The following is a 123,246-nucleotide window of genomic DNA, read 5'->3' as shown; positions in this document are numbered from 1 at the left end:
TCAGACTCAAAATGATTTAGTCGTTAACAATGGTTTGAAGAAACTAATCATGACCGTCAGTAGGAAACAGGAAACAAACGGCAGTCTATCATGTCGCACTCGCAATTGCAAGCTTACCTGGGGCTTTCAACTGCAATTCATCAAGGACTTCAGTGAATGGAGTTTGCTTCAGATGTCATGGAGACCTTGGGTAATCATTTTTGGCTAAACTTCAGTTTTAAGGTCAAGAATACATTTTCATACTCAATTTTGCCAGGCAGCACAGGATAATTGCAAGTGCTACAGTATGTAATGTTTGTGACTGCTCTGTATTTAAATTGAGGGTTCAACATAAACTCTCATGACAAACGTATTGTGTGGTCTCTACCTGAGGAATAGATTTCACATGTTCTCACTGTTGGGTAGCACAACTTGTTTCATTAGTGTGGGTTGTCGAAAGCACTTTTGAATTGACTAATACAGTAACAACAGTGTGTGGGCAGATGTATAGACCATGAGAACATTGTGCAGTGCTCCGGCTGCTCTCTTTCAAAGAGACCATACCAAATATCTGCTGTTTGTTTGTTATGATGTGTTTTAACCGTTGCATCTATAAAGGAGTGAAGATGTAAGTGATGTTGATACACATGACAATATGCACACTGACTGTAAATAACAATGATGTAAATAACATGACATGTGACTTTGCATATACAAGCTGTATTTCATTTGGTACAGTATTCAAAATATATTTCTATAGGCTGTAATATCTGATATCAGAGATTATCTGAAATGCAAGAATGAAAATATAACAAGTTGTTTTTCCCAAACTAGCATCTTTGTGTAGAACGACTGTGGCTCAGTGGTAGAGCATGGTCGTCCTTCATTCAGAGGATCAGCGGTTTGATCCCCGGCTCCACTTGTGCATGTCGATGTGTCCTTGGGCAAGATGCCTAAGCCCAAATAATGAATTGGTGTGAATGGTTAGTTAGAGTCCTGATGGGCAGGTGGCACTTGCATGGAAGTCATCAGTGTATGAATGGGTGTGAATGGGTGAAGGTAAACAGTACATTACAGTGTGTTAGACAAGAAAATAGGCTCGCTCTGCAATAAGATACAACAAGATAAGATACTAATAGAATATAGAATGGAAGAAAAACAATTTAAAAAGTGAAAAGTATCATCTCAGTATCTGTCACAATAATCATAATACATTAGGAATCAGTTCAATTTTGAAAGTGCCTTTCACAAACTAAAGGATAGAACTTTTATTATTATTTCTGCTAATATTCTATGTATCATTTCTGTCGTTTGGATTGACTTTGTTCTAATTGCATTATATTGTTCATGACATCTGTTTAACTTCTGTCCATCCTGATAGAGGGATCCCTCCTTCTTCTTTTTTCCCCCTTAAAGATTGTTTTGGAGGGCTCAAAGGATGTCATATGTTGGAAAGATTGTAAAGCCCTGTAAGGCAAGTTTGTGATTTGTGATATTGGGCTGTACAAATAAAATGTAATTGGATTTAATAATTTTTGCATGTCCCTGTATGGCAGCAGATAGGCATAGATAGTTTGATTGGTTAGTGCAGATATCAATTTTGTCCAAGGCAAATTCTTAACATTACTGTTAGAAAAAAAATTCTAACATAAAATGAAATGAAATGTTTGCAGTAGTCATGAAATGCAGAAAAATAAAATACATTTTCGGAAGCAGTGTTCCAGGCACAACAGCAGTTAGTAGCCCCAGATAGTGTGGACTCAGCCCACAACACTCAATTCCTAGAAACGCCCCCGCTGTAGACCCTTGGTCTTGTTAAGGTAACAACACACTCCAGAAAAACTAGCGCCAGTTGAGCATTACATCATCAAACAAGTCAATCAAAGGAAAGAACAGAGGGTTTTCTTAAAGTTGTGGTTGGGAAGGTGCTGCACAGACAAAAGCTGCATTGTTTGCAATGCATTGAGTACGTTGCTGTGACAGACATTAAAGTGTAACCTCCCCCCCAGGTCTGAGCCTAACTCCACACACTGCATCATTTTGAAAAATGCAAAAAACTGGGCAAGATGCTGAAGGAGTCTTTTTATATGAATTTCATGACAAAACTAGGTCCCAACCGGTTGAGTCCATGTCATCATTCGCACAGCAAGGTTCAGGGCTGATTTAAAACAACCACTTCTCACTCCAACCTTCAAATAGCAACGCTACGTCGCTGCTCCCAAGGTCTCCTATACGCAAATGTGATATATGTACATATATGGAATATCCATAAATGAAATATATGTACATATGAGGTAAAAACATATTACATTACATTTACATTACAGTCATTTAGCAGACGCTTTTATCCAAAGCGACTTACAATCAGTAGTATATTACATATCATTCACCCATTCACACACTGATGACAGGCTACCATGCAAGGTGCCACCATCAGACTCTAACTAACATTCATGCAACCGATGGCAAGCCTTCGGGAGCAACTTGGGGTTAAGCGTCTTGCCCAAGGACACATCGACTGCCGAGGCTGGGTATCGAACCACCGATCCGAGAACTACCTTGCTCTCCACTACGCCACAGCCGCCCACATATATGTACATGTATGTACAAACTATATATGAAACCCATTCGAAATTGGAACAATTTCATATATTGACATATATGTATAGCTCATACAAATATGTATGTTTATATATGTATAAAACATGTTTTTACATATATGCCACATATATAATTATTTATACATACAACATATATGTATTTGTATAGATGTGTAATATACAAATTAAACATATGATATTTCATATCAAAAACCAGAATGGTTGCACCTTATTTCAGAATGTGCTCAACATGTCAAAGCAACATTGAACTTTGGTAGAGTGATTGGTTGTTCAGTTACCTGTACCTGGTCTGAGTCCACATGGTGGTGAAATATCCCTAATAAGCTCGAGGGATGCAATCCAACTCCCTACCAAAGTTTGAAATGTGTCAATAGCTCAAATGGTGTAGAAAAATCAGGCAGAAGAAGAAAAAGGTTAGAAAGAGTGTACAGTGTGCTACACTGCTGAAGCAAGCACACAACGAGATGTATGCTGGCTTCAGTATGGTTTACCCAACTACACATTTGTTCACTAGTATGTACTGCAGGACCATGGGGTACCATAGTTTTGGGAAAATACTGAAAGATGTGAGTACGGCAATACTTTTAATTGTACTAATTCTGTGAAAGCCAGCATAGTGGTCAACAGAATGAACTAGTAGAAAATGCATAAGTGTATTATTCTGTTTAATCTTTGATCAGATATGACAGTGTTTTACTTAAGAAAAAAAAAGCTGTGCCAAACCACGTATTATTCTGTTTAATCTTTGATCAGATATGACAGTGTTTTACTTAAGAAAAAAAAAGCTGTGCCAAACCACGCTCCAATCTACACCACGTCCAACCCACGTGTGAGTAGTCACAATAACACGCTGAAGATGAAACAGATAAATACTGATGCTATCAGTTACCGTTTAGTGGTTAATGCAATTACCAAAATAATGATCTTTTAGCAGGAATACATGAGAATCAGGTTAAATGTTGAGATGAATGATCACGCTAAAATTAAAAATAGAGGTTAAATTATCACAAACGACTGAAAATCAATGTTGACAATGTTTATCTAAAGTGTTCAAGTTAAAGCAATTTCACACTACTGTTCTCTCTCACCATGTATTTACTTCCTGTCTCTTTCTTTGTGACTTCATTTTAGTGTTTTTCAGTTTGCACCATTTTGGATTTGAATTATAGAGATGTCTCAAACAAAACAAAAAACGTAGCAAAATGTGTGTTTACAATAACATTCTTATTTTCAATAATACACTGTTAACATACAATAATTATGCTAGCTGTTTGTGTTGTTAAATTGAGCCTATAGGTTCCACTCTGTAAACCAAAGAACACACGTTTCTGTGGTTATGAATTAGTTGAATAGGATCAGGTGATCAGCACAGGGACATAATGCTAACATAATCTGGGGCACAGTGGTAGTAGCTGCTCTTCCTCTCTCATCTCTCTCTCTCTCTCTCTCTCTCTCTCTCTCTCAGTCCCCTCATCTTGTCCCATATCTCTTCTCTTCCCAAACCTGTAGTTTGATTGAAAGTTGTTTCACTTTTTTCTGTCTCAGTGAAGAAACTAAACACATTTGGGCCATAAAGGGGGGAGTGAATATAGCTAGCGAGCATCATCCGCCACTGTTTAACGGAGCGCGACCACACAGGAGCTATTGGTCAGATGATGTCTGTAGATGAATGACTTTGACCGCTTTGCATGGATTTGGCTGCATGTCAAGTTTCCTCAAATTGTTGACATTATCAAAGAACCAAGTTGAGTAAAGATTTTGTAGTAACACCACTATCATCCACTTCACCCACAAACACACACAACCCCAAAAACATGCACTTAAGCAATGACGACCATCAGATGAGCAGGTAACCGTGGCATTGTATAATATCTCTACTGCACCAAATTAAAGCCATTTTATTATGAAAATACAGAGGACCTTTTAGATACTCAGAGCAACTTACATTGTATAGCGAGCGCAACAGTCCACACACAGTGCACGTAGGGAGAAGTGGTTGATGGGTCAAACAAACACAGAACTTTTGTCCAGCTTAAAAATGTCAAGTCAGTCACTAGTCACGTGAGTCGGTTGGAGGCAGCAACGATCAGTTCTGGAAAGTGAAGCCAATGCTGCATGTCTTAAACTTGCATTTTCTCTACTGTCCATCAGGGGGCGCCTCCTCTGGTTGTATAGAAGTCTATGACAAAATGACTCTACTTCTCTCTTGATTTATTCCCTCAGTAAACATTGTAAACATGAGTTTATGGTCTCAATCTCTAGTTTCAAGTCTTCAATACAGCATGATGTTCATTTAATAAATGATGGGCACTGCAGATTTCAAATCTTCGAATAAAATGTGAGTATAGTGAGAATAGTCGGAAGGTTTCCACTTCGAGGTTGAGAGTAAAGAGGGTGTGGCTGAGTATGAGCATGGTGGCAAAGGCATACTTGCTTCCTAACTTGCTAAAAAAGCAGTATCCAAATCTTCCCCTGTCCCAATTAACCCACTGTCCCCCTTTCCACTGCTGGTGTCAGGTGCTTCTCTGTAGGTTGCTGGGGGAGGAAACAGGGGGATTACCGATTACCAGTGACTTCCCCTTCTCCCTTCCACTCAGTGTAGCTGTTGAGGAACTGTTAATCAACTCTCACTATATTGTGTGAGTGTATTTGACCAATCAGAATTTTTGGCAAAAAAAATTCAGTAGACATTGAGCATTAGGGTGGACAGTAGTAGAGACATTGATTATGTTGAAGCAGATGTTTAAGAGGGTTTTATGAATTATGTCCTACCTTTTTCTTGGCTGTGAACCTGGGATATTGTTAGGATCTGTTGTAAATGTTGACAAAAGCTGCAGAAGAGCAACTATTCTGAGCTACCAAGTGTTTAAAGGTGCTAATTTTGATATTAAGGGCATTAATATAGCCGGTAACAACTATCGTCTGTGTAAAGATATAGTCTACTAATGTCTACCTGAGCAGAGAATGAAGTCACTCTCTCTGTCTCTCTATGTGATGTTATCTGAGCTTCTCTTTGTTTTGTTTACTTATGTGTTTTAAGGAAACGCGTGACAGCCTCTTTCACAGTGCACAGTAGGCCATAGAACATTGTGAAACATTATTTGATATTTTCTTCAGACAGTCACCATTCCCTGCATTCAGCTAACTGTTGGTTTGTTTTTGTTTTTCATTTCTTAGTTCAACATTCTAGCTCTAATACAATGACACAAACCTTGCATACATACTTTCCTTTCCAGAATATTTTTTTATTCAAACATTTTACAGCACCATAGGCACCATGGCATTATTTGACAATATCAATAAAAAAATACAGTGACAAACAGCTGATTAAACTGATTATCTGTTTCAATAAATAATCAATAAATAATGTATAAAAAACAGCATAAATACTGAAAACATAAATAAATAGAAACAATAAATATGATAAATATAATAATGTTATGTTAAATAAATACATCCTCTTCTGTCAGCCTGTAGTGACACAATAAATACGCAGTAGTTGTAGTACATCTATAAATTACAGCTTTAGCATTGCAGTACATCAAAAGGTATTGACACTAAGGCGAGTACATAGTACATAACATTATAGTCACATAGAGATATCTATGTTAATACATTACAGCGAGCTCCTCCTTCATGGCTCACTGTAAGCCATGGAAACTTTAAATTATTTGATAAGAGTTTGGTTTGAAATCTGTCTTGAAAGTTGCACAGACTAATACATGCAGAGTCAGTGAGTTCAGGTAAGGCAGCCGGCTGCAGGCCTCACAGTGGAGCCCTCTACATGTCAGTCAAATGTCCTCACAAAGCAAACACTCCGAAGAATGTCTTTCCCCATTCATCCTCTAGGTCGGGCAGCATTTCCTCTTCCATCACCGTGCTTAGTATGTCCCCATTCATCAGGTTGAACACTGCTCCCATGTACACAGAGGAGAACCAGCTCCCCTCCTCATCTGGATTGCGGCTGGCTTTCATTTGGCAGACACTGCGGATGGAGTGCAGGATGGTCTGTTTCTTATCCCCTAACGAACTTGACCAGCGCTTCACAGTGTGACTCACGTGGACAATGGGCTGTGAGGTGGCGTCATCAGTATCGCTGCTGCTGCAATTGACCCTGAACGACGCTTGGCTGTAAACAAAGTAGAGGCCTTTTTGAGGAATAACAATTTCGTTGTTTTTGAGTACCAGCCCTCCTTGAGAGTGGTAATGGTCCACCTCATTCTTCCATTCAGGTGAGGTTTTCACAGCAGGGTTGTAGTGTCCTGTTAAAGAAGATCGAGAGATGATGATGATGGAGAAAATAATTGACTATTAAGACAAACAACAAGGACAGGGGGGTTTAAAATAATGTTACTACCCATCATAATGAAATGGGAGTTTGTCATTGAAGTGACTGAGGAATAATAAATAAGAGTTATCCCTAAGAACTTCTTGAAAAAGCCCTCAAGCTCCATTAAGAAGCCTTGGAACTTCCTGAAGGATTACTAACTCTAACTCACTCAAAAACCTTTGGTTTCAGACCTACTGGACTGAGAAAACCAAAAGTTATAGCTAAAAGCCCAAAATATTCACAAATATGTCTGCTATCGATTGCTTATATTTACCTTCTAAATGAATGGCTGCTCTTACATTTGAAATCTGCCTCAATGTGCGGCGAAGATCTGGAAAGAAGAGAAGACAGGGTTTACAAAATGTGGAATATCAAAACAGCTCCACTTCTCACTTCTAGATTAAGTCTCAACAAGGGTCAAATTAAGTCAATAAAAAGAAAAACAAAAGCTTCTCACCAAAATTGTCTTCATCTTGTCCTGGGCCCTGTTTCAAGAAGAAAAGAATAGACTGTTAAAGGAAGGCTGGGTTCAGGTGAGTCGGGTTGCGACAGACAGTCGTCCCTCCGACAATTCAGAGACTAATGTAAGACTTGTGTTCTCACCTTGGCATGCCTGTGGAAGACGAGGACAGCAGCAGCAGCAGTAGCCGCGAGGCAGAGTGTGAACACCAGCAGGGCTGTGGTTAGCTTTGAGCCGGGTTTGACTTGCAATATTTTTCTCCTGGCTTCTGTGTGGACAGTGGTGTCCAGTAGTACCTTGCATTCACCTTCCATTGTTTTGAATGAGTTCGTCCTATCACTTCAAGTTAAGCTGAGCTCTTAGAAGCTGTATTGAGATCTTTCTTTCTTCTTCTACTGTCGCTCAGCGAGGGCTCTTTTAAAACCAGCTACCTCCTGGGAAACTCCAGTGATGTCACTCAGTGGTAGTGAGTGGAGATTTGATGAGGAAGATAGACCCAGAGCTGGGGAGGATCTTACACACCACACACTCCTACACATACGGCATCTTTATGACTGTGTTATCCCATGAGCATATACACACAACCCCCTTTCACACCTCTGTGCACACACATACACACACACACACACACACACACACACACACACAGACACACACACACACACACCCACAGAGATTCACACACACACAATGATACACATTTTGACCATGAAATGGTCTCAAACACACTTACACTGACAGTCTGCCATACACCTGCATACCAAAATGCACTGACAGAAACTACAGAAGAACCACATGTCACTTTCTCTGACATTTTAAACAAGAAATGGACATGTTGCCCAATCAACTGTTTACATATGTTGTGGTGTACTGGTCATCTCTATCGGGGTCAAATATATGGATATTGTGTCAAAGTGTGGGCTAACAGGTCGCAGAAACATCATTCACTTAATCATCAAATCATCTGCGGTCTTTGCCAACATTACTCACACTATCAGAATACAAAGTAACTGCCACTGATGTGTCATTGGTAATATCTACCATGCATTGTGTCACTTCCTATGTGTTTTTTTTTTAAATAAAGTTCAATGGCAACGCAGGGCCCTACGCAGTTCAGCTTTTCATGGGTGGATCAAAAAATAAATATTGCAGAATGTAAAAAGGAAACACTGATAAAACATGTTTTCATGATAAATTAATGAATTAATTGATGCCTATACATTATATACCTATAGGAACAAAATAAATCGAATTGAAGTTTTGGATGTGATATTTCACTAAAAACTGTCTAATTTCCTGAAACTAAATCATTTTTGTCATTGACGTTACCATGGTGCCCGTGACAACATCACAGAGCATCTATACAGTAGCAGTAACGACTCTGATGAGCAAGAATGAGTGTGGATGCATCGTGGTTATAAGGAGACAGTGTGGGAGAGTTATTATTCAGATTGACTCAGATCTTATAAACCCCCCCATTTTACCGCCACATTTCATGTCGACAGAATGCAAAGCTGTCATACTCTAAACACATTTTGGGTGGAGTATCACCTTGACATGCAGAATGAGATCACTGATGGTGTGTGTGTGTATATTAAATAAATATAACAAGATCATTGTTTGTGGTGAATGTAACTTAGAAGATTGTCAGGCATAAGGCAAAAGCAAAAAAAATTCTGTTTTCAACAAATGAAAATATAGGGGCTGATCACACGGAGACGCGTAGCTACGGGCGAGCTGCTTCAACGTCGCTTGACAAAGCAGGTCAGGCCAAACGGCGTGGTGCACCTGTGGAGCGAGGTTGCATGTGAAACCCATCATATGTGATTAATGGAAAATGGATAATGTGATCCCTCACTTGCTCCCTGACACACTGTAGCCCACATGAGATGAATCCCCCTTCCTTCTTACATACTCCATAGTTCTCTCACACTCCAACATCTAACTAGCTTACTAGCTAGCCCTACCGCATACCACCATCAGAACAAGAAAGGCAATCTGCCTCTTGCTGGATTTGATTCGCTGCCAGGGCCAAGGGTGACATTGATGAGCGATGTGTCTCCTCGCCTGGTGCTAAAAGTTGATAATATTTGAATTTCTATGCACTAAAAAATGCAAATAAACATGTCACTGAGCGCCAAGCAGCCACGCTGTGCCATAGAAAAACAATGGATTTGCGGGCAACGTGTTTCCAGCGGCGTGCTACTAGTGACGAGTCTACCTTTATACTACATTAATAATAAACTCAACTCTTTTTATACTTCAATAACTGGATTATTTCACAGTTCAACCTGAGGGCAAATTAGATTTGCATAGGACTGTACAAAACTCGCATTTTCCTAGCATTGATTGAGCAGTGGTAGTGAAATCTCGGCACTCACAATACTGTATTCAAACCTGATTATAATGCAATTTTGTCATGGCAGTGACAAGCACAGTTTTTAGTGGAGCAATTAAACAAGGGGAACAGATGGACTGAGTATTTCTTAGCATTTACTTAACTTGTTAAACAGTAATGTATGAATTAAATGAAGAGGAACATTATAGCTTTGACTACAAAATCACATTCAGTGAAAATGACTAAACTTGTTTTTGCATTGAAGCTGACTTCAATAGGAGTAGAGTGTGCCAAATAACAACATGACAGGAAGGATGTGCAAAAGAGCGTTTCCCCCACCTCTTCAGCCCACTTCCACATGCTTTTACTTTAACATAACTTTTGCATTAGGATTTAAAGAATTATCGAGAAGAAAACTCCCTTATTTGCAGAACATCACCCTGCTCTTGACGTGTTTTTTTTTGTTTCTATTTCTACCACAAGAAGCAAATTCCCTTCAACTAAAAATAACTTCATACTGCCCCCAGAGCCTCAAAGGAAAACACTGTGTTTTTCCGTAGATTGTACCACTGCTCAGCTTCCTCATCACAAAATGATGTTATATAAATTATATAGACATCCACACATCCCTGGTAGATCTTCAGCTCCCCTAAAAAATTAGGTGCAAAAACCTCTCTGCCGGTGAGAAGTGGGCTACACAATAAACATACGGCCACTCACACATAAGTACAACTCGATTACATCAGTAATATTTTGAAGTCACATTTTAAGTGTTATTTGGCTCTTTTCATTTGATGTAGTGCATCTTCAATCAGAAAATAAGGATAGAGCAAAATACAGGGAGAAATACTTAAAAGTATATTCCAGTGGAATTTCCATCAGGGAGAATAAACAGATTCCCATCATTGGGGTTCCATGATGATGAGCATATAGTTGCTCAAAAGCTTTTTACCATTTCCCGTCCTGAAGCCAGACCTGTTGGGGGCCCTTGGTGACCTGAACCATGGGTTTACCATTATGTGAGGTCACCCTTCTAAGAAGGGCCAAAATCATGTGGCCGCCACATACCTTGGCATGCTGACCTGCGTGCAGAAACCTGCCATCCATGGAAATGAAAGGAACCACACGAGGGTCCACTTTGTGACAGCTTGTGGCAGATTGGGATGTTCTGGGTGCTCCTGAGTGGTGCTTTGTTATTGGATAGCTGTCACTGTCCATGATGTAAGTGGTAAATGGACTAGTATAGCATACCCATTCACACACTGATGGCACAATATACAGGAGCAACTTGGGTTTAAATGTCTTGTCCAAGGACACATCGACAAAGATAATCGGATCTTGGAATCAAACCGCAGATTCTGATTGAAGGACAACCCGCTCTACCACTGAGCCACAGTCGCCCCTGTTTGACTGTCAACCATTGCAAACCCATGTGTAGAGAGGACTATCAGTGGAACAGCGGTAATCCAAAAACCTGTTGGTGGACAGTGAAGGAAGTTAGTAAACTGAAGATAAAAATGAATCCCAGGCACCACCTGGACACTTGGTTGCACACACAAAAAAAAGAAAAAGAGAGCTTGCAAATTTCAGATCCTGGCTACCGTATCCTCCACAGACCCTGCAAAAAGCTGGCATGATTGTTGGATTGTAGATTTTGAAAAACTGTCGAACTCTTCTCCGACATCACAATGGTGACAATGGTGTGCCTTCATTTTCATTTTGGGGCAAAACATTTTATTACTTTCTCTTTTGCTTCAGTCTTTTTAATCAATTTCAAGTTATTGTGGATTGACAATCATTGAGGCTGGCTGTGCCCCTATATTGTGTATGTAACAAACCTTCAGTGAGTATTTCACCTAAAATACTCTGGAGCTAGTTGGGGAATTTAGTTTTCCTGTTTGTGATACTATGTAGTGAACATATTGCGTAAGTTCCTTCCTTCAAATAAATCCTTTCTGGGTGGTTTTCAAACATGCTTTTAGCCAGCGTCTACTTTTGCTTGTCCTCTTCAGATATAGGTTTGACTTAAATCTTGCATATTGTCAGTCTACAGAATGTATCCCCGTTGGCTAAAATGTGTGACCTGCAGCTTTCCTTCCATTTTAGGGGGAACAAGCAGCACATTACTCATTCCGTAATGTCAAACACCAGAAAAGGTGTTGGAGGAAGGTTTCAAATAAGGGAGGTTGTTTGAGAAGAGCAGGGGGAAACCCCACTTCTTCCCTTCTTGGTTTGATTCCATTTTTAACACCTGTGAGAGTCATTTTACCATAGAATGTTGGTCTTGAAAATTCCATTTGTCAATAATAGTTTTGGACATCTTGTCTATACCTTTTTGGTAGAGCCAGACAAAAAAGCATGCATGTGCAGCATCTATCGACACAACATAGTTCTGTTTGTATTTGGACAACTGAACATTACAGCCTCATGTGATAGTTGAACATGTGATTGTGACACTATGACCAGTGACATTTTTGGACTTTAGTTGAGAAAGATCAAAGTAAAAAAAAATCAATCATCCACCTATAGTTATATTACCACACTTAAGAATAACAGATACTTTACAAATGCCCATGACTTAACATGCTCTCAATTACAGAGGTGAACGTACACCTTCTGAGACATGTTTAGTGAGCTTGGCTGTGAGTAAGTTGCTTGATAATTTTCGTCTTATTTCATAGAAGTATGATAAATATGGCTTTGTTCAGGGCACAGGATTGTCCTGTTCAAACAGGAAAGGGACAAACACAAACGCTTGATACAAAATTGAAAGCATTAAAATGTTCATTTATTTAAACCAAGGGGATTGGCCCCAACTTTAAAAAACTACCCAAAACCAAAAGTGTGTGTCTATATCTGGCAATATGGTGCATCTATCTGTCATTATCTATCTTTCATTTTTCTGAAATGAGGAAGTCATCTAAATCAAACAAATGCTGTGAACTTGCTAACCTCCTCCGAATGAGGAAATAGATAGAAATAGAAACCATTCCAGAGGATAACAAAGGATTGCAGTCCCATGGGGACCAGTTAGCACATGCATTTGAGATGATGTGATGCGTGTATTTCAGAAAAAAAGAAAACACCAGAATTATGCAACAGTGGCTGGATAATGAAGCAATGCAGGTTTCCCACTGAACTTTTACCTGTCTGGATGAGCCTTGTGGAGGCTCAGGGAAGATCAGGAGAGAGGAGGGATCGAAGGGGTGGAGAGGTCTGGAGTTTTGTAGAGGTGGATGAAACTCTACGTGAAACCTGTGGTTTCCTGTCTCATTTAAAACCGCAGAACCGTTGCGTATGCAGAATGTTTGTTCCTGTTGGGTTAGGCTTGTTGCAACAGAAACGCATTTTGCACATTCACTAAGAGGGGGTTTACCACATAACAGTGTGACCCATATTTACAAGGTCCCAGCTACCATATTTGGACTGAAGCTGGAAATGTATTCTGTATTCAGTATATGTATTTCACTGTGTTTAAATTTGGCCACTTTTAAGCAGAAAACTTTTAGTAGAAAATCCTCTGGAAAATAAAGACTGCCATGGGACACTACTTTCCCCTTAAAAGTACGCTAATGCTACCGCTGCTACTCATTGAACATCGACTTATTTGATCAATGAGTTTCATAGAGACCTTGAAACATATTACCAAAATCCCACTGTACTGATCAATATTTAATATAGTAGCAATAGGTCAAATGCATTTGTATATGCATTTATGTGAAAGGTGACACTATAATGACAAACTCAGAGCTTTCACCCATCTCTACAGACCTCACTTTAACAGGGATTTTTAGCCTCTGTTAGAACATAGATTTGGTTTTATGGCTCACATATCCTGCTCCATAAACTCACTTTAAGCAACAGGCAGCTATTTATTTGGATATCAAAATAATTGAAAGCATTCTCAATTGTCTTGAGAGGGCTTGACCTAAGTATTCCTAAGATTTGGGATTTGACCCTGCTGCTAGTGAGCATAATGGAGCATGCAGGCGCTAAAAGGAGATTGAATATTCGAAATATTCATCTGGTGGCCAAAAAACATGACTCAAAATGCTAATGTTGTAAATATGCAACTGTTTGCTTGCACGTTTGGCATAACATTTCATAAGGTTATAATACGCCAAAGATATGTTTACAGCTTTTCAATAAAAATAATGAATGCAGCTTTGACTATAATTCCCTGAAAAGTAAGACTAAAAGAGAGTCATAGCTGCATCAAGACAATAACAAAAGCTTTCTTTTACTGCCACACACTGCAGTAGAAATGTGACTATTTCACAGTTTTATTTATTTACTGTTTATTTGTTCCCTTTGTAAGCCTTTTTATTCTGCCCTATATGTTGTCATTTTGTTGTTTTAGTCATGCTGTCTAATGCAAAGCACTATGAATTGCCCTGTACATGAAAATTGTTCCACAAATAAAACCACAGATGGGTGAAAAATGAACGTGAAACCTCCAGAACAGAGAAGGGCCTCTGGAAAAGCTTCAGTGCTGCTTGTCACAGATTCTTCAATTGTGTGGAGCTCTACAGGATGGATGGAGAGTATTGCTCCAGAACATATTCCCTGATTGGGTGTTTTTGAAGATGGTGGTGGAGAGCACTGTCTAACATCATGAGATCTGGTGACTGTGAAGATCTAGCACATGATTCAATCATGAACAAATCCGTGGCAATTTTGGTATGAAAATTTTAGTGGGGCCATACAATATTCATACAATAAAATTAGATGAAGAAATCCAAACATACCATAGATATATCACATTAAACCATACTCACAAGCAATAAACTGCTTGCAAGTGAGAGAGGGGAGACACTGCATATGCTGTGACAAAAGTATCACCAACAGCAGTGATGGCAAAATTCCAGCCGAATAATGCCATCTGAAATCACACAATGAAGATCTGACCACAAATCTTACCATACCAACATATAGGATCACCAATGAACAATGTTAAAGATCTCTGAACATCAAACAGCCTAATCATGACCAGCAACGAAAGGTGCATTTGTCATCTGTTGAGTAACCTCATCCTTGTAAACGTTGTACATGCAATCCCAAAGTTTGTTTTGAATAACGGCTGAAGGGCCCTTGTAATAGGGTCAAGCATCGTAATGGTTCCTTAGCCTGGAGTCTGCCTCGCACATAGTCTCAAATATCCATCTAAAAATGCCAGGGTTTAACGAGCTGGCAGACTCAGCATGTCCATGCAAAGCAATGTCGCAGTTTCCACAAAGATTTATACAGGTTATAATTCTGCCAAGAGCATACCTGTTTTCTTCAGTCTGACGGTTCTATCGATCAATGCCACATCTGTACGCACCATCAAGCTTAGAGGAAACATTTGTTGTTCCCAGTAAGCCTAACTTTATGGCATCATCTACATTCACTGCACAACTCTTGTGTATACCAGCCTTTCTTAAAGAAGTTCAAGTATTTAAATCCACCTGCTGTCCAGACAGTTTCCCCCTCTGAAAAAGAGATATGATTAAGTCATTCAGTCAAACGTTTTGTTTTAAGTTTTTGCTCCGGAGGTAAGGTGCTAAATCGTACTGTAGCTAAATAATCCACACGAATCATCACTACTGTTGTAACGTTACCGTAAATACAATATCAGTCCCTCTTTAGCTAGATAGCAAGATGTGTACACCCTTGCATCATCTAATGGGAGTCTTCTGGGGGACTTGGCCACTCACAACCTGAAAGTTCACGTTAAATGCACACACACATGTGCATATGGTTTGTCGGTCCAGAGCTACAAGTGCAGAGAGCCAGGTCTGCTGTGCTGAAACAGGCAAAGACATAGTTACACACATTACAAAGCAAAGTGTTGCTAGAGAAGAGATTTCAGTCACAATACAGTGAAAAATTGCAACAATTTTATGAAGTAGGCAAAGTTGAGTTTGCCATTATTGTGCCTGAAATAGAGAAAAGCCTATAACTTCTTCTGTACCAGAGCACCCTCTGGTGGGACCGTTCCCTATGGACCCCTAATTAAAAAATGCTGATGGGAGAAATCTGTGTTCACTATGTTTCTCCACTCATTTATTCACGTTTTTTAGTATGTGTTGCTATGTTCTTCCTGATACTGCTGATACAAGTACCACAGCTAAGAAGTAAACCAGTGATATAATTGGTGTATAAATCTTCCCGTCAGGCTTCAGAATGTGTTTGCTTGCAGCACCACCATGTGGTAACACTTGGTGCTAATGGATCCATCACTTAATCGTGCTTCAAATATGAATACATGAAACAGTAAGAGGGTTTACTTACACTGAAGGGACAAAACAGAAACACCTGTATGTTGTAGTGCTATGCAACACAGCAGCCCTGTAATAACACTGTCACTTAAGATGTTAGTTATTTTTGTATTTAATCAGTCTATAGGATGCTTTTGGGCTATAGGCTGAACTCTACAGTATTGTTCGGGACCATAATATATTGAAAGGTGATTCTAACAACTGTCCACACCATTTATACATAGAAGATCAAAAAGTTAGACACACATTAAATATGTGAAGAAATCAGAACCCACAGAGCTATATCCACAGAACTCTTTGTCACCAAAAATTAAAAAAACAGTTTCACAAAGGTAGCAGTCAAGATCGTTAAAGGAGTTTCTAAGTTTCTGCTTCCAGCTTGTAAGATTAGATAAGCTAGTGTTGCCATGCTGTTTACTAAATATTCTATCCCTCACAACATTACTTTACAGACAACTATCAGTCAATTGTCTGGTCCATAGTTATTAAGTGGACCTTTAAGATAACTTGTACTGCCGATAATATGGTAGGCTATTCAGAACAGTGGTACATAATCCTTTTTTTAACATTAACACAATAAACACATTGATATTCACTGTATAGTAAAGTCAGTGATAGAGGATTTTGTTGAAAGAATGGCGACACTAGCAAATTGCAAATATTGTGTACCAAAAAATGATTTGTTCTTCATTTGCATGCAAAACAGCATCTAATGACCAAATGTCAAAGTCTAATGTTTTCACTAATAATACCATGATTCCAAATGAATGAGATGTAAGCAGCAAGTGGTAGCAGTAGTGGCCTAGTACAGGAATAGTAGGGGTGCTGCTGAGAAGCTCTTCAAATCAAGCTTCCTTCAGAGATTTTACCGTAAAATCGTGACAAAATGCTCCCTAACAATTATGTTAAAGTTATATATGGGAGTAAAAGTTGGATTTCTACGGTTTTACCAGTCTATACTATACGTGTTCAATTCCTTGACTTACTCTGGGGAATTTTCATTTACATGTTACTTAACGAGGCGTTGGAAGTTACAGCAGATTGACGCCGCTGGGACTTTTAAAGGCATTACGGTTTTATGTTGCCAGGGAGTGACTCACACGACACAATGGATCTGCACTGACAATGTAGATAAGATAGCAGGTGCCTGTTCTTGCAACTCACACAGGGCGTTAGTAAGTGTCCCTCAAACTTGGACATCGCTTGGTTGAAATGCTGTTGTCTCCGGACTGCTAGCAGATATAGCTAACTGATGTGTTTTTGGTGCTGGCGAATCAGCTTTGTGAGATAACCAACAGCTCCGTTAGCCTGCTGGCTGTCTAGATGGCTATTAGCTAGCTTATACACCTGCTTGATCTCTGCTGACTCGTACTGGCATTGGCATTGTCTGTTCTTGCTAACCTAGATAGTATTACTGCCCGGCGAATCTGTCTTGAGAGCTATTATGGAGTTTCCTTTTGATATTAACCAGTTATTCTCCGAGAGAGTCTCCATCTTGGACCATACCCTTGTTGCAGGACGTAAATCAGCAGGAATGTAAGTCAGAAGATGGGCATTCCCTTTTTTTCTCTTTATGGTAACGTTAAGTCCGCGTGTTATTTGTGGATAGTTACCAACAACAGGACCATCTCTGGATCTGCTATATAGAGATCATGTAATTCCAAACTTTTTCTTGTCTATTCGTATTTATGTCACTACTGTTCTAACAAGTAAACAAGGACAATATTGAGAAAAGGACGTCAGGTTGTGTGTCACAAACTAAGTTAAATTAAAAAAAAACTGGTAAACGTTAAACACAGTTAGTCACAGATTGACACATCCATGTCCATGGACCATCTGGAATCCTGCATGTAGTTGTACTGTGAGGAAGAGGTGGAGCATCCAGAGGAAATGGCTGCAAACTTTGGAAAGACCTTCCTTTTGCTGTTTATCATTAGTGTCTCATTCAGCCACTGCTTTAAACTCCTATTATATTACTCTGTTGTGTTTGTCTTTGTAGGCCACATCTTCAAGCCCACATAGCCACAGTTATTGATGAACTTGGGAGAGCCTCAGCAAAGGTACGTTTTTGATGGTGTAGTAGTATGTTTATGATTTTATGTTGTTTAGTTGTATGTGTGAACATGTGTGACATATGTGCAGAGAGACTATTTTTGATAGATATACCTTCAGTGACCTCAGAAACCTATATTCTGTATCACTTGTTCACACCGTGGTAGTGACTTAACACCACTAGCATCCTGTTATAAAAACTGAGCATGCAGACCTCATTGCTTTGTGCAACTGTTTGTTCAATGGATGCTGCAATCAACTTCACCCCAGAAATGTTCAGTCTGATTGATATTATAATAATAATAATAATTTATTCGCACATATATTGTACAGTTTGAAGAAACAAACATGATCCAATGCTCGCTAGGAGACTGATCATGGTCTTGATGTCAGTCCCCTCAAACTCACATTTTCTCAGACCATCTCGACCATCACATAGCTCTTGTATACAAATAGCAACATCCATACAATCAGCAACGGTATTATTACATATTAGGCGACGCAAAACACGTTTGTTATACGTCAACATATTTACATTAGTTTTGTACATGAGAAACCGTTGGTTAATAGCAACAGACGTCTGACTATACATCAATCCATCAGAACATAAGCGAACTAAGGCATTATCACTATTGTGATAATCCTATAGGAACATAGAGAAGCGAGATAACAATTGACATTCAATATTAGATGTTGACATAAGACTGGGTAACAGATTGCAATGAGTAGTGTTGGGGACACGCCAAATGGAATTAAATTAGTCATGACATTAGCAAAATTTCGTCTGACTTAAACAGGCCCTATTATGCTCTTTTTCAGGTGCATATTTTTATCTCAAGTTACAGTTACAACATGTTTACATGCGTTAATGCTCAAAGTCCGCCTTGTTTTTCTCATCCTGGCTGTCCTGCAGCACCTCTTCTGCAGGACAGCCAGGATGACCCCTCGATCTGTTAGAGCGCTTGCTCCTCCCCCCAGAAAGCCAAGTCTGGTCTGATTGGTCAGCTAGCCCACTCTGTTGCGATTTGTCAACCGCGCAGCACATCTGTCGGAAATGTCCCGCCCCTTACCATAAACAGAATTCAGCTGCCTGAGCCCCAAAACACTAGCTAGCTGTGTCCCAATCCAGCGGCTGCATCCTTCGGAGGACCCAGCGGTCCCCGAAATGAGACGGTCTGGTCTACAGATGATTTCCTGTTTGCATCACAAGCTTTTCGCGCCCCCGCCAGCTTTTCCCGCCCCCACCCTATGACCAGCAACACCAGGGTCTTTATTGTGGCACCCCACCCAGGTGCAGCGGACCACCAGGGAATCCCTGCTCAGCCAAAACATTTTTAAAGTTTTTTTTTTTTTTATGTCTTCAATTTGTTTTTTAATCATATGTTCAATAATTCATTCATTTTCTATAGTTATTTTTCTTAATAAATACTGTTTCATATTAAATAATCGTAATAATAATAGTTCTTGTAAATACAATCAACAATGTATTTAACAAAAACATTTTATTTCAATAATTTATACATCTTTATTTATCAACCATTTTCTCTAATACAGAAAATAGCCTGTCCATCCTCTCCCTGCTCTCTTGTACTCTTCTCTCCTCTGACTCCCTCTGCAACTTCATATCCTCCTTTATTAGCTCCAGCAGCTCATCCTTTCTCTTTCTTTCTCTTTTTCTGGCTTTGCCCTGGCTGGCTTTCCTCCTCCTCCCCTGGCTGGCTTTCCTCCTCCTCCTCCTCCTCCTCCTCCTCCTCCTCCTCCTATTCCTCCTCCTCCTCCTGGTCACCCACTGCTCTACTTGGCCCTGGTTTGTCCTCAGGGATGGAGGCAATTAGGACAGGGGGGTTAATAGACGGCCTCTGTCCCAACACCTCATCCATGAGGACAAACCACGGCCAAGTTGCAGCAGTGGATTTTCCCTCTCCTGACCCTGGATACTTGCAATCCTAAGGCAAAGGAAATCAATCAAGACAGCTAACAAAAACAACAGCAGCAGAACAAATGTGAGCAAAAATGTTTATTAACTTGTAGTAACACATATGCACATACTTTGTACTTTTTCTTTAGGTTGTCCCATTTCTTTTGGGCTTGCAAGGGAGTCACCCTCCCCTGCAGGCCCATATTCTCCAAAATTGTCCTAATCACAAGAGAATCAATATGTTAACATAAGGATGCAACCTTAGAAGACTGACAAATTTGACACAGCAGGATATACACAAATTCACATAGAAATAATTTACTTGGTTGCCTTACTTTCGGTTTAAAAATATAATAAAAAGGTGACAGTCACAACTTGCATTTCTGTGACAGCAATACAATAAATAAATGAAAAGGGTATTGTTGTGTAATTAGTAAAGGCTTTATATAGGATGAGAGATGATTTTACTATAACCTTAAGTACAAGACGGTCAAATGGAAACATAACAAATGGGCTAATGGCTTACTTCCAACCTACACTGGCAGAATATTTTGCCCCGCTGAAGAGGCCATCGTTCTCCGCCCTCAGCTTTATAAATTGAGCTGTTTGCTCCTTGCTCCCTAAAACAAAACTAAACGGTGAGTTAAAGTAGCAAAATAACCAAACTAAACGTAGAGTTAGTTTTGCTTCACACCACAAAACTAAAGTAGCAAAATAACCAAGTTCATTTTAGCTGTGTAGTTAATCCCGATGTTTGTAAGGTTTCTGAACTTTGAAAGTGATTTTTCAGGCACACAACCTGTCGTTGTGTGCTCACGTTGGTCCATTTATGACCCTTATATGAAGTATGATTTATCTATAAAAACCATCACAGTCCTGGTGAGATATTAGTCAACGCCTGAAGGCAGACGAGCTGCTATAAATAGCGCAGCGGCTCTCAGTAGCGTCAGCTGGTTAGTTAATAGCATCACGTAAGTTAACCGATCATTTTAACATAAGTGTGATCTGATCAGGTCCCTTGTTTTTAGTTTTAACACTTGTATCTGTAGATATTCACGTGAGTTAAAAACCCAATACTTACATTTAAATGTGAATTCTTCCGTTGCTGGTCCACTAGTCGCCATCTTGATTAAAATCAAAATCAAACTTCACCGGCACGCAATGAATCTTGGGATATGTTGGGCCATGAAGGATCCATCAGTTGTATCCACTGAATCTGGGGAAAATTAGGCTGCATTTGTCGGCCGCATTAGAAGGAGTCTTTGAAATTTACATTAGAGTATTTCACAAGTCTATAATGTTAGCAAGTACTGTTTCTAAAAGTGAAACACAAAGCACATTAAATGTATAACATACCTTAGCTTCTCAGGTGAGTATCCCTCAGAGGACCCCGGACAGCTGAGTGCCATCAGATACCATCCTTTGAGAAGTCTGTGTGCCCTCTGAGACTGTTTGTGGGCGGTCTGTTGTCGGTACCGGATCCTTCTGTGATGTACTCTAAAAGACAGAGACAAATGTGTTCATTAAAATTAATTTGCATCAGATGAAAACAGTCAACATCTATCAAGCTAAACAGTCATGTCCCGTGAAAAATCAGCAGACAACAAATATGCATGTAAACACATGCACAAAGACACACAATATTTTTGGCACAAATACACCCCAGCTGTCTAGCTATGAGTCAAATGTATTTCATGCTGGGATGTGTCCACTTGACCTATTGTTGGCAGTTTAATGAAAGGAGCCCAGTGGCTCAGAGCAGAAACAGCAGGGTAACAGTCATGGAAATAGCTACAAAGTTAGCCAAACCAAAGTGGATTGTAACATTACAGCTTGTAATCACAAACCAACCTTCCTCACTTCAACACTTCCCGATGGACATACTCAGTCCTCATATTCTACACAGTGTTAGCAGTGGGGCTAAAGCTGATTAGCAGAGCCATTAGAACACCAACGTTAGCCGAGGCTACAGCTGTGCACTGTGTTAACATTTGAACCCCAGCTAGTAACGTTAGCTACATTTGTTGTGTTAAACATTAATCATCCTCAAATAATAAATCTACTTACAGCACAGGAGCAAAGCAATGAACTGCTGTGGACATATTGTAGACCCCTAAAAAATCTAATCAGTTTAGGTGTAGCCATTATATTTATCTATGTGGTCTTCAAAGCTACAATAACACAAATGAACTGAACATCGTGGCAGAGGTAGACCAGCAGCTTCAATGTTCTGACAGATAAATTACAGTCTGGTGCCTTTGAAGAGTTCATAGACTTCAGTTTTACGCTGTAACGGTCTGTCTGACAGCAAGATAAAGCAGAGAAAATATTCTAAATATAGCGTACACTTTAACTGATGTAGATATTTTTATGCTGGCCTTTTTTTTTAAGGAGACTAAAATAAGTTTTGCTGCTGCCCTCGTTCTCAGCAATACATGGCTTTGCCCCTATTCCTGTACTACAAAGTGGGGACATGCCGACCGCCAACTACTATTTCAATTCAATTCAGTTTATTTTGTATAGCCCAGAATCACAAATTACAAATTTGCCTCAGAGGGCTTTACAATCTGTACACATGCGACATCCTCTGTCCTTCCCTCACATCGGCACAGGAAAAACTCCCCTAAAAAACCCTTTAAACAGGGAGAAAAAAGGAAGAAACCTATGGGAGAACGACAGAGGAGGGATCCTTCTCCCAGGATGGACAGAATGCAATAGATGTCATGTGTACAGAATGAACAGCATAACAGAGATACAACACATTCAATGTATATGACATAAATGATTCATATAATAAGACTACTTATAATAACAGCAGCAATTATTATAGTAGAATTATAATTATGAAAATAGGGATAGTAATGTGATTAATAATAATAATCGAAGTAGCAGTGGGTGTCAGTCGGCTCACAGCAGGAGGCACGACTACGGTCCAGGTACCACAACGATTCATGGAAACCTGCAGAGCGAGAAAGCAAAAAGGGCTTCAGGGTGGAAGTAAAGCTAAAATGCTTAATGGTACAGGTAATAGTAATAGTAATGTGACTAGTAATAATAATGGTGGTAGCAGTCGGTGTCAGCAGGGCCGTAGCAGGATGCACGACCACGGTCCAGGTACAGCCACGATTTATAGAAGCCTGCGAAGTGAGAAATCACAAAGACTCCAGGGTAGAAGCAAGTCAATAAGCGGTACTACAGTTCTACCACACTGACTATGAAAGAGTACATCATATATGATGTTGAAAGAGTACATCATATATGATGTTGAAACAGTTTCAGAAGTATTCACAAAGAAATGCCAAGTAACTCGTAAAACACAATTCACAAATAAATGCAGAGTGATTTGTTTTTATATCTGTGCCAGTAATTTACAATTCATATATCATCATTTGTACATTAACTTAGCATTTTTCTTAGGGAATATATTTATGAACCTCCACCAACTTGTGTTGGTTCTTTTGATTTTGATTATTTTCCGTTGAGAATCCCAAAAACCTTTCCATTTTGATATGCTGACTAGACGATTATCAAACTTATATAAGGATTGTGAATTAATTGATCAGGAGAGAAGACATTTGGTCAGAGAGGCCGTGTGGAATCATTAAATGGTGTTGTTTTAATGCAAATAACAAGTATAGATGACAGTAACAAAGTACAGGATTCCCACCTCCCACAAATAGGGCTTTCACAGAAGCTACGGTGTAATTCAAACACTGGAATTTACCATGTCATGTTTTTTGTGTAAAATATATTGAATACGGAATTCATTTCAGTCCCTGATTTAATGATCTTGAAGACATTTAGGTATCCTTGAGATAGCTTAAGTGATGCTTTAGTAAAGGATGTGTATTCATATCATACCAAGTTAATGCAAGTGTATATTTTTAATTAATGTGATGGTTTTAGAATTCATTTTTGACCTTGTTATGGCTTAGTATTGTGTGTAGATTGGAAGAAAAATGCATGAATATTTCATTTTAATTCCAGGCTATAGGTCAACATAATCTGAAAGTTGTTCAGGTTTTTGGTAGCACTGACCAGTTTGATTGATTCATAGATTCATAGTCTTGTTTATACATTCTTTGATCAAATACTTTCTGATTATATTAAACATTTAATACTTTCATTTAGATAGTTCTTGTGCAGCTGCTACTTTTAAGGCAACTTTTGATAAAGTGTGGAAGCATTTTAGACAGAGACACAACAGTGGTGATCTGTAAAACTCAGCAAATTGGAAATGGCTCATCACAGCAGTACAATTGATAAGCACAAATACTTCCCAGGGAAAGCGACCGGAGTCCTTTGTCAAGACAGCAGCAGCAGCGGGACAGCACAGTGTCCTGCTTACTTTATGTCCCCACCAGACGACACGTGGAACTGTTGTCTGGCCAGTTAGTAGCACTCACCTTAAAGAGATTTTCTAAATGTTTCTTCATGTCAAAAGTCATTTCTGCACCACTGCTGTTATGGTGACGTTTAATCCTACCCTTTTATATATTCTGTTTCCTTTGCCCTACACTGATGCAAAAACACAGTTGATTATTACTACACATTAGGATATGCCAGTGATGAAGTCATTCCATGCCATAACCATTTATAGTCTGAAGTCAAGTTCTTATGTAAAATACTGATTCTCTAGTTCTGGTAAAGGGTTGCTGACATACAGTGGTTCAATTATTTATGTGTAACAGCAATCCTGACCATCTGTAGAGAACTTGAAGTGATGAATTGAAGTAAAGTTTAACAACATAAAACATCCTTTAACAAAGTCTTTTTAGTGGTTTAATGAAGATGCATGTGTTTGGAAAAGTAGTGAGCAAACAACTGGATAAATGAGACTTAAATGAGATCATACTGCACCAGTTGTGTGAGAGCTTGTACACGGATGGTTTGATATAGTATTGCTGTTGATACACGGCCTCCGTTTACTTCAATTCATCAAGAATTTTGTTTGCTTATTATTTTTAGTTTACTGTGAACATACAAGAAAAAAAAAGTTTTCTTCAAGAATGCCAGGTAACACAGGGTGGGTAGTGGTAATATGATGGTCACTTTGTGGGTAAAGTAATCCCATAACTTTAAAGGTTGACATTTTGCAAAGTAATGTATTGTAAAAAGAATTGATTCGTACCAAAACTAATTTGTCACATCTTGAAAAAACTGAAATGAGACCTAGCCTTTAACTGTTGGTACACATTTAACAGTGTTCATGTTTTCCCTCCACAGGCCCAACAGCTCCCAGCATCTATAACCAGTGCTTCTAAGCTGCAGTCCCAGAGGCATCAGCTCTACCTGCTAAAGGACGGAGAGAGCAACGGGTACATCTCACGACCTTCCCTCAGCTTTCACTCATTACACACACACATTTAAACATTGTCTCTTCAGCCCGACCTGTCCATTTCACTGTCAATGAGTCACACTGAGGTCACAATGCACAGGCTGTAGTGTTGAGACATAGGACACAATGTGTTTAAAGCTCATGGCAGCAGTTGGTACTGGTGATGTGAAGAGTTATTCAGAGCACAGCCTTACTCATTGCTCCTCTACATCCTCCATACTAACCCAACTCTCTGCCCCTCCTCTCCCCCACATACAGAGGACGTGGTGCGGCCATGGGATTTCTCAAGGTCGGCTACAAGAAGTTATTTCTGCTTGTAAGTTACCTAATTTCTTTAATTCTCTTCATTTCTTACTTGTCAGTCCAGCTATAATTCCACATGCTTCACTGATTATATGTCTATATAAACTTGCTTTATCAGCTCTTCAGGTATGCTGGTTGTATTTCCTCCACAGGACCGACAGGGTGCGCACGTAGAGGCAGAGCCACTGTGTGTTCTGGATTTCTACATAGCAGAGAACGTGCAGCGACATGGCTACGGGCTGGAGCTTTTTGATTTCATGTTGCAGGTGAAACATTCCTTTACTAGAAAGAAGACTCAGCGTAGTGGAAGATGTTTTGACAGTCCCCTTCAGGTTCCTTAGTTTCAGAACATGAATAGTCTCAGGGCTTGATTGCTCGCCAAGATAAATGTTGTGATGAAATGCAGATATGAAGTATGCTGACTGCACACAGCTTATGCCTGATTGAGCTGCAAAGGTTGGCTGGTTCAACAAATATTTTCACCACTGTGAATTTGTGTCTCTGAAAGCATTCTTTAAATGATATCCACAATTAAAGCTGTACCTTTTCTGGATTTTTTTAAGCTTAGACCGATATCCATGTTTGATAGTCTGTAAACTGTATAGATATATTGACCTAGCTTATTTCTCTGTCCAGCTCTGTCGCCAGTGTTCCTCAACATATAGAGACAGGAGACTCCTGGATTAATAATAGTGTAATAGTACTATGTAGGTACCCCCATTTTTTCCCACATTTAAATAAAGAAGTGCTATGTCAAACAGCGGGCAGCCAGCTGTGAGGATGTGTTAAAGTACTGATCATTCAACCCAATGCTCATGTCCATCCAAGCCTTGAAAGTTCTCCATCACCTACATTGTTGATGCAGAAAGTGATGGCCCAAATAACTTAAACCCCAAACCACTTCTTTTCAGTTGAAAGCTAATGAATATGAATTTATGAATACAATGTATACAAATATCCCAGCCTTGCATGTAAACTCAAATTCACAAATGTTTCTGAGTATGTACTGTATTTCTCACTATAACAGGTGGTGTTTTATGTTCTGTGACTGTAGCATGAAAAGGAATTAGCAAGCTAGCTGGCTAGCCAGCCGCTTATTAAGTAAAATAGACAACTTAATGCTTCATCAACACACTCAAGTTACAGTGTTAGAAAGCACATTGATGTGGTCGGATAATCAGTCAATAAAACTGATTCACCAGATCTTGTAATGTGCTGATCCACAGAAAAGAGAGAAAAGGCCTCTTCTGTGCTGTGACTGTAATGCTACAGTGGTTAAGGAAAATTAGCTCACAATAGACATGAATGGGTGTGTCTTAGACCCCCCCCCTTAACATCACTGCCCATGTTGATATTTTTTTCCTTTTTTACATTTTCCAGGGAAGAGGCATTTCAGCTAAAACTCTGGGGTTTAGTTGCTCTTTAACACTTTGATTGAGATAAACAGAAAAAAAACTCTGAATAATCTCATACCAGTTATCTGCCACATGCAGTACAGATTATGATCAAAGTTCATAGCTTTGTGCTGTTTATCAGTGACGGAATGTTTCTCTTTCTCTTCTGCAGCACAAGAACTTGGAGCCAGTTCTGATGGCCTATGACAGGCCCTCGCCCAAATTCCTGTCCTTCCTGGGAAAACATTACTGCCTGACACCAAGCGTTCCTCAGGTACAGTCTGTACTTTCTATGGATGTGTAACATTAGACAAAGCAGTAGTATTAGCAGTCCAAGGTGTTAAAGGATAAGTTCACATTTGTTTTACCCTATCAGGTGCTAACATGAGCTTTCTGTAATCTTTCTTTCAATCATTTTATTTTCAGTTAAGTTAAGTTAAACACTTAATCTTTCCCTGAAAAAGAATGGTACATAACACAAATACCAAACCCAGACAATGGCCAACCATATGAAAATAGTAAAACATCCTTCAATGACAATGAAATATGTTAATAATAATGTTGCCTTTACTCTTTTGATCCCAAAGTTGCAAAACCATTTGAAATTATTTCAGCATAATCCTCTCTAATGAAATCTGTAATGAGGCCCAGAGTAAAACCCATTCATGTCTCTTTGGAGAACATGTGCGAGCCTTTATAGTGGGAGAAGAAGCCAATTTCAAATGGATGGTTTGACATTGTTTAGCCAACGCTGTAAAATTGATAACCGTCCAGACTAGACTAGTCCTGTGTTAACACTCAACACCAAGCGGATATTGACCTTGTGTTACTCATGTGAGTTTGATGTCTGGACTTACTGGTTCTGAGTCAGGTGGGATTGTCATCGGTCACTCCCCATTGATGGAGCGCAGAGTTCCAGCCACTTAATGACACCTTGGCTCAGTTTGTTCCATCTGTTTTCTGAATGAATACCATGAGCTTAACGTAGGTTGTTCCTAAAGACTCAACCTCTATGCTCATAGCCACAGGAAGCTCACTGCTAGCCGTGTGCATGTAACAAGCTTTGATAATATAAAAAGATAGAGGGACCAGGCTGAACACACAGGGTTACAGACAGAAACCCATTGTCGATGTATTACCCTGCATTATTCTAAAACATCATTACTCGCTATGAGTAATGATGTTTTAGAATAATGCAACCTTTATCATGAGCACTTTCAGTTACCTTGTCTTTCTTTTTATTCTGTCCAGGGCAATAACTTTGTGGTGTTTGAAGGCTTCTTCCTCAACAGATCAGGTAACCTTTCCAACCTCTCTGACGTCATTTATTTTTGTGAAAAGTGTAATGTAATAGTTTTTCTTCTCTCTGGTAATATGAGCATTGAGGTTTGGGCAAGTGCGTGGGTTCAAATGTGACGTCCCTACCAGCTAATCCTGTATTTGATTGTCTTCCTTGGAAATTCTATCTCAACCCCAAATCTGTTTTCGTTTGTTTTGGAAAAAGAAGCTGCTCAATGCCAGAACAACCACATACTTTTGCGAATACTTGTCGTCAAGTTCAGTTACATTACATATTTTGCATGCTACAGCTTTACAGTGAATTCTTGCTTTTGGCATCACAATCAGTTCATCTTTTCTGTTGCACACATCCATGTGGAGGAAAAAGTCCCCCTCATTAGAGAGCATGTGAGTCTAAATAAAGGGCTCTCGGCCGAGGAGTGCTGATCTTCTTTTATTCCAGTTCCAAAATCTTTTGTTTCACCAAACTCTACCAGGCTCGCCCTCTTCTCCTCTGACGAATCAGGGGCTGTACGGCTGTTTGTAAGGACTTTTATATCTTTTCTCATTCGTCCCCTGCATCACTTCCTCCTTCCTTTGTCTGATAGTTAGGTCCATACCATATGTATGAAGCTCTTGGTCACATTCAGTTTCTCAGCCAGTATCAGTTCCTCTATCCCATCACATGTATTTATCTACCTATACAGGTGCAATATATGCCATGTATTTTGCCATATATTGATCCCGGAGAGCCACAATCTGTAGACCACCTCAGACCCCCACAGACCCCCTGACTGACAGGACAATACCTGCCTGGTTCCTGACCCTCCAATGTCTCTGAATGTGTGTCAGTTGATGCTTTGTGTGACACTCTACCACCATTAAACCACATGAAGGTGATCCCTGTAAAGTGTAAGAGCATGTTAAGAAGATAGGCAGCCAATGGTGGAACAGCTGCCCTTCAGGGACGCTCACAAACTATGTTGATTATGATGATTGATGTTTGTGGATCATACTAGTAATTCATTCTTTTTTCATTATGATAACTCTCACCTGCATGCCACCTTAGGTAAATGAGGTGTGTGTTGTTGGTGTGTGCTGGTGAGTGTGTCCTGCACTGCTTGGTGCTCATGGACATGTTTTGTTCCAACTGTAAGTCGTATAGATCCCCTGACCAACGGAAACATTTAGAAATGCATGTTCTTCTTCTACACCAAAAAGAACCAAATAGGATGAAAGAAAGTGAAATGCATGTCTGAGACAAGTTGTACATTTGGGAAACATAAGTTCTAACAATATGGCTGGTGTCAGTCTGAGGTTACCAATCATTTTAGCCTTCATTTATTTGTGTCAAAGGCTCCTCAGTGAACCGGTTAAAGATGATTAAAAAAGCATCTTTAAACTAAAATCCACTTCAAAACAGAATGTAAATGTTGGATTCAGGTTATCTTAGACAACTCCACTAACTGTGAGCAATAGCAACTGTTTCACATGGCAGGAGAGAGAAGTGTTAATTCTCTGAGAGATACTGGGCTGTCTCTCTTGATGACAGTGAATACAGTCTTTGTTTTATGTTTTGGCAGAATTTTGCGCCTGTTCACAAATCTGGTTCAAGTCGTCAAAGATCTCAAGACCAACATGTCAATTGTGTTTTAGGCGGATCCTCCCTTTAAACTTTCACAGCCTTTACCACTGGATCATTCTCTCAAACTGGCACAGGAAATCCTGTTATCATGTAGCTTGTGAAGGACATTGTGCAGGGGAGGGAGGGAGATCCCATCATGTTCTGATTGTGTTCTCCTCCACAGCGGCCAAGTTGAGAAAGGTTCCCCTCAAAAAGCCAGATGGAGAGATCAAACCCTACTCTTTAATGGAGAGAGAAGGTAAACAGCCATGGACAGGGATATTAGGAAAGCAGTTTTTCAGCCACACTCATTTGTTCTGTCATGTTTGTATTTGATGAGGGGGACTTTATTTTAAGCCCTCTACCATGAGATTGAAGTTAAACTATATTATTTTTAAGGCAAGTTGCTCTCCCTGTGCTCCTATAATGCCATATAGATCAAAGAGTTCATTACGTGTCCAATGCCTACTTTACAAAAGCATGAGTACAAGGGTCAGCCGAAGTCTAACTAACCAACAGTCTATCTCAAAATAAAGTTCTCCTAAGTATGACAGAAAACGTTGAGATTAGCATTAATAGCCTGACATTTTTGTGTCTGGCTAACCAAATTACAGCACTACTTGTTTAAGTCCTAATGTGGGACAGAACAGTATTAAAAGTTAAGACACAGGGTGATGAACTTCATGAATTTGTATGAAACATGATGAGCATGAGCCATAAAAAATATACATATTTATATTGTAGATTAGTTTTAACTGTTGACTGACAGGTGTATTTACTCATTTTAGAAGGTCTTTGAAAATACAGGGTCGAGATAAAAGGAAGTGTAGGTGCTGGTGTCTTTGGAGTTGGAAGTCCTCCAACAGCAGCAGTGCACTACTAAATTGCTGTAGTTCCTTTCTATAAGTCAGCAATGACTTCTGTGCACAGAACAGCCCCTGTGTATTATTGCCATGTCAAACAAATGTTATCAGTTGTTATCAGTAGCATTTGGCACTTTTCTCAAGTTTAGACAAACAGCTCTCTCAGGATTGCCTATGAATACTCTAGATATCATTTTTTGTTTCTTGTTCAGTGGTGCTTCAAGAGCAGCGGGCTCGTCCGTGGCCGTTTGTTCCGCCTCACTCCCCCCAGCGGTCGGCATCCTCCCAGTGCTCCCACTCCCTCAGCGTGGGATCCTCCCCCAGCAGGGCGCCCCCTCGTGCCTCCCCAGCTTCTGCCCCTGGGGACAACAAGGACCTGAATCCACAGTCCCCTCTCATCGAGCGCTGCAGAGCAAGACGCAGCAGGTGAGATAGGACACACTCACAGCTTTTTAAATGAGACATGTGTCATCTTTTAAAAAACCAATGCATTTAACTGCAGGATGGAAATGCACATATCACACATTCGAATGGGAGTGTTCTGCAATCTCACAGTCAGTCAGCATGTGTAAACATTCAGTATACCTTCAGTAGCTAGCTTGGCACACACATGCTAACGCTAGTTAAGGTTTCTAGGTAAAATTGCAACGTTATCACTTTTACACATAATTTAACCAGAACCAGCTCCAAATCCAAAAACCGGCCTGAACATGAAGAACATCTGAAACCACTGATGAGAGTCTATGGAGCAGAGCTGGATAGTTGTTGGACACTGGTCAGAGCTGGATGATGCTATGCTATGATTGGCCAGTCTGTATTTAAGGGTCCCTTAGGACTAAGGGAAGGGTCAATTGACTGTGTACCATCCGTTAAGACCCCTGCGTATTCAGTGGAAGGTAGCCATAACATCTTCAGGTTCCTGGTTCCAGGTAGAATTTATTGTCATTCTCTAGGTACAGTATACATGACTCTGTATACAGGGGGACAAAATTGCGTTCCTTCAGTGCTACGGTGTACAACATCATTACACAATAATAACAAAACAATGATTTTGAAGAGAAAAAAGAAGTCCCAAGAGAGTAAGTTGTAATTAAATGAAGTTACTTATCTAAGTGACTAATTGGGACAACACTTTTTTAAATTGGCTCAGTATTGAGTAGAGAGCACTTAACAGTGAGAAATGTAATTCACACGTCTAGTTAAAGTCTTTGTTTTTGCCACTGACGGCTCAGATTGTGGAGACAGCAGCTGAAAGCTTTGAACCTGAAGATTCATTTGAGAAGATGCTCAGCAGTGTATGACATGTTATGAAGTCATAAATTAGAATAAATGTACTAATTAATTAAAATACATTGTGAACGTGCAAAAGAACATGTAAGCATACATATATTGGCCATTCTCATGCTCTATTAAGACTCATAAATTGTTCCAGCAAATTTTGGGTTGATACCATTTATTTCACAGATTTGGTGCTAAATGTAATTTCCTTGAGGAACAGCATAAAAAAATCAGGCTGTGATTTGGTACCACAATCTTTTGAATTTGGGAGATTTCTGTAAGAGGCGTTTGGATGGCGAGCACTTCTGTTGTGTGAACTGCTCCAAAACCCCCTTATTGTCAATATGCATGGAAAGTCATGCGCCCTCCGAATGTCCTCGGCCTCTTGTTTGACATAACAATCCATGGCTAAAGGCATGGGCAGTGTTATCAGGATTAGTTGATTAGAGTGGCAGAATTTATGCATGAATATTTTATTTTTTTTGTTGCTCAGTGTAGAAACTGACATTTCAAAAATCCATCGACATCTCCTTCCAGAAACGGTGTCTCTGGATAAAATCCACAGATCTCACTGTGGAAGTATTACATTTTTTTTACTATTACATTGGAAGAGTTCCAAATAAAACTGGTCCCAGTGAGGTCTGTGACTCATCCACACCCATCTGTGTTGCTGCATGTGGTGAGAGGTTCAACAGGCTAATACCTAGTGGGATTTACTCATTTAAATGCAGTCGGTTAATTATTTTTCCTCTGTTTTACAGAGATTTGCATTATGTCCCGAATAATTCATTATCATGTGATTCATTGATTCACATTTAATACTTCATTTAGCTTCTGCTCCATTCATAAATTCTTACCTATATCTTTCAGTAGCATTTAGTTAAAGACTGATTTATAGAGAAGGTTCCACAGTTTCACAGCCCTGACGATCCAGGGTTGGATCTGAGTGTTTGAACCCTGATACAGCTGCTTGCATGTCTTCTGCTTTGTTGAACTGCCATTCGTAGTACTTATTGAAACCAGTTGTAAATGAGGTGTTATACTGTCAATTATGTCAGAAGCAGGTTATCTCAGCTCAGCAGAGAGATCATCCTCTCATCGGTCTCTTATTGTGCCAAGCAGCCCTCCTCTCTCTCCGACTCATCTGTTCTGCTCCACCACGGCTTTCTAAACACTGTCTCTGTCTCTCTTTCTCTCCCCTCCATCTTTTGTTCTCCCATCCAACCCATTAATCTTCTGTTACTCATTTGATGTACACCGTCTCCTCCTCTCACTGTCATCGTCTGGTCATGCTTATTACAATAGTTCCCTTAATAGATCTCATCTGGGCTTCCATTGACCAGCCTCAGTCTGGCACTGTTGCCTCTTCCCTTTAAAGGAATGGCTGGGCTGTTTTAAAGTTTAGTGACATGGAGTGTGTGAACATGTGCACTAGTATCTTATTGTGTTTTTGGTCATGTTCTGGATATGGAACATAAAAATCCTGAGTGTTGCTATCCCGGTATACATGAGTTTTCACCTTCTCAGCTACTTTGTTCTGTAAAAACAAATATTCTCCAGAATCCTGGATAAGGTGTTTACATGCAACAGTATCCTGTTCATGAGCAGGACACTAGTGCACCTGTTAACTCACTCATGAAGAAAGGTAGTCTGTTGTTAGAATAGTTTTTGACTCCTTTTTAAAACATGGCAGTGATTCACCCAACAGAGTAGAACACCATGGCTCTGTCTCTGCTTGCCTTTTTGTAGAACCCATTAAAGTATCTGTCACAAAACTCCTCATGTGAGATGGTCTTCTGTCACACACATTATTAACCAAACACAAACCAAACACTGGCTGATATGAGATGGGCTGCTCTTTCTATTCCTAAGTCTTCTTTCCATTCTGTGACCTCATTTTTTTATTGATACATCATGTGTGTATGTTCACTCTCATTCGTGTTTTGTAATATTTCAGTTTTACTCAGTTTTGTAATTACGTGCTTTTTTTTGTCCCCTTTTTTTTTTCTTACCTTTGTTCTTCCCAAACTGTCCTTTGACTTGCACGTCCATCCCCTCTTGTACTCCTGTCCTCTTTCTTTTTCACCCCGCTCTGGATGTTTTCGGGTGTCTTTTCATCCTCCTTGCTGGCGGTCACCGTCTCTTTGGTAGCAGTCTGGGTCTAGTTGCCAGAAGCAGCCTGTACAGTCGGCACATGGACAGCAGAGCTGCTGGACTGCTGGACAGACCCTTACCAGGTAAGGTTGAGTGAGGATGTTCAAACCATGGTGATATCAGTCACACTGATGCTTGATTACTGTGTGATACTGGTCATCATGGTTCAATATTACATGTCCAGGTTTAAACCAATCACAGAAGTATTGTTATTATTTGGGATAGAATAGATCCAAATGAAATTGTACGTATTTGTGTGACGATTACAGACTTTATTAAAAACAATTATTCGTCAGACATTCAGAGCATTATATGTATCCTACCTGATGAATGTCTGAGGACCAAAATGTTATTAATAAAGTGTGTACAGATGATGGAAGATGCGTACATTTTCTTCTTCTTAATAAGCTCTATGGTGTGTAAGAAGTTTGTCGTGTTTATTACCTGTGGGTTGTATTTGAATGACAAAATCCTCTTAACTCAAGGATTGCTTTGTCAGAGTTTCCACTGCATCTCACGGTCCTCATCAGGTGTCGACACTGGTGGAACATCAGTCACGTGATAAAGAGTGGACATGTGTAACACCTGAGCTAGTTCCTTTCACCAATAAAGAGTGTGACGTGGTTGAAAGACGGTATCAAATATATTCAGGCCTATTTTTACGTCCAATATTTGCCTCATTATCTCCAGGACAAGTCCTCACTCTAGGCTGAGTAATGTCATATAAGAAACCAGGGTTGCCGTTTAAGTGACAGCACAGTCACATGTGGAGATCCTGATGGGCATGGTGGCACCTTGTATGGCAGCCTCAGCCATCAATGTATGAGTGTGTGTGTTAATGGCTTAATGTAAGCATACTTTGAGTGGTCAGAGGACTAAAAAGGTTCTGTGTAAATTGTTAGTCCATTAACGTTTTTAAGCTGTTAGGTTTCATGATTTTGCTCAAGTGTAAATTACAAGACTCGTTCGTTTTAGGGTGAGTTATTGATTTAATCTAATTTGAATTGATTTAAATGTTCAAATGTAAAGATGCAAGGCGCAGCACAGTCAGGGAGCTCTGCTCATGTGGTAGTACCTTGTGCCTCCTCAGATCTGAGACCAGTGGGGGATCAGTCATACGCACTGGGATACACAGACACACACAGGTTGGCCAGTATTCACACAGCACAAAGCAGGTATTTACACCACTTCACTAGACACTCGGACCTAACAAACATGAAAGAAGCAAAGAGGAGGTGTAGTGACTCCCCCTATGTGTAGACGTCTGTGGCTAAAACGCATCATAAGCTGTGGAAAAAGGAGACCAATGCTGTCTTTCCCTCTGGTAAGGACAGGTACTTAAAGCTGGAATTATATGGAAGTGTCTGTGCTAATACATGGGAATGTTGCTGTGGATCTCCACAGGGAAGTGTTTGTAGGTTCTAGAGGCATACAGAGGAAGTGACACACACACACACACACACACACACACACACACACACACACACACACACACACACACACACACACACACACACACACACACACACACACCTCCCAAAGAGGCCCTGCACAACAAACTGTTGATGTTATTTGTTTCCTACCGAAAAGAAAAAAAATGTCCAGCCTGGATAAACATGTTCCAGCCTTCAAATGACCTGTTCAAGTTTTCATGAAGAAATAATAAACCTCTCATGCCAGTATCCGACAAATCAGCTCGGTAGTGGACCGACTCTACCGATGTGTGTCTCAGTGGAAGACAACGACAGCATCTGGGATGCTTCCCCCCCCCAAAAAAACAGCAGCGTCAGTGTTAGATCTGTCCTAAACTCATCTAACTTGTGTATACGTGTTGTACTGTGAGTCGGCAAACAAGCACTCACCAAACCAACATCGCCTGCAAATATCACTGGTCTCTTTAGTACCACTAACAACACCCTGTCCACCCATGACATGTAGGCTACATTCACTAGTACACATGCACACGCACACACATACGCACACATCTCCATCTGGCTGAGAAGAAAAGGAGCATTCCTGATACTTCCTTTTAACGTAAATTATTTCCTTATCCAAACTGTTTTAGTCGCCTAAACCAAACCAACATTCAAATGAACTATGAAGTTGTTCAGGTAGGAAGACGTGTTGGGTGTTGAGTCTCTCTCTGCAGTCTGTTTTAGTCGCACATGTCTGCACATAGGGTTATTATGCAGTGAAATATTTATATCAACTTTAAGCCAACAGCCTTCTGCTGACCCTGTACTTTCATGCCCCTGAACCCAGGTCCCAGCCTCTTTCACTTCCACCTCTATGTGCACCCAAGAAGAATGCGGTCCCCAGGAAGACCTCCTTAGACAGGAAGGAGAGGCTCCTGGATTCACATGCTGAGGCCCGTGGTGCTGAGGAGGAGATCAGGCTGTTGGACGGTGCACAGCGTCCAGCACCAGGCATGCTGGTCAGCCAGAGAGACACGTTGGAGAAGGAGAGCGACGGAGGCAGGCGAGGCTGGTCGTGGACTGTGGGAGAGAACTGCTACACCGCCCAGTGGGTGAAGCAGAAGCAGGAACACAGGAGCACCCGGCCCTGGTGATCGGCAAATAGTTCTTATATTTAAATGTTGGACAAAATGTAACCAGTGATTCCTGTTGGACTACAAAAGGACATCATCCCTGCAGCAATCTATTGACAAAAACTTAGCACAGTGCTTCACTATCAGAAGGACATTACTGGAAAATGATGGCTCAAATGTATATAAAAAGAAGAATGAAAGAAAGACTGATGACATTCATCAATTAGAAATAATATAAAATGAAAAGATTGAATACAGCTTTGATTGAAACAGAACTCTGGTTAGACTGCAAAAATAACAATCAGTGAAAAGGAAATAAGCCTAATAAACGAGGTTCTCCTCTCAGTCTCACCTTATATTTCTTCTCCTTATATCACCTTCACCTATGTACGGCTGGTCTGAAGTCTGTATGAGGCACGCACTTTTATAAATAACAGTTTATGTGTGGGGAATGGAGACTGTTTTGTGTGTATACACATCATTTATAGGCCTGGGCTTTATTACAGGTAGACATGATACCTGCTTGTTTGATCTTAATTGAAGCTTTAAAAGAAATACCCCACCTTACTGTTAAATAAAGCTATTCCTAAATTCAGGGCTGTGTCCCATCCTGTCTCTGACCTCATACCTTATCTTAACTTAAGAAATCCTAACTATCTATCTTTTTTTTTTTTTTTTTTTTTTTTTGAAAGGACATGCAACAGCTTTTGTCTTTGATCCGAATCTACCGATAAGCTACTTGAGATGGAAAAGCCATATTATAAACCCCCACTAGTCAGTGGCTAGCTGGCTAGCTATCATGAACAAAGAGAAGAGTCTGAGTCCCTAATTGAGTTGAAGAGGAGAATAAACACTGATTTTAATTAACATGTATTATTCATTTATCATATTATCATTTAAAGCTTCATCAAATGGTTTGAATAGACTTTCAATTGTTATAATTCTGTGTTCATGTTGTTCCCAATTTTCATTGTCATATCCTTACAGACCTAACAGTGATTTTGACAGGCTCTATGTCGCCCAAAATCAGCTTTCCTGAATTAGGGTGTCATGAGAAAACATGAGAAAACCTTAAGTTAGGACGTTCTGTAATAGCAAAAATGATATCCTAAGGTCAGATAGGATTTTAAGTTTCCTACTTAAAACCATGAAAGTCAGTCTAAACTGATAATGGTCCATCATGAGGCCCCTGGTGTCTGACCTCTGACAGGCTCATGTTAAATAAAGCCCCTCCTCTTGAAGATTGACAACTAACCAAATGGAAAATGACTCCCTGTGACCATGCACTTATCTAAAACAGCCGAATGAACTTTCTCTTTTAAGAATTTCCATTTCTAACACAACTACTTTCTATCACTTTTGGTGAGTGCAATAACATAAAAGTCTATCTGAGGGTGTGACACATGTATGTAAGTATGACATCGATCGATTGAAGAGTCCTGAGAACTTTAACTTGAGTGGAAATGTTTGGTTTTTTGCATTGGGTGGGTTCCCATTCCCACTGGTCATTTACAAGTGAAGCTGAGCCTCTTAACTAAAGTTATGGGACTCATAAGCTTGGTGTTTGCATCATTTGATAACATATGCAAGTGAATATGCTCAACTGCAGACATGACAGAAAGACATATTTCCACATAAACTCACTGGCACATGGGATGCCGTGGGAAAAGTACTACTTTTATCCCAAAAACAGTGCCAGTGAAAGCTGTTGAGATTTTCCTTTCACACTCAGTGTATTGGAGTGGCAGTTTCTGACGCAGATGTTCAAAATCTCAACATAAAACTGAAATACATTTAAAAAAAACTTTTTCAATTCAGTTTATTTTTTATAGCCCAGAATCACAAATTACAAATTTGCCTCAGAATGCTTTACAATCTGTACACATGCGACATCCTCTGTCCTTCCCTCACATCGGCACAGGAAAAACTTCCCTAAAAAGAAGACCTTTAACAGGGAGAAAAAAGGAAGAAACCTATGGGAGAACGACAGAGGAGGGATCCTTCTCCCAGGATGGACAGAATGCAATAGATGTCATGTGTACAGAATGAACAACATAACAGCATCATCAGTTGGTCAAGTAAGTTTGTCTTTGTATGTTTGCTAAACTGACACTTTAACTTGACCTTCCAAGCATGAGGAACTGCTGCTCCTCAGATGAGTCATTTCTTTGAGTGGAGTCAGTCTGCTGTGCAGTTAAATGAGAGGAGGATAGATTATGGGCTGTTTGCTCTGTCTGAACCAAAGGAGGAAACGCACCATGATTCACATTAGCTGTGAATTATGATTAAAATCCAATATTCTGTGACAGTCTATCATCTGATGGATTGGAGAGATACAGCAGAATTACTGGAATCTACAACATGGCAAAAAGTAGAGCAGTAAAGTTTAACCAGTATATTTTGATAGTACTCATCCCCACTGGTCTTTGGATTCCTGCATTGATTTGGTGGTTTTCCAAATAAAAATGAGGATCACATCATGGCAGGAGGAACATCTAGGCTTATGTTCCTCTCCCTATTTACACAAGGTTGTAAAAAAGGCCAGTGTGATCAGGGCCTCAGCATGGGAGCAGTCAGACTGTGATGTCTTTAATAAGCAGTGACTAGCTGCTTAACATTTGTATCATCTCCATGTATCTAAATCAATCTGTCTGATCACTTAGTCCTCATTAGGGCTGGGTTTACTAATGCCAACATGATGCCTGAGACCAGAACAACTTTATTGTGACTAAATATTTCTGACTCAAGGTCCACTTACTAGCTTCCATTAGTAGGTCATGTGATGATAACAGAGCAAACTCCATCCACTTGTGAAAGCTGGTAAAAAGCTCCAGAAAATTCCTTATTTATAGTTATATTAGTAATGATCACCTGTTCTATAAATAACATTGGATCCCTCAGAGGGAGCTAGAGGAAGCTCAGGTAAAGGGGGTCTGGTTGCTCGGCCTGCTGCAACATTTTTCAGACCTTAAATGGTAGAAGAAAATTGATAAATGAATGAGGAAAAATTCTCTAATCATGTATCGAGCATAGTGCACAAAACATTCGTGTCTGATAAAACAGTGAGTCAAAGACATGATTGGTACCATAATGAAGAGTCCGTAAAGGGGAGCATTTAACAGTGTATCCATGTAGGAGCGCCCCCAGACTGCAGAGCTGCGTTAATGTTTGCCTATTGCCCTTGCCACATTCGGCACGTCCTGTCACTCAGTGTCCCAGCAACCACTGCAGCTCTGAATCCACTGCTGAATGCTGAGCTCCGTCTCTGCATGACTGAAGAATCAACACATCAGCTACAAAAACTGGATTTTATTTCATTCTCCTTAAAACTCTCTGACAAACCAGTACAGTATTCTCTGTTTCTTTTAAATGTTCTTTGTCTTTATAGGAGGGTGTTTCAGTGTTCACAGGACCAACAGTCATGGAAATGCTACTCAGCATGCTTGTCACAAACAACCTACTTAAATGTTTTCTGAGGCTATTGTGTGAGTAGTTTGTCTTTGTTTGAACAATGGAGCACAGCAGCATTTAGAAGCAGACTGAACTCAACTTCCCTGTAGCTGCGTACTCATTTTACTTGTCGGAGTCAATTTGCTCAGGTTTCTCATCTTTTGCCATTTAAGTAACTCAAATAGTACTTTGACCTTTTCCAGCGAAGAGCTAGTTCTTGCTGAGCTGGTTTTTCCTTCCCGCCAGCAGAGAGAACTCAGACTGGGCTTGTTGAACCGTGGGAACATTAGCTGCTAACAGGGACGATGTTAATGATTAAAAATGAGAGCTGGGTAGTTTCACGGCTCAAGTGAGGGAAACAAAAAAAACCTCATCTATGCTTTTCACATTCTCAGGGCCAACAAGAAGCCAAATAAAGGAATAATTAATTATTTGGGAAAAATTTGCTTATTTTATACCACTTTTTTTATTTATTAATCTCATGTCTGTGTGATAATTACAGAAGTGGAGTCAGGATTTGGTTAGCTTAGTTTACCATAAGATAAAGACTGGGAGTGGGGGGAAACACAGAGGCATGAAATAATAATATTTATGTGGACATCTCACTCTCCTGAAGAACGAATATACTCATTTAACTGACTTACATTTCTACAAACATTATTTTTTTACACTAACATCACAACCTACGCAGCAGCTCAATCTTTTGAAGAAATATTTAGTTCTACAATGTTTAGGAATTCCAGGAAGCCTCTGTCGCTCCTGCTGAGTCCATGTGGCGTCTAGTCAGCGTCTCGCAGTAAGGAGAGGTAGACGTCGGACTGGAGGAAGCGGGGATAACAGTCTGTGTCCAGGAGCGAGTAGATGCGTTTCTGTGCGTGGGACAGAGAGGTGTGAGAGGGAGCCTGCAGCAGCTGGACGGTCAGGTCTCTGGTCTTACTGTCCAGGTTCACCTACAACAGGAGCACACAGAGAGTCATCGTTACTATCAGCTAAACTGTCTGATCATTTGACTGCTTGTGGGTTGTGACCTTTCAGACTTCTTTTTAGTGATGTAACCAATATACTTAGTTGGTACAGTGTTATTGTTATTGTTACTGGAATGAATATGACTATGAAAACTGCAGCCATATCCGTGGCATCACAGATTCAACCACAAAGGCAGCCAAAACCTAACGTGAGGTAACGCAAAACTTAATGCTAGGACACATAAACCTTATGCAAGGTAACGCAGAACTGCAGCCTGAAATCAGCTGTTCTTCTTAGATTTGATGTGCTTCCCACACAGAGAATACTTTAATGATTATTGTCAGTTAATGATCATATCACAATAATCAGATAATGGAAATACTCTGCTGAAGCTCTTTGTAAAAAAACAAGACAGATTGTTGTTTTTAAGCATAAGTTAACTCGACGGCTGAACTAGAAACTCGTGATAATTATTAAGTGGCAAAGTCAACCTGCTGTTCCAAAAGTCACTATTTTGAGTTATTAAAAGAGGGAGACCCGAGATAGCCTCTTATTGGCTCAACATGGCTGGGATCTCACAGCTAATGTTGCTAACAGCACTTACAGTGCAAACTATGGCAAAAGTGCTAACAGTCTTTACCTGAGGGGGAACTTGAGGGCAGGCGTACGATTCCATGACAACGCCTTTGTTCGGAAGAAATTCATTAAATGACTTGAAGAGGTTTCATCCTTAAGGGGGACAGCAGGAACCCGTCCTCCTCTGACCCCCAACACCACTTTCTTTCCTGCCTTGCAGGTGTCGCTATTGAAGCATGTTAATAATGTTTTTTTTTAAATACGAGCCATCTGTTTTTACCTAATAAAGGTGGCTCTTTTTAAAAAGATGACTAGAGTGTAAATGTTTTCATGTAATCAGCTATTGATGCAATGCCGTAATGTGTAACTGGAAACGCCCACGCAAGCTTGAGGGAATAAAGACAGGTATAGACATGTGACAGGACTTTAATTACACTTCCTGTTTCCTGCAAGCTGTGTAGCTTTTGGAGCATGCAGCTGGATTGAATATTAAAGCAAGCGTGTACCTCCCGGGGGGCCCCTGGCTGGATGTAGGTGGTGCAGATATCCTTGGCTCTCCTCTGCAGGCTGAAGTTGTTGGACGAGTGTTTGTACTGCTCACAGGCCAGATAGAACTGCAGATTCTCCTCGCTGAACTCAGAGCGCAGGAATGCTCCAAACACTGACACACCAGCTGAGAGGAGGAAGAGAAGGAGGGAGATAATAAAAGAGGACACCCACGCACAGAACACTGACAATCCCTCAGCCTTATAAGCTCATGACAAACGGCAACGTTTCCCAGCTTTGTGATAAAACCTTGGCACACAACCGTTGTCTCTGCTCATCTTCCTACAGGGCTTTGATTCATGGCCTGTTTTGAGTCTGCGGTAGCAAACGTGACTGACTCATTTGTACAGGGCAGCTTCAAACTGCTGACGCCACACCTACAACATGCCACAGTTCACATGTGTCAGCTGCAGAGGACAGAACTCCAAGTTAGCATGGCACTGATAAGGAGGCCAAGTCACACAGAGAGCTGAGGTGTGTGTGTGTGTGTGTGTGTGTGTGTGTGTGTGTGTGTGTGTGTGTGTGTGTGTGTGTGTGTGTGTGTGTGTGTGTGTGTGTGTTCAGCACAGTTAAAGCAAAGACGTACTAAAACATATGGCATTATTGAAGCACACCAATCAACTCCCTACATCTCAGTTTCAAATAAGATCAAATAACAAATCTAAATAAAAATCGGAATGTTAAGAAGGAGACAACGGATAGAAAGTTAATTTTTCATGGCTGTGTTTAATTCACACTTAGAGGTTTGGTTGCTACAGCCTCACTTTTTTTTTCTTTTGAATTTAACCTTTTTATTTAACACTTTATTTAACCAGATAAATTACATTGACATAAAATCGATTTTTTTCGATGGTGGTCTTGCTAAGAAGTGTTGCGTCAAGTGCACAGTGATTTTAATAAATACATCAAAACAGAAAAAAACAAACAAGCCTACATATCAACAGGAAGCTTATGGAGGCTAATTTTAGCTCATGTTGATAACTTCAGATAGAGGTTACTCTATAACCAGTGTTGTTTTTAGGTGGGAAAAAAAACTCTATATAGATAAAAAACACACAAATTGCACACCGTTACAATTTCATATAATGTTCTATATCACATTTCCCAGACAGTTTAACACAGGTGATCATGTGACTGGGCAGGATGTTAGCTTGTATTGCTTCACCTTGTTGTTCTGCTGCTCCATGTTGTCCAAAGATGCCTGAGATCCTGAGAGCCGGTTCTAGACCAGAGACCATCCTCTCCCAATTACACACATGGGAAGCAAAAGATAAGGGCTTCTCTGACAAGCCAGCAATTAGCCTTTGTTCCTGGATAATGGTAAATGGACTGTACTTGTTCAAGTCTTCTGATCAAAGCACTTTAACCCTACATGTCATCATTCTCTTCCATTCATACACAGATGACAGGCTACCATGTAAGGTGCCACATGATGTGTCCTTGCACAAGGACACATCAACATGGACTACCGGAGCCAGGGATCGAACCGCTGATCCTCTGATTGAAAGACTCCTTGAAAAATCTCTTATTATTTTACCAGCGTTTTGGTTACAATGTCCTCTGTGCTAGTGGGCACAGGTGTGTTTAATCTCAAGTTCTTCTGTAAAAGGCAGTCAAATTTGTGTAGAAGATAATCCACATCGTTCATGGTGACAACATGGAGTTCTTGTGCTTTCTCGCCTCGCAGGTTCCCAGGAATCGGGGTTATATTTGGACTGTCATCGTGCCACCTACTGAGGCCTTGCTGACACCCACTACTACTACCACTATCATTATTAGTCACATTACTATTATTATTGCCTGTACTATTACGCTTATTGACTTGCTTCTACCCTGGAGTCTTTGTGCTTTCTCGCTTCGCAGGCTTCTATAAATCATGGCTGTACCTGGACCGTGGTCATGCATCCTGCTACGGCCCTGCTGACACCGACTGCTACCACCATTATTATTACTAGTCACATTACTATTACTATTACCTGTACCATTAAGCATTTTAGCTTTACTTCCACCCTGAAGCCCTTTTTGCTTTCTCGTTCTGCAGGTTTCCATGAATCGTTGTGGTACCTGGACCGTAGTCGTGCCTCCTGCTGTGAGCCGACTGACACCCACTGCTACTTCGATTATTATTATTAATCACATTACTATCCCTATTTCATAATTATAATTCTACTATAATAATTGCTGCTGTTATTATAAGTAGTCTTATTATATGAATCATTTATGTCATATACATTGAATGTGTTGTATCTCTTTTATGCTATTATTCTGTACACATGACATCTATTGCATTCTGTCCATCCTGGGAGAAGGATCCCTCCTCTGTCGTTCTCCCATAGGTTTCTTCCTTTTTTCTCCCTGTTAAAGGGGTTTTTTAGGGGAGTTTTTCCTGTGCCGATGTGAGGGAAGGACAGAGGATGTCGCATGTGTACAGATTGTAAAGCCCTCTGAGGCAAATTTGTAATTTGTGATTCTGGGCTATACAAAATAAACTGAATTGAACAGTTACTGTCATCTTTAAATAAAATAACTTCTGCCAACATCTATCAAATTACGTCAACAGCTAAAAAAATGAACAGACGGGTGTAAACTGGCTACTTCCATTCCCAGCTTACTACAAATAAAGTAACTTAAAGAGGTGGGCTCATATTAGAGGAGTAACTCGTGGGATCTGGTTGTACTAATGGCTTTTCTTTTTCATGCTGTTAGACAAAGCTTTTTCCAATTCTTCCATTACAACACACACACACACACACACAACACACACACACACACACACACACACACACACACACACACACACACACACACACACACACACACACACACACACACACACACACACACACACACACACACACACACACACACACACACACACACACACGTTATACTATGACAGCTGATAAAATGTAATAACAGGACAAAGAGCACTTAAACTACAAGTAAACAGAGATACACCTTAAATCTCAGCTGTTCTGAGATCCAGTCTCGTTGGTTATCTGGACATCAGTCATGGTGTTAGGGTTAAGTAATTGTTGTGTGGTCATTTCAGATCTTCTGTACTTTTATCATCCCTAGGCAAAGATGATTGCGATGGATTACTTTAAAGAGACATCCACTGATTTAGTATTAAACTTTAATAAAGCGGGTTATTTTGCAAGAGATTTGGACATTCAAATCCAAATCAAATCAGCAGAAGCCCAGATATCCTTACTTTTAGTCACTAAATGCGAGAAGCTCCAAAATCACATTTACAATAATGCAACTTGATAGCGTCTTTTGGTAGACCCTTCCTGCCGGGTAAACACGGCAAGGGTCTTCACTGATCACATCTGATACGGAAGTGGACAACTTATCTGAACTCAAAGAAGTGACTGAAGTCAGTCAGACCCAGTTTGATTTGTCACAATTCCAAAATGCCGTTGACCGGAACAGACCCAAATATATAATACGGCAGGATCCTGACCTTATTAGACTGGATTTGATTCGGACCTGGTCTGAGACCGAGTCTGGTCATGGGTCTAGTCTTGGTTACAGACTTTTGAGCCAAATACCGATATTGATATTTGGGAGTTTAAAAACAAGATATTATATACAGGTTAATTTTGTTACATAAACAAACAACAAACAAAAACCTTCTTGGTCCTTTGTATTTTTTTAAACCAATCACAATAAGCTTCGCTAAGCCAGGGGTGCAGCGACTGTGCCCTTACAAAATAGATAGCAAGAAACACGTGAAATATGTGGCCAATGGCAGGCTTATTCCCACAGTCTACATCCGCTGAGTCCCACGAGTGCTGATAAAGACATACAATTCAATTCAATATATTTTGTATATCCCAAAATCACAAATTTGCCTTAGAGGGCTTTACAATGTGTACAACACAGGACATCCTTGGTCCCAGGAAGACCAGGACAGTGTCTGCGGTGGGCTTATACTGGCCAATACTGTAACTCTTCCAGGAACCAAGTGGACAACTGAAGACCTCTACCTATGCTGACATTTACCTTAGTGATGTCACTTGGGTCATTTTCTGAGACAAAGGATAAACCCACACGAATACAGTTTTAAAAAAAGCAAAAAACCATCTCCGTCCAGACGATCGTTTTAGCCGCTTAAAAGAACATATTTATATAAATCTCTTTATGGAAGCATAACGTTGACACACTTCCCTCTTAAGCATTCTGTTTTATCACGCTTACAACATGTGAAATAAATGTAGTGCCATTAAACGTCGTCTAGCTAGAGAGATTGTTAGACAGACTCTGGTACAGCAGTGGTCTATTAGTCTCTGTGTTTACTAGCTGTTCTATTCATAGAAGCAGCAGGTGAGGTGAAGTGCTTTTTTTTTTTAGCTTTATTGCACAGCACACAGTAACCAGTGACGTCAGCTCTGATGTCAACATCACTGCAGCAACATGTGAGTTCAGATGGTAATGGACTGTACTTGTATAGCGCTTTTCTAGTCTTCGAACCACTCAAAACTAATCATTCACCCATTCACACCCATTCATACACTGATGACAGGAGCTACCATGCAAGGTGCCACCTGCCCATCAGGGTCTCTCTAATCATTCACACCCATTCATACACCGATGGCACAGCCTTCGGGAGCAACTCAGGGTTAAGTGTCTTGCCCAAGGACACATCGACATGGACTGCCGGAGCCAGGGATCGAACCACCGATCCTCTGATTGGAGGACGACCCTGCTCTCCACTGAGCCACAGCCGCCCCGATAAAAGCAGGGGGACCTTGAGACTGATTAGACTTTTCATTGCACAAACATTTCTCTAAGGAAGAAGTCAGGGAGTAGAGTTCAGGCCAGAGGTAAAATAAACTATCTACTGTCTACTAAAGGGTACCCTGTGGAGTATTCATTGCTATAAAGCATCAGCATTAAGGCCTTACACAACCGCGTTGAATGCATTTCCTACCTCATAAAGAATTTGTAAAGAATGTTTAAAGTCTGAAGTGTTAGCGTAGGGTCTTCTTCTCCTGTTTTATTGGCACACCTTTTTGTTTTTTGATGTTTTTGGATGGTGAACAAGACAAATGGACAATGAAAGGGATAAGGCACTTACAATGATGAGTGTGATGACATATGTTAAGAGTCCAAGAGTAGAGGTTACATCTGTTTGAGTAGGGTAATGTTGAAGGGGGGGCTGAGTTATGTATGTGTGGGGGAGAGAAAGAAGAGGAAATAGTATTAAACATATAATAATACTAATGTCACAGTATTAAAGTAAACATGAAGTCCTACTGAAGGACATTTTTATACGACCCACTCTGGCCTGTGATAAGCATAGTTTCTGGCCGCCGTAGTGAAGCAATAAAAAAAAAAAAAAAAACGTAAAATGGGTGTGGTTTGAAGAATCCTTTCAAGGCCATCCCACCACGCCCAACACTGAACTATACTCAAAAATGTGGAGCAGCAGATCTGTCCTACGTAATTGTTGCTCGACAGTGACATCATCACTCCGGTTGGAATAGATACCTGCTGCCTTCAGGTGACTGTAGAGAGTGAGCAGTGTGAAGGAAAGGCCTTCAGTATAGAACGACTAAATGTCAGAACAGAAATGTGTAATTGAAGAATCAACAGATTTGAACCATGTATCTGCCGCTGTTACCGGCAGCATTGAGAAGTCAAAGTTAACATGGGGATGTACTTTTGTTTAAATTAATTGCAGATCATCTTATGAGGGACACACAGACCTAGGTTAGCTTGGGTCTAGACCTCTGAATGGAATCCTTTTCTCTGGTTTGCTCAGTGATTTGGGGCTTAGAGGTGGAGCGGGTCGTCCTCTGATGAAGACCTGCTCCTCAGTCCGCATAAGATGAGATAAGATAATCCTTTATTAGTCCCGCAGTGGGGAAATTTGCATGTGGAATGACTTTGGACAAGATACTGAACCCCAAATGGCTGCATAAGGCTGTCCCATCAGTGTGTGAGTGCGTGTGAATGTGCATTAGTTTAGAATCTTTATGGGCAAGTGGCACCTTGTACAGCAGCCTCTGTAATCAGTGTATGAATGTGTGTGGACAGGTGAATGATTACATGAGTGTAAAGCTCTTTGATTGGTCAGAGGACTAGAAGATTCTATATAACTGTAAGTCCATTTACCTTTCAAATGGAAAGTAATCAAATTAAGTAACTTTCACCTAACAGGTTGAGGAATTCCTTAACCTCCTCAAACAGATGACTTTATCAACCTTTACAGGGATTTAAAGGTTGTCAAGTGTTCGGCTAAATGAAATCTCAGAACGGAGCAGGACTTACTTTGGCTGAGCAGCAGGTCATTCAGGGACTCCGCCCATTTCCCCAGCTCTTCTTGACTGAACTTCCTCTTCTTACCGTGGCCCACTTGACTCCACTGACGCATGAAGAGCAGGCGAGACCTCTTCTCTGTGGCACTGTGGACCAGGACCCCCAGAGGACAGGGAGAGGCAGCAGATGTCAGCCAGAGTTCATACCAACCCATACTGCACTCGTCACATCTCACCACAGCATCACAACAATCTCATGAGGGCAACATTTAACAACACAGATTCAGACTCAGATAGATTTCCTTTGAGACATCCGTTGGTCTAAGAACACTAAATGAAATGTCTTGAGTAAAGGCACATTAACACTTTTATTCTGTAACGTGAGACAGATAGATCTATCAACGAGCAACAATTAACAACTGAAAACATGTCTGACTCTCACCTGTCTCTCTGTTCTGTGTTGGACAGGTTGGAGTTTGAGGAAGTAGGGCTCTGAAACAGAAAACACAGAGTTAACTGTGTATCCTGCTCCATCTTTCCAGGTTTCACGGTCACATAGAACTGGGTTTATGCCTCTAAAATAGACTTAGAATAAGATAACAATGAGCAGACCGGGACAAATAAAAAGTTTTAGGATACATGGTTGTAATCAGCAGGAAGAGTCCCAATAGAGCTCAGTAGCTGTATGATTAGCCCGTGGCCCTTTTTGGAAGTTATTTTTGTATAAAATGTTAAGCTCAACTTTAGAGTTAAGGGTAACCAGTTCATTTAAATCATCTAAAATCTATATTTCATTTAACACAAACGTGTGTAAATCCAGCACTCTGAAATGAACAGAGACCAATGGATGGAATTCTAGAGCTCTACAGAAGGCTTAGAAAAGGTGCAGCAGAAACCTGATGTTTGTTATCTTTTTTATCAAATAATCAATCCTTTAAAATGACTCATCCTTAAGACTCTGCCTATATGCTGCTCTACTGTGCAGAATGAAGCTGAACTTCCCCACCTGCCCAAACAGACTCTTGAGGTGCAGCTTAGCAGCTGATAGTTTGGGTTTGTGCTGGTGCCGGTGGTGGAATTTGAAGGGGTTGGAGGAAGTAGAAGGAGACGAGGGATTCAGATCGTCTCTCTCCATGCTCTCCGTGCTGCCCTGGGCAGCCGGAACCAGCTGGCCGTCACTGTAGGCCCGGCAGCCTTCACTGATCACACACACTCCAAGGTGGTTCTTGTCCATTTTCTCCAGCTGGCTCAGGTTCTCTGCACTGATGCTGTGCTCCTTGATTAACCCCTTCCTGCCCGCCGGACTGGCTCTAGGCTCCCGGATGGCTGGGGTCGGGTGGTTCGACCTCCCGTCCAGCTCATCTTCCTCCATGTGAGGTGTGTAGGTGCCAGACTCCGGGTTCTTCCCATGATCTGAGGTCTTCAGTGCCACCCTCTTCCATGGGAAGAAGTCCAGATCAAGGAGTGACCCTTCTGAGCTGAATCTACGCATGGTAGCTGTTTAAGAAGTGATGGGATATGGCAGGAAAAAGGCAGGCCAGAGATGAGGGGAACGGGTTGAGAAGAGATGAGAGCTGCAGTGAAGTTCAGCCTGCTAAATTAAGCAGAGAGGAGGGGGTTGGGGAAATTGGACAATCAGAAAAATGGGTCAAAGAATGAATGAATTGCTCCACATTAATGATTCGACTCACAGAACAGCAGCCAACTCAGGAAACAACCTCCCTTATACAAAGAAGAAAAGCCTTTAAACTCTTCATTTGCGTACACAGTTGAATAATAAAAAATACATTTCAAAATAAATAACAAATTGTAAGTGTAGATCTACGATAAGATCTAACACAGCTGTCTTGCTTCCAGAGAAATTACATAAAATAAAAAGAACAAATGACGAGTGAAAATGTTGAGATACTAGGTCCTTTTATTAAATAAATGAGGTTAGATTTACTATTAAATTAGTAAGAATTTATACTTTGTAAAAAGTAATTTTGGCTTATTATTTCCTAACTTTGACTTGATATGTATATATATTGAGAAAAGTCAAGTCAAATTTCTGACTTAGTTTTTTACTCATTTTTGTACAGTAAAAATAAAAAGTTGGGCAATATCTATAAAAAATAAAATTGTGACAAAATATTAATGATACTGTCAGTAAGAATTTTGAGACATTGAATCCAATTTTTTCCTTAGCATGAGTATTTTCATATTTATCATTTCTAATTTTTCATCCGTTTATTGTGTCACCCAGGGTTGCTGATAAAAGGGCCTTCTGTGAGGGTAGGTCTTTCAGTATTTCATAATAACGTGTTTAAATTGATTATATTATATTTATTCTTTTGCAGAGCATCAGCGGTCTTTCCGTGGGACTATTTCTATGTTTGCTTTTTGTTTTTTGAGAGTTTCTTTTCTGTCTATTGCTCCCTGACAAGTGAGCAGTTAGTTTTCTTGTTTATTGTTGTTCAACCTGCTCCCCCGACCAATCATAACTGCTCAGGATGGATCCCTGGGTCTTTCTTATTTCACGATTGTATGCTCACTCAATTCCTTTCCTCACCTCCTCGCTTTATAACTTAAGGAGAGGAGTCACGGCAACAGGCATTCAACTATATATAAAATTGTGTTAAGCACTACAAATGTTTGTATTAAAAGTACTATACTAATGAAGAGTGACCTATTATATACAGTATATGATTTATATACACTCAAACACAGTCCTGTCTATCCATATGACAACATGAAATAAATAAATTCTGAATAAAGAGAATGTTGATATAATTATTTGACCACAGCAGCTGTTTGCACTCTTAACATAATGTCATGAGTATAGCAGTTGAAATGGATGCAGGCTACATTTAATATAAAAACACAAATACAATCAGGTAAAATGTCATAAAGGAATGTGGTGAGAACAGGGTCTTATGAGGAGCTAGACAACCTTGACTGTCTATCTTATAAATCTGGCCATGTCAAATAAATACCTAAGATTTATGAATTCCAAAGGAGCAGTTCCATTTGTAGAGTCCTGCAGTGGTTTGACATTATTCCAGCTGTGTGTCACATGTATTTGATTTGTTTGCAGATGCTGGAAAGACTTCCGCAAAGGATACACCTGTGTTTGCCCGCTTAGAGCTCCTCTGGCAAGTCTCCTTGATCCTCCCTAACGGCTTCAAGAGATGCATTCTAGGAATAGGGATGACTTTCTAAGAAGCACTGAGATCGATTTCTGGGTCACAAGCCGGAGGATTGAGGAAAAACAAGTGAGGAGGCCCCAAATCAGGAAAAGAGAAGGACCCCCAGTCAGACGGTCGGGGTGGGCTTAAGGTGAGAGCTGCTTCTTCATTGCTTGAGTGAAATGAAACACATAACACTTTGTGTATTGATGTACTTGTGGAACTCAGCCCCTCCCTGTTAGCATAGCTGGGGATTAACAGTAAGAAGTTAAGAGAAGAGAATACAAACTGTAAAGCTGAACGTCTGTAATAAAAGCTTCCCTGACTGTCCTTCCTTCCATTGCACACTTTTTTTTTCAGTTTCTGGTGGAACTGGGTTTGCTTAAAGTCAAAAATATGTACAATTAGTATTAGTATTAGTAAAAAGAAGATGAGATTCATTATTTTCAAATTTGTGATCTAGTATTTTTTAAGTTTTGACAACTTTGACTATTTTGACTTCAAAAAGAATTTTATTTGATACTTGTGAGTATCGCAATCTTTGTCATTGCAAACTTTTCATCCCTTTTTTCTTTTCCTTTCCAGAATTGGGCTTCTATAGACCTTCCGACTGAAGCTGACTGGGAAAACAACAGTTGGCTGATGTTTGGACTCATTAAGACATTCAGCAAACACCAGCGTAGATTTACCTCTTCGTCCAGCAGTTATTACTCTTACTCCATGGCAGGTAGTTCGATTCCTCCAGATCTCATGAGCAACATAACCTCAAGGGTTCGAGATCCAGCAATGCCAATTTGTAGGTCCCCAAAAAACAGCGAAATCCAACCTGCGACGCTCCAGTTCTAGACTGAGCGTACCGCGCGGACTCGAACCTCTCTGTCCTCCTACAACACTGTCCCACTCAGGACAAGACTCGTAAAGTTTCCTCTCGTGACACTTACAAGGTACGGAGAGACTTCCTCCTCATGACTGCCGCCACACCTTCACGTCTGTCTCAACTTGTCAGTCAGAACAAGGAGACTTCGGCAGGAGAGCTGCCGGCATCCTTGTTTACGCACGCACGCACGCACACACACAAAAACAGACACACACATACACGCACCCACTTTACAACAACGAATTCTACATTCTACCACAACAACAACAACCACTAGCTTCTTATAATAGCTACTATAAATACTACTACCACTAATAATAATAATAATAATAATAATAATAATAATAATAATAATAATAATAATAATAACAACAATAATAATAATCACTTTATTTATTTTCTTATCCAGATATATAATCATATATTGAGGTGAAAGTAGAAATACTTAGCTCGTTCAACACTTTTTTAACAGTTTTAAATGAACTATAAACTACTTTGCCAAAGTGACAGCTATCAGGCATGAAACAGACGCATCTCTCAACGTCATTGGGGTCCTTTGACGTTGCGTTCAGGGCCGTGTTTAATTCGGGAAAACTAAGCTATTTAGCTAACGGATCAACCGGAATCCTGGTCACACTCACACCAGATTTTCCTTTAAATTGGAATTCCCCAGGTAGTATAATAGTCTATCATACTCTAAATCCAGAAAAGCAGGACCTCCACTGAACGTGGAGAGTGATCTCCCAGGGGGAGCTTGGCTAGTTAGCACTGTCATCGGTCCGATATATGCGATAAGCTAACGTTAGCTAGCTAGCTGGCTGGCTAAGCTAAAACGTCAACAAGGCACTGGAGCTGTCTGTAGCTGGTGCTGTCATCTTATTTTACCACCTTATTCGTTTGGTGGTGGCTAAATGTTACTAACTTGGTTCCTTTAGCATCAATGGTTAACATTAACGCTAGCTGCCAAGCGCTTAATATACGGCTCTGACTTTATTTCAGACATTGGGAAATATGGCTGAGTCTAGCAGTGTGATCGAAGTCACAGTGAAGACTCTGGACTCCCAGAGCAGGAGCTACAATGTCAGAGGCGAGGTAATGCTCTTACTCTGATTCAAACACTGCTTTAGTTGGACTCCTCTTTTCCCCTCCTGTTTCAATGACAGGTAGTGAATGTTGTGTTTGTGCCACCAGCTGACAGTGAAGCAGTTCAAGGAACACATAGCATCATCAGTGGAGATCCCAGTTGACAAGCAGAGGCTCATCTACCAGGGCCGAGTGCTGCAGGATGACAGAACGCTGACTGAATACAGTGAGTACATGAAAACCTGCCCACCTGCACAATGCATTCACAGGTTGGAGAGAGTGCACTGAGCGGAGCAGCATGTTGAGGCCATGACCTCCAACAGCCGGGCTCCTTTCAAGGGCTTCTATGTCAAGGAAAGAACCCCCTGCCTCATTTAGCATTAATGAAATTGTCATCAAAGAGTGAAAGGTATATATATATATATATATATATATATATACACACACACACACACTATTTTTAGAAATTTACTTCCCTCCTAATGTAAGTTCATATTGTTGTGTTCAAACGTGGTGGGGGCTGCTGAGGAATCTTTCTGATAATGTTTTTTATCTCCTTACTAGTTATCTGTAAACAAAAGAACTGCATAGAGAAGAAATTCTTATGGTTAATAATTTCAAACTAATTTGCCGAAGACAGCACAACAGCAGAACTTCCTCTTCTTTTGAAAAATGTCATAGTAAGGCAGCGTCTTCTAATTATAATTGTTCATGAGCTAAGCAATCGACATAGTATGTTTTGTAATTTGTCTCAGAACTACTGTATCTTGGTCACATCACTGTATATTCATATTCAATCCTAACCAGTTAATGCATGTTTTTCGACTTCATGTCAACCTTGTCAAATCACTAAATGTATTGTCTCACTTGTGATGCATCGTCTGTCTAGACAAAAAAACCACATGTTATTACTATACAATTAAATATCAAGACACAGATGTTGACAAAATCACTATGGCAATTATAATAGCCTGCTTCTTTTGGATCTCCCATTTGCCATAATGGTATCTGGTCAGTATTGGTGTTGTGATTTTCCTTTATATCATTATTAGCTGTTGCCAAAGGACTCCTTGTATACCACCCTGCTATGTAAATGTAATGATGACATTGTAATATGATGACAGGTCAGTGTGGTAAATTGTGAGGTAAAATGTATCCAAAGGAGCTCAAGAGAGTTCAACCACCACAAATACTTCTCATAATTATAACTTTACTGAGGGCTGCAACCATTGGTTATTGGTTAATCAATTTGTTTATTTTATTTATTATATCATTGCTAAGTATGGTATTGTATTGCTGCCAATTTGACAAAAACATTTTGCTCAGTGTGTCATTAAAACAACATCTGTTTCCAGTTATTACAAGATATATTCATATGTTACAGAATGAAGTCCATCCTTTTGTTTCTCCATCAGATGTAGATGGGAAGGTTATCCACCTGGTGGAGCGTGCCCCACCTCAGGCCACCATGCCTGGTCCTGGGAGTGTGGGTGTTTCTACAGGGGAAGCGGAGGGCGGAAGCAGCAGCAGCCATGCCTCTACCTCCTCCCAGGTGGCACAAAACGACCGCAACAGCTACGTGATGCTGGGGACCTTCAACCTGCCTGTCAACATCATGGACCCTCAGCAGATCCAGGTGGGGTAACCCTGCTACATGCAAAATAAAGCTTCAGTATCATCTTCTGGAGGGAAGAACGATTTCATGCTTTGTGATAGCTGGAATTTGTTTTTTAGATGTCTGTTCAGCAGATGATGGCTGGAGTCGGTGAAGGTGGAAGGAACGCCAGGGTCAGCCCCAGCCCCGGGGTAAAGGCTCGTTATTCACAAGTCATCATCTCATCAGTCTAAATGCCCTTCAGTTTCCCTCTTCATGTACAGCTGACTGATGTCTCTATCCATAGAACAATGGCTCGGTGGACGTGCAGATCAACTTGGACCCGTCTGTGCAGAGTGAACCCAGGATGAGGCTGCAATTGGCTGAGAACCTGCTCAGAGACGCTCACTCTCTGATCCACAGGCTGGAGGTACGGTGCACATGCTGCTTTCGTTGCCTTGGCTGTTATTTATAGCCTGATAGCATTGTCACTACATATCTTAGCTCGACATAATAGACCATTATCAGAGTAATTAGGGCCCTGTCGACACCTATACAGATATATTTCTGCGTTTTTAAAATAAAATTCTGTCCACTGACCTTTGTTTTACAAAATATCTCAGTACACACTAGAACCAAAGACTGTATATAAGAAGTGGACATAGTCATCGTGACATGTCCCATATGTTTGTGGACGACCGCCGAGTTCATTGATTTCACCGTCGCCCTCTTTGAATACTGCCGTCACCATGACGTAGAGACACCATCTACGGCCCGGGTGCAATGTTTGCACTAAAACGGTCGAAGGACACTTCTAAACTTGGTGATTGAGTATTTTGTATATGATTTCTGAACAGATTTTTGGATGTTCATTAAATATTTGAGAAGTATCACGGGTAAACTGGTACATTGTGCTGTTTCCTCCAGTATGTGCATTGTGCATGTGCATTCCTGTTTGACTAAGTTGTGATCGTGAGTGATTTTAGGGGCAAAAGCATCTTAAGGGTTAAAGCAATACAGCAAGTATTTCTCCAGAACCAGAGGAGAACAAATGACCTCATAGCTGTGCATGGAGCTTACCTGCTCATCAGATAGATTAAGCATTCAAATTCCACTTTAACGTAACTTCTGTGACCAACGGAACAGACCACAGTACTGAGTGTGCATTGCATTGTGATGTGTTCATGTTTTTAGGGAGTGTCCAGTGACAGCAGCTCCCATTCACAGCCAGAGGTACCTCAGTCCTCTTCCTCCCCACCGCAGTCTTCCTCCTCTGTTAGAGGGGCTGTAGCATCACAACTCATGGACACCAGCTCACCTCCTGCTCCATCATCCTCCACCTTCACCCAGACTGAGGGACAAGCCAACACTGGGCCCAAGTAAGTCAGAGTGGTGCACTAAATGGCTCCATAACACCTGATATTAACATGTTATCCAATACGTTATGTGGATAATGGCATCCGCTCTGTTGGTCTTTGCACTTAAACATGGTAAAGAGCCCTTGTCTGTTAGTTAACATGACAACGTATTTTTGTGGGTGGAGCGTAGCGTAGGCAGAAAGTTTAAATCAACCCACAGGACCAGATTGGCAGAGCTCTACGCTGCTGGCAGACAGCTTTGCCAGGAAGAGAGCAGACTGGAGCTCCAGAGAGGATGGCTTGCTAGGGAGCTCTCGATACTAGCTAGTGATCTAACCAGCTCTGGAAAACTAACCAACTCTGGTAAGATGGTCTCTTAGCAATGACTGATAACCAGCTGTCAAGTCGTTTTCTTTGGCCAGTGGAACTTTGGCATGGTGGAATTAGCAAGGTAGATGGCTAACTAACCAGCCGCTAATTGAGTAAAATGTAACAACAGGCCATCTCTTCATCTCTCTAGTAGTTCAACCCATTAGCAACATAACTCTCTACCTCTCTAACAGTTTAGCCTTCTGCATGAGTGCGATGCAGCGGCCGTTACAGCTGAGGAGGTAAGCAGAAGGCTCAGCTAAACTATTTGCAACATTTCTATCTCTGGAATGCTTCCCTGATTTTGTAGCTCACTAAAGCCTCAAATCACAGTTTATCATCTCAAATGTGTGCTGTATTGATTGTGGCACCCAACAACACATCAGGAGGACATTTTTGATGTGAAACTTTAGCCACCTACTCTGAAGTGATTTGTGTTGGCTGTCATTCTTTTCTTTGTTTTGCCTCGAGCTAACGCCATGACGTAATCATGATATTGCCTTCAAAAGGTTAAAAATGTATTAAAATGCATTCTTGTCATTTTGATTGTGCCAGCTCAATCTCTCAATTTGGAAATGACTAAGCCATGTCTGGCGGGCTTGGCGTGTGCAAGATCAGTGGAGGTAATGCCACGTGTGTAAATCACTTTTTACGAGGGAGGACCTGCTAGCTACTAGTAATTATACTTGTAACTTTTATCAGGGAGCTTGAGCAGGGAGCCGTGTTGAGAACTAAGGTGGCCTTCAGATAATGTAAAAAGGGGAAAGGCTCTAGCTCGAGCCAGTCAGTGGTTTGTCCATTTTGGGCTTCTGTAGAAAGATGGTGGTGGAACACGGCAAACTCCGTGAAGAGGACCAGCTCACTATGTAGCTGTGAAGAGCTCATTCTTAACAAAAACACACAGAGTTGTAGTTTCAGGTGATTAAAAACTATTGAAAACATAGTTATGAATATTATATTTGATTGCTCTTAAGAGACCCCTCAAAATGCTGCACACTGGCCCTTTAAGTTTCAAGCGACTGCATTGTATCACCTTAAAAAGCACTTAAGATTCTTCTTCTTCGGGTTTCCTTAAAATGAACACACCATTCATTTTATAACTTGACTCCAATATATAAACATAAAAACAATGCTTTAGGAATGATTCTATTCTTTGACCTTGACTTATGAGTCAAAACACTCTCCTAAAATCTTTGTATATAGAGGCTAAAACTGTCTTTAAACAGAGTCTTGGTGTAATTGCAAAAACATTTTGCACACTGTTTGCTCACCAACAGCATATTCCAAATTACTGCAGGCAAAAACAATGCACCGTTATTTGGCCTTTTTTTTTACTGAAATCTGCTAAGAACATTTGGACCATTCTATCTATCTATTTGTTCTCTGTTTGTCCTCAGTCACCCGAGTCCAGCAGAGTTTGTGGAGGTTCTGTCTGAGGTCAGGAGGGTGGAGGAAAGGTTACGACCCTTCATAGAGAGGACACACTCAATACTCGGGGCAGCCACCTCCGCAGACTACAACAACAATGTAAGGAGGGAGTGCAGCTGCATGAGGCGCCAAAAAGTAATCACCTGTCAGAAATGTACCTTGGTTAGTGATGCTCATGCTGGTGAACACTGATGCAGTTCAGCAGGAAAGCTGTCATCCTTGTTCTCTGTCTAATATCACGCTCTTAGTGGGTAATGGAATGTGCTGTGAAAACAATCTATGGTTTCAAGTCATGTGCTGCGTCCCAATTTCATTCTACATTCAATTAATTTCAATATACTTTATTGTCATGGAGGTGACAAAGACAATATCGGCAAAGCATCAAGTAATATTAAGATCATAAAGAAAAGAACAACGTACAATTCTTCTCATTAAAACTTGAATAATGATAATTTTGGGGGAGTGGCTAAGGCCTGAAGGGATACGCTGTCAGTGTTGTCAACTTGCTGACTTTCTCACTGGATTTAGTGACTTTTGGAGCTAGAGCTGCTATCGTCTTTCATTAGAAAACAGTTGACAACACTAATGGTAAATGGTAAATGGACTGTACTTGTACAGCGCTTTTCTAGTCTTCCGACCACTCAAAGCGCTTTTACATTACTAATCATTCACCCAATCACACCCATTCATACACTGATGACAGGAGCTACCATGCAAGGTGCCACCTGACCATCAGGACCCTAACTAACATTCATACACATACATACACCGCAGGAACAGCGGTGAACTGCGGGAGCAATTTGGGGTTAAGTGTCTTGCCCAAGGACACATCGACATGGACTGCCGGAGCCAGGGATCGAACCACCGATCCTCTGATTGGGGGACGACCCTGCTCTCCACTGAGCCACAGCCGCCCGGCCAGATAGAGTTCTCTATCTGGTTTCTTAACAACAAACCTATCTTTAAGAAAAGAGGATCTGTAGGCCTGATTGAGAAAATATCCATAAACAATTTCTTCATTCATTAGAAAGAATTTTCTTGTAATGATCCTTTTTTTTTTATGAAGGGTGGCTGTGACTAGAGGAATCTACTTGTTGAAGATTCTTCTGACAAGATATGGAACCCCAAATTACTCCTGATGGCTGTGTTACTATGTGGACTGCTACTGATGAGCATGTATCACCTTTAATGCCAGCCTCTTCTACTAGTGTATGAATGAGTGAGTGAATGGACGAGTGAATGGGTGAATGCTGACTTGTGTTGTAAAGCGTTTTGATTTGTCGCTAGGTCTACAAGAGTGCTTTATAAATGCAGTCCAATTTCAGTATATTGCCCTTTTTGCATTTTGTCCTGAATAATAAGGTCAGGTGGAGGAGGAGAGTCTGGTGCCTTTCATCTATAATCATATTTCAATTGTTCATCATTATTTCTGTCCCGTGGCTGAAAATCCTGTCGCTTATAAATCAAGATTGATGTCAGATATACAGTGGGTACGGAAAGTATTCAGACCCCTTTAAATTTTTCACCCTTTCTTTCATTGCAGCCATTTGCTAAAATCGAAAAGGTTCATTTTTTTTCGCATTAATGTACACTCAGCAACCCATCTTGACAGAAAAAAACAGAAATGTAGAAATTTTTGCAAATTTATTAAAAAAGAAAAACTGAAATATCACCTGGTCATAAGTATTCAGACCCTTTGCTCAGTATTGAGTAGAAACACCCTTTTGAGCTAGTACAGCCATGAGTCTTCTTGGGAATGATGCAACAAGTTTCTCACACCTGGATTTGGGGATCCTCTGCCATTCTTCCTTGCAGATCCTCTCCAGTTCTGTCAGGTTGGATGGTGAACGTTGGTGGACAGCCATTTTCAGGTCTCTCCAGAGATGCTCAATTGGGTTTAGGTCAGGGCTCTGGCTGGGCCAGTCAAGAATGGTCACAGACTTGTTCCGAAGCCACTCCTTTGTTATTTTAGCTGTGTGCTTCGGGTCATTGTCTTGTTGGAAGGTGAACCTTCGGCCCAGTCTGAGGTCCTGAGCACTCTGGAGGAGGTTTTCTTCCAGGATATCTCTGTACTTGGCCGCATTCATCTTTCCTTCAATTGCAACCAGTCGTCCTGTCCCTGCAGCTGAAAAACACCCCCATAGCATGATGCTGCCACCACCATGTTTCACTGTTGGGATTGTATTGGGCAGGTGATGAGCAGTGCCTGGTTTTCTCCACACATACCGCTTAGAATTAACGCCAAAAGTTCAATCTTGGTCTCATCAGACCAGAGAATCTTATTTCTCATAGTTTGGGAGTCCTCCATGTGTTTTTTGGCAAACTCTATGCGGGCTTTCATATGTCTTGCACTGAGGAGAGGCTTCCGTCGGGCCACTCTGCCATAAAGCCCCGACTGGTGGAGGGCTGCAGTGATAGTTGACTTTGTGGAACTTTCTCCCATCTCCCTACTGCATCTCTGGAGCTCAGCCACAGTGATCTTTGGGTTCTTCTTTACCTCTCTCACCAAGGCTCTTCTCCCACGATTGCTCAGTTTGGCTGGACGGCCAGGTCTAGGAAGAGTTCTGGTCATCCCATACTTCTTCCATTTAAGGATTATGGAGGCCACTGTGCTCTTAGGAACCTTGAGTGCTGCAGAAATTCTTTTGTAACCTTGGCCAGATCTGTGCCTTGCCACAATTCTGTCTCTGAGCTCCTTGGGCAGTTCCTTCGACCTCATGATTCTCATTTGTTCTGACATGCACTGTGAGCTGTAAGGTCTTATATAGACAGGTGTGTGCCTTTCCTAATCAAGTCCAATCAGTTTAATTAAACACAGCTGGACTCCAATGAAGGAGTAGAACCATCTCAAGGAGGATCAGAAGAAATGGACAGCATGTGAGTTAAATATGAGTGCCACAGCAAAGGGTCTGAATACTTATGACCATGTGATATTTCAGTTTTTCTTTTTTAATAAATTTGCAAAAATTTCTACATTTCTGTTTTTTTCTGTCAAGATGGGTTGCTGAGTGTACATTAATGCGAAAAAAAATGAACTTTTTCGATTTTAGCAAATGGCTGCAATGAAACAAAGAGTGAAAAATTTAAAGGGGTCTGAATACGTTCCGTACCCACTGTATTTACACTTAAACATTTGGGCTGATAAATAATTTTAACAAAATATTATACAATGTTTTTAAATTCAAACATACAGAGATACTTTTCTGTTTTTGAACAACTCGTTGACAGTGGTAACAGTGCTCCTTTATTACTGTCATCATGCTGACCAGGCCTCCCCCCATGTGGATATACTGTACATTTTTTATTTGTATTCTTATTTTATTTTTTTATTCTATTTTTATTTTTATTTTATTGTATAATATGTGTATTTATTATCTGTTCTGTGTAGTTGAGCTGCTGCAACACCCGGATTTCCCCCATGGGGATCAATAAAGGAATATAATATAATAATAATAATAATAATAATAATATTATTATTATTATTATTATTATTAGTGTTTGGACTGTGAGTTTGTGGGAAAATACAAACTCCAAACCGTCAAAAGATTCTACAGAGCAAAGCTGACTGCCAGCTCCAGCTCTGCCCACGTCATCAGAAACTGACCGCTCAGAGTCATGTGTTTCCTTAATTCCTCTCTCCTCACATCTTTTCCTCCATCCCTCCTCGCGCCTACAGTGGGATCCCTCCCACTGTAGGCGCGAGGAATGTTAGGAAATGTTAGGAATGTTAGGAAACATGCAAATGAGGGAAACCTGGATGCAGTTAAGGGAATCGAGCTGGACCCAGATTTAGTATGTAGAATGTACAGGTTTTTGGATAGGTTACCTCAATCTTTTCTGGTTGTATGTTTAAAAGTGACCTACAACGCATATATAAAGTAATCAGAAGCTGTAACGATTGTTTTCTTCCAAAACAAACAAAAATGTTTTTATTTGCATAAGTTCAATATCTACAAACAGCATTATTGTCAGTGGAAGATAAGCACTACATTATCAAATCAAAGTTAAAATGTATTGAATGCATTAATATCATCTCTTTACTAATATATCATGAAAGCAGAGTTGGCACAGTGCTTCGTATGACACTGTGGAGATATGTGGCATCTCTCTGGCCACATTACCATGACATTTGTTGTAGAATTCATTATTTTGATGAACTCTTGACCTTTTCTATAGAGTAATCATTATTCCAAAATGTTCAGTTGTACACATAATATACCTTTAATCTAATAGGCAGATTGCTATGAAATGAAGTACATTTATCCTCCCAAAGAGATGAACACCTTAGATTTGAAAAACTCTATAACCTTTTCTTTAATTTCACCCTCAGGACAAACTTTCAGTTTATTAGACCCAGTACTGACAAAGCTGTAAGAATCGATACATTTTCTTTGTTCTGTCATCTGTTCTGTTTCAGGTAAAACTTTTGACAGATTACAACGCCCGAAGCTGTTTAATAAAAGAGTGTGTCTGCTTTCACAGACCCAGGAAAGAGAGGAGGATCAGCGCATTCTCAACCTGGTCGGAGATGCTCTGCGTCTCCTTGGCAACAGCTTAGTTGTCCTTGGTGACCTACGCTGTAACCTGGCGACCTCTCCTCCACGTCACCTGTACGTGGCTCGTCCAATGGCCCACTACACCCACCCGGTCCTGCTCCAGGCTGGTCTGCCTCACATGCCCATTCCAGTAGGTTCACACCTTTCAGCTGTGGATAAATATTATAGTCTTAACAGATACAGAGCTGTAGTGATAAAACTGAATGCAGGTAGAAAGTGAGAATGTCATGTATTAAATTTCATCTGAAGTAATCTATATGATATTCTTTGTGAACCGGTTGTGGGTGTTGCTCGATGGGTTTTCAGAGACACCTTTAGCCAGACAGCAGCCACAGAGATGCTGTTAGTGTTACCTTCTGTAGCTCTGACTTCATGGCGTCATTGGGCTTTTTATTTTTACAGACTTTAATCTCACTTCAATCACATTTCTAAACTAATTAATATTAAGGAAGACAAAAACAGACACATGTTTACATGTTGGTCCTGAAACTAATAGTATTACATGTCTGTATTCCCTAAAACTTTCCTATGATGTTTCTTGGACAGAAAACTCTAATTTGGCATACATTATAGAGAAGTAGAGACATTCAGTAACATTCTTAAGAAGAAACGTCCTCTTAAATCCCATTGATGCAGTTTTCAGACTTTTCTGACATTCACCAATGTTTTCTTATTTGGGATTTGTACTTAAATAAGAACAGAATCTACGTAAACTCAAGAGCAGACTGACGCACATTTTACTGCTCACACATTTTTGCAAAACAATTATGTTTCCTTCAATTCTACAGTTGTATAAAATTAATTCCAACAATATTTTTCATAATTTCTATTGACATTTTATAATAATCCTAGATCATTTGTTTAATCTTTGTTTAACACATACCTATTCATACTGGCTTTGTCTATTTTCAAACAACCTCTGAATACAGTTAGGAAGCAAATGGTTTGTTGTCCGTAGTGTGGTGGTACAACAGATGATACTCCTCTATCTCTTCTCAGACGGCAGTTTGCTCTTACTTTTGTGAGCGCTTAATGTGTCAATATCCATGAAAGGCTAATAAGCTACAATGACACTCAGAAACCATACACCTCATTCAGCCATATGTTGCATGTTTTAGAAAATGCCACATCTCCATCTTCTTAGCCTCTGCTCAGTGCCATCTTCCTCACAAACTACAGCGTCTATCATTTAATGCTGGACAGACTTCTCAATACACAGTTATACATGAATAAAGAAAACAGTGAACTGAATTCACAGCAAACAATCACATAAATAACCTGGAAATAACATAATATATGTTAATATACTGTATATCTGCTCTACAATACTGCAAAAATGGCTGTGCAAACCATTTACTCCTAAATAAAAGTAATTTAGCTGGAGAAAGTGCAAATGTCTCTTTCACACTGTGCATGAACTGTGAAGCTGTAACAACTAACCTGTTTTTTCTCAAGAATCACTAATAAGCTACTGTGATAGAGTGATGTACATCCCATGATCAAGTCCTCTCACCACAGGCTCCTGAACACAGACAATATTTGCATGTCAATGGGTTTCTCTTTAGTCAAAGCAACTTACCCCAAAGTAAAAGGATGGGTGTGGTTGGCTGGATACCTGACATTTAATATCTTTAAGTTTTAAGTGTCAAATGTCAACATAAATTTGTTCAGCAGAGCAAATATTTCAGAAGTCTTTAGAAAACCTTTACATCTCAATGTCTGTCGTTTACTTGAGTTTGTACTGGGCCTTGCAGTAATTACTGTATTTCTCCTCCAGATAAACTTAGAGACAACAGTGACCATGACATCTAATGGGAGACAGGCAGCCGAAGGACAACGGCAGGTGTCTCACGGAGCCGCCCAATCGGATCAGCAGGCAACAGGACAGATTCTGCCTCTTCAGTCAAATGGGACCAGACCTCAACAAGGACCGGGAGGACCCCGAGTAATCCGGATCACCCACCAGACCATGGAGCCTGTAGTCATGATGCAGATGAACGTTGATGGTATGTGTGCTGTCATGTCATCACAGAACCTGACTATACATGGACTGACATAGAGAAACAGACAGTGTCCTATGCATTTCAATGGGAATTAGAGATGACAAGGACTGATGGAGCATGAAGAGTATATGAAAGTACTACATCCCTGTCAGTCAGACAAGTGGAACAATGAACTGATCACAGTTCGTCTGCATTAGCAGATAACAATTAATGTGGAATTAATATGGAAATAAATAAATAATAGAGGAAGTTGTGTTTTGGGGGGAAAAATGCCAGGACATAGGTTTATACAGAGCTCTTCTTTTGTTGAACAGGTGAGTCAGCTGCTGGGTCTCAGGTTCCAGGACAGCCAAACACTGCAGCTACTGGACAGCCTGGTGAGTGCTGCTCTGTGACTTGGTAGTTTGTTGCCATGGTAATAGCTGTCTCCTCCTTACAGGTGCAGTGATTCATCTTTTGACACACTGAAAGATCTTTTTTTCAGGACAAACTTCTTTGTTTCCAGGACTGCCCCAGGTTCACATGCCAGGTCTGCCCCCTGAGTTCATGCAGGCCATTGTGCACCAGATCTCCCACCAAGCTGCTGCTATGGCCGCTGGAGTCTCAGCTGGCAATCCGGCACAGATGGGGTCTGTGGAGGGAGCTGCTTCCCCACAGCCCCCCCACCCTGCTCAGGCGAGGGTCCTCATCACCCGACCATCATTCTCCCCCCACATCCCTCAGCCTGTGAGACCCCGAGGAACCACCATCAACCTGAGGGCCACAGTACCCACAGCTGGTCAGCAGCCAGAACAGGTAACACCAAGTGAAGAGTGAAAAGAGACTAAGCTACATCAACTAAAGATTTTCATAATCGATTTATCTGAACGTTATTTTATTTTTTTAATCAATATTTTAATTGTTTGGTTGATAGAACATCAGAAAACTGTTTAAAAAGCCCATCAATATTTTCCCAAAAGTCCCAAAATGTTAAATTTACGATAATGTTAAGATGAAATCTGAGAGCTGAGCCCTGAATTATAAATGAGAAAGAGTACAGTAGGCCTGTAGGTCTGAGCAGAACCCAGTGATAGCAGAAAAAAGACATGGACGAGGAAAAGAAGCACATTTTCACATTTGAGAAACTTAAACAAAAAAATAATTAAAAGGTTAAACTTATCTATAGCTAGCAATCTTTTTCTATCGTTTGACTAATCAACTAATTGTTGCAGTTCTAGTAATTCCACAGTGTATTGAATAATCCAGTTTAATGAACGTGTAACTGCTTGTTAATCTCTGCCTCCCTCACCCCTCTGTGAGCAGGGCACCCCTCTGGCTCCCTCCTCCCTCACCCAGATGATCAGTGGTCTGGTGGGACAGCTCCTAATGCCGGGGCAGCCAGGTCAGTGTCAACTCTTTCATATAGATATCTTAGAAAGTGAAAAGCTGAATATGCCATTTCCTTTTTAATTACTTATTTTTTTATATTTCTTGTTATAACTATTATTTATCGGTATGGCAGGTGTGCATGTGTGGTGTGTGAGTGCATGTGTGGATATTATGGGGCTTTAATACCTGTAGTTTGGTTCTTTGGGTGCGGACCCAGAGATTAAATAAAACTTTGTTGAATTTAATTTTCTATATACACTGACTCTTTAAAACGAACCAAGATGTGTAAACATGAAGTTATACAGACAGCCAACCATTGATTGAACAGCTTTGGCACACTGACTGCAAACATTACACACTGGCATGTCACGTGCATGAGGAGCATAACTGTGTCCACTGTTCACTGGAGAACAGCTTTTGACCTATTAATCAGTGAAAATACCTGCGCTGACGTGCTCATACAGGGCCGAATACAGATCAGGAGGGTTTATTTGTAGTTTAGCTTTTGAAATCATGCTAAAAATCACATAGCTGCTATGTTGCATGCTTAGCTTAGCTTAGCTTCTTGGTTCTTTTGCTTTCAGGCCACACACAAAACCTCACCAGAGTCTGCTTGGAGGTGGGCAGAGACCCACTTTTTCAAACGGTCTCGTTTTGGTTGTTCGGTCCGCACTAGCTTTTAATTGGCAGCTTACACACCAGCCAAAACGAACTGTACACACCGGGCAATAGGACCTGATATCTTTTTAACCAGACCAAACAGGTTAGGTGTGAAAGCACTATTATAGTACCGTTTCAAGAGCTGCACAGCAGAAATCCACCACTGTCACATTGAGTATTTATTGTTGTTTCCGGGCGGTAGAGTGGGTTGTTCTTTGACCAAAAGGCTGGCGGTTCAATACCCGACTCCTACTGTCCGCATGTGTTCTTGAGCGTGACACTGAAGCCCAAATTACTCCCCGGGTTAAACTGTAGTTGTAAGTTTGTAAGTGTAGATTGATTTTGGAAGGTCAGTTCTGCAGTACTACAAATTGATAACATTCACAGCAATGCTTACTGAAATCAGTAGTCATTTTTAGAGCTAGACCGATAAATTGACGAGGACGATATATCAATCGATAATACTTTATTGCATATATATTGGTATTGTCTAGATGTCTGCCAATATGTAACAAGAAATTGCACCAAAGAAATGACATTATTAAGAAACCATCACCATCACATAGTTTGTCCACCAGAGAGCATTGAATAGTTGGTCCAACTCAGTATGTATTTTGGTTACAATTCAGAAAGCAAAAACTCGTCTGAGGGATCCGTACCAGGACTATTGTTTTGTTTATGATGTTTTTGGTTAAACCTCTTCTAGGTGATCCCATGTCCACGTCCTCTTTGTCCGCCTCTCAGTCCTCCTTCTCTGCCTCCTCGTCTGATTCCTCCAACACGTCTCCCCCCCCTCCCTCTGCCAACACCTCCGGACAGACATCCACCCACACCACCAATACTACTTCCATAGGCCAGCCAGCAGAGGGCAGTCCTGAGGGAAATCTGGCCCAGCTGCTGGGCTCTCTGCTGGGGTCTGGACCAGCTCCCTCCATCACTGTGACACTGCCGGGGTTGCCAGCCTTCTTCCAGGGAATGTCACACTTCACACAGGTGAGTTCACCTGATGCTCCAGATAACCAGACTATGGTGGCAAGCCTAGTTTCTCCTGGTTCCAAATGGTGGCTCCCCTGTCATCAGGGCCAGGAACTGTCACACTGATTGATTGATCATTCTTTAATTTAACATAAATAATGATGAGAACTTAAAACAGAGCGCTTACACAGCTACAAAATACTGCCAAAGGAGATTAAGAACGACCAAGAAGGGTTAAATCTGTAGCTTTTATACCATTATACGCTCATAATACATTACATTTAAAGACATTTTCTAAGCAGATACAATGTAAATATTACACACTGGTATCAAATTATTTACACTGAATGGATACCAAACCAATATTTTGTATGTATCTATTACATAGTTTTTTGAATGGTAATACCCACTTTTATACTTTTAAATCACCCTTGAGGTTGTTGTGAAGTTTCAGGAGTCCTGGTGGCCTGGTGGATCAGATGATAAAATAAGATAATCCTTTATTAGTCCTGCAGCGAGGACATTTGCAGGATTACAGCAGCAGAGAGGATAGTGCAAACGAGACAAAAGTAAAAAAACACAGTATAAAAGGATAATAAATAAGTCAAAACTTTAAAAAAGCAATAACTACAGTATGATATAAAAAAACAGACAGAATGCTTGTTAATATTGCACAGATTATATATAAATTTTGCACGGTGGATATATGGATTTATATAGTCAGTTTTTTGGTATGTGTGGTCTACTGGGAGCAGAGCTGGTTGTGCAGCCTGAAGGAAGGAAGGAAGGACCTGCGGTACCTCTCCTTCACACACCGGGGGTGAAGCAGCCGGTGGCTGAAGGAGCTGCACAGAGCTGCCAGAATGTCCTGCATGGGGGGTGGGAGGTGTTGTCCATCAGGGATGATAACTTAGCCATCATTATCCTGTCTCCCACCACTTCCACCATATCTAGTGGACATCCCAGGACACAGCTGGCCTTCCTGACAAGTTTGTTTAGTCTCATCCTGTCCATAGTCGAGATGCTGCTGCCCCAGCAGACCCCTCCATAGAAGATGGCTGATGCCACCACAGAGTTTAAAAAGGTCTTCAGGAGTGCTCCCTGCACTCCAAAGGATCTCAGTCTCCTCAGCAGATAGAGTCTGCTCTGACCCTTTTTGTAAAGTGCGTTAGTGTTGTCTGTCCAGTCCAGTTTATTGTTCAAGTGAACACCCAGGTACTTAAGATAATAAGATTATATAAGATCTCATCATCTCAATGTCCATTCCTTGGATGTTCACTGGTACTGGAGGAGGGTTTACCCCGTCGGAAGTCCTTCACCAGCTCTTTGGTTTTCCCAGAGTTGATCTGGAGGCGGTTCCGCTGGCACCATCCTATGAAGTCATGGTTCAGTTCTCTGTATTCCCCGTCATCACCTGACGAAATGAGGCCGACGATTGCAGAGTCATCAGAGAACTTTTGCAGGTGGCAGTTATTAGAGTTGTGTTTCGAGTCCGAGGTGTATACGGTGAAGAGAAAGGGAGCCGGAACGGTTCCCTGTGGGGCCCCCGTGCTGCAGGACACCAGGTCTGACTCACGCTCCTGTATCCTCACATACTGTGGACGGTTTGTTATTGTCATCTATAGTGGTTATTTGCAGAAAACATGCAAAATAAATGTTCTTCTTGGCATTAGCAGTTTCAGTGATGTATTAAAAGGCTGCTTAGGGCTAGTGTTATAATTAACAGGTCATTATTCCCTCTCTAATATAATTTTTTTTTGGTGAAAACATTTCCTTCAAACAACTGGATTTATTCTAGTTTCTCACCAAATTTACGTTATAAGATTTCATTTGAACACATCATGAAAGCGTAACTGAGTACTGCTTGGAAATGTACTCACCATGCAAGTCAACACAACCTCAGTTCACTGTTTGGCTCTGTGCTGTCAGCAGACTAGCTGGCCACTGAGATTACGCTGAGCAGCATGACGGGAATGCAAAAACAATATAATAAATGTCTGATTACGTTAGTTGTTCCAAATAGGTTTAAGGTTGTTCCTCGACGGCTTATTTGGGGCTTTAGGACCTGGCACAAATTGTGAACTTCATGTCTTCATCACTCACAGACTCACAGTGTCCGTCTGTCTGTCTGTCTGTCCTGCTGTGGGCCGACCTAAAACTATCATGCAGGGACAGTCCACTTATCAGCTGATCCATCGGTGCATCTCTAGGTTCTAGCGGTCACCACCTCATTTCCATAACAAAAAGCCAAAGTCAAAGCGCTGTTCACTACATTCAGCCATTCACACACATTCACACACTGATGACAGAGGCATCAGTATCAGTTGCATATTCATTTAAGATGATATTTTCTCTTATTTGGAAATAGTAGATATTGTACTTGATACATCATTTTGGCAAATTAGCTGAATGTTTAATAATTTAAGTCAATAAAAATAACATATAAGTTATGTGTTGCCACTAAAATAAATGAACCGCCTAACAGATCAGACTGGTATTGATCAGAAATTGTAAAGACGATTAGTTGCGTATCTTTCCAATTTGCTTTAGATTTACAGTAGCTAATGAAAAATATAACAGACAAAATGACTATGATGAACTACACAATATTGGTTTCCCAGTGAAAAGCATCTGTAAATATGCAGAAAAAGACTCCTGATGAGTACATGAACATGCTGAGTTTGTTTTCTCTGCCCAGCCAACTGCCCCAGTCCCCCTCAGGCAAGTGGTCCCACCCCCCCAGGCAAGTGGCGGTTCAGGTGGAGACTCACTGAGCCCGGAGCTGTTCACAGGCATCGTGCAGGGAGTGCTGTCCACCATGATGAGCTCTCTCGGGGCCCAGCAGGGCAGCGGAGAGAGCATCGCCCAGTTCATCCAAAGACTGTCCCAGACCAGCAACCTTTTCACTCCCGGCTCTGGAGATGCTGTGGGTGAGTCGTACATCAGCAGAATGCAGCAGAAAGTCAACACTAACCTCTTAGTCACTTTATTATGTTTTTTTTCTCTTGATTTTTATTGACACACTGATCAACCAGCTCTCATCCCTGCAGGGTTCTTTGGTGACCTGCTGTCCCTGGTGTGTCAGAGCTTCTCCATGGTGGACATGGTGCTGCTGCTTCATGGGAACGCCCAGCCTCTGAGTCGCATCCAGCCCCAGCTCACTGCCTTCTTCACTGAACACTACCTTCAGGGCAGAGAGCCCACTGACGCTAACATAGCTGTAAGTACCGGACAGAGAATCCCTCACACTTTCTTCAAAGACTTTTTGATATGTCACTTAAATGTTCCTTATTTTTTAGATCATCTGATCTCATAGATCAAGAAGGGCTGAACAATTTTGAAAAAAGATCGAATTGCAATCATTTTGGCGGATATTGCAATATTAAATGAAATTATAATTTTTACATTGTTATTCAAATTTTTATTGAAAAAAAAATCGAAATGATAATGGAGTTATTTTTGCGAGGACCTTTACCGAGCAAAGATGTTCCTCTGTCTGTCGTATATGAAGTGTAAGCCAGGATATTTTGCAGCACAACTATATTTCATTTTAAATGGTATTTTGACAACATTTCGTCTAAACAAATATCCCCTCTTTAGAGATTACAAAATTGCATTATGCCATATTGGGATTTTGATTACATTTTCATTCATTGTTCAGCCTTAGTATCGTCCAACACAGTGCCGCATTCAGGATCTCAGGCATACACAGCTTCTCCACCACGAAGACATATACTCTCGGACTCAGAGAGTGAAAACAATACCAGTGTCACTGGCTGGTAATAAAGGCTTGAGGTTTGCACTGTGCAGCTGTATTATCCAGAAAAATAGATAAAATCGGATCGGGACTCTGTATCAACATATACTCAATATTAAACTAGATGGGGACATTCCTAGTTGACGATGTTGAGGACTGCATGGATCTGTTGATTTGTTCGTTTGATGTTGCACAGTAAAGACTTTCACTCATTGTCCTCTCTGCAGACAGCAGCCGAGGAGCTCATTAACGGACTGGAGGAGTACATAGCTGAGAGCTTTGTAAGGACAACACACAAAGACCTCATGCAATTCAACTCAATTCAATTTATTTGAATAGCCCAAAATCAAAAATCACCAATTTGTACACATGCGACAAACTCTGTCCCGGGACCCTCACATCGGTACAGGAAACCCCCCCCCCCAAAAAAAAAAAAAAACATCTAATGCACTGTGCTGTGTGTCAGGTATGTAGTGATGGACATTAGGTGAGCTGTGTGTGTGTTGTGTCTAGGCTACAGTGACGGTGCGAGACGGAGTGGACATCGTTCAGACTAACCTGTCTTTCCTCAGACAGCAGTTCACGCAGATGGCCTCACATATCCTGCACCCCAACGGTAAGTCCAGTCAGTCAGTGTCTGATCAACAGGTTAGCCATCATCCTTTGGCTCCCTGACTCAGGTTAAATATTTTGATACTCCACTTCCTCTTAGACTGAGCAGTTGTCAGTTACCTAGAATACAGCCTGAAGACATAGTGATCAGAAAGGTCAAAGATCCAGTCCCATATTTATCAAGCGCCTTAGCGTAGGAAATCAGTCTTAACTGGCCAAAAGTTCTCAGAGTAAACTCTTTAGACCTCATCACCTTTCTGAACTCATGAATTGACCCTGATCTGTGCTGTCATTTAGGAGAGGAGTCCTCCCGTTTGGAGCTGCAGGGGTCAATGTTTATTGTTGACTATGAGCTGATTAAAGGATACCATTTCAGCAAAAACAAAATCATTTCTGACAATCCTTGTGATGTGAAGGAGAAGACATGTGACACGGAAAATACAGATTGATTATTCTGGCATAACTAACTGTTTTTACAGTTAGTGGTTACTTTCACATAATGCACATATGAATTCATTCCCCTCACACTCAGCATCAAGTTATAGAAAAACAAGCTGCATACAAGTTTAAAACTGTATTTACGTTATTATTAAATCCATGTTATTGGTTTATCTTTACTTTATTGCTAAGTATATACATTAGAATATTAGAGTAAGTCATTTGATTGCTGCATGAAATGACCCTTGATGCCCTTTGAGTCATGTGCATTACCTGAGTAGCTGTGAAAGCAAACTGTGATTACTACAGAACTTGCTTGTGTCAGAGCGGCTTCTATAGAGACAGCATGTTGTCAGTTAAATAATTCTGTTTTTTTGAATCATCGTGTAATAAGATCGTTGACATTAAGGGCTCCATTTCATCTCTACTTCCCTGGACATGTTTCTGCCTGAACAGCGTCTGCTGCAGCTCCTCACATGTTAGGATATATTTGTTGTGAAGATGAGTGCTTTTTTCTGTCTCCATGCAGATCGCACGTTTGGCCCCCGTCTGCTGCTGCTCTGCACTCAGGGCCTGTTTGAGTGTCTGGCTCTGAACCTGTACTGCCTCGGAGGAGAGCAGAGATCTCTGACTGCCGTCATCAACCACCGCATTGTTAGTACTCATCATGTATGACCACAGCATCATGTGATACAAGCCACAGCTGGATGTGACTCCGTGTCTGTGTGTCTTTGTGTGTAGAGGAGGATGTCTGCAGAAGTCAATCCCAGTCTGGTCAACTGGCTGACCAGTATGATGTCCATGAGGCTGCATGTGATTCTGGAACACAACCCGATTACTGAGGACCAGATCCAGCACTACATAGTCTGCACACAGGTAATCAATAGTCATTAGTGAAACTCACTGCACTGCAGGAAGAAGGATAGGCTTTAAAGCATGGCGAAGAGGAAGAGGATACATCAGGCTTTGGATACACACAATCCAAAGAAACGTATTAGTTGGTTTGGCTATGCACCTGAGATTCGTTGAAAAGAAGAAACATTTAGAACCTCACCAGTCTGCTAGAGGAATTGTATGCTTTGACTAATTACAGTCATTCAGTCAAACTCTGAAAAAAATCTGCTGTTTCACACATACAGATTGAAACGCCCTCCATTACTTTCACAGTGGATCAATCAATACATGATGCAGGTGTTCTTTTTTAAACTGAGTCCAACAGACTAATTGTTTCAACTTGACCTTCACTCTTGCATGCAACTTAATATGTTGTTGTGTCTGTGCTGATGACCTCTTTTAGCCATTCACATTGTGTAAGTGCTCAAGTTTGGAGGTGGAACAGAAAATGTAGATTTAGTGCTTTCAACATGAGAACCATCTATTCATCCCTCTTTGCTGTGCAGATGCTTGATTGGCATATGGTGTGTATCACTTTATTGAGTAGGAAAATGTCCAGATGTTTTCAGATGCAGAAAAAAAATCCTTTCTAAAAAATTAGATGAAATATAATTTATACAAATGAACACATAAAAATGATTAAGGATGATCGCTTAAGCCAAGACCATACAGCCCAACATTGTACCCTTTAAAAGTGTTAGTAACTTTCCTCTCTCAGACCACATCCGGTACAGTTTGAGTCAAAATGTTGTGTATCTGCTGCAGTACTAATGTAAACATTGTAATAGGAATGAATGGGTCATGTGATCAACCCCTCTGTCAGATGGAAGAGAGTTTGTCTTCGGCTCAGTCAGGCGACAGTGGAGAGAGGGGAGCGTCTCTTGGAGGAAACCCGGCCTTATCACTGGACCCTCCATGTCCTGCTCGGGCCCCGACAGGCCGGGAGGGGCCGGCCGCTGAGGTGGAGCCATGGGCAGCAGCTGTTCCACCTGTAAGGAAGGAGTTTTTTCCCCGGATTATTATATGGATATTAAGGTTTAATGCATTTTGCCAAACAGCCCCTCTATTTCTGCATAAATCTAGGTTTTCAAACTGGCACTCACAAAGCTCTAAACTGGAACTAACCTGTTTACTCGATACGACCTGTTAAAATATGACCTTTAACCTTTGACCCCCACCTCTAATCAAAAAGATTCAAAGCCTCCTGCTGCCATAGACAGGTTCGAACCCTTGCTGTAGGTGGCGGGGTACTGTAGAAGAAACATACAGGGACATAGATATACAATATACAAAATAAATGAAAAACAACACAATGACATAGGCAGACAGGGATTTACAGTGGTAACATTTCAGTCATAGTCTAGCAGTGATGTATTTGACTCACTAGACAGACTGGAAAACTGGGTCTTATCCTATATGCAGGTTGTGTTCAGAGTAAATAAAGCAACAAGAGGTGTTCGCCAAGGCTCCAGTCTCAGTCCTCTTTTATATTGCCTTCTACACCTTGTCTCAAAAAAGGAATATACGACATTCAGAGCAGTAATATATCATGAGACAACTATAGTTTATCTAAAGATGTGGAGCAGTAATGTCTACCGGAGCACGGTATGAAGTCTCTGCATCTGTGTGTGATGTCATCAGAGCTTCTCCCCTCTCAGTTCACATAGCCAGCCGGCCTGCATGCTTTAAGTGCATGTTAGTGATTAGTAAGCGTGAATGGTTAGCTCATGGCCGCCGCTCTGCACTGCTCTCAAATGGCAGTTACAAATCATGGCGCCGTCTTAACCGTCAGTTCCGTTGCAGAAGATTAGCGAGCATCCTCCAGTTCCCCCATAGTAAACACTGTCAGCTCTGTCAGCATGTCCGCCCTAGTTAGTTCCGCCCAAAAGGTCAGCACTCAAACTAGAATGTCTTTTTATGTCTTACATAAAGCACTTTGAATTGCCTTGATGTTACAAAGTGCTATAGAAATAAACGTGCCTTGCCATGCCTTTGTAGTATATCAGTTTCATATATGAAGCGGTGATTAATCCAGTCATTGGATAATGACGTTGTATAATAATGTCTTTGTCAGGAATGGGTTCCCATCATCAGACATGACATGCTGTCTCAGAGGAAGATCAAAGCCCAGCCGCCGCTGTCCGATGCCTACCTGCACGGTATGCCCGCCAAGAGGAGGAAGGTGAGCCGTGCAGTTTAGTGTGAGAAGCTGCCCAAAGTGTCCCTGTTTGTTTGATTTAGCTCTGTTCAAACTGAAGAGATAACTTGTTAATAGTATCTTGCTAGCTGATACAATAGAACAGAGTTGTTGGAAGACAGAGCCAGGCTAGCCATTTCCCCTTGCTTCTACAGGTGCATCTCAATAAATTAGTATATCATGGAAAAGTTCGTTTATTTCGATAATTCAATTCAAAAAGTGAAACTCATATATTATATAGATTCATTACACACAGAGTGAAATATTTCAAGCGTTTATTTCTTTTAATTTTGATGATTATGGCTTACAGCTAATGAAAACCCAAAATTCAGTATCTCAGAAAATTAGAATATTACATAAGACCAATAATACAAAGGATTTTTAAAACAGAAATGTCAGCCTACTGAAAAGTATGTTCATATATATATATATGCACTCAATACTTGGTCGGGGCTCCTTTTGCATGAATTACTGCATCAATGCGGCGTGGCATGGAGGCGATCAGCCTGTGGCACTGCTGAGGTGTTATGGAAGCCCAGGTTGCTTTGATAGCGGCCTTCAGCTCGTCTGCATTGTTGGGTCTGGTGTCTCTCATCTTCATCTTGACAATACCCAATAGATTCTCTATGGGGTTCAGGTCAAGCGAGTTTGCTGGCCAATCAAGCACAGTGATACCATGGTCATTAAACCAGGTATTGGTACTTTTGGCAGTGTGGGCAGGTGCCAAGTCCTGCTGGAAAATGAAATCAGCATCTCCATAAAGCTTGTCAGCGGAAGGAAGCATAAAGTGCTCTAATGTGTGGTAGACGGCTGCGTTGACTTTGGACTTGATAAAACACAGTGGACCAACACCAGCAGATGACATGGCTCCCCAAATCATCACTGACTGTGGAAACTTCACACTGGACTTCAAGCAACTTGGATTATGTGCCTCTCCACTCTTCCTCCAGACTCTGGGACCTTGATTTCCAAATGAAATGCAAAATTTACTTTCATCGGAAAAGAGGACCACTTTGGACCACTGAGCAACAGTCCAGTCCTTTTTCTCCTTAGCCCAGGTAAGACACTTCTGACGTTGTCTCTGGTTCAGGAGTGGCTTGACACGAGGAATGCGACAGTTGTAGCCCATGTCCTGGATACGTCTGTGCGTGGTGGCTCTTGATGCACTGACTCCAGCCTCAGTCCACTCCTTGTGAATCTCCCCCAAATTCTTGAATGGCCGTTGCTTCACAATCCTCTCAAGGCTGCAGTTATCCCTGTTGCTTGTGCACCTTTTTCTACCACACTTTTTCCTTCCACTCAACTTTCTATGAATATGCTTGGATACAGCACTCTGTGAACAGCCAGCGTCTTTAGCAATGATCTTTTGTGGCTTACCCTCCTTGTGGAGGGTGTCAATGACTGTCTTCTGGACAACTGTCAAGTCAGCAGTCTTCCCCATGATTGTGTAGCCTACTGAACCAGCCTTAGAGACCATTTAAAGGTTCAGGAAACCTTTGCAGGTGTTTTGAGTTAATTAGCTGATTAGAGTGGGACATCGTGAGTCTACAATATTGAACTTTTTCACAATATTCTAATTTTCTGAGATACTGAATTTTGGGTTTTCATTAGCTGTAAGCCATAATCATCAAAATTAAAAGAAATAAACGCTTGAAATATTTCACTCTGTGTGTAATGAATCTATATAATATATGAGTTTCACTTTTTGAATTGAATTATCGAAATAAACGAACTTTTCCATGATATTCTAATTTATTGAGATGCACCTGTAGTCTTTGTGCTAAGCTAGGCTTCATCCTGAATATATATATATCTGTCCTGTAAAAGCTGAGATTGTCATAATGTTCCTTTTTAAGAATGTCTATTTTCCAGGGGAGTAACAGTAGAGTGTCTGTCCCTAGACAACCCAGAGTGAAGGACCACACCTGTCCCTGTCAGACGCAGTGAGTGGAGCTGCTCGTGCTGCAGGAGCCCAGCCTGTCAGCGACCCAAACACCCTGCAGGGGGAGCTGGAGAGGCCAGAGTTGCAGGAAGCATACACCAAACAGGTAATGCTCTGTCCATAAATGAATTCATGCCAGCATGTTTTGTAGTCATCTTAACCTATAGTGTTCACTGTCATCTAGATTCAAACTCAGGAAAATCAGGGGTCGATGGTGTTGGGTGAAGTTCAGCTGATAACAGTGCATGATTATTTTGAAATGATTTTATGAAACCGTCTCATACTTCATTAGAATTACAGGGGCCCTGCATAATAGTAATAGAGAGTGCTACTCTGCCTGTGAAAAGCCTGTTAGGTGAGAAAATAATCCTGATGAGGTCATAGTGATGTCATCGCAGTTTGGGTCTGTAGACTACAAATTTCCAACAGAACAGCTGTGTCACAAACAGGAGCTGTGGAGGATTTCTAAGTATTATTTATGATCTATAAAAGCATTAGCTCACTTCAGACCATGATAGGTTGTGATCATATCACAGCTAAGGGGCGTTGTTCGGCCTTTTGGGAGTTATTGATTAAGTATATGTCAGACTCTGCATAGATTTTGACATCGATCTTCTCTCTATCTGTCTCTGTTAAGTCAACAAACATTATGGTAGTGCAATACCAAATCACACCTTTAATTAACCCATGTAGCAGTGTTTACTGATCTGATGATGATAATTACATTTCATACATTTAGTACCTGGATGCCCAACCTGCATCAGAATACACAAACACAATGTAATGCTGTTTTCAGGTTCCATGGTACAGGTAAACCATCTGATGGTACCTGTGGGATAAGAGTGGTAATTTGTAACTGGAAATGACTTAATGTAAAGAGTAACCTTAACCTTGAAAACACTTGGTCGTGATACGTCAACAGTAAACATGTCCACATGTTTTGAAGTGGAGCATTTGTCACTTTGACAGCTGTGTTTCACGTCAACAGTCAAATAAAGCACATTCAATCTTTCCTATATGAAGAACAGGGATGAGAAGTTTTAGTATAAAGGTCATTCTCTCTGTAACCTGCTGTCTCTCTGTCTGTCTTCCTGCCAGGTCAAGACTGACATCAAAGAGCGGGTGAGAGACAATCCGGACTACAACGCCCAGCGGTTTCCCAACACACACCAAGCTTTCTCTCTGGAGGACTCCTAATCCGTTTCAGCACTGCTACCAGCAGGGCCAGGTCCAGAACAGAATCTCTAGCATGGAACTCTGGGTCATGAAGTGTGGTAGCATCCCATTGTAAACACGGCCTGAAAGGTCAACAGCTGCTGACTTCAGTGAATGGTTCTCTTTTTCTTCATAGTGTGAAATATCCTGCTGTGGTTGGTTATGATGGAAAAACCTGCCGACTGTGGACCTTCCATGGCACACGGTTGAAGGAACTGTGAGCTTCCTTAGTCAACTCATTCGGAAACATTCCCTTTGCTATTGGAGACCTCTGAGACACTAATGGTGGAATCAGTCAGTGAAGTGTCAGGATACTTCACACTCAATAATGAAGTAAAAATGTTACAAATAATAAGTCATAATATTAGCAAAGAATGAAGTCTTAAATATTATGAGAAAATACTAATTATCCCTTGTAGTAAACGGTGATATTGTCTCAACTCAAGTCTTCTGCAAGGACAAATAGTAGCTGTTACCTATTTATATGGAGTGAAGATTCAAAATCCTGCACAATGGCATGTAATCTACCTGATATAATCACAGGAAATTTGATCCTTTTTTTCTCATATGGCTTAATTCTCATTTTAAGATGACTTTTTTCCTCCAAATATTTTGATTTATCCTCAAAATGTCATTTTTTACCTCAAAGAGTGGTCCTTGGCTGTTCTGTCATGTGCTACATATGTAGTAGCATTATATATCTGTGCAAGGCTAAACTATAATTTAGTGCAAATTGTAAATAGTGAATGGGAAGTGATGTCATAGAGCTCTGGTAAGTAGTGTTGCTAACATCTTACTTTTTTCAGTAAATGATGACTTCTGGACTGAAGACTGAGACAATTATGCTGCAGAGAGGAGGCTGGGTGGGAGGGGGAGGGATATTGCACACAATGTTTTTGTAAGTTATTAATAATAATTTGAATATCAATGTTTAATGAACTATTCGGTGCAGTCCTAGTTATACATTAATTTTAGTTACACTGTGAATCCATAACTGCGCACCAGTCATCGTCATCAGTTGATCGGCTCGGATCAGTGGGAAATAAATCAATAACGCAACAATAGTAGTTCATAGTTTTCAGCGTTGTATAGGCTACAGTGATAATATTTAAACAGATACTTCAATGATGTGTTCATAATCTGCCACAGCCTCATCAGGCTTTGCTGACGGTAGAAGTGAGTGGTGTTTGTCTGAGGCACAGCTGCGGTCACTAGAAGTTGGTCAAACTGAATGGTTGTTTTGTGCTTGTTACCATCACTAAAATAAACTGACTTTTGAATAAATGTTTGTGAATAGCTTTATTTACAAGGAATCTCAGGTTTAGAGTTACACTTGACAGTGGTTCCCACAAAGGTTCTCAAAGATAAATCTATGGGGTCATGAGATGGGATAAGATGGAGACAATAAGAGGGTCTGCAGCTCTGCAGGGCTTAAAGCACGGACGTCTGTGACTAATGGGTTAACAGTTCAGCTGAGAGGATCGCGGGACGGGGGTTCATGATATTATGAACTTAATTGATTCAAAATGAACATGTTTATTAACATAACTGCATGTTATGTTCCCTTAGGGAATATTATCAGAAAACACTCAGTAAACTTTCATTGTTACGCAGATGATACCCAGTTATATCTATCAATTAAGCCAGACGAAACTAACCAGTTCTCTAAACTTCAAGCATGTCTTACGGACATAAAAACCTGGATGACCTGTAACTTCTTAATGTTAAACTCCAAAAAAACAGAAGTTATCCTACTAGGCCCAGATCACCTTCGAAATCAATTATCTAACGATATAGTTTCTCTAGATGGCATTGCTCTACAGTCCCTGACAAAAGTCTTGTCGCTTGGGTACAAGTTGACCTTAAGTGCCCCTCAAATATATTTGTAATAAAAAATTTTTTTTTACAAGAAATGGCTAATTTCAATCCCAACAGCTTTTGAAATAATGTTTTGGTGCCAAACGAAACTGCTGAAAAGCATTCTAACGTTCACAGCTTGGTAAAGCCCACTGAGTCAGTTTTTGCAAAGACAAAAGTCTTGTCGCCTTGTCATATGATGCACCCAATCCTAGATTACAGCCTCACCTGTGATCAATAATTGATCAATCAATTAGTGGGTGTGTATAAAAAGAACCCCAGCACACCAGACCTTCACATCAACTGCAACTTGACCTCTGACAACATGCCTAAGATTCACCCTGAGACCAAAGCGTTGATTATCAAGAGGCTGAAGACCAGATCCACTGCTGAGGTGGCTGACACCTTCAATGTGTCTCAGCGTCAAGTACAAAGAATAAGAAAAAGATTTGAAGAGACTGGAGATGTTTTTGACAAGCCCAGGTCCGGCAGACCCCGCAAGACAACTGCTCGGGAGGACCGTTTGTTGGCTCGAAAATCCAAGGCCAGCCCCTTTTCCACTGCAGCAGAGCTCCACCAGGCCTGGTCACCTCAAGTCCCCGTGTCAACCAGGACAGTTTGTAGAATTCTGTCTCGAAATGGCCTCCATGGTCGAATCAGTGCCCAGAAACCAGCACTAAACAAAAGGCAATTAAAAAAACGTGTGGCATTTGCCAAGGCCCATAGCCTGCTAAAAGGATGGACGCTGGAAAAGTGGCAGAAGGTGGATTTCTCAGATGAATCTTCGGTTGAATTACATCACAGCCGCCGCAAATATTGCAGGAGACCTACTGGAGCCCGCATGGATCCGAGATTCACCCAGAAAACAGTTAAGTTTGGTGGCGGAAAACTCATGGTCTGGGGTTACATCCAGTATGGGGGTGTGCGAGAGATTTGCAGGGTGGAAGGCAATATCAATAGCCTAAAATATCAAGAAGTATTAGCTACCTCTTACATTCCCAACCATACAAGGGGTCAAATTTTGCAGCAGGATGGTGCTCCATCGCATACTTCCATCTCTACATCAAAGTTCCTCAAGGCGAAGAAGATCAAGGTGCTCCAGGACTGGCCAGCCCAGTCACCAGACATGAACATCATTGAGCATGTCTGGGGTAGAATGAAAGAGGAAGCATGGAAGACGAAACCAAAGAATCTTGATGAACTCTGGGAGGCATGGAAGACTGCTTTCTTTGCTATTCCTGATGACTTCATCAATAAATTGTATGAATCATTGTCGAACCGCATGGATGCAGTCCTTCAAGCTCATGGAAGTCATACAAGATATTAAATATGGATCTCACAGCACCACTACTTAATTCACTGATGTTATGCAACATATTTTTGTATTTGAAGTAAATTATTTGTTAAATTTTCACATTACTCTCTGTAGGCGACAAAACTTTTGTCTTGCCAAAATCTGACCTTTCTGTGTTCATTAAATGATCAATCTTTCTTCAGTGAAGCAAATTTATTTTAGTATATTAAACATAATTTGGGAGGGTTTTAGCTTTCATATGAGCCATTTCTAAAACCAATGGATAAATTAAAAGTCAGGTTATAAGCTGTTGTTTCTACAAAATGGATAAGTGACAAGACTTTTGTCAGGGACTGTAGCATCCAGCACTACCGTTAAGAACCTTGGAGTTATCTTTGACCATGGATCTGTCTTTTAACTCTTATATAAAACAGATCTCAAGGACAGCCTTTTTTCATTTACGTAACATTGCGAAAATCAGGCAAATCCTGTCTCAAAGTGATACAGAAAAACTAGTTCATGCATTTGTTACCTCTAGACTAGATTACTGTAACTCCTTATTATCAGGCTGCTCTAATAGGTCTCTTAGATCTTTACAGTTGATCCAGAATGCTGCAGCACGTGTTCTAACAAAAACTAAGAAAAGAGATCATATTACTCCAGTATTAGCTTCTCTGCAGTGGCTCCCTGTTAAATCAAGAATAGAATTTGGAATTATTTTACTTTATTATTATATTCCTTTATTGATCCCCATGGGGGAAGTAATAACCTACATTATGATGATGAAGTTTGTCAGAGCTCTTAAGAAGCTGACAGCAGAGTTAGAGCAGAAGGACATGCAGGTGAGAGGGTGAATGATGATGATGACAGTGATGATATATTTCTGAAGGTAAAAGCAGGGGGACCGATGGGGCTGTGACTGGGAGGTTACTGAAGGTTCACTGAAGGGTGTTCCATAAATAAACCACAGAAAAACTCCAGGCAAATCTGTGCATTTAATTTGAATCTTTGAATATTTCTAGTGTTTGAGTGGAAAATCCGACCTGACAGTTGTAGTACGGAGAAGAACAGAGGGCCACCAACACTTCATGTTTCTGGGAATAGCACCAGCGAATGTCAAGCTGGTCTGTGCTGTGATAACCTCCTATGGACCACACATGATGCACACAGACTGACATCACCATTACTATCCAAACATGATAAACACAAAAATAATTTGTTAGTCATAGGTTTATTTTATTCTTACAACCAGGATTCACACAGAGGTTACTGCAGCAGTACATGTGGAAATGAAGCCATGTTTCTACACAGATATGATTGCTGAACACACCAGAGAGTGTTCAGCCCCTGATCTACCAAAGCTAGTCACAGCATGCTTTATTGCTCGGTTTCCAGAAGCACTAAATATTATCAAGCTGTGTGAAACAGTTAGAATGAAGTCACAATGAATACTAGTCACATTACTATTACTATTACCTGTACCATTAAGCATTTTAGCTTTACTTCCACCCTGAAGCCCTTTTGCTTTCTCGTTCTGCAGGTTTCCATGAATCGTTGTGGTACCTGGACCGTAGTCGTGCCTCCTGCTGTGAGCCGACTGACACCCACTGCTACTTCGATTATTATTATTAGTCACATTACTATCCTGGCTATAATTCTACTGTAATAATTGCTGCTGTTATCTCCCATAGGTTTCTTCCTTTTTTCTCCCTGTTAAAGGGGTTTTTTAGGGGAGTTTTTCCTGTGCCGATGTGAGGGAAGGACAGAGGATGTCGCATGTGTACAGATTGTAAAGCCCTCTGAGGCAAATTTGTAATTTGTGATTCTGGGCTATACAAAATAAACTGAATTGAATTGAATGCTTGAGCACCCAGTGTGAGTATGTACAGCCTTTAGGTACCACATCCTCTTCCTCCTATACAGAGAGCTTCCCTTGCATTTAGCAAACAGAGATGCATCTTTCTAACAGTCACATTGAGTACATGTCAGGTATTTTCTAAGGGAAAGTTTGAGGCATTCAACACACTGTTTAGTCTACAACAATAAATACAGAGTCTCTGTTCATATTCCACATCTGTCAACTTTTTGTTGGCAATACAATAATTAATTGTTTTACCATTTCACGAAGCAGAGCGTCCCTGTGGTTCCAGCTACTGAGCTACTGTTCTGACTGGCTGTCAAACTGGTGGGCGGCTGGTTGAGGAAATTCCAGTCTAGTTTCTACAAAGATACAAGAACAAAATCCACAAGGCTTGAATATAGATGTATCCTTATTGATTTGTGAAATGGTACAAAACTTGGATATTAACGGCATTTTCTTCTTTGAAATTGGACAGTTACAGCTGGCTCAGAGGACTTTTTTTTGTTGTTGCTGTTGTTTTTTTTAAAATGGAAAAAATATATTTATGAGGCGCTTTAGAGGATCTTTGGTAGAAACCAATGGGCTTGGGGCTGAGAAAGTCAAAATATTGAGAGATGGACTAACCCATAGTTGGTTTTGGTCTGGACATGGGGTTTGTTGATGATGTGACTAGCATAGGATAACATCAGACTCATACAGAAGTCCCTGCTACTGATTTCAACTCACTAATTTTATTAAAACTAACACACAGACGTGAAGATGCATTAATTGGCAACTGACTTACTTGCAGTGACTGAGTTTGTTTCACCGTTAGTGACGGACAGAATCACAGTATAGTGCTGCTGTTTTTAACATCTACTATTAACTGTTTACTGAAAGAAACCAAACTATAGATGCAGCTCTTCACCAGCAATGAGTCTATTGGTTTGAGAGTCATGAACTGTAAGCTACATCCCCATTTTCATCCTGCTCATTTAATTAGACTGCTGAAAAATCTATTTAGCACAATAACCTGACCACTAAGGTTTGGTGTTCTCAACAGTCTGTTGGTCGGGTTGTTGAGCCATATTTTTGAATTGAATGGACGTCCAGTGTTTTGTTGAAGCTGGTTGTAGCAAAGCTGTGGTCATTCTGAATGTGGCCGAGGTGCTTTATAAATTCAGTTGATAACGTTATCTTGACAGTAGAACATGAAACATATATTGTGTGAAATATCAGGCTCCTCTTCAGCCAGTGCATTTAATGGCAGTGCAAGATTCCACCACGGCCGAAGGTAAACAACCAATCAGGGCCGAGGAGTCGCTAACGCTTTGTCAATCACTGTTCGTAAATTCCCCCAAAATATGAATCAAGATTCTGTTACTGCATTGTCAATTTCTTACCCCAAATGTTTTCAGAAACATATATGTGTGTACCTTGTTTTAACAGTACACCATAAACAGGGAGTTTCCAGCACAGCATTTAACACAAACTCATCGGTAAACTTAGCACTCTGGTTTGAGTACCACACTGGTTACTAGGCTACATTCACACTACTAAGTTTTCCTTTACAATGGTCTAAACGAGAATTTGGTGCCATTTCAAAAATAATTCCTGTCCATACTGCAAAGCCTGAAAACCAATATCACATGAACATTCAAGTGCACTGGGCATGCACGTGCCAGTCGCAAAGTGCTCGAATAATAGCTTGACTCCTACTCATGTAGGCAGAAGTAGCATTATAAAATAACAGCTGCTAGTATAGAAAACAATGTCACAAACGCTTGTTATTTGTTATCCATGTTAAAATCAGCTACTGGTATTTGAGGCTGATGTCGTTTTCTTCCGGAAAAGGTGATAGTGGCTTGACAAATCAGGGAAGGACCTGAGTGACAAGACCCAATCAAGAAGCCAACGTGGATGTGTCCATCCTTAATGTCAAAAGTCTCAGGCTCTCTGCAGTTCAAGACTCAAACGCAATCGAGTTTTCATAGTCAACAGCTTCAACGGTGTTTTCAAACATCTCCGTTTAAAGGTTCTCAAAAGCAGGAGTAGTCTGGACACTAGGCATTACCTCAGCAAAAGTAATGCTTTTAAAATGTAGTAGTGTGGAGTAGCATTACACTTCCTCACACGAGGCACTCTAGTATTGAGCACAGGAGCCCCCCATGGCTGTGTGCTCAGTACCCTACTGTTCACGCTGTACAGCCACGACTGCTACCCCAAACATGAACTCTGTTGTGAAGTTTGCAGATGACACTACCGTTAATGGTGCTCAGAGAACAACCTACTGCTCAACATCAGTAAAGACTCACACCCCTGTCTACATCAATGGAGCTGAGGTGGAGGAAGTGAACAGCTTTAAGTTCCTGGGAATCAGCATCACAAACAACCTGACATGATCCTCACACATCTCCATCCTGGTGAAGAAAGCTACTAAATGGCTGTATTTCTTAAAGAAACTTAAGAAGGCGTAATCAACATACAAAGTTCTACTTTACCTTTACAGAGGAGCAATAGAAACCATCCTGACTGAAACATTACAAACTGACATGAGACGGCCCAGGACAGGAGGGCTCTACAGCGGCTGATTAAAACCAGAACATCATTGGTAACCACCTACTGAGCATCACTGATATTCGTGAGCCCAAAGTATGTATGTATGTATGTATGTATGTATGTATGTATATATGTATATATATATATATATATACATATATATATATATACATATATATTTAAAGGCCAAACCCACCCCAGCCACAGCCTGTTCACCCTGCTGCTGTCTGGAAGGAGACACAAGTATCAGCTGCCGTAACACCAGACTTCAGAACTGATTTTCCCCTCTGGTTGTGAGACTCCACCCTCCACCATATAATATAGTTTAGTTTTTTTTCAAAGTAACACTGCCATGTTTTAGGTGGCTGTCCAATATGTGCTAATGGATAATGTAATCCACTGAAGAAATAAATTCCCCAGTCCGTGTTACATTGACCAAGAACACTGACCACTCCTGCTGCAGAGTAGTGCTGGATGTGTGCCTAAATGTACCAGGATGCATTGCAGGTAAGCAGTGATTTTGCTGCTTCTGATCAATTAAAAAGCAGCTCGTTGTCAGCCCTCACTCCTTTTCAGAGACAGAACAGTAAATCAGAAAAAAAAATCACAATGACAAAAATTGCCCTGCTGGAGTTGGTTGTCTATTCCAGTTTATGGTCGGTGGTCTGCAGCATACCTTTGACGAGGAACGCTTGCATAGTCATGCCACAGGACTCGCTCTGTCTGGGCTGACATTCATTACAGTAGAATGATTCCGTTTCTGTTGGCATCAGAGGGCAGTTTGAGCAAAGGCACCCCCAGTTGGTGGTCAGATTTTGGAGGGTCCCCGCCAGCCATGTCCTTCCTGCTGACGCTGCATCCTGTAGCGGCCTCTCTCTGGCTGACATTGGAGTAAGCCAAAACACAGTGAAATACATATTTTGGGATGCTATTTTTGCTGTTAAAATGTAATACAAGCAACGTGAAATAGGACGATATTGAGCGACATTGGTGCCACAGATGCCAAAGCTGATGTAGCACTCCGTAGTTCTTCTGTATACCAACCGGCCATTGGTACACGGAAGAACAGATTTTGCAGCTGCACCCCAGAGACACAGAGGACCTCAGTAACAACTGCAGGCTTTTTTACACTAAATACCAAACTCGGATAGATAGAGATGATAGATTGAAAAAAGCTGACAGTTTGAACAGATACAACACAAAGCTATTTTACCAAATCTAGCTGTGAGATCTCAGTATTCCCATGTGTGCAGCAAACATTTATTCCAGATGTCAGTTTTAGGCTAACTATATTTCTGTAAATTGAAGGTTAATCTGTAGGCAACAAGACAAGGTTTTGGTATTGAAAGTCAAAGAGGAGGAATGCATTGCTCAAAATCAAATTTGGAAACCCACTGTTTGGTGATGATTTAGCTATTTATTGGTTTAAAAATGAGCTCGTAAACTGGCTACTTGGTAAACAATCCAGTCAGTCTAGTCTCCCATCTCAACTTGCTAGCCTGACTGTAAACAATCCAACAGTGCAGAAATGGAAGTCTTGGCCTGTATATCCACTGGCTACACCAGAACCCCAGAAACACAGCACCCTTCCCCTAGAGGCTTAGCGTTTGCAAGCAAGCCATTCAAAGTTGCCCCTCTATTCAGTGGTGGTCTAGTGAGTTACATTCGGTTTGTTGATGCCGTTGATAACAAAAAAAGTAATAGTGAATAGGACACACAAAACGTTATTTTATTTTACACAAATATATATAGGTGTGTGTAAATAATAAAGCTGTCATTTATACATTTCATAACTAATAAATATCTATTTATATATAGCATTATTTTCTGATTGTTTCATGCCGCTAACGTTCTAAAGCAGAAATAAATACGCCCAAACCTCCTCTGCCTGTGTGTGTATGAGGCTCACCACCGCTCTCGGTCAAACAGACTTGCCTCTCTTCATACATCCGTGACCCAGACAGAACAGAGGAGATAGACGGAGATGAACAATGAACCTGGTCGCTACGTTTTGATTAAGTCCCGACCTCACCTGTGCGTTGTTTTTGGCTGAGGGTTACACACCCATGTGGAGCACAAACGCTCTTTGCTGGCGCATAGAAATGTCCCTAAGTCAGCAAAACATGAAACAAGAGAAATTACAGACGGACGGCAGGGTCTCTTTCTAGTGGGTTATGAGAGAGGGATTATATCTGTATGAGTCTAACCATTTTTTCAGGAAGAGGCTGCATAGTATACCTTTAAGCTGAAGCATTTTGACAGTATTAAACTTGTGTTATAATGGAATGTGGATAAATCACAAAGCTATGTTGTACTATTATTAGTTTGCATGGGCCTTAGCTAACTACAGTAGCATGCTAACACATATCTAACATTAGGGTGCTAACAGCTAACTTGTCCCATTAGCATTTTAATTATCAACTGCTCTTCTACTTTTTTGCCCCCATACGGTGGGCATGGTTTTCAGATTATGACACGTGTGTTCTGTCTCTATGAAGGATGTTTTGATGGTTGACAATATCTGCAATGTTGAGTGTTACATCCTCAAATGTCAAATTGTTGCATCTGACAAAATGTTCTTAAGGTTTTAAATAGTCCTGGTTTATATGTAGTGCTCTGTTTTAAGCTTGTGTGTGTGTGTTTTATTACAGCTGGCGGCTGACGAAAACCCAGTTCTATGTTCAGGTTAACCACATTTATCTTTTCAAACAAAAGTTAAATTAAAATTAGAAAAAGGCAAAGCAGTGTTAAGTCTTGACTTTGTATTTCAATCAGGGACACGTGATCCTATGTTGAGAATGTGGGGAGTCACATGGACCTTTGACACACAGGCCATTGTTCCTCTAATGGAGATCCTGGGGTTAGTTTTCTTTGCTCTGTCGCAGAGAAGACAGGAGGAGGGGCAGCAGGTTAAGAGCAGGCCGATGCTCCTCCACCCCTAGAGCCACCAGAGCCCCCGCCAGGAGAGAGGTCACTCTGGGCAGGACAGGGGGCTGATCCGGCATCACCTGCAACACAGAGCTCAATCAAAGGAAGCTCAGAACCACATACAACACAGCTGTCCAGCTGTCTTCTATTTTGACTTTTTCAATTGAAACACAAAATGAATAGCTTCATCGATAAACACAAAATAAACACTGAACAGCAATGACTTCTAACTATAAAGCAAGGAATCTCTATCCGTCCATCAGTGTGTTCTTCACACTTGGCAGGTGTATTTCTGGGGACCCTGAGGGCAGCTTTGTTTTTTGCATTTGGACACCCTTCACGTTCAGTATTGATACACTTTGAATTAACAAGCACACAGTGCAGTGTGCTAAAGTGGGGTCGTCTGCAGCGGGCAGACAGCGGCTCATTGACTACAGTTCATCTGGAAAAATAAAGTAAAGTAATGTCAGGTAGACATTACTCCTCTGTATCTTTACATTGACAATAGTTGTGTGCTGCTATATTATTGCTTTGAATCCCATATAATGCATTTTTAAAAGACGTGGTGGTTGGACTGTTATTGCCCCACAGTGTTGAAAACTCTTTTTCCAATAATAGTAATTGGGAAGACTTTGTCCAACTATTGTTGAAACTTTCTGAACCAGGCAATACGTGTTGGGAGCCAATGCTTTTGTTTTGTCACTCAAAACATTACACACAGTTAGCTGCTTACCTTTTCAACTTTATGACAGTGAATGAGTCCATCCTGTCCAATGTAAAAAGTAGAGAATGCATCATATGACCTATAACAGATGAAAATTTGGATTGAATTAGATTCGAAACCATTGTGACAAATAAAAAATAATAATTAATACCTCAAATAAAAAAAATAAAAAAAAGGATTGAATAGGACAAAGGTTTATAAAGCAGTGAATATAAAAAAAATTCCCTTATCAGATTAAACCCAGTAACAGCTTCAGTCCGGATGCACTGTGTGTTACCTGTACATCTGAGACTTGTCTTTGCGATAGAAGCGCAGCAGCAAAGAGTAGAGGGGAAGGCCCGTGATCCTCCAGCGAGCCTTAATGGTCCCGTCCTCCATGTGCTTAGTGAGCTTCAGCACCTCCAGTCGGGCCTTGGCGTAGTAACATAGACACAGGAAGCGCCACAGGGAGAGGGTGAGCTGGTACACCGTACGGCCTCTGACCAACACACACAGCAACAGTCGGGTCACATAGTGTGCAGACTTATACACAGTATTTGGTCTGAGCATAACAGGGTCTGTAATAATGTATCACCGGTAGCCCGAGCTGAAAGAGCAGCAGTACCTGGTCTTGGTATTGATGAGCCCGTTGATGAATTCCATGTCATTCGAGTACATGGTGTAATCATGGTTCTTCATCAAGAAACTTGGAAGCTGCAAAAAAATATTGCGGTATAGTTTTACAACAAACTACCACTGTGCTACTATAAATACAACTACAGTCTAAAGCAATCACAAGAGCTTGACAATAAATTGTAACTAGCATATACCAGCAGGTTTTTTTTTTGTTGTTTTCTTTTTTACAAAGAGGCATTCATTTGTCTTTTATGGCAATGTGTTTGTCATACCATTCCCTTATACTTTATCACTATATGCAGTTATTCTGTCACTCAAACAGCACAGTCACAGCTGAGAATCAGAAGCTTTTTACACTCCAACATATAAAGTGAGATAAATGAGGCCTTTCCCTACTGTAGCTGTCCTCAGGACATGAAGTATAGTGTATTGACAAATGCAAAGTAGGTGCACCTACTGCCTGTCATCTCTGAAAAACAGGTTTTGTTTCATGTATTTGTGCTACACGCTAAAGGGCTGGGTATACAAGAAGAGATCAAAGAGTGTGGTGGCTCTTAATACAGCTCAGCCAATCACAGTGGAGCATGACAACCTAAGAAAATTTCAAGAAAATAATCCTTTTGAAATGCTTGCTGAAAAAGAAAGTTGATAAGGAGCCAGTGATAGAACACCTAATACAGGACCAAGGCATAACCCACCATTCTGGTAACATTTATGAATAAATGTTTCACATTTGTGAATCCCATTTACTATATTAAATATCATTATTGAATTGTTATTATATGTCACAGATTTATCCTGCTGCCCTCAGGTAGCTGCAGGGATTTAATGAAGTGAAGAAGATTTTCATACAGTATAAAGCAGCTGTGGACAACATATTCTGTAAATATCACCCATATACATTTACAGATCAATGCCAACGACTGACAGTGCTGTTTCAATAAAATTAAACATTTCTGAAGATGCATCTAATTGTTGTAAAAATACTTAATTAAATTAGTTTATTTAATATTTTCAGCAATATTCACTTAAGGCTTTAAATTTACAGCAAGTATTTATTTTGTTCTTGTTGATTGTTTAAATCAACAGATTGGCAGTGAAAAAAATAGTTGTAGAATGAGAAATACAAATATACTCCAATTTTTCCCTCCTAAATTTTTGACTTTATTCTTTAATTATTTCAACTTATATCCTTTAAATCTCAGTGTTCATGGAATGCAAGGCTACAAACAGAAATAAACAAAATCAGAGGGAAAGATTGTTATTGGCTTTGGAATTTTAAAAAAATCCTTTAAATGATGACACCTGTTACGTTTTAATCAAATAACACAGCTTTGTTATGTGTACTTCATTGACTTCATGTTACAGAATGTTTGGGCTTAGAAGTCCCAGTGGCCGATCCAACTTTCACTCACTTATCCAGACACAGTGTGAATTCTTACCTCTATCCTCAGTCTTTCATACATCATGGCCAGTTTCTCCTCTTCCTCACTATTTCTCTCAGTATGGTCCCCCTCTGCTCTCTCTGTATGGCTACACAGAGAGGTGGATGGCAGCAGAGGCAACCCCACAGGCTTGTTGTCAAGTTCAATATCCTGCCTGGATTTCAGCCCACTGCCAGGTACCGGCTCTATGGCAGGGCAATGAAAACAATAAAACTGGGAGCCATACATGAACGGTGCAGGACACCTCTCTGCTTCAAAGAGGCTTCTGAAACAGCCATGTTCTCTCTTCAAAGCATCAACACTGTTCCTCTTGAAGCTGTCAACGCTGATGTCGTCCTCTCTGCTGCCGTCCACCGTGGTCAACAGGAAGGAGAACTCGGAGGACTTGTGAGGCCCCGGAGTGAGGATCTCTCCTAGTTTATTGTGACCCAACAGAGGGATCTCCAGCAGGGTGTGGAGGCCGTCTGACTCGCCCTGTCGCACAAGCACACACACACTGAGGGAATCCCAGTCTTCCTCATAGTACCCTCCTGTCTGAGGCTGGCTAGCATGGTGGAACGGATGGGACAGGACCGACTTTTTAATGCTTTGATATCTCAGGCTGTTGGGGGGCACCAGGGCCCATGATGCACTGCTCAGGGGGCGGGTCTGACGGGTCCACTGCCAGTCCACACACTGAAGGAGCAATAAGGACATGGTGAAATTGTATTTAACAGAACACTTGCTCACATAGTGTTTTGATACTTTAAATTAGAATAGTTATGCAGTTTAAGATATCAGAATCAGAATCACCTTCATGGCCAAGTATGTGACCATAATGTAGACAAAAATGTAGGTGTGTATGTAAATATATATAAATATAAAAAGCAGCAATGACAAACAATAACATCAAACTCGGATAAAACACACACACACACACACACACACACACACACACACACACACACACACACACACACACACACACACACACACACACACACACACACACACACACACACACACACACACACACACACACACAACACAAGTATTGAACACATCACCATTTTTCTCAGTAAATATATTTCTAAAGGTGCTATTGACATGATATTTTCACCAGATGTCAGTAACAACCCAAGTAATCCATACATACAAAGAAAACCAAACAAATAAGTTCAGAAATTAAGTTATGTGCAATAAAATGGAATGACACAGGGAAAAAGTATTGAACACATGAAGAAAGGGAGGTGCAAAAAGGCATGGAAAGCCAAGACACCAGCTGAAATCTATCAGTAATTAGAAAGCAATCCTGCCCCTTGTCAGTGCAAATTAATATCAGCTGGTTCAGTCCCAACTGATGGCCTATAAAAAGGTGTCTCATTACCAAGGTGTCACACAAGAAACATCTCATGATGGGTAAAAGCAAAGAGCTCTCTCAAGACCTTCGCAACCTTATTGTTGCAAAACATACTGATGGCATTGGTTACAGAAGGATTTCTAAACTTCTGAATGTTCCAGTGAGCACTGTTGGGGCCATAATCCGGAAGTGGAAAGAACATCATTTCACCATAAACCGGCCACGACCAGGTGCTCCTCGCAAGATTTCTGACAGAGGAGTGAATCAGAAGAGTTGTCCAAGAGCCAAGGGCCACTTGTGCAGAGCTTCAAAAAGACCTGGAATTAGCAGGTACAATTGTTTCAAAGAAAACAATAAGTAATGCACTCAACCGCCGTGGCCTGTATGCACGCTCACCACGCAAGACTCCATTGCTGAAGAAAAAGCATGTTGAAGCTCGTTTAAAGTTTGCTGCACAACATTTAAACAAGCCTGTGAAATACTGGGAGAATATAGTCTGGTCAGTTGAGACCAAAATTGAACTCTTTGGATGCCATAATACACACCATGTTTAGAGGTGCTGCACATAACTCCCAAAAAAAAAAAAAAAGAGTGGAGGTGGGAACATCATGGTGTGGCGCTGTTTTTCAGCATACGGCACTGGCAAACTTCATATAATTGAAGGAAGGATGAATGGAAAAATGTACCGAGACATTCTTGATAAAAATCTGCTGCCATCTACCAGGATGATGATGAAACGAGGGTGGACATTTCAGCAAGACCCAAACACACAGCCAAGGAAACTCTCAATTGGTTTCAGAGAAAGAAAATAAAGCTGCTAGAATGGCCCAGCCAATCACCTGACTTGAATCCAATAGAAAATCTATGGAAAGAACTAAAGATCAGAGTTCATAGAAGAGGCCCACGGAACCTTCAAGATTTTGTGTGGAAGAATGGGCCAAAATCACACCTGAGCAACGCATGCGACTAGTTTCTCCATACAGGAGGCGTCTTGAAGCTGTCATTACCAACAAAGGCTTTTGTACCAAGTATTAAATAAATTTCAGTAAGCGTGTTCAATACTTTTTCCCTGTCATTCCATTTTATTACATATAACTTAATTTCTGAACATATTTGTCTTGTTTTCTTTGTATGTATGAATTACTTGGGTTGTTACCGACAGCTGGTAAAAATGTCATGTCAATAGCACCTTTAGAAATATATTTACTGAGAAAAATGGTGACGTGTGTGTGTGTATATATATATATATATATATATATATATATATATATATATATATATATATATATATATATATACCTGTCAAGTGTTCCGTAAATTGTAAACTATACAAATACTGTAAATATTACAGTTGGCTATTAAATAGTCAGATTAAATATAGATAAATAGATATATCAGTTTCATCTCTTTTCATCCAGTACAGAGATGGGTCCAGGTATCAGCTATTTTAGCACAAAGACTGAAACAGCTGGCCTACAAGTTACATAGTTACAAGGTTCATTTATTGGCTTTCTATAACTTAAGCTCAATAACCCGCTTACTCAGACTAGCCAGTGGACATTTCACCCTTAAGTTCTGAAGGAGGGGAAATTGGATTTGCCAAACAAAAAATGTATGAAAACAGTGATAAAGCAGGTAAAAACCTTAGCTGACCTAACAAAGAAAAAGGCAGATTTACAAACTATTTCTTCAATTTCAGATTGTCACGGTAGACGTGGGCTGCACGGTGGTGAAGTGGTTAGCACTGTCGCCTCACAGCAAGAGGGTCCCGGGTTCAATTCCCAGGCTAGACAACCTTCTGTGAGGAGTTTGCATGTTCTCCCCGTGTCAGCGTGGGTTCTCTCCGGGTTCTCCGGCTTCCTCCCACAGTCCAAAGACATGCAGCTTAGGTTAATTGATGACTCTGAAATTGCCCGTAGGTGTGAATGTGAGCGGTTGTCTGTCTATATATGTCTGCCCTGCGACCTGTCCAGGGTGTACCCTGCCTTCGCCCATTGTCAGCTGGGATCAGCTCCAGCACCCCCGCGACCCTTAACTGGATAAGCAGGTTAAGGAAGATGGATGGACGGTAGACAAACATTTGACACATTTACGAGCTCACATTCTTCTCTACTCTTTACCTATCCAGCCTGTCAGATGATCTACTCTCAGTGTGTAGTCTTAATTTTTTCCTTTGTTACTCTGCTTACTACTGTGATTATATGAATAATTTATGTCATATACATTGAATGTGTTGTATCTCTGTTATGCTGTTCATTCTGTACACATGACATCTATTGCATTCTGTCCATCCTGGGAGAAGGATCCCTCCTCTGTCGCTCTCCCATAGTTTTCTTCCTTTTTCTCCCTGTTAAAGGGTTTTTTTAGGGGAGTTTTTCCTGTGCCGATGTGAAGGTTGTAAAGCCCTCCGAGGCAAAAAATTTTGATTTTGGGCTATACAAAATAAACTGAATTGAATTGAATTGAATAGATAACTCCCCGACCAAAACACAGTGGCACATGATCAAACTTAATTATGAATGCAAATAAAGAGAGGATCTTAGAATAAAGCAGATTACCTGACTGAGACTCCAGCTCTGTTTTCCAATGGCTGGCCTTCTGCCGTGGCTGCGGATACAACCCACCCAGAAGGCGACGCCCCCTCTGCTCACAGCCATTCACCACAGGGGCAGAGGCAACCCCAGTTACCAGCTGACCATCAACCACGACAATGAAGATACCGCAAAGACACAGAGTCCCACCTTAGGGCCTTCTGACTGGACGATTATCAGCTACAGCAGCAGGCTCTCTACCTCTTGAAACCTGAGAGCACAGAGAAAAGAGGGAAGAGCTTGTGTTCAAAGTGTCCTCCACAAAACGGTTAGCATAAGTGTCACAACACAACAATCCAATTCATGGCTCTTTTTGACATAAATTGTGATACTGGAATGATAAATCTAGATGATTTTGATAACTGTCATTTCTCAAGCAAACATGTCAAACAGTCAAACTAGAGCTGTAACTGTTGATTCATCGATAATAATCAAGAAATGATGAGGGTCTTTTTTTTTCACAATTATATATATATATATATATATATATATATATATATGGCTTGGACTTATTGTTGTTCTAGTTGAAAGATTTTGACCTAGGTCTTCTACTGAGGTCTTCAGAGACAGATGCCAGGAGCACATGACCTACAGCAGACCACAAGTTTATAATCAGAGACTCCATGGTGACAACCTAGACTGAATTAACCAGGCACGAACATACAACAAAATAAGTGTTTACAGGAACTGTATCCTTGCAATGTACAGAAGCACTCACATAGGTTAACCTTCTATGTTAACAGCTAAGTTACTTTGCACAGTTATTTGGTAAAGGGCATGTCTTGCTGTACACATTTGACAAAACAGACAATTAATACAAAAAATAATATAGTGCGCAACAATTCAAAGAATACACTTAAGCATCACACTAACATGTGTTCCCTGGTCAACTAGCTAGTGCTAGAAATGTCTAATCATGTCAACACTCCATAATGACAACAGTTTGAATCAAGAACGACTTTTTGGTGGCATAATAGGAAAAAACGTTACTTTTGTTCAAATAGATTGCACTTATGGTTGAAAATAATTCAGGCTACGATTTCACATTAGCTTGATCATTTTGTAATGCCAATCAACATTTATGTTACATTGGAAACAGCTGTATTTTAAATTGCTACTGATCACTATTTAGTCACATTTGTGGGACAAGGTTTTCTCAACAAATACCCATTTGACATGGTCCGCAAGATAGCTTCCCTTAAATGTTGACATTTAAGGAAAGGGGCACCTTGCTACATTACCATTACCTGCTGATAGCTAGCTCTGGCTGCCTAAATTGATAGGCAATGATAGCTGCTAGCTCACTAGGCTAACTGGCTACTAGCTAGTAGCAAGCTAGCCGCCGGCTTAGCATACGTTCCTGTAATGTTACCTTATAGATCCAAAAACCCGTTGGAGTCAGTGTATATGCAATGGTTCTCCCGGTCAGGGTTTGTACTGTAGTCACGGGTTGGTTAACCCCAGTAACAAGCTAGTGAGCATTCAACGCCAGCTCACTTCCACAAATGTCATTCCAGTACTGTGTGTCCTTGCCCGGCCAAACACGCCTCACGCAGCGCGCCGTAATGCTGCCTTCACTGCTATTGGAAATACGGGTACTATCCCAGTCAAGGAAATGTCAATAGTTTGCAGCAACATTGTTTTTTGTTTTTTTTGCATTGTCATATTTAAAAATAAAACAAAACAAACAACCTCCCTCCTTGCATCTTAGAAGAGAAAAATGTTAATCACTAAAAATGAATAATAATAATAATAATAATAAACTTTATTTATGTACATATAGCATCTTGAAGACACTGTTACAGAGTGCTTTACAATTATAACCCATAACATTTACAACACAAAGAGAATGAAATGAACAAGGAAGGGACATAGGGCTTAGTACATAATCAATAATAGAGAGGCAAAGTCACACCCCTTCTGGTGTCCTCCATGGGACCATATTTTGGAAAAAAAATTGTTTTCACTGGTGTGAAATGTGCTATGAATACAGTGTTTGTCAATTTACAAGAGAATTTTGAAAGTCAGGAAAAGTGGCAGTTTTTCATAGATTTTATCATAGTATCATTTAGTTTTGCTTGCTAGCTAGGTAGCTAGCTACTGTACTGGAGAGCATTTATGTTTTGGTTCGTTTACAGTATCTTTGTGAACTTCGCAATAGTTGTGCAGAACAAAGAAGTCACTGATAAGAGAAGCCTCCTCAGTTTTGTGATCATCACACTCCTAAAAGCTGCAAACAGTGACTTCAAATATCTGCACAATAGGGCTGATAACGTCGCTGGACACGTCGCTTGCAAATTTCTCAAATAATAGCTTGTTTCCTCCGCATGTAGGCAGTAGGAGAATTATAAAAATGCAGAATTTAACTGCACAACAGCTGCTAGTATAAACCTCAACATCTGCAACGCCTGTAATCCTTTATCCAAGTTGAATTAACCACTGGTAGTTTATCGGTAAAAATGTTGTTTGTTTTCTTCCGGCGGCGTGACGAATCAGGGAAGGTTGCGTCGTGACTGCTAAGACCCAATGAAGTAGGGAACGTGTGTGTCTACATCATCGTTTTCAAAGGTCCCCGTTGTGCCCGTCCACACTACGACTCCACCCCAGAGTTTTTAAAGTAACACTGCATCTGTAGCATTTTCAAACCCCTCTGTTTTTGGATGTTTAAAACTCCAGAGTAGTGTGGACGCGGGGTGTAAACGTAGCAAAAGATATGCGTTTTTAAATGGAAAAGTAGTTGTGTGAATGTAGCCTAAGGTCACATGGTGATCCACCGGTAAGTATGTGACTTTGTCTCTCTCAACATTTAGTCAGTGGATGACAGAACAGGGTGATGTTGTAATGTGTGTTTGTGTGTGAGTGCATGTGTGTTGAGAGGAAGGGGGAAATAATTATCATTCTGAGCAATGGGAAATGGAAAGGAAATAAAAAAATAAAAAAATGAAATGCATTATAATATATAATAGATTTTATAATCAAAACAACATCAATAATAATAATACTAATAATAATAATAATTAAGCAGGGTCAGCCTGGCAGGGTCAACAGGTTATTGTTTCATTTTGTAGTTATTGACTATATATACTCATTTATTTTTTTAAAGGAGATTTGTGTTTTGTTGTTGTTGTTATTTTTGACTAATTGGGCAAGCTTTGGTTGGCTCCCAGACTCTGATAGGAGAGAGATGGGACAGTCAGTTATCGGTGGCCTGGCCGTCCTTTGGAGGGGGGGAATTATGAGGTGCCTAATAGGACATATTTCATAATTACCTTGCACATAGTATATATACCATGCCTCTTACATTCTGAACCTCTTACACATGTCCCCACATGCACAAACAAAAAAAACTCTCATACACACAAAATGCTCAGAATAACTTTCTGTGGAGTGTGTGAGATCCTTTTAGCAGTGTGTGTGAGAAGGTAAATCTCTTTTGATAAATGGAACTCATTTACCTGGGCGTTTATCTCATTGTCGCACAATGCGACTTTCCTGATCAGATGAACAGGATCAGAAATGACCTGTGCCCTATGTGTGTATCTCTTATTATGTATTTAATCATGTTATACTTTGTTCTTTTTTATTGTTAAAAAAATATATAATATTATTATACTATGCATCTCCTAAAGTAGTATTAATAATAATAATACATAGTATTAATAGTAATAGTAATAATATTACAACTGAACATAGGGTTCGGATGGTGTGTTCTTATATTTACTCATAGTGTTAATACTTAAAATGCTGCCCGCTATTTTTTGTAGCATAATGTATCGCTATAGGAGGCCTCAGTCCAGTATCATGGCAGGTCGTGAAATAGTTACTAAATCCAGTCTATTGGTTTTGTGAAAAGGGACAAGAATTATCCGTTCTTATCGTGTTGCTCAGGATGAAAGCAATGGCAATGCAAACATTTTTAAATATATATATAAAGGTTTGGGTAAACATAGCAAGCAGAGTGGCAAAATTCAGATAACAGAGATAACTCATGAGCAGAGGTCTATTCAACAGACCAGGAACATTTTAAAGATGTGGAGTAATAGAGCAGAATGGAGGTAATAGTGCAAAATGGGGGTTTCTATTGCTGTATGACGTTGGTTAATTGTTCATCAGAGTGCCAGCCAGAGGAAATAAACGTATCATAAGAAGCTCTCCTCAGGAAGACAAGTCACAAGTCAAGTCTTTAGTGAGTTCAACTCAGACTCAAGTACGAGTCTACAGTTTGCCATGAAATGTTTTCATGAATTTCTGATATTCACATTCAGCGCAAAAAACTTTAAATGATTTTAAAATATTGGCGTCCAACGAAACTTAATCACTGTCACTGTCATAATTTCAGGGAATTTCTTATTTAACTTTTTACTTACATCCAATCATGAACAGAAGAACAGACCATGAAAACACAGTTCCTAAGTTCAGCAGCTCCACATCCCAAAAGCCAACAGCTGATGCAACTCAGTTACTAGAAAAGTTTCACCAGGGTCAAATCACTCAGCTCCAAAATACATTGCCGAACTTTCCAGAGGCAGTGCTACAGGAAAGGTTCAGATTTATTGTGCATTGCATTTTGGAAGACGATCACATGCATGTGGTCAGTAGCAGAGAGCCAGTGACCCAGCCTACCTCTCAGGTTACACCCTATATATAACACCCCTATATCCCTCCTCCCTCTCCAGCACAGCTTCCCTGGAAGCTCGCTCTCCTTCCACACTGGTCCTGGTGCTCTCCGCTGTCATCTGAGATCCCCTCCGCCTTTCACTGTTTAACCACCATCTGCCTGTCAAATGTCTGCATGCTCAGGGTTACCCGACAACTTTTTATTATTCGCCACCATCTCCGCCTTCCTTCAACTGTCTTTCTTTGGGAATAAGGGGGGTCTGGAGATCTGAGTTAGAGGGGCAGCAGGAGAGAGCTGAGACTTAAGCTGCCCACATCACTGACTCCAGAAGAGGGGCTTGGGAGGACTACCGAACCATGGATCACTCTTTGTTTGGTTGTCTGCGTAGCCCTCATGCCCCAGCCCAGGACCTGCAACCCGCCATCACCCACTCGCCACTGACCCTGCACGACCAGAGTGACCGAGTCTGCTACGTGGATCTACCCAGCTCCTCACCCCCCTGCGGCTACCCTGAAGGAGAGGACAATGAGGTGTTTAGCAGCACAGCACACCTGCCTCAGCAGCAGCACCCAGCAGGCTGGCCCCTCTCTCCCCAGATGCTCTCACCTAACACCCGGCACCGTGTCTGCCTGCCACCGCTTGAGGCCACGGCAGCCCCGGAACTTTGCTCAGGGGCCCAGAACCTGTGTGGCTCCAACCCAGGTTTGGGCAGTGGTAAACCCAAGGGGGCGTCCTGTGTGACTGGGAAGTATGGCCGGCAAAGTGTGTCTTCAGAGGACCAAGACAAAAGGAGCAGTAAAGTCATGGATGATAACTCAGGTAAGTTTCCCCCAAAAAAATATTTTCATATAAAGCTCACAGCTTAATTTTCATTAACATGCTCCCTATAATGAAATAAGTTTTCCAATTTACAACCTATGTATACAAAGCTCCAGACACATTTTCTTTTGTATGTGTTTTGCTTGTCTTATGATGGTTTTCTGTTGTTTACACTGCCAAGAAAATCCATCTTAAAAAGCCATAGTGTAGTCTTACATTTTTATTTTGATACCAAGAAAAAAAGTGCTTTTTAATCCAAATGAACTTCTACAGAACTTTTGGCTATATTTATTAATTCATTTGAGAATAAACTGAAACTAATATGAAACTAATTAATAACATTAATAAACATATATATCCAATGTTTAACATGAGCATATGCCTTATATAATACAATCATATAATAGTTTCTTATTTTTTATTAGAAAGATAAAAATACATTTCTTTCATTATTATTGAGTGTAAAATATGGTGGAATTAATTTTGCGCATAATATGTCTTAATCAGGCAGCAACCTTCAGTTCTGAGAAGTGAAGCCAATGCAGAAGTTTACTGCATTATCTCTAATGTCCATCAGGGGGCGCCTCCTCTGGTTGTATAGAAGTCTATGAGAAAATGACTCTACTTCTCTCTTGATTTATTCCCTCTGTAAACATTGTAAATATGAGTTTATGGTCTCAATCTCTAGTTTCAAGTCTTCTTCAATACAGCATGATGTTTATTTAGTAAATTGTGGTCCATTTAGAGTCAAATAGACCATAAAGCAGGTCTATGCTTTAGGGGGAGGCAAACTTGTGATTGACAGGTCTCTAACAGAGCCGTATGCAGCGTCTCTACCATGGTGTCATTCCTCTGTAGTCCAAATATGGTAACTTCTGCTCACTGGCTGCAAAAAACAGGATGCGATTGCGAAAATGTCCACAAGCCAATGAGTGACGTCACAACGACTACCGCAACTTATTATATCAGTCTATATGGTCTTAATAATAAATAAAGCTTTTAAGCCAATATGAACAAAAAGTCCAAGTGTTGTATGCAATGTATAAACTGAAATAGTGAGGGCGATAGTGAAAGTGTAGGTCATGTTTCAACGGCATAAAATCTATCTTCCTGGCATAACTTTTAATGGTCTACATCTGCATAAATATGCTTCATCCTGGTAAAAGGACACAAGAGATTTAAAGGCACAATATGTGCTTTATTGAGCCCCTCTGACAAGCAGCTCAGAGCAGTAGCCAAGTTGAAAACTTTCCGATTCTCCCGAGTTTATGTCCGGCCAGGAAAAAGGGAGCTTTGACTGACAGAATGAACACTTTGAAAGGATATGCTATAGCTGCCAGCCTCCTAAACCAAATCCAATTTCCTAACTCTAACTTCATTGGCACTCACATAAGCCACGGGACCTTTTTTTACAGTTTTCTCTGTTGATGTTCTCAAAAAAGGATCTCGTGATGATGAACTATACATAGTTATTATTGAACAACCCTGCAAAGAGCTGGCTATATGCACCTTGTTATTAACTGCACTGATTTTAACACTCAATGACTGAAAACACAAATCCTGTAAATTAAAGACTTTGAGGCAAGTACAATCAATTCTAAAGTAAAGGATTACACTCACAAAAGGAACATGACAACAGGATAATATGACTCAAAAAAAAGCCAGTGGCCAATGTCTTTGTTTAAATCACTGGGTGACTGTAGTCTCACATTATGGCACAGACTCTCTTTCTTGGAACACTGTGGTATGTCAGCACATCCCTCATTTACACAACTAATGAAATGTCAGCTGGATTTATGCACTGGGGACTGGAGAAGAGGAGTAGAAATTATTATTCAGTGTTTTTTCACCATGCAGCATTCATTTCAAAACGATCTACTCATTGTTACCATTCACTGACCAAAAAAAGATAAAAGATATCCTTGAAATATGCGGGAAAAAAACGATTTTACCCTTAGAGCAAAAACCATCTGGGAAAAGTTAATTGTAACTATGAGAATATTCTACATACTGTCACAGACAAAATATTTCATTTATTCCACTTACTTGGCTCTTATTTTTGGCCACTTATTCTCAATAACTTGGATATTATTCTTTATGATAATAATAAGATTGTACTCGTTATGTTAATTGCTAAGATTTCACAACCCAATAAGATAAGATAAGATAAGATAATCCTTTATTAGTCCCGCAGCGGGGAAATTTACAGGATTACAGCAGCAAAGAGGATAGTGCAAAACAAGAGACATAGTAAGTAAAAATAAAATAAAAAAACACAAGATCAAAATAAGTATTATAAATAAGCAAATGAGCAATAAAAACAGTAAAAAACAGTAAGAACAGTAGAGATCCACAGTAAAAATATATATACAGACAGAAATTATTATAAATGTTGTATTGCACAGTGTATTAATGTATTAGTGTATTAGCGCTATCTGTACCCTCTGACTACAGATAGGGTTTAAGAATGATTGTGGTTATGGCAAATAACAGATGGTAAAGGAGTGGTTAAGTTTAGGCAACAAAAACACTTTTGGAATTTTGACAATTAGTAGTAGAGTTGGAGCAGTGTTTTGATGAGTTTATCCCTTTTTTGTTGTTCACAAGGAAACACATGCATATTCCTGCCAATGAATTCCACTGAAAGGCAGGGAGTAGAATACATGGATCTGAACAATGCAGGTTTAAATAAATGAATGGCTTTGCAAATGTTTTCTGAGGAAGTAAAGGCTTTCACATCAAGTCTGTTTGAGCTCAAGGACATAAACATTCCTTTTTGGTTAAATACGCTAAGTCTTAAAAGACCCTTGTTAAGTAAAGGAGTGAAGAAGTAAAAGTCCAGAGGGTACCTTTAACTATCAGATTGTGACAGGACCTAGTCACTTCCCATAACAATCCAACATCACCACAAATAAGTTTTTTTATGAACATGTATTTAATGATTTTTAGATGTGTTAAACTGGGAAATTCACGTAAATATTTTTTTACAAAACATAAAACAGTTGCACTAATGTCCCAGAATAATAATAAATGACTCATGTTCTTCTCTATGCAGTAACCTTTATTGCTCTGGGTAAAAAAAAAAAGTTTAGCTCACACAGGGACTTGATGTAAGGTATTTTGAGAAATACATTTTATAACTGAAGTTCTTAATACCCAGGTCTCTTTTGCCAGGACGGAGCTATTATTCCCCATATTGGTGAAAGACATGAAAGTTAAGTAGATTCACCCAGAAACACCTACCACAGTAAATTGGGTTCTTTTAACCCTCCTCTCTTGTATGGCAAATAAAGGAGTAAGAATTGCAGCAACCACACTCTTTTTTCACCACAAAGAAGTTAGACATGGTAAGAAATGAGCAGTCAATTTGTACTGTAGGTGCTATAAATGAGAGCATTAATCCCAAACAATAGGGTGATGAAAGAGTTTTACTTTTCACTCTTGATATAATTCAGCTGTCTGGTAGCAAACTGGCTGCTTGGGTGGAATACAACAGGTCACAACACCAAGATCTCCGCAATAAAAGGTCATTGGCACTCTTAATCGTCTTGCTTGCGTTTTTAGTTTTGTTTCAGTTGGGCCCCTGCAGTTTGACACCCCCACCTCATTTTTTCAACCCTGTTTTTTTTTTCCTCCCCCTCTCTTTTGTAGACTCAGCTGTGGTTGGAAAATGTTCTGTTTTTCATTTCAGAGTCCCAAGACGGGAGCTTTAAGTCAGACATGAACAGCAAGCCCAGGAAGGAGCGCACAGCCTTCACCAAAGAACAGATCCGGGAACTGGAGTCCGAGTTTTCACACCACAACTATTTGACCAGACTGAGACGCTACGAAATAGCTGTCAACCTCGACCTCACGGAACGACAAGTACGGTACCTGCTGAATATAATAACATATCGAAGAAGGGCCTCGATACACCATGACTTTTATTTAAATCCTTTGGCAACTATCAAGTTTTGCAACTCAACAGGTATCACTGACAATCACTTGAGTAATAGTTTGACACTGGAAAGTTATGAGTTCCCGGATCTGTTCTTTTTAAAGCAGAGATCCAACTGAAATGTCCAGAAAGGTAATAAATCACCACTGTTATACTAGTCATTCTTTGTCATGTTTGGTCTTATAGATTAAATATGATATGATGTTGTTCAGTAGTGGAAAAGGGACAGAAAGTACTTTGATGGGTCATATTAAATGATAAATCAGCTTCATCTCTGTGTGTTCAGTAAAGATCTGGGATGTGTTTAGCTGAGCACAGAGACAGGGAGCAGAGACAAACGACTGCTAGCTCCATTGAAAGCTACACACATTTAACTCTACCAAATCTGAAAGATGTGCTTTTTGCATGTACTTTGTACATGTACTTTTGTACTTTGCTTGGAGAAATAGAAAATATCCGGTATTTTGGTTTCAAGGTGACTCCTAACCAACAACTTATTTTCAAGATGTGAACACTATCATGAGTCTACTAGAAACCAAACCGAAGAGGCTTGTGGAAGTATTGTGACAACCGTCTTGCAAACAAGATGCAAGAAACAGCCAGCTAGCAGTTTTTGTCAAGACTTTGTGTTAAGCTGAGCTAAACATATCCTGGACATATCTTTGTACTGGAAACCCAGAACTGAAGCTGATACCAATCTTATCATCTGACTCTGGGTAAGAAAACTGTTGTCACTGTGGTTTGTTTAAATGCCCTGAACAGTAACACAGGTGCTTTATGAAGTTGGGGCAAGTTATGCTTGGAATTATTTGCGGCCACCAAAATGAATGAACTAATAAAAAGCAATAGATGTTTGCTGGCCCGCCCTCAAAGGTGCAATAAAATAGACAGAGAGGTAATGGGAGATGTCAATGAAGGACACATCCACACAGTCCTGAGACTGGGCAGCTGTCAATGTTCTCTAGAGAAATTACTTTACATCACCTTTCTCAATTTATGCTATTATTATTTGAATGGCCTTAAGTAATAGAGAAATATTGATTAATCCCATTTAAACATTTTGTTTGTGCATACTTAAAAGCCAAATTGGTGCATGCAAACATTTCCTGATTAAGGTCCAAAATGTATGATCTTTATCATCCATTTAGAGTAAAAAGGTATTTTCCCAACAATCCCTTGAAAGCCAGACATCTTACCAGCAGATAACCAATCAATAGTGTTCATTTCTAGCTAAAAATGAAAAAGTTAAAATTTATTTTTCAGGTCAAACAGTGTATCTTGATCAATAAGATGACAGTTGTTTTATTGTGGGGCTCAGAGGTGTTATCTTTAGCTTAAAGGACTTTAAATTTTAAGTTTCTGATTCATTCACAAAAGAGCTGAGTCAAACATTTCGTGATAATTGCTAAAACCCTTTAGTGCATTTACATCTATCACTCTGGATGAAAGCAGTTGATATATGGCTCACATTAAAAAACTGTACGCTACTTCACAGGAAAAAAACCCTCAGTGTTTTGACATTAGCAAATGGTTGGACATGTCATACTAATTCTCAGAATCAGAATCAGAATCAGCTTTATTTGCCAAGTATGCGTGCGCATACAAGGAGTTTGACTTCATTTTTTCCGTCAGAGGTTTCTCTGAGGTTAATTGATTCCAAACCACAGAGACTTTTGTCAGCATGCTGGTCTATGTGTGTGAAGTGACTTTTTGATGCTGTGTAATACAGTCCAGGTGGTCTTCCTAATGATCACAAAGAAACAATTGTAAGAAGTTAGCAGTACTGCAGATGTGGCCACCAGCACAACCTGCTCTTGCTCATTTTTTTCGGATCAAGGAGTGTTTTGAAACACTTGTTCAGCAGATTCCTCTGAATCAAGTGTCAGTTCACTGTATTTAAGACGACAGAATTGAAACGCCATACCAGTGTTGTTGTGTGTATTAGCATTGTGGATAGAGAGTAAATGGTTAATGGGCTTGTATAGCGCTTTTCTAGTCTTCTGATCACTAAAAGCGCTTTAATACCACATGTCATCATACACCCATTCACATCCATTCATACACTGCAGTCACAGCCTGCAGGAGCAATTTCGGTATAAGTGTCTTTCCCAAGGACATCGACAGGGACTAGCTGTGGAAAGGGTCATCCTTTCTGATTGAAGGACGACCCTGCTCTACCACTGCGCCAAAGTCGCGAGTTCTGTTGCTACTTCCCTGTGTCTCTAAAATAACTACTCAGTGTTTTGGATCAGGCAACAGCCAGGACAACTCACCAGGGATTTGTCCTGTCTGGAGCCAAGTCCCTCAACACTCCCCCCACTGGCTATGTCTCTAAACTCACCCCATAGTAGTCTTTAAATCTGTACATGGGACGGTTGATGTGGATCCCTGACATCTTAACTTCTGTTTAAACTTCTGCTTCCCATCTACTTTGCAGATTTATAAATTATGTTAAATTCGGTTCTTTCTTTACAGTATTAAATATATATTTTAAATATGGCCTCTTCATATGGCCTTTTTATCACCCAATATTAAAGTTGCAAAAATCAATACAGTGACAATGATAAATTAATATACTGAAATATTCCTATTCAAACAATGGATTGAAAAAAATGTGTAGTGTCCCCTTAGCACTGTGCAGCCTTTTAAGGTCTTTCAGGTTTTAAACCACAGTTTTTCAGTTTTGGATCGAGCAGCAGCAAGCAGCTCTTTTGCCAAACACTACTTACCCAACACTAAATGGCCAAAAAGAAAAAGGTTAGTAACTAATGGGAAATGAGAGCGACATCCAGGAGAGATGACGGTGTTTTCAAGCAACAGTAACTTTTATAGCCTTTGAGGCTAACATTAGCTGGCGGCGGACAGCCCATTAAAGTAGTCCAGCCTGCTTGAGATAAAAATCTAACAATATGTTTAAGGTGGTAGAAGGCAGATTTTGTTATTGATTTAATGTGACTACTGAAATTTAGGTCTGAATCAATGATAACTACAAGGTTTCTAGCGTTATTTTTTATCTCTTCAATGATGTTATGGTATGAAAAGACTTTAAGTCTTCCTTCTTTCACAGATAAAACAATTCAATTAAATTTATTTTGAAAAAAAAAAAAAATTGTTTAGTGCATGGTCCCATGGAGCTATATTCGTTTCAAGACACAGCTATATATGTTTGTGTGTCATAAGCATACATGCGATATGAAATCTTAAAATTTAAATGATTTAGTGGAGTATGTAAAGATTAAATAGCAGAGGTCCGAGAATTTATCCTTGCGGAACGTGACACATTGTTGGGAGACACTCTATTGCAAAGCTATCGACTGACATGTCACTCATCCATTTACGCTCATTCATACACTTATGACAGGGGCATCCATGCAAGGTGCCACCTGTCCATCAGGATCTATCTAAGCTTTCACACCCATTCACACACAGATGGCACAGCCTTTAACTGGAGGACAGAGAGTTTAACAAAAACTGTGCTGAGATTAATGTCCTTTAGAACCTTGATCAGAGCAGTCTTGGTACATTGGTTTTGCCAAAAAAGAGAAAACCCCTGAAGACCGTGACCTGTTTACTATATGTACATCTGTTACCAGGCAACTAAAAACCTTTTTGAAAAACTCTGAAGGCAACAAATCATGGCAGCACATGGAGGATTAAAGATGTAAATTGTTTTATACGAGTTGTGAGGTTTATGACATCGAAACAATTATTTTTTACCAAATGAGTTCTAGCTGATTGCTGAGCCGTGTTATTTAACTTGTGTGAGGAGCAATTTTTTTCCCCTTTTTTCAATAAAAGAAGAAGGAAATTTCATCAATAATATTTGGTATTTTAGAATGAAAATTGTCCTGAAAATCATCAACTAATGTTGACATAGAGGAGGGTATCACGGAGATTGTCTGAGAGAATACTACGCTACTGTATGAGGTTCAATGAGATCACAGGCAGTAACCACAGGGTACAAAAAGTGACACACGGACTTCTAATAGTCAGCAGTAAAGACTGGTTTAGTGGAGAGCAGGGTTGTCCTCCAATCAGAGAATTGGCGGTTCGATTCATGGCTCCTGCAGTCCATGTTGATGTGCCCTTGGGCAAGACACTTAACCCAATTTGCTCCCGCAGGCTGTTCCTGTGTATGAATGTGAATGAATGTTAACTAGTGTCCTGATGGGCAGGTTGCACCTTAGTAGCCCCATCCCATCAGTGTATGAATGGGTGAATGATGATATGTAGTGTAAAATGCTTTTTGTGGTCGGAAGACTAGAAAAGCGCTATACAGGTACAGTCCATTTACCATTTAAAGAGAAGTCTATGAAAAAATGACGCCACTTCACACTTGATTTATTACCTAGGTAAAAATTGTAAACATGAGTTTATGGTCTCCATCACTTCAATAGTTTCAAAACATCATTATGTTCATTTCATATATTTTGGTCCCATTTAAAGTAAAAACAGTGTTTGCTTTGGAGTGTGGCTACCTTGACAGCTTGCTACTGACTGTCTGGAAGTTGTTACAGTTATGACTACTTTTATAACTTAAATATTACACTCTTTACATTTTGGGCACCACCGTCTTCTGGAGGAAAATCCTTCAGAATAATTCAACAGTTTAATAACAAATTAATCTTTCTCAAACTGGTCAGCAAGTTTTTAACGCATTGAGTTACTGCTTTGTAAAAGTATGACAAGCAACGACTTGCCATATAAATGAGGTAGTAAATGAATGACTACGGCGAAAATAAATGAATGAAATTAATCTTTAAATGGTAAATGTAACTGATTTGGATAGCGGAAAGGGTAATGTAATTTCTGATAAAATATAAAAAGAATCTAATCCAACCTATGAGTATAGATATGAATAATTGAGAGCACTATGCAACACCAACTCTTAATCATATCAGCAGATAAAGTTTTCCTATTTTGTGCAGCATGGCTGCTGGGCAAAGGAACTTAAAGTGTAACAGTCAAATCCAATCTGTGAGAGGAGTCTCTTATGAGGTTTATTCAAAACTCCCTTGCGCTAATGAAAGGCCCATTCAGTGACACAGGAATGTCTCTGAAGCACTTACTCATGTGATTGTTAGTTATTGAGGTGTTGAAGAAGCAGGGGTTTTATCTGCCTTGTTACATCTCTCCCACGGGTCTGATGGAAGCTGCTGTAAAATAACATGGCAGAGGCTGACTTGATACCTCTTAATTCCTCTAGGCTAGGCTGTCAACTGAGGATGCAGTGTCAGAGAGCATATCAGACATGAGTAAGGTAACACCAGCTGTGTGTGGGCATAATAAACTGCAAATTCCTAAAAGACGTGTCCACGTTTTTCTTAGTTTTGTTTCCTGTAGGATAACCCCCACTTGTAGTCAAGTTGTATGGAAATTCCAATGGCAAATTTATATGACAGTGAATATTGTGGACCATGGGCTTGATTGGAGACAAGGCACCTGACTCTTGAATGATTCTGGAATTTAAAAAAAAAAAATTGGAAGCTTTATAACTGCAGTAGGATTTACTGCCTTCCGCACTCTTGTCTAGATGTTTCTGGGCAAAGGCAAAGAAACATCTGGTGTGTCATATATGCTTTTTTTGACGAGCGTGAGTTAAAGAGTGACACTAAGTCTTGGACAGACCAGAAGTCTGAGTTGGAGATGGCATTGGTTGAATGATCAGACTCGCATGAATAGTAGCATCAGAGAACGGGGTGCAACACACTAAGGCAGCTGGTGTGACGGGATACACCAGAAGTGCGGCAGTCGCTTGAGATTGAGTGGTAACGTAGATTGCACGGGTGGGAGGGCAGGGAAGAGATTAAGAATCTGGCAGAGATTCTGGGTAGAATAGGGTGTTGCCTCTAGGGCACGCCAGATCATTGAGTTGTTTGTCTAGGTCTGGTACACAAGTGGCCCCTAACGTATTTCCTATGGACCTGCATGTCAGGCTTTTTCACTAAGTGATCAGATGCCTTAAACAGTTCTTGCAGTTCCACACAGTGGCTAACATTGCCTTTTTGCAGTCAGTGTATTTGAGTTCAGGAGCCAGTATGGTTTTACTGGCATGAGTCGTGTAGCGGGTAGAGGACTGCGCTCAAACAGTTATCAGAGAATCCCGCCTCAAAGTGAAACTCTTTGTTACAATCAGGATAGCCTTAGCAAGGAGCCATACAGAGCTTGTCTTTTAGAGCCTGCATAGCTTGCCTTGTGGCTGATCTTAGAAAATGGTACCTTTTTTTGAGAAGTTCTGTTCATGGCTTGGCCAAATCCTTAGTAGTAGTACTCTTCAATTAATTTGGTGGGAGTAATTACAGATTCCCAAAAATCTTTCTCTGGCGCCTTGATGTAAAGGTACCCTGAGGCTCCATACCATCTGATCCCAAGTGGAGACCTACATAGTTGACCTTGGTCTTACACCATTGGTAAGATGATCCAGGGGTTGGCTCCGTTGAGGAGGGGACAGACAGGACAATGACCGCCTAAAGGACCATTTGGTTGTAGGTTCTGAGGTTAATGCTGCCAACAGAGTCATCTTCGAGGCTTGAAAGATGGGGTTGGTTTCTGTCACTTTGTTATATGCAACCTGTGCATCAGGGTGGTCAGGGAGCAATGGAGGGAAATGCGCCTGAGCTCGGTATTTACAAGCTAGGCCAATGATGTAGACTTGGGAATTAGTATTTCCTCTGAAGTATTGTTCTGCACCAATACGTAGGTCGACGAGGACAAAGAGTTGGAATAATGCCTTTTAGTGATTACGGCTTTGACCAGGTCATATATTCATGCATATGGAAACATCCCTTGTGTAGGCAGGCATCGTCATATGCTCACTGGAAAGCTCACCAGCTTTAGGTATTGTCTGTCCTGATTTCACGACTACAAGGACAGGGCCGATGGGGTCGCCCTGAACCTTCGTAAGGGACCATAAAACGTTTTTTATGGTGTCAAGCTGGACAGCCAGTCCAACCGGCACATGCCAACATAGGCAGATTAGGGACGATTAAAATAAAATGAATCAGAATCAGAATAAGTTTTATGTATGCAAAAGCATAAAAAAAAATTCTGTTGCTCTAAACGCACATATAAAGAAATAGACAAATAAAACAGAAAAAAGGACAACCAGTAGAATAAGGGAGGCATTAACATTTAACTACCACGTATATATATATATATATATATATATATATATATATATATACAAGTCCTGGCAGGCTGGCACCAATGAGTCTCTCTGCAGACCTGACAGTCCGTTGTAGTCTGTTCCTGTCCTGTTTGGTGGCCGAGCTAAACCAGACCAGTGATGGAACAGCAGAGAACAGACTGAATGATGGCAGGGTAAAACTGCCAAAAAAAAGCTCCTCCTAAAGTCCACTGTCATCTCCACAGATTTTTAGCTTTTTTCACTCCAGGTTGTTCACCAGCTGATCAACCTCCCGTCGGTACGCAGACTCATCACCGTCCCTGATGAGGCCGATGACAGTTGTGTCGCCTCCAAACTTCAGGAGTTTAAGAGGGGTCACCCTCTGTTAAACTTCAGGAGTTTAACAGAGGGGTCTCCTGAGGTGCAGTTGTTTGTGTAGAGGGAGAAGAGCAGTGGGGAGAGCACACATCCCTGGGCGCGCCGGTGCTGATAGTCCCGGTGCCGGATGTGATCTCTCCCAACTTCACCGGCTGCGTCCTGTCTGTCAGGAAGTTAGTGATCCACAGACAGGTGGGGGCTGGCACAGTGAGCTAGGACAGTTTGGTTTGGAGTATTACCGGGATGATGGTGTTGAACACGAGCTGAAGTCAAAGAAAAAAAATAACCCTTGCGTATGTCCCTGGGGAGTCAAGGTGTTGCAGCATGTAGTGCAGTCCCATGTTGATCATCCACCGACTTGTTTGCCCGGTAGGCAAACTCCAGGGGATCCAGCAGGGGGCCTGTAATGTCCTTCAGGTGGTCAACACCAGTTACTCAAACAATTTCATGGCACTTTACCAACTGTGGTTGGTTAGGTGGAACACATGGAGTGTCAAGAACTTTGAGGAAAAAAGATAGTCACTGATGACATCAGGGTTATATCAGCAGCCATGACAAGGAGTGCTTTGTGAACAAGCACATCTTTAAGCACCCTCAATATTAACGGGGTAGTATCAGTGAAAGAAACACAGTACTTTAAGCTGAAGGTTGTCAAAGATTGTTAATGTTTAGAGGCCATGCTTCGCAGTAATAATTTGTTTGCAATTGAAAATTCAATTCAATTCAATTCAATTCAATTCAGTTTATTTTGTATAGCCCAGAATCACAAATTACAAATTTGCCTCAGAGGGCTTTACAATCTGTACACATGCGACATCCTCTGTCCTTCCCTCACATCGGCACAGGAAAAACTCCCCTAAAAAAACCCTTTAACAGGGAGAAAAAAGGAAGAAACCTAAACCTATATAAAATGAAATGCATATGAAAAAAAGATCCTGTTTGTGTGTGTGTAAGCATGTTTTACAGGTTCTATAACGTGTTTCATTGCGTTTATAAAGCAGCAAGCAACTATTTGCTTTGTAAAGATATAGTGGAGTAATGGCTACCTGAGCAGAGAATGAAGTCGCTCTCCCTCTGTGTTGTAATCCGAGCTTCTCTGTAAATATGCATTTTAGCTCATGTGAGTTGCAGTAATAGCCACCACTCTGCACTATGCTCATACAGTGGGTTACGCTGATGGCTTTATCCTGACTGACGGAATTGTTGAAGAAGCATAGCGCCCACCCTATATTTCTCCATCAGGTACACATTGTTAAGCCTTTCACCACCATTAGCATTGTAAGCACCGTTAGCCTCTAGCCGTCGACTCAGCCACTGCCATGTAGAGTGCCGTGTGGACGGTATATAGGTATGCTTTTAATTTATAATGTTACTGCTAGTAAGTTGTTGAGTTCAGCAGACAATTCATCCTTTTTCTGCTGGTTTGAACTGTAGAGTATGAAGAGACCACAATTATCATGTCTTATTGCTTTGTGTTTTCTCTTAGGTGAAGGTATGGTTCCAGAACAGGAGGATGAAGTGGAAGCGTGTGAAAGGAGGCCAGCAGGGGGCAGCAGCACAAGAGAAAGAGCTAGTGAATGTAAAAAAAGGGATGTTACTGCCATCTGAGTTTTCAGAGATCGTAGGACTGAAGCGTTCTGCCAGTTTGCAGAGGCTGGTGTCCAAGGATGACAGCCACGACAGTGACCAGAGCTCAGAGAATTCTAACTTATGACCCTCTATGGTGATATTGGCCTGGACTGAAGGAAACATTGGTGAGACATAAAAACTACATGCAAACAGCTTGCTGTGAGCAGAGTCTCCCAACAGACTATACAATGAGACTTAGAGAACATTCCAGGGATCGTCATCCTTGAGGAAAGGCTTTGATTTTGCACTGTCCAGAATTTGTTTCGGGCAAACTCTATTGTACTTCTTATAAAAATCAACACAAAAAGGTTTATGTTGCATGTACAATAAACTAAAGATCAAAGTGGTCCCAAGAGTTTAACCACCACACACCCAAACCTTTCCAGCTATAATTTGCTGGTTAACATATGTTAATCTCCTTGTTTTGCTTTTTTGCTCCTTATGAAGGTTTACATGCTTTTAACTTTCAAAAACTTGGATTTCCAATGCAAATAAATGAGAAAAATCCAAATGTCTTGGTGGCGATTTCTTAACATGTATAGAACCCATTAGGCTAGCCTTTTTTGTGTTGTGTCTCGAGCTTCTGTCTGGCTGTGATAGTGATGTTTATTACTTTATGAAGAGTGAAATGATTTGTATGGCTATATGCAAATAGTTTACCTTGTAGACAGATAAACAACATCATCCAGACTCATTAATACATTGAGAGGGTGTCCTGTCATGAAACCAATGAATGAAGAATACGAGAGCACAGTGCATGTAATTTACTGTGTAGATCTGTATGCTGCAATTCATATGCAATTCAGTTTCAGCTGGATTGTACATGTACGTGGCTCCGGCTTTTCTTTTTACTAAAAACTACATATGCTCACTTAATAAATGATAACTACAATGAATGATGATGATGATGTTGAATGTTGATTGAAATTAGATTTGTTCATTCCAATCATCTGCCATCATACAGATTCTTGGTTTTAGCAAAATTATCTATAGCTATAGCTTTGAGAAACGTTGGTTAGATCCTCTAGATAAAGACTAGGTAACACTTGCTATGATGCCCGTGTCTATAATGTTTTATAAACATACTTATAATAGGTTATAATCTGCTAAAAGCTCTAATATGTATTCATAATCCATCCAACATTAATCATAATTATTAAGCACTTTATTTTGACTTAAAAGGTTAAGTATCACAATACGTCATAATTGCTGGTCACTTACTAACATTTGTTGTGCCAGGATTATAGTATAGTATAATTCTCATAGTTAGAAGATATATTATTTTTGTATTACATTATAATCAATTATAATGCATTATAATGTGACAATAAATTGTCATTTTTTTGTTTAAAGTAAAGTGTACTTCACCCATTGTGGACTGCCGCTTTGAAGCCTCGAGTTCAGCGAAATGGCTGTCGCCATCTTGGATTAAGGCAGCCATCTTGGTTTTTGCAACCAGTGAACAGAATTTAAGTGGTAAGAATTGCTAGCAGCCTGTCAATCACAAGTTACCTAAAGCATAATCTGCTTTTACTCTAAATGGGACTATACATTCTGAAAACATCATGCTGTATTGAAGAAGACTTGAAACTAGAGATTTAAGACCATAAACTCATGTTTACAATGTTTACTGGGGTCATAAATACAATCTAGACAAATTTTGCGACCAGGAGTGGCCCCTGCTGGTCAGGAGAGAAAATTCATGTTTTAAGACACTTCCACATTGTCTTCACTCAGTGAAGGTTGCCACCTTTTTATGACCTAATGCTCATGATGTCTGTTGAGTTGTGACAGCTCTTTTACTTCCCTGCCTGAGGATAATGCTGTTCACTCTGTTTCTGTCTTTTCAGTCTGTTGCATAGCAGGAGATTGAACTGGGGATTGATGATGCCTGCTTTAAGACGGGACCTATTTAGGCCGGCGTTGGCACCTTCTTCTCCCTGGCTCCATACCAGACAGGTATTTATCTCTCTAGGGCACATTTACCATATTTCTGCTGACAAAATAGTGACACAAAGCCTGCAACCTACCTGTTTGATGACGGTGGCTTGTTGAGTAGATGGGTCACAGTGTCTGAGATGGTGTGTGATAGGGCTACACAGGTTGTTAAAAATAATTCTGTTCCTAAGTATAAAGTTTAGCTCATGACTAGGCCATTTGGGAATTAAAAAAATCATATCATCAGGTTCACCCTTGGTTTTTTTTGCCAAATGATGTCGATCTTGTTATGGTTGCCAAATAACTGGGTACAGGTTATTCCTTTGGCACCTTCACATCTGATCCTTTTGAACATATCATAAATTACTGTGTTGGCCTCTTGCCAAAAGCAAAGGCTGGTCATCAGTACTTGCTTCCCATGATGTGCTTCCTGAAGCAGTCCTGTTGGGCTCCTCAAGGGCTTAAGTAGTGGTGAAAGCCTTGGTTAAGTTATTTTCCTCCTTTGGGTTGCCAAAACGCATTGAACCTGATCTAATTTTATGTCCAATGTTATTGAACAGGTTATGTGTGTTAAGCATCAGGTCTCCAGTGCATGCAGATTTAATAAATCTATGATTTGTAAGTATTGTGTTGAAAGGGAGTGGTTTCTGCCACTGCTACTGTTCGCCATTCGTGAAACCAACAGGAGTCTCTTGGGTGTATTTCAGCTTAGCTGTTTTTTATAGCAAACTGAGATGGCTTGCGGATGGGCCAGGCCCCACGCACAGCATTTTGGATTATGTGAGTTAATTCAGGGAGAGGTTGCACATTGTTTGTGAGCTGGCTCGCAGTTCTTGTTCCACTAAACAGTCTGAAATGAGAAAAACACATGACGGGAAGAAAAAGTCCAGAGTGTGCCATGTCAACATACTTATCCATATTTTGCCTGTGATAACTTCAAAATGCCATCTGCCTTGCCTGTGCCATGTGTCTCTCCTGTGATAACTGTGGTGTCACCACCAAATAGTCTTGATGGAGATGAATTGCGTGAGCAGCTTGTGTAGGTTTAGTGTGAGTCTAGCAAATTACGAGATTTGTCTCATTTGCCAAAACTGATATTTTTCACTTTATTTGTTGCCCTGCATCAATATTTGGTGACAAACCCACCCAAACTACAGTGTTTCAGCATGATCTAAATGTTGGTCAAAACAATCCAGTTTAGCAGCACACATGCCAGGTTAATCCAGTGAAGCAGGCTGCAATGCAGAAAGGGGTTGGGTATCTTCTGGAAAATGGCTTTTGCTGTGCCAAGTTCATCCCAAAACATCTAATTTTGTAATGCTTATCGCAAGGTGAACGCCGTTAATGAGCCAGACTTGTTTCCCCATTCATGTATGGGTGATTTTGTAGATCGAGTTGGGCTGGCTAAGTTTGTCACTAAGTTGGACCTATTGAAAGGAAACTGGCAGGTGCTCCTTCCCATCGTGTATCGGAGGTCTCAGCTTTTGTCACCCGGAACCACTTCCTTCAGTACACGGTCATGCCCTTTAAGTTAAGAAATGCTCCTTCCACTTTTAGATGAGTATGGTTCTTTTGGGTGTTTAAAAACTGTGAGGTGTACCTGGACGACGTTGTGTGCTATTCTTCCACCTCTTTGCAGCAAGAAGACACTTAACAGAGATATTCAATTGTTTGAAGGGTGCTTTCTTGACCATGATCTGTCTAAATGAGTTTGTTAAGGTTGTGGTCATCTATATGGGAAAAGAAGTAGGGCAGGGGCAGGTGTGCCCTCTATCGGCCAAAGTACAGGATATGTTGAATTTCCCTGTGACAGACACATGTGGTTAATATCTGTAAGAACGTTGCAAGTGTAATTGCGCCCCTGACTGGCTTTTTAAGCCCTTCCAGACAATTTGTCTGGTCTGTTGTGTGTCAAGACTAATTTGATACTGCCAAAGCTCTGCTTTGCAATGCGCCTCTCTTGATCTTACCTGGTTTTGTGTATCCCTTTAAAATGGAGGTAGATACAATACAATACAATACAACTTTATTAATCCACAAGGGCAATTTGATATGATGCCAGTGCTCATGGTTTTTAGGAGTGGGGGGAGGAGGGAGTCATTGTTTTATGCTGTGTTTAAGTTTTCCCTAGAACAAACTTAACAGTGAGTAAATTTTATGAATCTTGACCTTATAAGTCATTATAAGAAGTGTTATCATTATTGTTATCAAGCATTATGAATATGTAGATGTACTTATAACTGTAATTATGCAGTGCTATGATTAGATTAAGCCAATTCTAAATGTTATGTATGTTCATAATGCATTATAGACATAAGTGTCATAGAAAGTGTGGTAGGTGGGGTGTGTTTGCTCCTGTTATATTTCTCTTTGTATAAATCATGATGAACCTCATACCTTAATCACTAAGGGAGCAGCTTTTCCTTTAGCAGGAAGCATCATGTTGTCATGACAGCCTGCTTTACCAAGATCAACAAAGCCAGCTGAAGACTTTTCCGCTTTCGACTGGAAAGCAGGCCTGCTTTGCTTTCCCTACTAAATGATTTAGTGAGATTCACAGCAGTGTACTGGTGTTGATAGGTGGTGCACTCTAAGGTAGGAGTCTTCTAACTTTTTTGAATGCTTTATAAATTCTTGTGAGTCTGAGTTGCGAGGGTGAGGCATTTGATCTTTCATGAGAGCAGAAAAGTAGAGATATTGAAATCAGTGTGGAGTCTCAGTTTTTCCTTAGTGACTGTCGGCATCCAGCTCTGACCATGGATGTTCCTGCACTGGATTTTACAAACACATTGGAATGTTTTCAGCTGTTCATCTGGGAAATACTAAAAAAAAGGCCATCTGTGAAAAATCTGCAACTATTGAACCATGTACATTAAAATTATTATCATAAAATGGAAGATTAGCTATGTTTAATGTCTTAAAAGGCAGGTGATGGATCTCATTGTCTTGTTGGTCCAGAGGGATTTGTCCAGCCCTGGTTAAATGTGTGATACAGTGATGGTAACCTTTGTAAGTCTAATACCACCGTATAACAGTGGAAAGTGGGATCAGGTCCAAAGGAATTGTGCTCAGGAAGTTGAGGGAAGAAATTAGGGCAGTTCACTAAAACCTCATAAAAACTTATCAGCATATTGCAATTCAAGTGGTATTAGAGAAAACTACACTTCTGCAACTCTTCTTGGCTCTGTTTTCAGGCTATAGAAAGTCTGGCCCATGACGGGAGACTTTGACCAATCACAGGATGTTTCAGTGAGTGTTCAAGTGGCAAGCAAAAAAATGTATTGATTTTTCTGGTTATTGAAACTCTAACATCAGTATTACTTTATTATTATGTTAGCACCAGGACCAACTGCCAACCGGGAGCATCAATATACAGAATAAATGTTAATTGGCTAGCAACATAGGGTAGTGTATTGCCTAGCTTGTTTTCCTTAGCTAACTTGCTAGCTTTGAGCTAGGTGGGAGTGTTTCAGCAACCAGGCTTCATTCGATCTGCCTCAGCTCCACCCACGTTTGCCACGTTGGACAGGTTCCCCCCATTCTCGCAGGGTAATCCGCACACTGGCGTTGACTGATAGCCATGCAAGTGTACAGTAGCTGTGCTTTAGCAGTGAGCCCCAGTCACGCTGACCAAATGGATTTGCCTCTGCTGTTTTTGTTTTCCTGGGGATCTCCAGGGTCTTCCCTTTTCCAGAGATCTAATTGTTCCACCATCCTTCATTCAGCTCAGTGTGATCTTCAGTCATTTTCCAGGGTTTTGTTTGCCAGTATTCAGAACGTTTTGCCACTTCTGATCCAGTCTCCTCGGCTGCCAGAGAGCCACATGCTGTCATTGCCCTGCTGGCTTTTTCCAACCGCTGGTTCCTGGAACCAGACCAGTCCTTCAATAAACCTCCTGCTCCAGAGCTTCAGTCAACAATCCATTCAACCACAAATAACCAGTTTGCATAGGAGAGGACATTTACTCCTTTTTCCCTTTCCTTTCTTATGGTTAAGGTACATGACAGCTAATTAATACCGATCTCTGTTCATTCAAGAAACATTCAAGAAATGTAATGCGAAAGCAGAAAAAAGATAAATAAGACCAAAAGCAAGATTAGACCAAACAAAAGCCTTTCTGTGAAGTAGAGATATGTTGTGCTGACGGGTCCTTGGGTGCTAAATAAAGCTGAAGCATGAAATGAAGGAAAGAGAGTTCAGGTTGTTTACTGTTTTTTCTCGAACACGATTTTGACTGATCCCTGCCTGATTTGTTTGTCTGTTCTGACTGTCTTCATGTGTACTGAACCTCACCTGCCAAGTAAAGATTGTTTAACCTAAACCTTATCCTGTAGACTGGTTCCACAAGTCGTAACAGTCTCCTTCAAAATGACTGACAGAGCTTTCCTATCCCCAGTATAGTGTGTCATACTTTATTTTAGGACCCATGGCAAACGTTTGATCTATCTATTCTATTTTACTTATTAAAACTGCATATGGCTGCAAATAAGTGCTTTTGACTGGGGGCCCGAAACATATATATTAGAAAATATTATTTTAAGATTTATTTCTGGTGGAGAAACCCAACCAGTGGAACACCAAGCCATCAGGGGATCAGGCAGACAGAAACCAGAGGAAGCGGAGGCTAATCTCATGGTCAGGGACAGAAGCCTTTGGCGATTTACCGGGGCAGAGGCAAGGCAGGAATCTCGTGGTCGGGGACGGAAGGCTGAGTCGTTTACCGGGGCAGGGGCTGGAAAGTCTGGCATGAATGCGGAGAACGATCTGGCAACAAGTGAGTGAGTGACTGGGGTTTAAATACTAAGGTGAGTAGGTGAAGCAGAGTGGGCAGGTGAGAGTGATTGAGCTGATGAGGTGGGTGTGGCTGAGAGGTGAGTGTGAGGCAGGATGACAGGGAGTGGCTGGCAGGTGAACTGAGTGAGCTAATTAGGTGAGTGAGGCAGAGTGACAAGGGTGAGCTACGACAGGGTAGTATGGAAGCAGAGCTGTGACACACGTGTTTCTATTTCGTTCTACATCATAAAGGTTTTTAAAAAATGAATGTGTGTGTTTAGGGACACATGAAGCTGGGCTGGGAGGATGAGAATATGAAGCAGTGAAGGTTAGGGGTACTGGTACTAGCAAGAACTTCAATCTACTTAAGAATGACTCTGTGTCATGTGAAAGTTGTCATTCATAATGTAGTGACAAACCCACAGATCACAAACTCAACTACAGTTCCCCTCAGGTCTATTAGGCATTTTTTTCATCTTTCAGCTCATTGCTTTGGTTTAACCGGCCACAACATTTATGTTTTGGTTCAGTGTCATCACTCTTGTCGACCTTCTTCAATTGCTCTAAATGCATAACAACCCCAACAATTAAAGATAGGAAGTTTTCACTAGACATCAACATTAAGATCACACAATCATAGCTTTGACTTTGAAATAATTTACTGTTAATTTGGTTATAATTATTTACACTTAGAGTACTTCTTTCTCTAAGTTCATGGTAGTCTGCTAATAGAAGAGCTTTAGTATAGAAAAAAGTACTAAATAATTAGAAATGTTTGGAATTTCATTATGCTCTTTATTTTTTTGCAGGTGCAGATATCCCCCCATTTCTAAATCAAATAAAAAGCATGAGAGCAATCGTGACTATATAAGCTTTGCTTTTGCTGTGTTCTTCTGTAAGCCGTTAAAATCAGTAAAACCACTAAAGACCAGATGATGGATTATTTCTATTCTTTCTTTCGGGTGGGTATTTGAGGTTGGACATGACTCTGGCATTATGTTGTTAGGTGACGTGCACACGTGTGGTTTACAAATAAAGTCAAAGAAATAGTTGACCATGGTGTAAATGGGTGGCTTGACTAAGTAAAACTTATGTGGGGGGCACACTGCTTCACTTCAATTACATTTCATTTGTGTCTCACAAAACCAATAGTTTTGTTGGGCTATGTACTGAAACATTCTTCTCATCAAGTTGGTAGTTGTATAGCAGAAAAAATTAAAGAATCTTTTTCATGTGAAAGGTTGTCTCATAAATGATTGAGACTTCAAAATAGTTCCGTTATATTTTATATGAAGATGTTTTTGTTTCTTGGCACAAAAGGGTAATAAAAAGGAGCAAAAAATATTTTAAACATTGGTCTATCGGCCCAAAGCAATGTTGCATCCCTCAACTTTTTATATTAGCTTATCTTGAGCCATGTGACATGTGTCGAGCCATCTTTTGTCATTTATTTGACAGTTACTGTTAGTAGTTACTTTTAACATTAATAAAATTAAAGTTTAAGAATCATTTAGCATGTTAATTTATATTACTACAGCATTTAGACCACTAGATGGTAGTATGTACCTACTAGTCTATGAGATAACGCTGATCAGATGTTAGTCCGGTGTTTTAAGGTTGCAGGTGTACAGGAATATAGATGAGCATAGGTGACAGAAACACACAGTTGTTACGTTGAGCAGACAATGGAATATCTTCATCAAGTAACTACTCTTAACAGGAAATAATCTGTTTTATCTCTCTTTCTCTCTTTATATATATATATATATATATTAACATAGTTATTTGCATTATTTGCATA

General features: G+C 40.5%; 6 protein-coding genes and 1 long non-coding RNA gene across 13 annotated transcripts; 4 read left to right on the top strand and 3 right to left on the bottom strand.

The window, feature by feature from the left end:
* Window positions 1-5,856: 5,856 nt before the first annotated feature.
* tnfa (tumor necrosis factor a (TNF superfamily, member 2)) lies at window positions 5,857-7,781 on the bottom strand. The gene is made up of 4 exons (XM_054606178.1): window positions 7,534-7,781; window positions 7,388-7,415; window positions 7,205-7,261; window positions 5,857-6,862 (listed from the first exon to the last, which is right to left on the bottom strand). Exons 1-4 carry the CDS (start codon window positions 7,702-7,704, stop codon window positions 6,402-6,404), a joined length of 717 nt encoding a protein of 238 aa, XP_054462153.1. The 5' UTR covers window positions 7,705-7,781; the 3' UTR covers window positions 5,857-6,401.
* A 9,341-nt stretch (window positions 7,782-17,122) lies between these two features.
* On the top strand, window positions 17,123-37,386 carry atat1 (alpha tubulin acetyltransferase 1). Of its 5 annotated transcripts, none has more exons than XM_054606540.1 (12): window positions 17,123-17,524; window positions 17,988-18,048; window positions 25,185-25,276; window positions 25,555-25,612; window positions 25,752-25,865; window positions 27,166-27,267; window positions 28,245-28,290; window positions 30,080-30,154; window positions 30,971-31,184; window positions 34,191-34,273; window positions 35,281-35,365; window positions 36,453-37,386. In XM_054606540.1, the coding sequence occupies exons 1-12, from the start codon at window positions 17,433-17,435 to the stop codon at window positions 36,757-36,759; spliced, it is 1,329 nt and encodes a 442-aa protein (XP_054462515.1). In that variant the 5' UTR covers window positions 17,123-17,432; the 3' UTR covers window positions 36,760-37,386. The 5 variants fall into 5 exon arrangements, with proteins under 5 accessions (XP_054462515.1, XP_054462516.1, XP_054462514.1 ...); XM_054606541.1 differs by having other exon boundaries at window positions 34,188-34,273; window positions 35,281-35,335; XM_054606539.1 differs by having other exon boundaries at window positions 34,188-34,273.
* A 2,749-nt stretch (window positions 37,387-40,135) lies between these two features.
* On the top strand, window positions 40,136-44,661 carry LOC129097758 (uncharacterized). Its single transcript, XR_008531524.1, has 4 exons — window positions 40,136-40,223; window positions 43,474-43,596; window positions 43,679-43,854; window positions 43,964-44,661. It is a non-coding gene; the product is annotated as an uncharacterized LOC129097758 (long non-coding RNA).
* On the bottom strand, window positions 40,215-52,785 carry si:ch211-152p11.4 (regulator of G-protein signaling 2). Of its 2 annotated transcripts, none has more exons than XM_054606657.1 (6): window positions 52,399-52,785; window positions 49,549-50,136; window positions 48,985-49,034; window positions 48,556-48,689; window positions 42,237-42,403; window positions 40,215-41,138 (listed from the first exon to the last, which is right to left on the bottom strand). In XM_054606657.1, the coding sequence occupies exons 2-6, from the start codon at window positions 50,032-50,034 to the stop codon at window positions 40,968-40,970; spliced, it is 1,008 nt and encodes a 335-aa protein (XP_054462632.1). In that variant the 5' UTR covers window positions 50,035-50,136; window positions 52,399-52,785; the 3' UTR covers window positions 40,215-40,967. The 2 variants fall into 2 exon arrangements, with proteins under 2 accessions (XP_054462632.1, XP_054462633.1); XM_054606658.1 differs by having other exon boundaries at window positions 52,651-52,785.
* A 392-nt stretch (window positions 52,786-53,177) lies between these two features.
* bag6l (BCL2 associated athanogene 6, like) lies at window positions 53,178-80,302 on the top strand. 2 transcript variants are annotated; one of them, XM_054605913.1, is made up of 24 exons: window positions 53,178-53,259; window positions 53,586-53,678; window positions 53,778-53,895; window positions 55,085-55,305; window positions 55,404-55,475; window positions 55,571-55,693; window positions 56,458-56,642; window positions 58,388-58,517; window positions 62,901-63,104; window positions 64,752-64,980; window positions 65,292-65,354; window positions 65,483-65,772; window positions 66,280-66,358; window positions 67,712-67,998; window positions 70,679-70,910; window positions 71,031-71,200; window positions 71,965-72,018; window positions 72,251-72,353; window positions 73,317-73,441; window positions 73,529-73,663; window positions 74,505-74,672; window positions 75,756-75,863; window positions 77,780-77,926; window positions 78,919-80,302. In XM_054605913.1, exons 2-24 carry the CDS (start codon window positions 53,598-53,600, stop codon window positions 79,015-79,017), a joined length of 3,423 nt encoding a protein of 1,140 aa, XP_054461888.1. In that variant the 5' UTR covers window positions 53,178-53,259; window positions 53,586-53,597; the 3' UTR covers window positions 79,018-80,302. The 2 variants fall into 2 exon arrangements, with proteins under 2 accessions (XP_054461888.1, XP_054461889.1); XM_054605914.1 differs by lacking the exons at window positions 75,756-75,863; window positions 77,780-77,926; window positions 78,919-80,302 and having other exon boundaries at window positions 74,470-74,598.
* A 7,704-nt stretch (window positions 80,303-88,006) lies between these two features.
* c10h6orf136 (chromosome 10 C6orf136 homolog) lies at window positions 88,007-97,794 on the bottom strand. The gene is made up of 7 exons (XM_054606143.1): window positions 97,600-97,794; window positions 96,195-96,438; window positions 92,295-92,972; window positions 90,842-90,930; window positions 90,515-90,715; window positions 90,247-90,316; window positions 88,007-89,593 (listed from the first exon to the last, which is right to left on the bottom strand). The coding sequence occupies exons 2-7, from the start codon at window positions 96,291-96,293 to the stop codon at window positions 89,447-89,449; spliced, it is 1,284 nt and encodes a 427-aa protein (XP_054462118.1). The 5' UTR covers window positions 96,294-96,438; window positions 97,600-97,794; the 3' UTR covers window positions 88,007-89,446.
* A 3,407-nt stretch (window positions 97,795-101,201) lies between these two features.
* Window positions 101,202-114,819, top strand: LOC129097764 (homeobox protein MOX-2-like). Its single transcript, XM_054606666.1, has 3 exons — window positions 101,202-101,664; window positions 105,356-105,528; window positions 114,592-114,819. Exons 1-3 carry the CDS (start codon window positions 101,202-101,204, stop codon window positions 114,817-114,819), a joined length of 864 nt encoding a protein of 287 aa, XP_054462641.1.
* Window positions 114,820-123,246: the final 8,427 nt, after the last annotated feature.

The sequence above is a fragment of the Anoplopoma fimbria genome, chromosome 10 (genome assembly GCF_027596085.1).
Source record: "Anoplopoma fimbria isolate UVic2021 breed Golden Eagle Sablefish chromosome 10, Afim_UVic_2022, whole genome shotgun sequence".
NCBI lineage: Eukaryota > Metazoa > Chordata > Actinopteri > Perciformes > Anoplopomatidae > Anoplopoma > Anoplopoma fimbria.
Note: the sequence above shows the minus strand (reverse complement) of the source record. Positions and strands in the feature narration are given on the sequence as shown.

Excerpts from the sequence above, each read along its gene's own strand:
- c10h6orf136 (XM_054606143.1), bottom strand. The coding sequence starts at position 96,293 with ATGGCTGTGAGCAGAGGGGGCGTCGCCTTCTGGGTGGGTTGTATCCGC. Across the intron at positions 90,931-92,294 it reads ATGAAAGACTGAGGATAGAG|CTTCCAAGTTTCTTGATGAA; the intron begins GTAAGAATTCAC and ends ATTTTTTTGCAG. Across the intron at positions 90,317-90,514 it reads GACAAGTCTCAGATGTACAG|GTCATATGATGCATTCTCTA; the intron begins GTAACACACAGT and ends CATCTGTTATAG.
- si:ch211-152p11.4 (XM_054606657.1), bottom strand. The coding sequence starts at position 50,034 with ATGCGTAGATTCAGCTCAGAAGGGTCACTCCTTGATCTGGACTTCTTC. Across the intron at positions 49,035-49,548 it reads TCAAGAGTCTGTTTGGGCAG|AGCCCTACTTCCTCAAACTC; the intron begins GTGGGGAAGTTC and ends TTTCTGTTTCAG. Across the intron at positions 48,690-48,984 it reads AACACAGAACAGAGAGACAG|TGCCACAGAGAAGAGGTCTC; the intron begins GTGAGAGTCAGA and ends CCTGGTCCACAG.
- atat1 (XM_054606539.1), top strand. The coding sequence starts at position 17,433 with ATGGAGTTTCCTTTTGATATTAACCAGTTATTCTCCGAGAGAGTCTCC. Across the intron at positions 25,277-25,554 it reads AAGGACGGAGAGAGCAACGG|AGGACGTGGTGCGGCCATGG; the intron begins GTACATCTCACG and ends CCCCACATACAG. Across the intron at positions 25,866-27,165 it reads TTTTTGATTTCATGTTGCAG|CACAAGAACTTGGAGCCAGT; the intron begins GTGAAACATTCC and ends TCTCTTCTGCAG.
- LOC129097764 (XM_054606666.1), top strand. The coding sequence starts at position 101,202 with ATGGATCACTCTTTGTTTGGTTGTCTGCGTAGCCCTCATGCCCCAGCC. Across the intron at positions 101,665-105,355 it reads AGTCATGGATGATAACTCAG|AGTCCCAAGACGGGAGCTTT; the intron begins GTAAGTTTCCCC and ends TTTTCATTTCAG. Across the intron at positions 105,529-114,591 it reads TCGACCTCACGGAACGACAA|GTGAAGGTATGGTTCCAGAA; the intron begins GTACGGTACCTG and ends GTTTTCTCTTAG.
- bag6l (XM_054605913.1), top strand. The coding sequence starts at position 53,598 with ATGGCTGAGTCTAGCAGTGTGATCGAAGTCACAGTGAAGACTCTGGAC. Across the intron at positions 71,201-71,964 it reads CCACTGACGCTAACATAGCT|ACAGCAGCCGAGGAGCTCAT; the intron begins GTAAGTACCGGA and ends TCCTCTCTGCAG. Across the intron at positions 74,673-75,755 it reads GGGCAGCAGCTGTTCCACCT|GAATGGGTTCCCATCATCAG; the intron begins GTAAGGAAGGAG and ends TGTCTTTGTCAG.
- tnfa (XM_054606178.1), bottom strand. The coding sequence starts at position 7,704 with ATGGAAGGTGAATGCAAGGTACTACTGGACACCACTGTCCACACAGAA. Across the intron at positions 7,416-7,533 it reads TCTTCCACAGGCATGCCAAG|GGCCCAGGACAAGATGAAGA; the intron begins GTGAGAACACAA and ends TTCTTGAAACAG. Across the intron at positions 7,262-7,387 it reads ACAAGATGAAGACAATTTTG|ATCTTCGCCGCACATTGAGG; the intron begins GTGAGAAGCTTT and ends TCTTCTTTCCAG.